Source organism: Rutilus rutilus (genome assembly GCF_951802725.1).
Source record: "Rutilus rutilus genome assembly, chromosome: 11".
NCBI classification, from domain to species: domain Eukaryota; kingdom Metazoa; phylum Chordata; class Actinopteri; order Cypriniformes; family Leuciscidae; genus Rutilus; species Rutilus rutilus.
Window position 1 is genome coordinate 34,428,273 of NC_140216.1, and position 128,395 is coordinate 34,556,667.

The 128,395-nt window shown below is 38.6% G+C and overlaps 3 protein-coding genes across 5 annotated transcripts; 1 reads left to right on the plus strand and 2 right to left on the minus strand.

Moving 5' to 3' along the window:
* Positions 1-9,160: 9,160 nt before the first annotated feature.
* Positions 9,161-48,802, plus strand: col9a1c (collagen, type IX, alpha 1c). Of its 3 annotated transcripts, none has more exons than XM_084423002.1 (38): positions 9,161-9,280; positions 13,537-13,619; positions 19,486-19,557; positions 20,695-20,824; positions 24,302-24,698; positions 26,158-26,238; positions 27,009-27,026; positions 27,544-27,636; positions 28,751-28,786; positions 35,307-35,378; positions 35,725-35,769; positions 36,055-36,090; positions 36,314-36,337; positions 36,420-36,473; positions 36,837-36,908; positions 37,560-37,601; positions 37,988-38,047; positions 38,235-38,288; positions 38,408-38,461; positions 38,563-38,616; positions 38,919-38,972; positions 40,382-40,435; positions 40,529-40,582; positions 40,707-40,760; positions 40,968-41,021; positions 41,247-41,291; positions 41,390-41,443; positions 41,524-41,577; positions 41,709-41,762; positions 42,050-42,121; positions 42,215-42,250; positions 42,371-42,415; positions 42,514-42,546; positions 42,868-43,014; positions 43,126-43,180; positions 44,085-44,279; positions 47,878-47,955; positions 48,112-48,802. In XM_084423002.1, the coding sequence occupies exons 1-38, from the start codon at positions 9,255-9,257 to the stop codon at positions 48,309-48,311; spliced, it is 2,841 nt and encodes a 946-aa protein (XP_084279128.1). In that variant the 5' UTR covers positions 9,161-9,254; the 3' UTR covers positions 48,312-48,802. The 3 variants fall into 3 exon arrangements, with proteins under 3 accessions (XP_084279128.1, XP_084279129.1, XP_084279130.1); XM_084423003.1 differs by having other exon boundaries at positions 37,991-38,047; XM_084423004.1 differs by lacking the exon at positions 27,009-27,026.
* Positions 48,803-50,252: 1,450 nt separating this feature from the next.
* On the minus strand, positions 50,253-109,849 carry col22a1 (collagen, type XXII, alpha 1). The gene is made up of 65 exons (XM_084422997.1): positions 109,641-109,849; positions 105,833-105,987; positions 104,986-105,552; positions 98,135-98,215; positions 92,992-93,103; positions 92,778-92,901; positions 92,401-92,676; positions 91,643-91,723; positions 91,208-91,324; positions 90,466-90,510; positions 90,294-90,356; positions 90,075-90,113; positions 87,510-87,563; positions 87,149-87,202; positions 87,010-87,063; positions 86,599-86,652; positions 85,898-85,942; positions 81,991-82,044; positions 81,777-81,830; positions 80,826-80,861; positions 80,716-80,745; positions 80,572-80,625; positions 80,245-80,298; positions 76,352-76,405; positions 75,789-75,842; positions 75,651-75,704; positions 75,460-75,513; positions 75,248-75,301; positions 75,117-75,161; positions 74,973-75,035; positions 74,617-74,670; positions 73,677-73,718; positions 73,404-73,436; positions 73,111-73,164; positions 71,678-71,731; positions 71,444-71,497; positions 71,310-71,363; positions 71,070-71,123; positions 66,326-66,430; positions 65,578-65,622; positions 64,465-64,542; positions 63,998-64,033; positions 63,855-63,908; positions 62,484-62,528; positions 62,317-62,346; positions 61,366-61,479; positions 61,145-61,198; positions 60,414-60,467; positions 60,237-60,290; positions 60,093-60,146; positions 59,936-59,989; positions 56,397-56,450; positions 56,237-56,290; positions 56,026-56,070; positions 55,832-55,885; positions 55,660-55,713; positions 55,515-55,568; positions 55,202-55,273; positions 54,986-55,021; positions 54,857-54,901; positions 54,597-54,776; positions 54,444-54,510; positions 54,173-54,355; positions 54,015-54,092; positions 50,253-53,478 (listed from the first exon to the last, which is right to left on the minus strand). The coding sequence occupies exons 2-65, from the start codon at positions 105,921-105,923 to the stop codon at positions 53,285-53,287; spliced, it is 4,863 nt and encodes a 1,620-aa protein (XP_084279123.1). The 5' UTR covers positions 105,924-105,987; positions 109,641-109,849; the 3' UTR covers positions 50,253-53,284.
* Positions 109,850-113,572: 3,723 nt separating this feature from the next.
* On the minus strand, positions 113,573-117,871 carry LOC311300419 (uncharacterized protein). The gene is made up of 3 exons (XM_084424664.1): positions 117,775-117,871; positions 115,422-115,509; positions 113,573-114,741 (listed from the first exon to the last, which is right to left on the minus strand). The coding sequence occupies exons 1-3, from the start codon at positions 117,858-117,860 to the stop codon at positions 113,860-113,862; spliced, it is 1,056 nt and encodes a 351-aa protein (XP_084280790.1). The 5' UTR covers positions 117,861-117,871; the 3' UTR covers positions 113,573-113,859.
* Positions 117,872-128,395: the final 10,524 nt, after the last annotated feature.

Sequence of the window (128,395 nt, forward strand, 5' to 3'; positions counted from 1 at the left end):
TCATTTACCATTTCGAATTATGATTGAAAGACATTTTTTATATAATTTTGTGTAAAACTTTTGCAAGTCTGCTATTATGATTAACTACTAATTCAAGAAGTGAGTAAAATTATTTCTGGTTCTTTATCACACTAGAAATAAAAGGTTAAGTTAGGCACAATGCATTGTGGGATACATTATCTAACACATTTGTGCTTTGAATGCACATTTTAGCAAAACTAGTTGTTTAAGCTATTTCAGACATACAGAAAATTCACATGCTGTGCATAGTATTCATATTCTTTAGTTTAGGTAATAGTTTGGAATAGTAACATACTGTTTTTCTCAAGTAAGCTGGCTGTGACGCAAGTCTTTACTTTGCTCCAGAATTAGACCAGTTTCCTACAGTCAGAAGACAGGGTGAGATGACAGGGGTTTTGGTGGTTAGATCACAAGACATAAATATGACCGAACTAAACATATAAAGCCATTATTGTGCTTATTAAGCTCATTGTGGAATGAGATAGATAACAGTGATATTCAGCTCTAATGAAAGTCCTGCAGTAGGACAATGGTGCTTGTAAAATATTTATACATCATGTGCTTGACCCTGCAGGAACAATGTGATAGTGAAAAGAGATTAAAGCGATCACATGAGAGAGAGTCTGAGTACAAACGGTTACAAATCCACTCAAAGTGACCTGAGAAAACCTGCCATGAAATAACACACATGCTGTCTGATGGGGTTTACACACAGAGCTGTCCACATTGCAGTATTCACGGCTGACTCAAATGTGTTAATGTGTAAAAACATCCTGAAAAGTCACAGATCACTGCTTGAAATGAATGGGCCATACAGAGAAAAAATGATGCTAAAGTACAAATATGACACTGCCTGCATTACATAGTGTCCTAACCTAGTTTGACTCAACAAAATGTTATTCTTGAAGATGATTGAAAATACTAATGCAACTCAATCAAAGCCTATCAAAACAGGCTATTTGATGATTAATGTGCAGGTTTGAGGAGAAGAGCTTGACCAATGAAATTTCGCTGTGGGCGTGGCTATCCAAGTAACAAAATGTCCACTTGTTGCAGCTGGTTAGTACAAAAATGGCATGGTAGATATTTTTTTTTCTATTCATTTTATCGTGTAACACTGTGTCCTAACCAGGTATGAAGTCAGTTGTCTATCCACACTGAAAGCAAGAAAAAAAAAAAAAAAAATTGTAACTGTCACGATACCGTGTGTTGAATGCAGCGCACGATAGGAATAGTCCAAGTTAATAGTATTTAATGATCAAATCCAAACACAGGAGAACACAACCACGTGAAACATAGATTAGGACGGACAGAGACTAAGGGGCTGTTTACACAACACCGTTTTCAACTAAAAATGGAAAACTTTTTATGTGTTTTGGCCGTTCATTTACACGACAACAGCGTTTTGGGTGCTTGAAAACGCAGACTTTTGAAACCGGCTTGCAAAGTGCAAGTTTTTGAAAATGTCCTCCGTGTAAATGACAAAACGCGAATCTCTGAAGACGATGACGTCATGCACGTTCGTATTACGTGTTCACTCTACAGTGTTTCATCGCCATCTACTGGCCTGACAGCAGAATACTGCGGTTTAGTCATTTTCGCGAATCTGTGTGAATGGGGATCGTTTTGACAATGGTGTCGTCTGCACGCGGAAAACTCTAAGGAAAAACTTCTCCGTTCTGAGCATATCGTTGTCGTGTAAACGTACCCTAATGGAGAACTCGGGTTTAAATAGGCTACATGGTACAAACAAAGGGAACTAATGAGATAACAGGTGAACAGTATAATTAACTAAACGAGTGGATGAAGATGAACACAGACCAACTAACTGAAACAAAAACGTAATGACACGGAGCATACATCTTACAGTAACACTTATTTTAACACTTATTTAACAACTATTTTAAGGTGACGTAGTTACACGTTACTACATGTAATTATGCATAATTTACTGTTATTACTAGACTAAGTACAAGTAACTAACCCTAAACCAAACCCTAACTGTAACTATAGTAAGTACATGTAGTTAATTAATATTACTTAATACTTATTTGAGTAAGTACAATGTAACTACATCACCTTAAAATAAAGTGTAACCAAAAATGCTGAATGGCACACCATAATGAGAGACAACTTGAACATAGGCCTATTTCATATTTAATGTACAGCTATTTATATATCAATTTCACTGTGGGCGGAGCTACCAAGCAGAAATTAAACAGAAGCACTGTTGCTCTTTATTTGTCTTCATCTGTTCGCATAAAAAGTCTGAACATGCTATCTAGTTTATGAAAACTTCACAATCAGTCACAATTCAGTAATTTTAATCCCTTGAGCATTATATACTTTCTGTTGATTATTCTAGATCATCTACAGTGACTAAACTTAGCTGGCATTCTATCTCCAAAGCATTCCCACAAGATCATGCAACGCGTGTTGCCTGGAGCAGTGTGGACAGACATGACCAATTGGAAGTCTGCTGGAAAATCTGCTGTTTTAACACATCAGTACAGCGCGCTGGCGTCTGGGGTATTTCTTGTCCTCCGGCAAGCCTGGGCCACATCCATTAAACGCGTCAAAAAGCGTCTGTGCCCCGGCGGGACTCACAGGTTTGCATTTGAATGTCACCATTTAGATGGTCCAACATTCACAGCGCTTATTTACAGTCCAGATTATTCCAGATTCTACACTGGCCTGTAAATGCTAGACTGAGTCAAATGCCATGAGCTGGTTTAAGTCTCCTCTACACAAGATGTAATTTGAAAAATAGATCCGCGGCCCGATTCGCCAAGACGGAGCTGTGAATGTCAGATTTATTGACCTTTACGAAAAGACGTCATCCCTCAACCACCTGAGCAATTCCTGTTTTCATATGTTGATTTTTTTGGTCGTCTCCATGTAAAAGTGTCCCGTTCGTTGTGAATGTCTGAATTTGACAAATGCGGAATAACAGTGATTCCAGTGTAAAATTCCAGTGGATTTGTTCCGTTCTCAGTGAGCTTCTGTAGCCAGGAGTTTGTTGAGTCTTCAGCAGGCTGTTTGTGTCAGTTCAGCCCTGCTAGAAACACCTCATTAAACAAAATCCCTGAGCACTAGAAGAGATGTTGACACTCAGTTTTGTAGCAAATACATGAAGGAAACCAGAAGCCTAGTTTCCTCACCATAACATTAAATGCGTCATATACAATAAAAATCCATGTCATGACTCATATGTGGTTCCTTCATGTTTTGATTGAACTCTTTCTGACCCTTCAAACGACATGTTAGCCCCAGCTAACTACTGTACTTACAAATAACAGAAACCAAAGGAGTGCACATGCACCTAAATCAAATCATTCCCAGTCGAGGTGTCCGGCACACGGCGTACCGCTCAAGTCAAACCCCAATGTCACCCGTCACACGCTTCAAATGTGTTGTTGTGGTGTACAAATACATGTCTGTGTATTTCTGATGGAGCCAGATGGCTGGCGCGTTGCATTGGCAGAATAAGCATCCAATATGTTCCTAACAGGGATTTATGCCGGATAACGGAATATTTTCCTGCCAGTCCATCTAAGAGAAGCTTAAAGACCAGACCAGACTAGACAAGTCATTAAGAAACGGCAGTCAAAAGCAGTCGGTCGACGTGAGCCAAACACAGAGGAACAATAAAAGAGAAAGAGCGTAAACATCCATCGCCTTACCTGCCTGTGTGACCCCGTAGGCGTGATCTGCGCACCCGCTTTGGTCCTATGTCATTAGTTCAGAGGGAGGGAGTGTGTGTGACTACGGCAGGTCTCAGTGTTGACACGGACATGAGCGGCTCACGGCTGCTTCTGGTGCTGGTGCTGATGCTGTTGTTGCCATGGCGATCATTCAGCTCCTGCGTGCTGCGGTACCGCGCTTGCGTTCTCCCACCTCCAGAGATGATGTCCAATCTGCCTAAGTGCTGCTGCGCCACTCGCTTGGCCCCTCTCTCTCTCTCTCTCTCTCTCTCTCTCTCTCTCTCTCTCTCTCTCTCTCTCTCTCTCTCTCTCTCTCTCTGAAGCTGGATGCATGATAATGCTCAAGGATAGATCTGTGCTCTGTGTTGTCAGATGCACCATGCATGCAGGCTTACGCCAGTGTCAATAGATGTGAGATACAATAGTTCAACTTTACACACATTCAACCCACCAAATGTGTCCACGTACTTGTTGAGGATTACAACCTAAATTGATTGTGGTTTGATTGAACTATTTCCTTTTGCACTACGGGAGCTATTAAGTAATAAACCAATCAGTAAATCATTAAATTAATCTAAAATAATTACCACAATTATTTGCTGTATGTGTGTGTGTGTGTGTGTGTGTTCACCTCTACCTATTATATCAGCATTGGCTGGCCAGCAGCTATTTTATGAATGGCTTTTTGCTTAAATGGCAGTTTCAGACTCTCTAAATTTTAGTTATTGTCAGAGGGTTTATTATTAGTATTAGTATTATTGTTATTATTATTTTCCTTGCCATCATGGATCGGTTTATCTTAAAGATACAGTTATATTTTATATACTGTATATTATTATTATTATTTAAGAATGGGAAAAGTCACAATGCAGCTAAAAACCTTGTTTTGTGTACTTAAAGTTAAACCCTATGTTAGCCAGAACCTCCCCTTAAAGGGACAGTTCACCCAAAAATTTTATTCTGTCAACATTTACTCAGCCTCAAATTGTTCCAAACCTGTATGGATTTCTTTCTTCTGCTGAACACAAAAGAAGATATTTTGAAGAAAATGGGAATACAAACAATTGATGGGCCCCATTGACTTCCACAGTGTAAGGAAAAAAATACTATGGAAGTCAATGGGGTCCATCATCTGTTTGGTTACCAACATTTTTCTAAATATCTTCTTTTGTGTTAAGCACAATAAAGAAATTCATACAGGTTTGGAACGACTTGAGGGTGAGTAAATGATGACAGAATTTTCATTTTGGGTGAACTGTCTCTTTAATACTCGCATAAGATTGAGTTAATCACACATGAGGATTTTGATGTACTGGCCAAAAAATGGTTAGACCATCTTTTTTTAAACAGTATTGCTGTAAGAAGATATATTAATTATATGCCCATGAGTGTTGGGTGTTAAGCCTCTCCAATAACATATTTATGTTGCCAAGCGTTCAGAGCATTCACACTGATGGTTGTTTAAACACACAGTGTGTGCTGTGCAGTAAAAGCATGCAGGTCTGTTTCGGCCAGTGAATGTAGAGGTCACCTCAGTGTGTGTACCAATCAAATATTGATGCTGTATCGATGCAGTCAGTATATACATCCTTCTGAGAGTGTTTTTAAAAGCTCACGTGGGTAGTTGCACAATAATGCTGCATTTCTGAGTACTAGCAGACTCTGCAGGTGTGCTGACAGTGTTATGGGTTGATCTAAACTGCACCATCTGGTCTTGGACAGGTAACTTCCTGATTTTATCTGCATACAGGAAACCTGAAATACTAGGGGGTGATGCCATTGCATAAGCAAACACCATGAGTTCTGCAAACCTTAGAAACCTGCAATTACATGCAAACTCTTGCTATTTTTGCAGTATGTTTGCTATAAAAAAAATCACATTTTCTGAATGCACAGAATGTGCAGATGAACTGCTACATTTGCCGAAAATGTGTACAAAGAGCACACCACTGTATCCCATAATGAAATGCAACAACTTGACCTATCAGTGTTATGAATGAATCATAAGCAATATTTACTGCAATTTTAATATTATATTTTTTTGTGAAATTTCATGAAAATGACTGCTTCAACCAGGTTTCCTCCCCTGTCTGTCATTGGATAAACAGTTTTTTCTTTAAGTGAATTTTTTCAAGGAAATCAACCCATGAATGGTTTACCTATAGTTATGTATGTAAACCTATCTATATAGGGACAAGAGAAAGTATTTTAACCAAAAGTTATACACTTTTTTGTAAGACATTTTTATACAAGATTGAATTTTAAAATACATGTTTTTATTTTTTAACACCACTTGCTGAAGGTCATGTGACAGCAATGTCAGAGGTAATGCAACAACAAGAATATAACTTTTTAAAATGTATAACTGAATAGCCTACTAGCATACAACTATTGCTATTTCTGTTATATACATTTACAAGTCTTTATATTGATAATTTTTTTATGAACAGGTTGCTCATATTTGAACTTTATCATTTGGTAGTTAAAAGTACTGTAGGTATATTAACATTATATCACTTAAAGAAATATATGATTATAAGTTGTAAAATATACTGGCATTCTGTAAAACTGAAAACACCCTAACCTTTCACACAGAAATCCCAGTAAATTACCGTAAAATGACCAGAATGACTTTACCGGTAAATACACAAATATGCTGTTTTGACAGAATTTTTTTTTTTTTTTTTTTTTTGTTAAGAGACTATTCACACGTCAGCACCAAAAAATCAGTAAATTCTGTGATGTCAGTCATCGGAAATGGATCTTTAAACGCTGTTGTCTTCATTCGCCTGCATGTGGAGAATCGCTTTGGTTTCACTATCTGTTCAATTTGACAATTGTTTTTTGACAGGCATGAGTTGATGATCAAACAGAACGCTAACTGTCTGAGTAGGCACTACATTTGAATTTGAACTTACTTTGCAACCCTTAAAAAACATCCGCCATGTTGTTTACTGTCTCGTGAAATCAATTTTCACTGCCATTCATAAATCCTCTACCGTGGCTTCATGCTATAGTAAAGTGTCAATCGAATGCACACTTCAGAATCTCAATGGAAGTAGTAGGTCATCGTGGTACTTTTCGCCTATTTTTTTTATTTAAATACTTTGAATTTCAGACATACTACTCTGTTGGGATACTGTTTTTCGCATACTATATAGTAGGAAAGTATTCAATTCAGACGCAGCAAGGGACAAATCTGCGAGATGCGGCACAATGGTCAAAGATGTCCATCTAGCACATATTTACATAGAAAAACTATTAAAATGCAGCGGCGCTTACTGTAAACAGAGTGGAGTCATCTCTGTATGAACTGTATGATTGGCCCAAAGCAGAATTCTTACATCAGTGCATTCTGACCCCGTACGTACTCGTACACACACTGGTAATTAACTGGTAATGTTACAACTTATCACACTGGTAAATTACCAGAACTGATTTACAGTTTTTTTTTTAAAAGGTCCTGTTCATACGTGATCTCTTAACGGTAATTTACCAGTAAAGACTGTATGTGTCTGTGAAAGGGGTTATTGTGACAGTATTTTTGCGGGCAATTTCAGGCAACCACAGCTGCCAGGTTTTACCGTAAATTTAACAGGATATTTTTTTTACGGTGTAGTGTAAAATATGGCATATTGTCACTGCATAATGTGAACATTTTTACCTGCTAATATGCAGTAAGCATGTTAGTATTCTATTTCAAACCTAGCCTCAGGTGGTGTCATTCTGTACTAATTGACCACACATGCTCTCTGTCACACAATGATGCTGTATTAGCAGCCTTGATTTTTTTTTTATGGTTCACTATCAGTACAAGAGAAGCCAGAGAATGTCTGACACAGTAATTTTGCAGTCTTCACGCATTCTTCATGTTTTTTTTTTTTTTTTTTTTGCTTGGTGTCTAAAATCGTTAATTAATGACCAGCCATCCAGATGTTCCATGACAGCCTGAACGTGTTTTATGAGTACATGATGCATGCTTCAGCATTTCTTCGTTTTTTTAAAGTTGGTGCTATAACTTTTTCAAGTGCTTTTCACTTTCTTTTTATAACAGACAAAACTGCTTTAATCTTGTGAAGAGTGAATGAAGGTGTTGAATTATATATCCTGTAAGATGAAATGCAGATTCTGTCTGAGCCCTACAGCAATACCCTAAGTCCTCTTGTAAGGTATAAATTACATAACATTTGATGTAACAGAAGTCATTGTGGCTGACATGCCTGTGAGCAAGTAACTTTCATAGACCCGTTTTGATGTCATTAGTATTTCCTTTCCCAGAATCCTCCTCTGATGAGGGCAAAGCTGCAAGGCAAGACCTTTATAGTGAGGGTGCTTATGCAAGCAGACTCAGATCGACCTCACAGTCATTTTACAGCGACTTACAATCTCCTTTTTCTTTTCAGAGCATTCCCAAAGGGGTCTCCAATGTTCATTTATATAATCAAATAAGGACTAATCTAATATAAACATGCAAATGTTTTATCGGTTTATTATGCAATATGTCCCATCTGTTAGATGTACCTCAACATCCCTCACAGTTAGTCATCAGTATGCCTAACCATTTTCTGAGGAAGATTGGCAGAGATTTGTTTCCTGCTGCTTTTCTTATTCCATCAGCTTTTTTTTTTTTTTTGTGCCTTCAATGTTTAAACACATATTTTTGGCTTAAATTGAGATGTCCCAATTGACAGATTTATCTCAACATCCTTCACTATTAGTCATCAGTCGGTTTAACTAGAAACCTGCACCCACTGAATTCTGCAGAAAACTCCACCTTTTTTAACCATTTTTACCATTTTTGTTTAACCTTTTTATCATTTTAAATCGCTTTTGCATATTTTCTCCAAAAATCGACGCAGAAAATGTGACAAATCAAAGTTTGAAGGAGCACTACAGTGCAGTAATTTCAGTGCCAGTCTACCTGGAGAAACCTTGGATTCAGCATTGTTAAAGGACACTACCTTCTCCTCATTATTTTCCAGCAACGTCTTTACCCGCATATGCAACTTTTGTGCAATCAGCACGGATTTATTCATGCAGTTGGAAGTATGATTCGTGAATAATGGTTGTCAACCAGGTGGTATGCTGAAAGTATTTTTTTAACCAGCTTCAAGAACACACAATCTAACATAATGTTTATGACAGGCTCTCCCCACAGTAGGGCTTCCCATTAGAAGAATTACCGCTGCTCAACATGTGTTATTAGCTCCTGTGCAGAAATGAAAAAAGGTGCTCGTAATGCCCGAGGCGCAACATCTCCCTTAACCATCAGTCATAAAAAAACATGCCACCACCCCTCGAAGCTCACCCAGCCAATGGGACGCCAGGAACCAAGCCAGGTCGCCCTTGCAAAAAAACCCTTAATGTGTCCCAAAAGTTTGGCATCTCTTGCACAGGTCGTCTTCAGTCAGATAGGCCTGTGGGCAGAGCTGAATACGGACTGGAGGGGGACGACGCATCTCTGGACCAAAGGACAAAACTTCTCCTACATCCTTTCAGACTCTCACATCCCCGTTGAGGGACAGAAACATGGCTCCTCAACTCAGCATGAGCAGGTAAGATCTCAAACCTTTGGTGACCCTCATGGAAAACATGAAAAAGATCTTAACTTATTTTTTGAGACTATTTTTTGGGAATATTTCCCTCTGACTCTTTTTTTGAGTGACTAGAATGTTTTGAATAATCACAGACTGTAAAATGAATTCCTATTCCCTGAGCAATTTGTGTCTAATTTCCCTTCGATAAGCTAACTGTACCTTAACACACTTTAACACCTAAATTGAGGCTTAACTGCGTCTGTGTTGATCAATAGGTGTTTATATCTTAGAGTTTTTAAGGCAGGCTCTTCTCTGTTAGTACATGATAAAATACCTGTGTGAATCTGTATGATTTTCTCTTCTTCTAAGCACCTTTGTAATTATAGTTTAGATGAAAGTTGAGGAGGAACTTCCCTCAACATCTGGATGAAAGACAGCAGTTGGTTTGTTCAGAAAAACAGCAGTTGTCTTGAAAGAGACTGGCACGTCCGTCCCAACACAAATATGATGATGTTCTCCATATTACAGTGTGTGCGTCCGCAAGATGAGAATGTTGGACACATTAGGCCACATGTTAGCTACTCAGTTGAAATTAGTGACTTTATAGGAGTATATTGACTGTAATATCATTGTCAGAGGTTATGGAAAACCTGTTAATATCAGGGAATTTTAAAATTGTGATTTCCAAGCCTGGAAGAGTAATACAAATCTAAAATATTCTAAAAAGAAATATTTTTTTAAATGCTTTTTAATTTTTTTTTATAATTCATGTAAATTCTTTGGTCAAGAGGTTTAAGAACCCTGCACGGTACTTTAGTATATGGTATACCACTAAAATTATATTCCAAAGAAGTACCATGTTTTGTTTTTTTAAGGATTTTGGGCAAATACTATAGTATTATCATCAGATTTTTTTACTGCCACAAATTTGTACGGGCATTTACTGTGCATGTTACTTCATGGTACGAATATGGAACATTTCCAATGTTTTGTGGCTGATGTTCAGTGATTCAGTTGTTATATAAAGCGGACAGAGTTCCCCCTCAGTTTTGTTATTTTTACTCTGTTGCTGGTCACAAATCTCCTGTACTATGATTAATCAGTAGCTTGTGATTTCTTAAACATTCTCTCATACGTTCGTGTTCAGAAAGCAAATGAAGCCCTGGATGGATTACGGGTGTTCAGCAGGATGAAATCCAAGATTTAAATAACCCCACCTTCTAATCTGAGCTTCACCCACTACTGTATGAGACAGAGAGAGAGTCCTACAAAACCTCATGCCATACTGCCTTATACAGTATGTAGTATGCAATGGATAATGGTAGGACTAAATACTAAATAATTAACATATTTCTTATGTTTTCACTTGGAAAACTGTGATCATTAACTAGCATTTTGATTTCTGGAAATGTTTTCTGACCAAGTTGCCTTCACTGAGAGCTTTGTGTTGTTAGGTAATTCTCACAGTGAGTCTACATGGTCACATATTAACTCAATTAAAAAGTTAAAGTTAAATTTAGGGACTAAATTTAAATGAGGACCCCCTCGAAAATGAGGTGTTCCATCTCAAGGGGTTATCCTTAATAAAATGAAAATGAAATTTAGCATTACCAAATGTGCCATGATATTTAATTATACTTTGCTTTAATTGCAACAATGAGAATTGGCAGAAATGTGCTAAATTATCAATAAAATAATGTGGTAACACTTTACAGTAAGGTTTCATTAGTTAACATTAGTTAACTACTTCAGTTAACAAGATTTAAGAGTGAACAACACTTCTACAGCATTCATTAATCTTAGTTAACGTTAATTTCAATTATCAAAAGTTTCATTTGTTAACATTACTTAATGCACTGTGAGATAACATGAACAAATAATGAATTACTATTTTTATTAACTAACATTAACAAAGATGAATAAATACTGTAATAAATGTATTGCTCATTGTTAGTTCATGTTTCATGTACAATAACTAATGTTAACTAATGAGACCTTATTGTAAAGTGTTACCATAATCTTAATTATGCTAAAATGTTTTTATTTCTTTTCTTTTTCAAAATGTTTTTAATTTCAATCATTTTGATTTCAGTTACAATCATATCTGAGAGCTGTAACTAAAAACGTAAACTCAAGCATATTCATATCATATCAATATAGTGATTAGCTTCATTACTCGGCCTCCTCTCCACCAATAAGCTGGTGTGTGGTGGGCGCTCTGGCACAATATGGCTGCCGTCACATCATCCAGGTGGATGCTGCACATTGGTGGCAGTTGAGGAGATTCCTCCTTCCATATGTAAAGCGCTTTGAGTGTAACAAATGTAACAAATTATTATTATTATTATATGCACATTCTCTAACTTTTATTTCCGCTTATCTGAAGTTGCATAATTGTCTGTATTGTGCTCTGATCCTTCTGTTTAACTGTTCTGTCATCTTCACACACGCTTCTGCCTCAACACAAGAGCTGCAATTGAAAAATACAAGCTGTTATTTTTGTATAATAGAACATTTGCTTGCAAAGCAAAAGCATTTGTCAAGGGAATGAGATTAAGCTGAGAGAGAGAGAGAGGATCTTTTTGACAGTCCTAACAGGGTTGACCGAGATGCATATGAAATTGTGTATACATCCCGAAAAAATGTATCATGGTTTCCACAAAAACATTAAGGAGCACAACTGTTTTCAACATTCATAATAATAATAAATGTTTCTTGAGCATCAAATTAGCGTATTAGAAATTTCCTTCAGAAATGATCATGTGACACTGAAGACTGGAGTAATGATGCTGAAAATTCAGCTTTGCATCACATGAATAAATTATATTTTGAATATATTCAAATATATTTTAATTTGTTATTCAAATCTTGACATCTGCCTTAGTGCGTTCATTAGATTTAATCAGAGAAGATCTGATGTCTGAATCGTTTAGTCAGGCAGATATTTATAATGAATCCGTGTCAGCAAACTTGAACACATGACTGACGGGCAGAGAGCTTGCCAAGTTTTGTGATCGACCAACACGTGCGTAGGCCGATTGTAAGTGCTGCAGTGCTGTCACAAAGACTGCTGTGAATTCTCAGGGCTTCTGTTTCAGATATCGGATATCTGTCAGGTAACAGGACAATTTATGCATAATATTTGCAAAACAATCACTTACAGGAGCTGTAAAATGTTTACCATTAATCCAGTAGAACGAAAGGGCACTGAATGACTTGCTGCATGTATTTTGGACTTGCTTCTGACCCTGACAAGAGCCTAAAGCTCACTGTGTGATGGATGGATGGATCATGGATGGATGGATGACAGGGTTAGGTGTGTGCAATGCTGTGTATAGATTGTGCACATTGTGTGAGACTCATGACTCATTCATCATTACAGAGCCAGAATATATTCCTGTCACCTTCCTGTGCCTCTAGCCAATTTAAATCAACAACAACAACCACACACACACACACACACACACACCCACACACACACATACAGGGACAGGTGGCTCGGGTCTGATCAAAAGCTCAGTGTCTCTTTCCCTATCTCAGCATGGGTGTCTTCCAGTCTGGAGCTGCTGGGGTTTCTTGAGTGTCTGTGTCTGAATGACTTGAATAATCTGGTCTTCAGTGTGGTTATTGTTCAAAACTTTGGGCTCAGTACTATTGTTTTACTGTTTTTGAAAGAAGTTTTGTTTAGAAAATACAGTAAAAACAATAATATTATGAAATATTGCAATTTAAATTAACTGTTTTCTATTTGAATACATTTTAAAATATAATTTATTCCTGTGATGCAAAGCTGAATTTTCAGCATCATTCCTCCAGTCTTCAGTGTCACATGATCCTTCAGAAATCATTCTAATATGATGATTTGCTGCTCAAGAAACATTTCATATTATTCTTATTATTAATGTTGAAAACAGTTGTGCTGCTTCATATTTTTGTGGAAACCGTGTTACTTTTTTTCAGGATTCTTTCATAAATGGAAAGTTCAAAAGAACAGCATTTATTTGAAATATTTTTCTGCATTATAAATGTCTTTAATGCCATTCATTTAATGCATCATTGCTGAATAGAAGTATGAATTTCTTTTAAAAAATCCAACATTTTCATCAAAACATATTTTTAATCAGAGACACCAAATATCCATATTCCTGCTTTAAACCCACTTTCAAAACCTTTAAAAAAGGGGGGCACGTCTTGTCAATATTCGTTTGCATGTATTAGTTTTGTGATAACAATGTTTTGTGAATCAGAATGCTGTATGTCACTGTCTCTGGCAGGAGTCGGGTCTGGCGACGGACATTGACAGGATGTTTAACACGTATGATTGTCTTCACTTTGCTCTGGGCTCCAGCTCTCGCTCGTGAGTATCTTCTTTTGATGTTTAATGTGTCTCAGAAATTTTAACAAGTGATTAAATACTCTTGCTCTGGTACTCATCCCATAATGCCTTTGTCTTTCCTGTTTTTTAGTCATTGTTGATTGTTAGGTATAAATGAATATCAGATATGAGGAATCAAGAAATTGAGGAATTGACATTTTAGCCCTCATGTTATGTTCCGGTAATTTTGACACGAAATTTTTTTTTTCACCCTGAAAATGCTAGTTAAAGTGTTAGTTAAAAAAAAAAAAGTCATCAAATACTCACCCTCATGTCACCATCACTTTATTTGATGAACAGATTGAATTTAGGCTTTTATTCACATATAAACATAGATCAGCGAACATAAACAGAGGTTCAACCGAACCTGCTTGACGCGTGAGAATGAACCTCATTGGTTCTTGCTGAAGCTCAAACGTGCTGTTTAACTCGAGAATGAACCTCATTGGTTCTTGCTGAAGCTCAAACATGCTGTTTAACACGAGAATGAACCTCATTGGTTCTTGGTGAAGCTCAAATGTGCTGCGTAACATGAGAATGAACCTCATTGGTTCTTGCAGAAGCTCAAATGTGCTGCGTAACATGAGAATGAACCTCATTGGTTCTTGCAGAAGCTCAAACGTGCTGCGTAACACGAGAATGAACCTCATTGGTTCTTGCTGAAGCTCAAACGTGCTGTGTAACACGAGAATGAACCTCATTGGTTCTTGCTGAAGCTCAAACGTGCTGCGTAACACGAGAATGAACCTCATTGGTTCTTGCAGAAGCTCAAACGTGCTGCGTAACACGAGAATGAACCTCATTGGTTCTTGCTGAAGCTCAAACGTGCTGCGTAACACGAGAATGAACCTCATTGGTTCTTGCTGAAGCTCAAACGTGCTGCGTAACACGAGAATGAACCTCATTGGTTCTTGCAGAAGCTCAAACGTGCTGCGTAACACGAAAATGAACCTCATTGGTTCTTGCTGAAACTCAAACGTGCTGCGTAACACGAGAATGAACCTCATTGGTTCTTGCAGAAGCTCAAACGTGCTGCGTAACACGAGAATGAACCTCATTGGTTCTTGCTGAAACTCAAACGTGCTGCGTAACACGAGAATGAACCTCATTGGTTCTTGCAGAAGCTCAAACGTGCTGCGTAACACGAAAATGAACCTCATTGGTTCTTGCAGAAGCTCAAACGTGCTGCGTAACACGAAAATGAACCTCATTGGTTCTTGCTGAAACTCAAACGTGCTGCGTAACACGAGAATGAACCTCATTGGTTCTTGCAGAAGCTCAAACGTGCTGCGTAACACGAGAATGAACCTCATTGGTTCTTGCTGAAGCTCAAACGTGCTGCGTAACACGAGAATGAACCTCATTGGTTCTTGCTGAAGCTCAAACGTGCTGCGTAACACGAGAATGAACCTCATTGGTTCTTGCAGAAGCTCAAACGTGCTGCGTAACACGAAAATGAACCTCATTGGTTCTTGCTGAAACTCAAACGTGCTGCGTAACACGAGAATGAACCTCATTGGTTCTTGCAGAAGCTCAAACGTGCTGCGTAACACGAGAATGAACCTCATTGGTTCTTGCTGAAGCTCAAACGTGCTGCGTAACACGAGAATGAACCTCATTGGTTCTTGCTGAAACTCAAACGTGCTGCGTAACACGAGAATGAACCTCATTGGTTCTTGCTGAAACTCAAACGTGCTGCGTAACACGAGAATGAACCTCATTGGTTCTTGCTGAAGCTCAAACGTGCTGCGTAACACGAGAATGAACCTCATTGGTTCTTGCTGAAACTCAAACGTGCTGCGTAACACGAAAATGAACCTCATTGGTTCTTGCTGAAGCTCAAACGTGCTGCGTAACACGAGAATGAACCTCATTGGTTCTTGCAGAAGCTCAAACATGCTGTGTAACACCATGTAGGAAAACACATCATGGCCATATTCCAGGATGACAATGTCAAGATTCATCAGGCTCAAATTGTGAAAGAATGGTTGGGAGGAGCATGGAGAATCATTTTCACACATGAATTGGCACCTTTGAGTCCAGAGCTTAAATTCATTGAGAGTCTTTGGGATACGCTGGAGGAGACTTTACAGAGTGCTGGACTCTTGGATTGTCAATACAAGATCTTGACCAAAAATGGATGCCCCCCTTGATGGAAATAAATATTGCGATGTAATTTCCATCAAGAGGTGCATCAATATTTGGATACAGTAGATGAATAGGAGCACCAAGTAGTGATACAACATTGCAGCGATTTAAGTCTTGTCATGTGACCTTACACTACACATAATTTGGTGTATTGGTCTAATTTATTTTTGAAAGAATATTCACTCAGATTATTCGTTTTATTGTATATATAGATACACAAATTATTATAAAGTTACACATTGAATTAAACATCAAAATGGCAATTTTGTATAAAGTAGACTAAAGCAGTATTTTCCTGTAAAACATGCTCCAATAACCTTCCTTTTATTTACAACTTTGAAAAATCTTCTTTTTTTTTTACAGTGTACAGTTGTGATGGGTTTGACATCAGTGTGTGGTCCACAATGAATCACTGTGCCACCATAAGCATGTCTGCAGGCACGTATAAACGCGTGCGAGAGAGTACGGCTTCATTCTCGGCTTTGTCCCTCATTTGCACTAATGGGTGGTTTTAAAATGACACGAGAGGATATGAGGGTTTAAAGCGCTCTCACACGACTCTGCGCCCGGATAAACAGCACTGTAAAAACACAGGGAAATGCCTTTTTTACTATGGTACCTCTCGCTCCTGCCTGCTTATTTCAGGCTTTCAAGAAGTTCCAGATGTCAGTGTGTCTGTTCATACTGTTCTTCTGTTAAAGCGCTGCGTCAGCAGATGAAGCCCGCCAGCTCCCCATGCGGTTATTTCATGATTTCCAGCACTGCAGTTTTGGTCTCAGAGCCAAACATAAACCCTTATAAAACCGCTGTGGTGGTACCTGATGGTAATACTGTGGTACTTTTGAAATATGCCATTGCATTGTATGATTACCATACCATACATTATTACCAAGGTGCTTAAAAGAACACCATAGCAATATCATCACAGTATCGTCCTAAAACCATGATGAACGCCCCCAAAACATGGTCATATCATGGTATGTTTCTGATCGGGCTGTAGGAAGTGATCAAATATGTAAAAAAAAAAGTTTAAATGATCTAATTATAGACATTTTGGTAGCATTTTTTTAAATCTTTTTTAGATCACAGAATAGTGAAAGTCAAGTCATTTTCATTTATATAGCGCTTTTAACAGTGTAGATTGTTTCAAAGCAGCTTTACAGAGATAAACGTACACTGTTAGAAAAATCTGTAGAAATTACAGTATTACTGGCAGCTACTTGCCAGTAACTTACTGTAGATTTAAATTGATGTTATTTACTGGCAACAATTTGTTCAAAATTAAATGAACATTAAACATTAACAAGTCTTTATCTTTACAGAATAAAACTAAAATAACAGCCTCATGCAAAGCATTCTGGGAACCAAAATCTGAAGGAAAAAAAACAGAAAAAGGTTGATGAAGATTTCTGGTTCCCAGAATGCTTTGCATTAAATTGTTATTTTATAGTTTTATTCTGTAAAGACAAAGACTTGTTAATGTTTAATGTTCATTTAACTTTGAACAAACTGTTGCCAGTAAACAGCATAAATTTAAATCTACAGTAAGTTACTGGCAAACAGCTGCATAACTACAGCAAATTTTTTACAGTGTATAATTTAAGGTAACAGAGATTGTTTTGGCTTTATAGCGGTTCTTGAATAAAGATATTTTCCAGATAAAGTTAGTTTTGATTGATTTGATTTGATTTGCGATCATTTGTTATTAAATTAGGGGCCGCTAAGACGACACCATTCTCTCTACACAGACTTTAAGCGCGAACCTGTGATAAATGCTGATGGCATTCACATGCGCATTAAGAATTGGTTCTATAGTTATGTGCGTTTGAATATATGTGCGCAGGTTTGTAATTCCCTACAAACCAAGCCTAAAGTACTGGTCTTTCCTTATAAATTTTGATACAGAATTTTATTTTATTTTGTCACTTCAGGGTAGGTACACGAAACGAATTTTCCTGACAACGCTTTATCTGTAGAGTGGTAAAGGGATCCTCCATAGGGAGAGACTAGTTTACACCTCAGCTTTGCGTTGTCATCGGGTCCAGGCGAAGGTCCTTCGTCAGATCTGGATACGGCCTGGATCCGGCAGGCTGCGGGAAAACCTCAGGATAAACAAAGACACTAAAATTAGCATAGATGGCATTCTTCTTATGATGTAACGAGTACATCAGGATTTATGGGAAGTGTTCCCGGTTCCGGCTGACCTAATCTATGCAGCCTAACATTAGTGAAACCACACTAAACAGATATTTTAGCATCCTAAATCGGTTCTCTTTAACATACAATTCATACATATATGAAAAACAGTGCTAAACCAACAGATCAAGTCCATTCTCAGGATATTTTAAGTGCATCAGGCTGTCAAACGGTGAACTGTAGAAAGGAAACAGGGCTGTGTTCTCCATCAGAGGGTTTAATGTTCATAGGAGGTAAACTGTCCTTGTGATAGATGGAATGTCACATTTGTTTTCCCATAGTGCACTTACATTAGATTAATACAAATGAGCACAGATGACTATGTCTGTCAGTCATCTGACTTTATAAAAGCTGTCCTGCAGGTCCACACATGTACACTTAAGTCCATAATTCCAGAAAGTGCTTCCCCACTGTAATCACGACAAATTGATCACATCTTATGCTCAGCGGTGCACATATGGCCTTTAAATGATGCTGCTGCAAATTAGAAAATACATTTGTTTATTCTACTTCTATTTACGTTCATAGCTCGTCTGGCAAGGCGTATGTGTACAGTGCTGGTCAGAATTATTTGCCCCCTTGGTAAATATGATCAAAGATGGCTGTAAAAAATAAATCTGCATAGTTTATCCTTTTGTTATTTTATTTAAAAAAAAGAAAGAAGCAAAAAATCTAACCTTTAATTGAAGTAAAAGAAATTAAAGAATTGAAAGTGGGGGGAAAATCACATTATGAAATAAATGTTTTTCTCCAAAACACATTGGGAACAATTATTTGCCCCCTTTTATTAAATACTTTTTGAAACCTCCAACCTCCCCCAAGATAACAGCTCTGAGCCTTCTCCTATAATACCTGATGAGTTTGGAGAACACCTGACAAGAGATCAGAGACCATTCCTCCATACAGAATCTCTCCAGATCCTTCAGATTCCCAGTGTTGGCACTTCTTCTCTTCAGTTCAGCCCACTCATTTTCTATAGGGCTCAGGTCAGGGGACTGGGATGGCCATTGCAGATGCTTGGTTTTGTGCTCAGTGACCCATTTTTGTTTTGATTTTGATGTTTGTTTTTGGATCACTGTCCTGTTGGAAGATCCAAACATGGCCCGTTATAAGATTTCTAGCAGAGGTTGTCAGGTTTTGATTTTTTACCTGTTGGTATTTGATTGAATCCATGATGCCATGTATCTGAACAAGATGTCCAGGACCTCCAGCAGAACATTAGGCCCACAGCATTAAAGATACAGCAGAGTATTTCATTTTACACATGGGGTACTTTTTTAGCGATGTATGAACCAAACCCATATTAAGTGTTTTCTGCCATTTATATAATTTGTAATAATAATTGTTATTATTATTATTTCGTAAAAGATATTTGTATGTGGTAATTGCTTGCTGTCAAGAGATGGGGGAATGTCACTTTTTTTAGAATCAGAGTGTATTCTCTGGTGATATGTTACTGCAGAAAGGCCTGGCACAACACTCATGTCACTTATTAATTTTTCAGAGCTGGATTTGAACAGATTAGATGGCGAAACGGTGTGCCCAACCATGAAGAATGGACAAGATGACCTTCCAGGTAAAATAGAGCCCCTGTGAGAAAACATGCTGTGAACTGTGTGCATTCATTGCAGACTCTTTGGGATTTTATGTTATGCAGTATATCCAGTATATGACAAATCCAAAAATGAAGGCCCAGCTCCTTTAGTAAAAATAATGATCTGCATAGTAGAGCACTTTTCATGAATGTTAGCATTAATATTTAACCATTATTATTCTGCATGATTATCAATAAAAAATCCTCTTTGTTCAGGCATTGTTTACCTATAAATAGCCTTGAGTAGGACATGCAGCGGCACAAAGCTGTTTGTTTCATTAGGCCAGGGTTTCTCAAACTCGGTCCTGGAGGGCCACTGTCCTGCACAGTTTAGCTCCAACCCTGATCAAACACACCTGAGCAAGCTAATCAATGTCTTCAGGATCACTAGAAACTCACAGCTAGGTGTGTTTGATCAGGGTTGGAGCTAAACTGTGCAGGACAGTGGCCCTCCAGGACCGGGTTTGAGAAACCCTGCATTAGGCAAAGACGCTGAAGCTGATAGTCACCTTGTTTCAAGACATCTTTAGATCTCAAATGAGGCAAATAAAACTTTCGTCTCTGGCCGGCCAATTTCTGCAGTGGAAACACTTCTAGCTCAGCAAGATCTTAATTGGTTGCGACTCCTTCGCTTTTAACAAATAATGCGGAGGGTGCAACCTCAAATCACTAACATGTGCTGCTCTGTGCACAGGCTGGAAACAGGGAGTAAGCAAGTTACAAACTCATTTACTGAAGCCAACAGATGTAGAGAGACCTACTGGATGTTTTTGGTGCATATTAATGCATTTAACAGCATTAAGTTATTTTTTGCATGAATTTGTCACAAATGCTAATGGTAAATGTATTATCTAATCTAATGTGGATCAAATGAGATTCTTGTAAGAATAAAATGCATTGTATACAATTAATACACAATTTTAATTATTTTAATTGCATTTTATTTTCTGTTTCCTTTTTTCCAGAAATTATTAGGTTTTAGGCAGATATTTTGTGTGTGATCTGAAATCCAGAGTCTGATTTGTCTGATTTCCCACGTATGCATGATATATGTGTCTATAGAGAGCTTGAAATGTCTACTTTTAAATGAACCAATTCGATTGTATTTGTGTGTGGCAGGATTTGATCTGATCACACAGTTTCAGTTGGATGTCATCCCGATGAAGGGCGTCAGAAAGGTAGAAGGTTCCACACCCCTCCAGGTGGCGTACAGACTCGACAAAGAGGCTAACTTCCAGATCCCAACCAGGTAACTAGAACTAAACCTGACCACTCACTAAACTATGTGCACAAACACACATAAACACTGGGGATGCCTTTATGTGCAAAAACACACATAAACTATGTACAACAACACAAAAAACTACACTCTTATGTGTAATAATAATTGTTAATAATTGTTAATAATTTGCATGAGTGCAGTACATAAACCAAAGCTAAATATTTTGTATACAGTATTCACACACACACATACATACACAACCGTGTTGGCATCTGTGATCTTTGTTTCAGGTGTTACATTATTACAGGTCAGAGACAGGTGTTATCACCCTCTGAACAGCTTCTAATAATGCAAAAACGAACTTGTCTGAACCCATGTGGATCCGCTTGAGCAAAATGCTGCATTCCCAGACAGACGCCCCATACAATCACGCTGACATACGAATACTCACGTTTCAGCTGGTGTAATATTTTTATATATTTTTTTATATTAATATATTTATTTTTTTGTAGTAGTAGTAGTAGTAGTAGTATTGTTAAAAAATATTTTTATACTTTAATGAGCATGAATTTTATAATAAACTTTGAAGAGGGAACTGATATACATCAGTTATACCTTTGTGAAAAACAAGTACATTTTTGCATCCTAAAGCCATACTTATTACATAAATTATCTACTTTAATGCGAACTGAATGTAATATTTTCGGACACTTAATTGCATGTAAATTGCAATTAAAGTTGCAGTAAGCGGTTTCTGAGAAGCGCTGTTGAAAGTGAATTGGCCTGAGCAGCACAACACACTTGTAGCTAATCAGCAGCAGGGGGCGTGTCCACTTATGATGGGGGAGGACAGAGAGTGAGCCAATCAGCAGCAGGGGGTCGTATCCACTCATGATGGGGGAGGAGAGAGAGTGAGCCAATCAGCAGCAGGGGGCGTGTCCACTCATGATGGGGGAGGAGAGAGAGTGAGCCAATCAGCAGCAGGGGGTGTGTTCACTCATGGGGGAGGAGAGAGAGTGAGCCAATCAGCAGTAGGGGGCAGTAGGGGGCGTGTCCACTCATGATGGGGGAGGAGAGAGAGTGAGCCGATCAGCAGTAGGGGGCGTGTCCACTCATGATGGGGGAGGAGAGAGAGTGAGCCAATCAGCAGTAGGGGGCCTGTCCACTCATGATGGGGGAGGAGAGAGAGTGAGCCAATCAGCAGTATGGGGCGTGTCCACTCATGATGGGGGAGGAGAGAGAGTGAGCCGATCAACAGTAGGGGGCGTGTCCACTCATGATGGGGGAGGAGAGAGAGTGAGCCAATCAGCAGTAGGGGGCATGTCCACTCGTGATGGGGGACGAGAGAGAGTGAGCCGATCAACAGTAGGGGGCATGTCCACTCATGATGGGGGAGGAGAGAGAGTGAGCTGATCAGCAGTAGGGGGCGTGTCCACTCATGATGGGGGAGGAGAGAGAGTGAGCTGATCAGCAGTAGGGGGCGTGTCCACTCATGATGGGGGAGGAGAGAGAGTGAGCCAATCAGCAGTAGGGGGCATGTCCACTCATGATGGGGGAGGAGAGAGAGTGAGCCGATCAACAGTAGGGGGCGTGTCCACTCATGATGGGGGAGGAGAGAGAGTGAGCTGATCAGCAGTAGGGGGCGTGTCCACTCATGATGGGGGAGGAGAGAGAGGGAGATTTGAAGAGAAACTGAAGAAAGAGAGATGGCTGAGAGACATTACAAAAGAGAAAAGGTCAGCGGAATATAACTGGAAAAAGAAGAGTTATGATCAGGGTTGTCATCTTCCGGAAATTAGTTTTTGCTAGGTGGGATGTCTGTAAATGCTTGGATTTATGCAAACTAATGCTACAAAGGGTAGTATCAATTCACAAAAAAATGTGCTGTAACAAGGAAACCATTATGTAACTGACACTACCAACTTATTAAATGGACTCTCAGCTTGTCTTTGAAGTGCTGATATCTATTTGGGAGAGCGTGACTTGGAATGAAATGAAATGGGAGAAAGGGGTTTCTTGAGACTGAGATTATTCCGAACAGTGGCCCTCATTTATTTTACTAGCCAACAGGAAACTCCATATTTATGGCCTCGCCTTAATCCATTTACAAGCTGGTTAAAGGCCGCTGTAGCTTCATTCGTAAGAACATCTCCCGCAGAGCACCTCTGCTTGTTAAAACGCCACACGGGGTCGAGCCCAGAGAGGGTGCGTGTAAAACCAGACAAGGTAATTGATTCTCAGATGGTGTGTGTTGTTCACTCACCGCCTGCAGCCCGGGATCTGATTTTTTAACACACTGCAATGAAAGCCAGCACCGTCCCTTTGAAATAACTCACGGACGACACACATGCTTTGAAGATGAAAGTGCACTTCTCTGATCTGTTTGTTATTCATAATTTTATCTCAGAACAACTTGAAGCCGAGCTGTGTGTATAATGCAGGGCTATTCCCTTGATGATCAGACAATAATGGAGGTGGATTACTATTCTTAGAGGTAATACATCCCATTTATAAATAGATGCGCTTCATAACAAGAATGTAACTTCATTGTGAATTTGCAGAAGTACTTTCTGTTTAACAAACCTACCAATGCAACATTATAGTTTAAAATGTAAGCGTTTACAGTGCAATTCTTGAAAAACATTTTTTTATTATTATTTGCCATCAGTTTTTAAAATGGTAATTTGTCTACTTTGAAAAAAAATCATTAGAATGTTCCATTTCATGTCATTTTCTCTCTTATTTTATTTTATTTTATTTTATTAATTTAATTTAATTTATATATATATTTTTTTACATTTTTAATTTTTTTTTCTTTTTTTCTACAGTTTAACTAAAACCACCCACCCATAGGCCATAGGTCAATATTCATATAATAGATTAAATTATATATTTGCTTCAAAACCTTGTTTTTTCCCCCACATTTTACCTTCCATAGTTTTTTCAGTATGACCATTTTTTGGCAATTTTTATTAAATGAATCACTAGAATGTTTTTACCACAAATATACCATTTCAAATGGACCATTAGTTTATTTGATTTATTTGATTATTTTATACAGTTTAACTAAAAACACTCACCCACAGGCCATATGTCAATAATCATATAGATTCAATTATGTATTTAAACATTTGAAACAGGCTTTCCCCCCACATTTAACATAAATTAATCACTAGAATGTTTTTAACACAAACGTACCATTTCAAATGGACCTTTATTTTATTTGTATTATGCTTGTATTATTATAAATAATTTATTTTATTTTAGATTACAATATACATTTAAAACTTTAAAGTGGGCTTCTAAACCTATATATATATAATTATTAGGTAACATACGTTTGCTGTGTCGCAACCATGATATGATCATAACAGATACACATAAATTTTTTTGTATCTAACAGCACTGACGGATCTTGATTTCTGTCTGCAATCCAATTGTGGGGAAAAAAATCAAACAAACCTGTATTATGGAACATATATGTCCGTATTTGTTTCCCACCAGGCTGAACTTTCCAAGGGGCTTCCCGGATGAGTATTCCTTCATGACCACCTTCCGCATGATCAAGAACACCGTGAACAAGGTGTGGAACATCTGGCAGGTGGTGGATGAAGACGGCTTGAAGCAGGCAGGCATGCGTCTCAATGGAGATCAGCAGGCCCTGGAGTTCTTCCTCACCACTATGGAAGGAGACGTTCAGACCGTCACCTTTCCGGGCCTCTCTGTCCTCTTCAACACTAAATGGCACAAGGTGATGGTTGGCGTGGAGAAGGAGCTGGTGACGCTGTACGTGGACTGTCACCCGGTGGACCAGAAGCCCATCAAGAGGAAAGGCTATGTCAACACAGAGGGAGACACTCTCATCGGAAGACTGGATTCTGATCCCAACACCTCTGTAGTGGTGAGAGCAACAGTTTCATCAGTAGTGCTTTTTCACTTTCTTAAATGTGCAGCAATATTACACATGAAGAGTTTATTTATTTATTTATTCATTCTCTCTTTTGACAGATGTGTTTAGAATGTACAGTCTCGTGATGAATTGCATATAGATTTAGATTATATACAAAATAAATTGCATTGGCTACTTAAGTATTTATTACTTTTAATAATAATGTTGTTGTTATTGTTGATGATAATGAGACTAATTTATTCATTAAGAAACTAACAGTTTACTTTTGTTTTGACATATTTTTTAAATGATTTACACTCAAATAATATGCATTTCATAGATGTAGAAATTCAGAAAAAAATAATTACATTGGCTATATATATATATATATATATATAAAATAATATTTTTTATTTTTATTTTTATTATTATTATTATTTTATCTATCTCTGTTGCATTGGCCAACAAAACATAAACAAAAAATATGGTAACACTTTATTTTACAGTGTCCTTGTTACGTTACATGTACTGTAGTAACGTATTAATATAATAATATGTAAACAATAGCTAATAATTGATGAATAAGTACGTGCAACTAACCCTAAACCAAACCCTAATCCTATAGTAAGTAGATTTAGTTAGTTCATTAATATAACTCTGTACTTAAATGTATAATTACACTGTAACAAGGACACCTTAAATTAAAATGTAACCGAAAATACTTAGTGCTCCTCTAATATCATTGTGTTCAGACATATACTTTCAAGGTTAAGATGTTACGATTTGATTTTGCTTTGATATTAATCATTTAAATGGCATTTTAAATAGTTAACAAAGATTTGAACAATTTGTAACTAATATTGAACCTGCTTGGAAGGGTTAATTCAGTTGTTTTGATCTCTACTGTATTTGATGAATGTTACTGTCACCCCCGCACCTGCCAAATCCATCACATCCACCTGTGATAAATGTGTAACTGTCACACTGTCTGACGAGTGTTACTGCCAGATTACTGAACCTCAGCACCTTGTCACTTCCTGTCCAAAGGACGGATACAAAATCTGATAATGCTCTCAGTCACATCTTACAGTGAACTAAAACAGAAGACCTAAAGCTGATATATGTAAATCATAAAAGGTTTGTATATGTAGTCCAGTGGTTGCGTTAGACTTTCATTTTGACGGACAGGGTCATAAAAATTCTGTCATAATCTATTATTACCTGTCATTTCAATTAAATGATAATAAGACATGCCATAGCTTTTGTATTCATTCACATTTTCATTTGTAATCACGAAGTTACAGGACGAGCATATAGGCTGGATTACGCATTTATTTATTTATGAAGAGAACTTACAAACAGATGAACAGAGACTGTGCATCACTTTTCATGTTCAACACCACATGAAGCAGATTGTTGTTGCAGTTACCGTACAAATAAAGCAGTAACTTGGTTGTTTTATGTTTTCCAGTTTGAGTTGCAGTGGATGCTGATTCACTGTGACCCAAAGAGAGCTCAGAGAGAGAGCTGTATGGAACTTCCTCTGACTGAGGTATGCTTTCATCATTTCCTGTTTTGTCTTAAATGAGAAACGGACCAATCAAGGTTTTTTTTTTTTTTTTTTTTTTTTCATGTTTAACAACTTAAATATGGAAAAATCAAGTCAGTTTCCTGCTGAAAGGCTGAAAGGTGGTTTGGCCATCAAACCAAGTAGATTCCTGTAGCTCAAACAGTAGAGCGTTTGCGCTTGCAACACCAAGGTCATGGGTTCAATTCCCAGGGAAAGCAAGAACTAATAAGAATGTAAATGTGGACCTTGAAATGCAATGTAAGTTGCTTTGGATAAAAGCATCTGCCAAATGCATAAATGTAAATGTAAACCACCTTAAGCTAGTTAAATATGTTTTTCAGTGGTAAACGGTAAATACAATTGTACAATTTAAGACTTTAGTCACAATTTTGAATAAATTATTATCAATAGCATTACTTTCATTCTAATATATGCATTGCATAACCAATGTACAACCTTAAAAATATAGAGTTTATTGCTATGGCTGACTGGAAACGCTAGTTGCCTCAACATCTCACTTCGCCACTTAACGGTTGACGTCAATGTCGACATTCACGCATTTGCTTTGTTTTTTGACGGGTTGGCCGGCGGGGCACTATCGTAGGCCGCATGTTGTGGCGCCATCTACAGGTGTGCTTTCTCTTTTTGGTGAAGGGTTTTCACTTTCACTAACTCTGCAATAATCTTAATTCTCTCTCTCTCTCTCTCTCTCTCTCTCTCTCTCTCTCTCTCTCTCTCTCTCGCTTCTTCAGATGTATGCCAATGCTGAGGTATTTGATTTTTTTTACTTTGTTTTTCTTTAATTTATCATTACTCATCATCATCTACTACAATGCTTTGTTGCTGCAGTGACTCATTGCTACCTGCTGTACTTACTGCAATACACAAAACATGACCTGGAACAGCTTTTATGTATTTATATATAAGATTATTTACACCACAAGGTAAATAATATGATATTTTATTAAGAAATTTCTTTGGAATTTCACAAAACCATCCTTGAAAGAATACGGTTACTTTCAAAATGTCCTTGGCTCGCTTGAAGCTTAAGCTAATAAAGAGAAGCTGGCGGCAGAGAGATAATGATTTACATTTTATTCTTTATTGTGTTAAAGTAATTGTTTAAGGTCCCTGGGAGAGAGATTATTTGTAGCCTTTCCAGTTATTGATTTTGTTTAATGAAACAGATTATTTGTGACCACAGCAAATTATAAAAAGGATTCTAAAACATTTCATGTTTACATTTACTCATCGGTTTCCTTCTTTTACTCCTTCAACACTTTACAGCCGGATCCCAAACCAATCCCTGGTCCCCCCGGCCCTGAGGGTCCTGAGGGGCCTCGTGGACCCCAAGGAGAAGATGGCAGAGACGGGAGAGACGTATGTCTTTTTGTTCAATATAAATATGACTACTGTATGAAAGCAAGACACTACAGACAATTTTGAGATTTTGGGCTATTTGGCTTTTCATAACATGTTTTTCAGACTAGTGGAAAGAAAACATCCAAATAACACTAAAGTCTTTATTTTCTTGTACTTTATCTGTTTGTGTCTGTAGATTTCAGTTACTATGCATACACTTAAAGGCTTTTCTCCAAACGAGTCAGTTTAACACAACATTATTTTCCTAAAAACATGGTGACGGTTTTCTGGCTGTTGACAGTATTTTCTTATTTATGGAGTGATAAAAAGGAAAATGCAAAATCCCCTCTGTAAAAACTGGCTTTATCCTTTCCTCAGATTCCTATTCTGGAAATTGATTTGACAATGCCTCATTTGCATATTTAAAAGCATGTCAGGAAAAAATTGATACAAAAAATATGTGCAATTCTTAATATAATCAATTAAATGGGAAACTTTTTTTTTTTTTTTTTTTTTACCCTGTTCGTCTGGGGTGTGTTGCCTTTAGTCAACTTCACATGTTTATATGAGAAATTACCAGTAGATCTGATGCATATTGTACACAAATATGGCAAAACAATATTTTTTAAATAATGAATGTGTTTAATTATTTTTATTTTTATTATTATCATATTAATTCACTATTAATTATTATTATTTGGGAAAAATAGAAAATACATACAGTAATGATGACATACTGTATGCTAGCTGTAACATAATTAAACAAGATATTTAGTTACACAATTGACAAAGGATTCGATTTTCCTATTCATTCACTGTAGCGATGCTCAAATCAAACTGATTATCAGTTGGAACAATACTTTTTTTACTTGTGTTCTTTTGTATTGTCATCTTCTGTGATCCAGTCCTGTACTAAAAGTCTAATGAACCTCCATTAGAATTGCTCAGTCTTCGACAAAAGCTAATAAAACATTTGTTCTTTCGTCCCGGGCAGCTCATTAGGGATTTATTCTCTTGTTCAGGGAGGCAGGAGTTGCTCATTGGAGATTGGCTCATTGGTGTCACTGACTGACTTACTTTTTTTTTTTTTTAAGCACCTAATGTTAATAACAGAAATTCTTCTGTTCTTCAGGGTATTCCAGGTACCCCGGGAACCCCTGGAGCTCCGGTAAGTATGGAACATTGAAGAAACATCTTCATCTCCAACATCTTCAGGGAGACATTGTTCTAAAAGTTTGTCCTAGAGTTAGGAAAAGGGATGCACTGATATTTAAATTGATACTGACCGATACTGATGAGCCGATTATAAAGGTGATATATAAATCTATTATTATTATTATTATTATTATTATTATTAAACACTAAAAATAAATAGTTTGTTAGCTACAAAGATTATAAAGCTGATATATCATTATATTCTCTTTTTTTTATTAAACCAGCTAAAAAAAAATTAAGTTTGTAAGTACTAACAATTATAAAGCTGATATATAATTAATATATATATTAATGATATACTGATATACTATTCTAATTAAAAAAAAACAAAAAAAGTTTTTACATCAACACTAAAAATTTAAACAATATATATACAGTGCTATGCATAAGTTTAGACACCCATGCTAAAGTTGACTAAAAAGAGGAATAAAAAATCATCTTTTGGAAATTGAAGTTAATGCCTTAATTAAAAAAATTAGGAAAAATCCAACCTTTAAGGACACCAATTTTCTTTGTGAATGAATAATGTATCGTAAATAAATAAATGTTCTTCCTTAAAATACATGGTGCATAAGTCTGGACACCCCTATGTTAAATTCCCATAGAGGCAGGCAGATTTTTATTTTTAAAGGCCAGTTACTTCATGGATCCAGGATACTATGCATCCTGATAAAGTCCCCTTGGCCTTTGGAATTAAAATAGCCCCACATCATCACATAGCCTTCACCATACCTAGAGATTGGCATGGAGTACTTTCCATAAGATCATCTCTCAATGCAAATCAAACCAGCTATTAGGCTAACTGAAATAAAACCTGAATGCTGAAATAGCATGGGTGTCTAAACTTATGCATAGCACTGTATATACACTGTATATATACACTTTATAAATATATAACATCGCAGGACTCAGTCAACGTTGACTGAAATGGGATCACGCTAGGGAGCCAATTGTCTTCGAGCATGCGAGCACGAGCAAATTAAATTTTGCGTGCGTGATTTGCATCACACACTCCGCCCCGCGGAGCGGGTATAAATACGGAAGTGGATGCATGCACTAGTTGCTTTACGCTGAGGAGCCGTGAGAACTCGGTCAGCGATGGTCCAGCTATAGTGGCAAAGGGATTACGTCCTCCGTTCCCTCCTTTAGGGAACGGTGGGTTGTATACGCAACCAGGACGTTCCCTTTCAGTCAAGAACGTCAGACATAGTCGACGCCAACTGAAATGGGATCTTTAACCCTGGAAAACGCCACTAGAGCTGCCACCTTCCAGTGCCTGGGTAGAAAGCCTCAAGTCCCCCCGCAACTCTGAGGCGTAGAAGGGCGAGGCTTAGGCCAGGGAAGTCAACTGCTGTTCCTACAAGACTATTGGGAAAGCGTACCTTTGTCAAGGAAGGAAAAGTACGCTGCGGAAACAACATCCTGGCTCGAAGGGGAGGTAACATGTGGGAATACACATATGGACTGGGCGGCTGACCAGGCAGTACAACATACTGTATGGAATGTCACTGGGATGACTCCAGCCTAAACAGGGGGGAGGATCAACCAGCAGGCTAAGGGAAGACACTGGCTCACCGCAAGGAGCCGTACCGTGGAATAATACACATATGGGATCGCTGTAGGGATCACAACATATGGACCCAGCCTAACACAGGTTCCACTAGTGTATACGAGTGGTAGGCCTGGCTTCGGACGCTCCGCCACGTCCAATACCGGAGGAACTCAACAGGGTTCGGTTAAGGGGAACTCTACTGGAGCAAAATTGCGCACTTATCCAGTCCATAGGAGGGGAATGGCGCAGCAAGCCGACACTTTGAACTGTGCTTACGGTGAAACTGGCTTCATGTGAAGGGAGTCCACGGGAAGCAACAGATCGGGACACATGCTAGATGTGTATAGGTGTCGCCCAGCCCCCAACTCTATTTAACATTTGTTCAGCGAGGCACAGTATGCCAAGGCCTAGGAGGGAGCAGTACTCTCACTTAGGAGGAGCTCACCGCCCAGGTGGCACGTGCATCTTGGGATTACTCACCAAGACAAAGGGAACCAGTCTGAAGTGGGCCAAGCTCTGCTTGGAAACAGCCTTCCCTTCTGCTGGTTCCCATAACAGATAGAGCTGGTCTAAGGTCTAGGGTTTGCATTCTAATCACGTATAACTGCACTGAGGCGGATGGACAGAGAAAAGCCAGGGCTGGGTCTGCCTCCTCCGGGGCAGCGCTTGCGGGCTCACCACCTGGTCCCGTAGGAGAGGTAGGAACCTTGGGCACACATTCAGACCAGGGTCACAACTTGTGAGAGTTAGCCGGCCGAATTCCAGGCACAACTCGTTGACTGAAAGCTAGCAAGTCCCTACCCTCTAGTGGAGACCACGCAAGCAGGACAACTGTTTCTTAAAAAATAGAATCTTTTAACTCACTGCCTGCGATGGCTCAGGGGCAGTCTCTGCAGTGCAGTAGCACCAGAGAAAAGCCAAGAGGGTAAGGAGGGGACGCAAGGTGTTTATAAATCTCCTTGCTCGCCTCAGGGACCTGACGATCAAATCGCACTCCGTTTGATTCCACTGCCTCATGATGTGTGCCAGTGTAGAAGCCACATCATCTTGAGGTGGAGGGGACAGCCGTCACTCCGACCATAAGCAGTTCTTAAAAGGGAGCACTGAAGTGATCGAACACCTTCGGGATCTCCTCACGGAGAGAAGACTCAATTCAACGAATAGGTTCAACTTCTATTAGAGGAGCAAGCTTCTTTCTAGAGGTGCTCACAGAAGTGATGGTCTCTACTGCATAACAATTCTTGCGGTAGACCAGAACCACCGTGTCCCGTTCTTACTAGAACCAGACCTGGAACTTTCCAAGGTCTAGACGCGGGTGCCATCGTGCCCCATCCCTGAGAATATGCTCAGAGGAAGGTGTCAGGAAGGCTGTCGAGAGGAGGAAGTTGGTTGGCCAACAAGGGGCAACTAACAAGACCTGCTCCATTGCACAAGACAGGAGCAATGCTCAACACTAGATGTGAAGGGTATCACTGAGCATCAGGAGCATCTCTGCTCAAGACATGAGTGTGATGGAATTCACTGAGCTACAGGAACATTTCTGCTCAACACCTGGTGTGATGAAGATCACTGAATTTGTTCTCTTCCTGATTTAAGCACCATAGTGCAAGAAGGCTCACTGGGGGACGCATTTCTACGGAGCCCAGGGCCAGCTGTGGCCAGAGTTTTTGTCGAGGGATATCCGCTCAGACAAGAGAAGGAACAACTGGCGTAGGACGAGTTCGGAGGGGCAACAGACGTGGCTGTCGGCCCCGAAGTGGTCCGAACAGCTGGCCAGCTGGGGATGGAATCTCCACTGTATCCGGACCGGAGGCTGTCATGAGGCTTGTGAGCGGCACGAGTGAGCGGGCCGGAAAAATAGGTGGAACGAAGCGACCTTAGAAGCTTTTGACTCCAAGGAGGAGGTGGCGGGCGAGTTACAACATGCGAGGGGAGCGCGGCTCAACGGTCGCAATGTTGTCAGAACAGCACAAGCTCGCTGAGCAGTGGTGTCTCGAAACGAGGGGCTGTACGCAACTCGAGGCAATGAATACCAATGCAGTCAGAGGAAGCCCAGAGCTCTGTTACTGCATGCCCTTTATACGTGGCCCCTCAGCCATCATTTGGAGGACTCTTGTTCCAGGAGCGACTTGCCCGGGGAACAAAGGTCTACTTATGGGCTGAGGGTTTGGCGACAGGCCAGTAGAGCGTGTCGCTCTGCCACGGCCACCTTAGGGACTCGGTCATCAAGCTAGTGCTGAAGCGGTCTCATATGGAGGAAGCCATGCGGCTGCATCTACCATATGCCCCAGGAGCCTCTGAAAGTTTCAGTGGGACCCTTTCCTACCTCTACATAGCACTGAGCTGGCACACCTCACTTGAGAGATGTGCTAGACCGAGACCACCTCCATACTAGAAAAGAGAAACTCGGAATTGGGGCGAGATTACTCTTTCCCAGTTGACCTGAGGACCCAACTGGCTATGGAGCACTCGAAGGGTAGGACCATGTACTGATACTTCGAACCTTCAACGCAAGAACACAGTAAGCCTGTGGAGCGTAAGGATAGAGATCTGAAGTACACGTCTTTCAGGTCGAACACTGCAGACCAAGCTTGGGGACAGGGCATTGAAAATGCAACTCTGTGTTTACAGGTATACGGAGGCTTTCGAAAAAGGGCCCGTATTAGTTGACACAGAACCAAGATGGTCGTAACCCACCACATAATAAGGGTACAATGAAGTACAGGCTCTGAAGCCAGACTCCATACCGGCTGGAGGGAATGGCTAGCATGCGTCCTTCGCCAGTAGGACTGCGGCGCACACACACAGGACAGGAGCTCTGCTCAACACCTAGGTGTGATGAATCTCACTAAAAAAATCTTTTAGGAGCATTTCTGCTCAACACCTAGGTATGATAAATCTCACTGAGCCTGGTGGAAGCCAAGCGAACTGAATCACAAGCCGGGTCTGAAGGTGCCGAATGAGGCCAGGCTGGGCATCGGTTGGAAGCGTTTTAGATTTCGACAAAACCGGACCAGGGGCCAGGAACCACAGACGTACCCGAGGTGGGGCAGCGAGGTGGAGGTCAGGGATCCGGCTCGAGAGGCCCAAGGCGGCCCGAAGCAGGATCTGAGTGTGCTGTGCAACACTTACCTGACTCCACTGGGTGGCAGAGGAAGCGTGAGAAGGCGGATGAAGAAGCTGGCGAAGAAGAGGGGGCTGAGGGGTGTAAGGCTTTACAGGGTCACACACCGTCAGACTAGCCCTCTTGGGGCCCAGGAATAGAAAATTGCTCTTTCTTTGAATATGTGGGTACTGCTGGCTCCGCTTTTCTGGGAGCCAGCGGCGGAACAGACACACACATAAAACAGAAAAGCTTCACCCGGCCCTCCTCCGGATGAAGGGAGTGGATCGGTGACCATCTCCCAGAGCAACCCTCCATCCCTGGGTGGTCCGCTCATTCGAGTCTTGACCTCAACGCCGAGATGGTCATATTCCCGCAATGGGAACATGAGTCATCCACCAAAGCTGCCTCAGCGTGCTGTAAGCCCAGATGCGTGATACAGCTTTCGTGACCGTCAGAGGGGGACAAAGCCTTACCGCACCCAGAAACGCACGGATGAAATGGCATCTTGAAAAAGACGCACTCACACCTGTGTTGCTCTTTTAGAAATGGAACCCGTCACCAGTGCCGGAGCACACAGGGAATGACCGCGGCAAAACTATCTCAGCAAACTGAGATAGTGAAGCACTCACTTTTTCGCCCTCAACCAACCGTCAACACACAAACAAACAAACAATGACTTTGTTGCTGTTAAAACAGCAGTTGAGAGCTCAAAGCTCGTGACCACCTCTGTACCGCGCTGTAGAAACCACGAGCACTGGGAGAGTCTTTCCAGAAAAACATCGACACACTCACTCGTAGAAGATACTCAAAACACTCTTCAGACACCATCGAACGGCTCCGAAGCAAAAAGCAACTAGTGCGTGCATCCACTTTCGTATTTATACCTGCTCCGCTGGGCGGAGTGTGTGATGCAAATCACGCACGCAAAATTTTATTTGCTCGTGCTCGAAGACAATTGGCTCCCTAGCGTGATCCCATTTCTGTCGACGTCGACTACGTCTGACGTTCTCGACTGAAAGGGAACTATATTGTGATTATATTTGTGTAATGAAAAAAAACAGTATATATATATATATATATATATATATATATGTGTGTGTGTGTGTGTACTGTTTAAAATATAATAAAACACAAACAATTCTAATAAAAATCACACTAAAATTTTAAATGTGTATTACAAAATAAGTAGGCAACACAATATGAAAATGCACAGTATAAAAATAGATAACTTGTTCTTTTAAACATTTTCTATAGAAAATAGTGTACTGTTTGAATTACAACAAAAAACTACTAATAATAGTAATTGAGAAGGGATATCTGCAATGCTGGATTTTCCTTAAAAAAATGAGAACAGAGTTCTGAGAACTACATTTGAACAATCCCCTATGTGTCACATGAATTATGAAGTATAAACTTCTTCAGACTAAAATTAAAACTTGGCGTTCATTCAGTAAGATTGAATATTACCTTTATTGAACTTGACCGCTATACCCATTAAAACAGAGCAGCAAGTTTTGTATTATAACTCCTAATGAGAAAATGCATTTACAGGCTTCCAGATCCAAAACACAGCCAATCAATCCAGCTTCCTGTGTCAATATCTATTTAGGGAAAGCGTGGTTGAATTCTGGTGTGTCATAAATAGGTGAAATGCAGCTCAGAGCTGACTCTCGTCTTATCAGATGAGGACAGATGCAAAGAGGCATCGCTAACTATGTTAGAATAGACCCACCGTGCTCCGCCATATCTTAGCAACAGCTGCAGTCGATGCTGAATGGTGATAAAACTGTTTTTGTCTTTCTGTGTGTGTCGTAGGGCAGTAAAGGAGATCGAGGGGAGGTTGGACTGCCAGGACAGAGAGGACTGCAGGGGGCCCCGGGACTATTGGTTAGTATTGAGACACATGACCTTAATAACACAACCTAAACGAGACGATAACACTTTCCAATAAAGTTCCATCTGGTAATATTAGTTAACTGCATTAGTTAACACAAATTAACAATGAATAGTTGTACTTTTATTAACGAACGTTAACAAAAATAAATAAATACTATCACAAATGTATTGCTCATTCTTAAAATGTTAGTCAATGCGATGGGTCCTTATTGCAAAGAGTTACCAATGAGACGATCAATAACGTGTAATCAGTTTCACAGCTGCACACAAACTGTTTTATTTCATTGTGCTAAATGAATCACTTTGATGTTAATTGGTTCTCTTTATATATGTGTAGGGACCAATGGGCCCCATGGGGCCACGAGGACCAGTGGGAGAAAGAGTAAGAGACCTCAGAAAGACCCCTTAAATTAACTGTCTGTTTGAGTTCACATTCATTTCCTGCAGTTTTTCATGATTCCATGATTGCGGAACAGCGCGATATCAATAAAATGATGCATTTTCTCAGATTCTTCATAATTTGCTATTACCCTGCAAAATAGTCTTTCATAAAATGCACAATTATTATTATTTTTTTTATTTTTTTTTTACAAATTGTGAAACTCTCATTGGACTGTGAATTCATGTCATTATGCTAAGATTTGTTTTTTGGGGGGGGGGGTTGTAGGGTCTTCCTGGTTTCCCTGGAGCTGCCGGACCCCCGGTAAGCCTTTTCCTCGTTTTGTAAAGCAAACAAGTGCTTCACTGTTAAATGCTAAATGTTTTTGTGATGTTGACGTGTTCTATTGACATTGTATTGTCATATTATTATTTTCTTGTGTTTTTGATTATTTACTTTGCAAAAATGCCTGTACCATGCTTTTTAGACAAATTATGCATTTTGGAGGTTTGACTTATTCTGTTGTTGTTTTTTTTTCTTCTTCTAGGGACCAGAGACTGTTGGGCCTCCAGTATGTAAAAAACAAAACAAAAACAAAAACTCCCTTTTATTTCCACATTTACACTTCTTAATGCTATTTTCCACTCATGCAGGGACCCCCAGGGAAGCCTGGTACTCCAGGAGATGAGGGAAACATCGGACCAGAGGTTGGTGGTGTGTTACGCAGTGCATTAATACTAGCTAAAGAGTTAAGGCTGTGTAGCTAAATTCTGTGTAGTGCTGTATAAAAGCCTGACTAAATTATGGCTGCTCTGACCACTTCAGCCCTTAGGATCAAAGTATACAGTTATAATTGCTGTGAAATTCATTCATGCCACCTTTAGGCTGCATTAAACAGTCTGTGTAAAGACACCTAAATGCCATTTCAGAAGCGCTTCTGTGCCACCTTTGCAATATAAAATTACATTCATTACATATCGGTTTTCATATCTAATGTTGCTCTTGTTGTCATCGCTTTATTGATTGTCTCTGTTACCAGAATATAAATATCCTTTGTGATATTTTTCCAGGGTCCTCCTGGACCAAGAGGAGGACTTGGGCTCCCAGGACCACCAGGCCCACCAGGAACTCCAGGACCAGCAGTAAGACCGGCTTCTACCATTGACATATTTCATAAGTTTAGCAAATGTACATATGGCAAATGCTTTCAAACAACTTTCAAGCAACTGTAATGGGCTTAATTTAGTTTAGTGTACATATAACCAGAACACTCAATGGTAGAGCTTTAATTTTAGAGTTTATGTTTATGTCTCACTGTATTCAGTTTTCGTTTACATCGTTGATTTTTAATCTAGAAAGGGGGGGGGGGACTTTCATGTACTTTTATTGTCCAAATTTGCATTAGACTACATTTACAATTACATTACTGCATTACAAATGTTATTAATTTCGTCAACTTTTAGCAGTACCATTAGCATTACCTAACCAAACATATAGGCTACTAACAGATACAAAACTTCAAATTTGGCTCTTGAAGTTTTGCCGTCGGCTATCTGTTATACACTGTAATTCACTTTTTGTCTTTATACATCCTAAGACTTTTTGTCTCTGCTTTTAAACCTTACTTTAATTGGTTCAGGTGACTTCTGTTGGCTTTCAGAGGGTTTAGAACTAACGCAGAGCTTTCACACAGATCTGTCCTGAACGCTGTAACCTTTGAGGATTTTAAAAGGGGCTTTGCTTAAGTGTGTGTCTGAATCTAAACTATGCTGCTGTCCTTCTGCTGTCCGTAGGGGCCACCAGGTGCTGGGAACCCTGAGGGAAGTGGGGAGACTGTGAGTGCTTGTTAGATTTTAATAACATTCATGCTTCACATGGACACACAAAACCTGCACATCAGCATTCAAGAAATGTTCTGCCAAAGGCCTATATCTTAGAACACCAAAAGATACAGCATGCAACATATAGAACTTGGAAAATATGTCAACGTGCACTATATTTGCTTTATAATTTATCATTGGCTCGTGAAAATGCAGCAAATGTTTTTTAAGAGTTGACAATCGGCTGCAGTGTCTGTTATGCTCCATCATCATCAATCTTCAGTGCTCCTTCTGCATGTCTCTGGTGAGCTACAGGCTGGTTGTGTTATTCTTCACTTCCTGTCTGATCCTGCAGTTAGTGATGAATAGGCCTAATGCGTTTGTGTGTCTCATTTTGTTAGCAGTGCCAGGCAACATGCCCATCTGGACCACAGGGATTGCCTGGTCTGCCAGGGATGAAGGTGAGTCCCTACCCCTAAGTAATAAACTTTGGCACGTAACACATCTGTGCTTGTGCTTCAGACATGAATCATTCCTCTAATCATGTAGCTGTACATCAGTTTGCTCACTATAGAGCGTTTCTTTGGCCAAACTCCCAACTACTTTTCGAATGAATGAAGGTGTTATTAAATTGAATCTCTCTGCCAGGGACATCGTGGTCTTCCAGGTGTGGACGGTGTGCCAGGTATCCAGGGTGAAAAGGTAAGAGTGCTCTGAAAAAATGCTTCTTAAGAATGATAAAAACCTAGAAATGGCTATAGACAAGCTCTTCAGAGTGATTAATCAACAAGCACTGCAGTCATTCTCTTCTTTATTTACAGGGAGAGCGAGGGACCGCTGGAGAGTCAGGCCCTCCTGGACGTGCAGGAGATGATGTATGAAGACTTAGATGTGTTCAACTTTTTAATATTATCTGCCACCACAAGAATATCTCTTTTTGACACATTGTCATAGTTTTAACTCAAATTCCCTGCAGGGTCAGCGAGGTCCTATCGGATTCCCTGGACCTCATGGCGATAAAGGAGATCGGGTAAGACTTTAAACATCTTCTTCATCTGCATCAGATGAGGAAAGAGCAAGACACCAGAGGAACGCTTGCAGAGCAATATCCTCCAGCCCGATCAATGCATGAAATACTTATTACATTTGTTTAAGCCAATCAAATAACATCTGCAGTGATTGTACAGATTAAAACTGCTGTGTGAGCATAATGTATGCAGGGCATACTATTTTAGGCTTGTGTGACAACACAAAAGCAATAGAAATGTTGTTCTTCTAGCTAAGCACAATGAACTTTGTTAAAGTTTAAGCCTGTCTGTTTCATGTCTGCAGGGTCCTCCTGGATTCAACGGGATCCCAGGACCCACCGGACCACCAGGATCCCCAGTACGTGAGCAGTATTTCACAGATGTTCTTTTTTAATCAATTATACACTGTCTTTCTGAACTAAAGTCCGGCATCAAAGCACAGATGATTCATGTCTTTATCTGATATTTATGAGAAAAGACTGTTCGGCAAGCTAGTCTAGTGGAAATGTGGTTCAACAGAGCTTATAGGATATAAAGCAAGATTTTAAGATGATATCAAGTTATTTTAGGGAGATAGAGAACAGTCCTGTGGCATCACGAGTGTATAAATGAGTTAAATAAATACTAAACTAAAAAGAATATTTATTATGTAAAGTATTATAATATCTATATTTAGTATAAATATATTGTATACAATTTTAGTAAATACATTTTCAGCATTACTAAGTGTAAATGGCATCTATCGCTGCCTTAAATTTATGTTAAGTAAAAATAGCAGTATTTTCGGTAACACTTTATTTCGATGCTCCACTTTAGACATTATACTAACTATAAGTAACTTTGCAACTACATGTCAACTAACTCTCATTAGAGTATGAGTAAACTGTCTGCTTAATATTTGCTAACTCTTTTTTATGATGTTCCCCCAACAGATATTATACTGACTATAGTGACTTTGCACCTACATGTCAACTTATTCCACTAACCCGAACACCTAACACCTAACCTAACAGTCTGCTACAGTCTACTAATACTCTAATGAGAGTTAATTGACATGTAGTTGCAAAGTTACTTATAGTTAGTAGAATGTATAAAGTGGACCATCAAAATAAAGTGTAATTGTATTTAAGTGTAAATAGTAGTAAGATGCTATTTTTACTTCGCGCAAATAGTGGCAGATACTCTTTGCACCTCAGTGTATTGTAGTATATTATACAACAGTGCAATAATAACAACATATTCAGTTTATATGATTGTATTTATTAAAATCATAAATTAATGCTGCTTTATTGGGACATTACTTGTCCCTGTCTCTAAAGCCCACCCTAACCCTACCCATTAAACACTATATTGCAGCTATTCTATCCCTGTTATGCTCTTTATTTATGCTTTTCGAATATTTTTGAGCTGATATGTGATGGGAAAAGGGAGAAGAATGAGTTGGTAAAAGGTGGATTTAAACCAAGTCAAAAGCTAACGCCACCCGCCTTACTCTCCACACCACTGATCCTGTTCCCAGCAGGATTTATTTGGTCATTTCGTCTGGCCCAATCAGATAATGGTGGGCGAAGTTAGTGTAAATAGCCTCTGCCAACAAGGTGGGCTATTTGCTCTTGGTGTAAATAGACACTCCGTAAATTTAAAGTTAAAGCTTTGTCAGGATGCTGCAAATTTGAGTGCAGTTGGTCAACTAACAGTTATTTTGTACAGATAATGAATTCTATATTGGGTTTAGTGAAGTAAATGAATATTTATGTGTCTTAACAGGGTGTTGAAGGCATCAGAGGGCGACAGGGACATCTTGGGCCCAAAGGAGATGATGTGAGTTATTGCTGTCCGTATGATATACCCTACTCGAGAACACTTTTAAAGAAACCTGGTTTGTTTCTGACAAAATGTAATGTGTTGTTTTAGGGTGCGATCGGAGCGCCGGGAGAGAAAGGAGCTGCGGGTGCCAAGGGTGACACTGTGAGTGACGGATTGATCAGTTCTCAGTAGATTTATGCTCAAAATGATAATAATTATGTTCTGAAAGAATCACTTGAAATGTCTTTGATAACTTTAATGATGATGAAGAGGATGTTATGTGTAGGGTGAGCCAGGAAACCATGGATCTGATGGAGCATCAGGAGCCCCAGGAGAGAAGGTGACTTATGATGATGATTCAAAATTCATGGAAAAACATTTCCATTTGTACCTGCTACACTGCATGCATATCCAGTTTTTATGATGCTGTATTTGACATTTTTTGTTAACTAAAATTTTGTGACAAATTGATGATTCTTAAATCTGCCTCGTTCAATGATAAAAACTTTGGAAGATTTTGAGATTTGATTTGCTGTCTGCTTGACAGGGAGACCCAGGTCTGCCCGGAGCCCTTGGTGTCAGAGGAATTGTGGGAATTCCAGTGAGTTAATCAATTCATGTATATTTATGTGCATGTGCTCAGTGCTGGGTAGTGACTGATTATATTTAATCTGGGTTATGTACTTGTAATTACATTATATTAATCTAATTAGATTAAATTATTATAGAATGTACTGTATATTAAAGCTATCGAATGACATTTTGCACACTATAATTTGTAATCTGTGACTCACCTTGACTTAACAATATTGCATCTCAAATTTAGGGCTTGCCAGGAAAACAGGGACTCGTGGGGCCCGCAGGCCAAAAGGTTAACATCATTATATAAAAAAAAATATATATGCTGAATCTCATTTCAATTTTAAAACAGTGATGCCATAGCAAGCAATTACACTCTTTCCATTACAGGGTGATCTTGGTTCTATAGGACTGACTGGTCCAGTTGGACTTCCTGGTAAAGATGTGAGTATTATGGTATTTCTTTTTGCACTTGTATGCATGTTTTTTTTATGATTTATAATCATGTCAATGTTATATTTTAGGGAGCAGTTGGACCAGCAGGAGAAGATGGAACTCCAGGAGCCAAAGGATCCACTGTAATAAAAACACAATTCAGAAATCTTTTTTTTTCTTTTCTTTGGTGCACACCATTCTGTCCTGAGATTACAATTCATAGTAATTTGTTGAAAAAATTATCCAATTAAATCAACAAACTTTTCCTCCTCAGGGTGAAACGGGAAAACAGGGTCCAGTCGGCTCAATGGGCCCGCAAGGAATCCAGGTGGGTTGGGGACAGACCTGTTGGTTTGATTATGGATCTTAATGGCTGTGTTCCAATATGCATACTTATTCTATGCAGTAATGTACTTTGCTGGAGATGGCAAAGACAGTACATGTGAGCAAGTTTCATGTTAGTGTGCAAAAAAAAAAAAAAAGTATGTTATTACAGTATATGTGTGACTACTAATAAAAGGCAATTATTAGGTGAAGCGCTGTACAATTATACATTGCTATAATCATACAGTACATTCATACAGTATTTCATTATTATTTTGACTACTTCCGCAGGGAGACAAAGGTGACCAAGGACTCATGGGTCCCCGTGGAATCAAGGGTCACACGGGTCATAAAGGAGACCAGGTGTGATCATTGTTTATTGTAATAATCATAACAGAGCATACCTTATTATTGTTCGCTGTGTGTGATCATGTCATTTTTTTTTCGTTCTTTCAGGGTCCAATGGGTCCCGTCGGTCCCAAAGGAAGTGAGGTACATTAAAATGCCCCAGTCAAACTATGCACTCAGTGACCGTATTAAATACCTGCTGGTTCCTGCACGTGAATACTGTATAATTTTACACTAATATCTTTCTCTCTCTTCGTTCTACAGGGAGATCCAGGTGTTTCGGGAGAACCAGGCGTGAAGGGTGATCAGGTTCGCCATGTGTATAGCAGCATACCCAGTCACACCCTCTAATTATGGTATTCCAGTATGTGTACAGTAGTGTGATGGTTTTTAATAATGGTTTACAGGGGCCTCCGGGTATTACTGGAATGAAGGGAGAGGTAAGTGTGCCACTTAAACATTCATTCAAGGTGTATTGTAGAAGAACAAACAAAGATTTAAATATAAATATTTATATATACAATAAATCAATAATATGAAATAAATTATATAATAATCATTTTTATAATAAATCATCAAATAAAATGAAATAAATTATTGTATGTGTATGTATATATATATATATATAAACTAGAGCTGGAAAAAAAATCCAAACGTTTGTGTGTGTGTGTATATAAATATGTAGAAAAAAGAAAAAAACTAAACGTACCACAAACTTAACACTTTTTGTTTTTTTCTTCTCATTCTTTGTTTTATCTAAGCGTGGAGAGAAAGGCCAGCGAGGAGCTACAGGAGCTGATGGGCGTCCAGGACAGCCAGGCCATGAGGGTCTGGCGGGACCCCAGGGAGCCAGAGGTCTGGAGGGGGAACGAGGCCTAACAGGGTCCCCTGGTCCCAGAGGTCTACCTGTCAGTATATTGCTTTATGACATTGTTCACTTTCATCTAGTGCGTTACTTCTTTAGAAATGCTTTCTGTGCAGTTGTTGTTGATGTTGTTGTTAAAATTTGTTTTTAAAAGGGGCCCAAGACGAATGACGAGAAGATCCGTGAGATTTGTTCAGTTATTGTTGAAGGTACGACATGTTTATTAGTTATTAAAGTCACCATGAAATTTTAAATTGACAATTTTATTGTAAAGGATTTATAAGTGCACATCATTATTATTATTTTTCATTCATGTGCCCTCGTAATCTTTTATCAAAATACATCAACATCTCTTCTCTGATGACGTGTTCACTGGGACGAGGACGGGGCAACTTGTCACTCACATGAGATCGACCAATAGCAAACCACATCTATCCAAACAATTACTGACAGACAAAATCAATTCCCACCCTACATTTTTTTCTTGTTCGAGAAGCTGTTTCAGGGGCTGTTTACACGACAACGTTTTCAACTAAAAAGGGAAAACTTTTTATGCGTTTTGGCAGCCTGAAAAACACAAACTTTTAAAATCGGGTTTCAAAGTGCAAGTTTTTGAAAACAATACCGTTATTGTCTGTGTAAATTACAAAAACGTGAATTTGTGAAAACGGTGACGTAATGCGCATGCTTGTAGGCGTATAGTGTTGCTTCACAAAGTGACATCGCCAACTGCATGGCCAATACAGCATTTTCAGTCGTTTTTACAGATCTGTGTGAACGGAGATCGTTTTGACAATGGTGTCGTCTGTACAAATGCAAAGGAAAACGTTTCCATTTTTAGTAAATTGTTGTCGTGTAAACATACCCTCAGCACCTCATGGATGCCCAATTCAGTTCCTGAAGATTTATCTTCCTGCAAAGCTCAGCTCCAACCCTGATCAAACACACCTGAACTTCATCTTCAGGAGCACTTGATAATTACAGACAGGTGTGTTGGAGGTAGATAGAGGTAGGTAGATCTCCAGGAGCAGGATTGGGCACCCCTGACCTACATCAATTGTATTTTTCTTTATAAATGGCAACTTAACTGTAACATTGTATTGTACCAAACAGAACATTTAGATGCCTACAAGAAGGAACTAGCCAAGAAACCTCTGGCCCTTGGAGCCCCTGGAAGTCCAGGACTCATGGGACCACCTGGACTGCCGGGACCAGCAGGTCCTGCTGGAGAAGCCGGACCCAGAGGAATTATGGGCCACAAGGGGCCTCAAGGATACTATGGCCTTCCTGGAAAACCAGGAGTCAAAGGTGCCATTGATTTTACTCACTTCTTATGATATTTCCAAACCATGTATCACTGTTTCAAATAGTGCTCTGCTGTCAGCTGAATTAAAGCTAAGCTCTTGAGGATGCAGTGCTGTGATTGCAGTGAGCCTTTGATTCACAAGCATCTTTTATTTGTTTTTATTGACTATGAATTCTCAAGATCAAACACTCGTAACTATGAAATATTGCGTTAAGCTTCAGCTGCATCATGCAAATTATATTTACCTTATAAAAAAATCATTGAAGATTTCACAGCATAAAGACCATTTTTATTAGTGGTGCAACGGATCACTAAACTCACGGTTCTGATTATATCACTGTTTTTGAGTCACGAATGGGATGTAACTTTGCTTTTCATTTATTACTTAACGCCCACTTTAAGTACTTCGATACCACAGCAAAAATCTAGCTTTTAATAATGAAACATTCTTAAAGACAAGTGAACAGTCAGGAATAATATAAGAACACATACACACATTACAAGCATTGACAAATACAAAATAACAAAGGTAACAAATAAAGTAAGGTCTAACAGTATTCAGGTACAACATTTTTATCATTAAATGTAAAATAACACTAGATATAATCTTTGTTGTTTTGTTGTTTGGTCAACATTAATGAGATTTTTAAAGGCTGCTGTCACTTTAACGGTACGTTCACACGGGGCGTGAGCGTCAACGCTTCCCATTGACTTTGAATGGGTGACGTCAAGCGTTGCCGAAAAGAATTGTGGATCCGTCGGCGGCGCTTCACTGGCGTTGCTCGCGGCAGAAGTTGAGAATTTTTCAACTTCTGCCGCGAGCAACGCCAGTGAAGCGCCGCAGACGGAAGCGTCAGCCAATAGGATCGCTCTATGCAAATACAGTAGCCAGGCGGCAGCCAATCACGTTCATCCTGTTCAAGAGCAGCAAACTGAGGATACATTTTAAATTTCATTGGCTGACGCTGCTATGACCATGGCGTCAGTGCCAAACTTCAGCCACGCCTTCCGTCAAGCGTTGACGCTGACGCCCCGTGTGAACGTACCGTAAGACCTAATGAACGGATCCAATATAATGATACACACCTGATTTCTTTCTCAACTGTTTACGTTCACTTAAAGCAGAACTTGGTAACTTTTTTAACTTAATAAAACTGTCTAGAAATCATTTGGATGGTTAAACAACCTGTTCTGGTGATATTGGTGACTCTCTCCGCTCCCCCCAGCGTTCCCAGGCGGAAAACCAACCTTGCAACTTGGGGACTACCATCCCGGCAAGATAGAAATTGGAAGTCTCGTGAGAAGCGAGAACGAGAACGAGCGCGAAACATGAATTGCTTTACGGCAATTCGACATAAACACACATGCATGTATGATGTATTACCAGATTACCCACCTCGGTAGACATAGCTCCACACGATACAGTTGGCTTGCTCCGATCATAACAAACGCACATGAGCAGCGGTAGAGAGGGGGAGGAGGCCGCCGCAAGTGAGTTTTTTACGACCGTGTTGTGAAATATACACCCTCCCACAGCTGTAGGGGGAGCTCGTGGGGAAAACATGCGACAACAAAAAGGAAAATCAGCGAAGAAGTGACTAGAGTTTGCTAGAGTTGCCGAGTTCTGCTTTAAGACCGACTGTGCCGACTGTGTTTACGAGAATACTTGCCAAGACAGGTATTTTAACATAATTTTGTGTGTATGAGTCTGTCAAGCGAAAGGAGACGTGAAAGAGGGATCAATTCGGTGTTCGTGCGCAATCTGAAACGCGCCTCTCTCTGTGTGTGTGTGTGTGTGTGCTAGAGGTGTCAGAAAGTAAAAGTCCTGCCATATGTTTATTCCATATGTTTTATTACTCAGCCAGCTGATTTCACTAATTAATCTCCTGGCTGAAAAACTGTGCTAATTAGCAAATCCAGGTGATTGGAACAAAATACTGAGGAGGACTTTTACTTTCTGAACCTGGACTTTACACCTCTGGTGTGTGCGCACTTCAGGTGTGTGTGGCTATAGCCCTACTCACAGATAACACAACGCGATCGAGTTCTCTTTTGCCTCTTCTTGCGCTTGAACTTGTAAATTGTCCAGAAAAAACATGGGCAAATGATACATTTTCACTCTATGATGGTTAAACTTAGCAGTTAATCCGTGAATTGCATGTGTGTCGAAACCGTACCAACTGCGATCCATTGCACCCCTAATCAATTATACTAGTAAAGCTTTTTAGTTGCTAAAAAGTATAAACTATCAATCAGACAACAGAAGGCATTTAGATTGTGTACAGCAGATTTTCCAGCAAAGTTGTGATCATGTTGACAATTAAGAGGCCTTAGAAATTTGCATATTAATATGATACAGTAGGCTTTATCGGCTTAACACTTACAAGTCATTCCGGCAACTCTCCAATTTTAAGAGTTGGTGAACACATTGTAAATAGCCTCTTTAGTGATCCACATCATGCTAATGGTGCTAGCTAAAATTCCTTAATATCACGCGGTGTGCACAGCTGAATCTTTTTTTTATGCTATTTCATAGATGGATTTTGCCTTTGAATTTACAGGCTAAAACTGCGAGCTCACATTGATTCCCATCAGTTGCTGGCGGTTTAGGTCATTCAAGGGTAACAGCCTCCGGAATGTGAAGCGTTGCAGTTGTTTTGTCCTCACAAGCGGAGGCTGTTGTACAGTGTGTGCCGTCTGCGCTAATTGCCGGCGAGCCGAGGAGGAATGCTACACTTGCTAATGGGACAGAGATTGAGAAGCAATAACAGGATGATTAGAAAAGCCCCCCGACTGCATCTCAATCTTCCTCTTATTTCTGCAGAACCTCGGAGGATATCAACATGATTGTTGAAGTTTATTAACGCATCTCCTCCAGAGGAAAATGTTCTAGCATTCTGTGAACAATGATGCCTAGCAGGGATTTTTGACAGTCTAAATGTCAGAAGTCTCACAGAGGTTCTGAAGACCTGTATAAGAGCTTAAAATAGATAGAATGATCGAATACTCCTGATTCACAAATGTAAGCGCTATTAAAACTACACTATTACCAAAGTTGGATATAGATATTAGCGTGGATATAGATATTACCATATTAGAATGATTTCTGAAGGATCATGTGACACTGAAGACTGGAGTAATGATGCTGAAAATTCAGCTTTGATCACAGGAATAAACAGGAATATTACATTTTATAATATATTCAAATAGAAAACAACTACTTTGAATTCTTATAATATTTCACATTATTTCTATTTTTACTGTTTTTTTTGTTTTTTTTTATCAAATAAATGTAGCCTTAGTGAGCAGAACCGACTTCTTTCAAAAACATTAAAGCATGTTACCAAAATTATCCCAAACTTTTAATTGTTAGTGTAACTAAAAGTACCATGTACAGTAAATACATGAATACGGCAAAAAATCTGTACTAAGGGTGTATATCAAACTATCATAATATTATCTGATTCTAATTATGATTATCTGACCCTTTTTTTGTAAAGCGATTTGAATATTGAATTGCATATTAATTGTACTATATAAATGTCTATAATGTGATCGATTTGATTATCTAATGCTTTTTATGTCTATGCATTTGTGTAGGTGATGCAGGACAAAAAGGTGACAAGGGAGATAATGGAATTGGAATTCCAGGAATTCATGGAGAACCTGGACCTCAAGGTACAAAATGCTAAACCTCAACCATTCCAAAAACTATTGATATTTTAGACTGGTACAAACTGTTGATAGTTCTATATAGGGATTAGATATTTAGACACTACTTTGTAGTCACATTTTCAAAAGCCTTCCTTATCAAGTCTGATTTCATTATAACAGGACCAGCTGGCAAGCCTGGCATCGGCAAGGACGGTGCAGATGGTGCCAGAGGAGAGGCCGGTGTGCCCGGGACCCCAGGAACCCCTGGAGCCAGAGGAACCCCGGGTCCTCCTGGGCTTTGTGATCCTTCAAACTGCTACAGGCCTCAACCTCTTTACCTGGTCGGCGGGAAGAAGTCCGTCAACATCAAGGGTCCATGAACAGAAACATAGAAACCTTCTAGAAACCTTCATCACGTCATCATCAAGAGAGCAGATGCAGTCCATTTCCGACAAACTTGAAGAGACTTCAGACGGCGAGTTAAGCAAACGTGACAGTTGTATAGAGACATACAGATGAAGCTCCTGATGGTGCTTCCAAATCATATGGTTTATTGTTGTACCTTGTACATAAACTAGAAGAAAATGTTTGTTCTTTCAGATGGTTTACAGTAAATTGCAGATAAATTAATTAATCGGAAATCGATGTTTCAGTTCTTGGGCCACAAACCGGTAAATATCAATGGTGAAGTAATTTTTTGGACGTCTACATGCCATACGATTGCATTTCTGCGTGTATTTTTTAAAATTTCTCATAAAATGTGATTGTAAAGACCAATGTTAGACATGGTGCCAGACATTAAGCTACGCCAACAGAACGACAGTGATCCAACAACAGGGCAGCTTGAAATAAAAGCTTTCACCACCATGCTACCTGCGTGTTACGGCTTATTTTCCATGAAAAGCTTTTATAAGCGCTTTCTGTCAACCCTTAGATCAGATCCCATTCGTTTTAAACAATTAGTCGCAGAAAGTGTATTTCTCAAAAGAGAACTGTACTTTCAGACGGACTGATTATATTTACAATATTGTCTTAAAAAGCTTTTAGTATTTATATACAGCAGAGCTCCAATAACCAGACCTAGCCTTAGAATATTTAATGATATTATTTGGTTATTATTATTATTATTCATGGCATTGGCCTTAAAGGGATAGTTCACTATAATTCACAATATCCTTTTTAAGGGTTAGTTCTCTAAAAAATGAAATTTGTCATCATTTACTCACCCTCATGTCATTTCAAAAGACTTTAGTTCATCTTTAAAACACAAATGAAGATGAAATCTGAGAGATTTCTGTTCCTCCATTGACAGTTCGTGCAACTCCCACTTTGACACACAAAACGTTTGTATGGAGATCGTATCTGAAGAGACATGATCGTTTTATATGATGAACAGATTTTTGTTGATGATTTTATTCACATATAGACATTCATCGAAACACATCAGATGTAGTAATGCTCAAGCATTCTTGCTTGAAGTGCGAGAACCAATGAGGTTCAATGTTTAAAGCGATTGAAACTCTTCAGAAAAAATATTTTTACGATCTCTAAATGAAATTTGAAATATCAAAGTGGTAGTTGCACGGATTGACAATGGAGGGACAGAAATCTCCCAGAATTCATTAAAAAGATAATTTCTGTTTCGAAGATGAACGAAAGTCATCTTATAGTACGTGTTCGGAACGACATGCAGGTTTTTTTTTGGTTGAACTATCCCTTTAACCCTGGGATCTCTTTATGTTTACATTGACTAGTAGACTGGCTGTACAATGTTTTAAGGTCATTTTCAAGATAATTATAGGTACAGACTGGCAAAAAGGAACAATTCCGGAATGACGATTTTATTGTAATACAATCATTTGCGAATTAAATTAAGGTTTAATACGCCTTGAGCTTCATGTACAGCATCAGTGACTGTCAGCTGCCACAGAAAATCAGTTCGACTCGTAAAGGGCTTAAAAACAAGCGACTGTATTCTTCCTTATAAAAATGTAACATGGTCATGACAGCTGAGATTTGCACAAATGGTGGGGATTTTAGCACTAAAGTACCTTTGATCTGTTCATAGATTTAAAAAAAATTAGACATTGAAATTGCATTGATTTGAAGAAGAAAAAAATTCACCTAAATGCATCTAAGACAATTATAAAAATAACAATTATAATAATCATCATCTTTTATATTAACTAATACATTTGACCATTTTTTGTTTGTTGTGGTTGTTTTTCAGGAATAAAAATATTCACACATCACTGATGAACACTGTATACGGCATTGACATCATAAGTTGTCCCCCACAATAACAGCCAAATCCTATAAAATGGACTTGTTCCACTCTTTATTAACACATACGCTCTCCCTCCATACATACACATACATCAAACTAATTACGATTAATTATAGCACCAGTGAATCAGTATAAACAGGTAGATTATACCATGCATAAATTATACTATTTTACATCACCTGCACCTGTAGCTCATTAGAATAATTTAATGCAAATTGGTATGAAAAAACAAATACAGTCATTAACAGCTTGAAGAAGCCAAACAAACAGGAGGATACAAAGTGTATACTGAATACAGTGGAGGAGAACATAACAGTAATGCTGATAGCGAGTATTTCTTTGGCTTGCACTAAAAAAGCACCATGAATTTACATAAATTTGCATCAGTAATAAGCTCAGCAATTCAAAATACATCACCAAAACATCAACTCTTGGACAAACAATTAAGAAATGCAGGGGAAAAAAGAAACAAACTTGATATTGTGTATATAATACTAGTTACAAAGAGATTTATCATGAGCATTGAATGGTATCATGTGTGGTTTTGCTTTAAAATATAATTAATCAGTCAACATATTCAGTTAATTCTTACCACATCCACTAATGATGCTGTAGCTCATTTCAGCCATTTTGCTCAATTCAACATGTGACCTCACACTAAAGCCCCGCCCCCCCAAAGAAAGGCAACCTGAACGTGCTAAATGACTGACAGGCAGCGAGACTTTCTGATAGGCTGAAAAAGCACAGACCACTCCCCCTGTCACAGAGACACCTATTTCAGTGATATCTGTCAGGAAATTGTAGGAACAATAAAAAAAAAAGTATTTGCAGCAAAAAAAAAAAAAACTTTCCTTTACAAAACTAACATCTTCCTTTTTTTAATCTGAATATCTGCGGGTGGAAAAGAATAGATAAAAAAAAAAAAAATCACAAATAATATCTTTAAGTAATACGATAAAAGATGAAACCCCCTTCCATTCAAGAATATATCAATATTTTACCAAAAACAAGGCAAAAAAAAATGTAACAGATCTTTAGGCAATAAGTCAAAATTGAATATTTTTTGGATGTCAGTTTCAGTCAAGCTAACTCACAATCTCCTAAACAAAAAAAAAAAAGATCTTTTCGTAACTGTTAGTGTGAGACGAGAGTTTGTTTTGACGCAGTCTCTCTTCTTTCAACGGCTTTATCTGAACGCTTTAGTGGCACAAATGATGCTGGTGCACACTCACACTGGACTTTTAACCAGGACTTTGTGTTCCTAAACCATCATAATGACAACGGCAATGCCGTTTGAAAAGGAAAGTGCTACGCAAAACTATTACAAATGACATTATAAGAGGCATCAATGGTGTATTTCTGCAGTGACAGCCATTTTTGGCAATTGTTTTAATGACAAACCACCTGTGTTAAACTAAACATGCATTGAATTGAGCAGCTGCCTTTCAGTCATCACAAACGCAAGTTTAATGATTCAACATGAAAACAAAGGCAAGTTATTCACTTGATGCATGGCTACAAGGAGATATATCTTACAAAACGTAGACAAAAAAAAAGAGCAGAAATGCACTTCTCCTCCATCTCCAGGATCTCTAATGATCCTCAATGAGATTTCCTATTGATGAGTGCAAAAGCGTTCCTGTCTTTTCCCAGAGGAACAGAGCGCTCCATCAATAAATCTCAAGCAGAGAATTCCCCAGACTTGATAAGCACATCCTGAGCCAATACCGATATCGCTAACAATGCATCAACTCCATGACCTCAGTAAACGGCGTGAGTGTGGGCAGGATTGTGTCACTATGACATCACGGTCTGGTAAGTAAATGTCTTTCTGTCGTGACAGGATTGCTCGTCCTGTTACATGAAACGCCTGAAGTAAATTACCTTGAGCTAAAACTTACTAAACTACCCACCCGCCCTCCCCTAAAAATTAAACTCTGACCGGCAGGACACTTGTGGGCTTTTCACACTTTAAATTGTTAACCAAGAGCCATTTTTAACCCTGGGTTAATGTGTTTCGCACTATACTAGGTAAGCATTCGATCCTGGGATGTCATGTAGAGTGTAAAATCTTAAAAATCTGGGTTAATATTATTGGGTTAAATTCACTGAGTGGACAAGTACAGTATAATACTGTCTCTTCTTAACGTTTAACTGTTTTAGACACTGTACAATCACAGAAGTGTTAGCATTAATATTTAAGGCATTTACAAGATTTCAGAGCAAAAAACTTCAATGACTTTTCCATGACCTTTCAAGCGACTCGCTAATGAATCAATTCTGACCGATGTGTGAACCAGTTCAACTGATTCATTGAAAGAACGCGACTTCAAAATATCTAAGCGATTCAATATTGTGGAGTTCATAATGACACATTTCTTTTTATATTCACTATAGAAATGACCCATACATTTTCCATGATCACAATCACCTTTCAGGGTTAATCTAGAGCTTTCACAACCCACAGTTGGAAGCGCTAATGCTAAATGCTAACACTTTTTCAAAACTATAGACCTTGGGCGCCAGAGAAACAAGCGCACAGCCATCTTGTGTTTGAACTTCTGTTTTTGCGGTAACTGTATATTTTGTTACAGATGGCATCACTGTTGAAGAGGATGAAGTGGAATTACTTATTGTAGAGTTAACTAAAGCTATCACGAGCGTTGTAATGTTTGAGGCGGATGTCATGACAAATGCCAGTAGACCGGGAACATTTTAAAATGTTCATTCACAATTCAGTGAGATCTTACCTTCATGCTGTGGAAACACAGACCGGAACAGACAGAACACAACAAGCGCAGCGCTGAAAAGGGGCGGGGCTTCATAAGGTCTATAAGTGTGAAATGTTGCTTAACCCAGGGCTAAAAGTAGACTTAACTCAGGGTTAAAGACATTAACCAAAGTGAAAAGCCTATTACAAACACACATTTACATACACACACACACACACACACACACACACACCCTTCAGACGCTGGAGTTCTCCTGATGGTAAAGAACATATTCTTGGCTCATTGAATGTCCAAGTTCATAAATAGTTGTTAGCCCAGGACAGTGAGGGGTGTATTAAGTGCCCTTGACGTTTTTGGTGTGAGGTCTTGATGCCAGACTGGCGTAGTAGGCACACTGTGAGGGGTCGCACTGCCCTGTCGGTCCAGGAGGTCCGGGCTGACCGTGAGGACCAGGGTTACCAGGCTCTCCCTGAGCACCTGCGGCTCCAGGAAGACCATCTTTTCCATATCCTGGCATACCTGCAGGACCTGTGGTGCAAATATGATCTCAGCCGTCGTTTATCATTACAACACGTTTACAAAGAAATGTTCGAGTAACAATTCACTCCAAAATCAAAAGAATATTTTTTATTAAATTTATATGAAATAAAATTAAGATACATTTTGAGACACATTTTTTTAAGCACATTTCACTCCAAAATATTGATTTCACTAAAGAAAAATATGGTATTTTTATGATTGTAATGTGGAAAGAAAATAATTTTTCAAATCTAAAATGGTTTTAAATCGACAATACAAAAAATATTACCATGATGAATTACTTATAGTTTAAAATAATTATTAATCATAAAATCATAAAGTATTATTATTTTCTGCATTAAAGTCGGGATACTGGTGTCAATCTTAAAACAGGCTTCCTTTCCATTATTAAACATATCATTTATTTTTTCTTTTAAGGTTTCGGTTGGATTTGGGAAATTTTCTTGACAGTTTTCATGAGATTCATCCAAACACATCATTGATCTAAATCATAAATCTAAGCATTGATGACCAAAAGATCTTACCAATGGGGCCAACTGGACCAGGCTCTCCTCTCTGTCCAACACCGTCTTCTCCCTTTTCACCTTTTGAACCTCGTTCACCTAAAAACAGCGTAGGTTGAAAAGATTAAACTTCAAACATCAATCGAGCAAAGTAACAATCTGTGGTTAGTTTGTGGTACCTTTAGGTCCAACTGGACCTCTGGGTCCTTCTGCTCCATTTTGTCCAGGCATTCCAGGCTCTCCAGTTAGACCTTGTCTGCCAGGAGATCCATCTTTACCAGGGGAACCAGGCGGACCGGGACGGCCAGCCGTGCTCTTGATATGAGCGGGTTGCATTTGAGCCATGAGGTAAGCTAGTTTAGCTGTGAAAATCAATGGAAAGTTTAGAAAATATAAAAAAATGTTTTGCTAAGTATCAAGTGAAATACATTTTCGCCAAATTAATCTCACCATCCAATTGTTTAGAAAGTTCCTCTTGAATGAGCCGTCGCATTTGTTCCAGTGATGGCGTATCGCCCTTAAAAACACGTAATAAATATCATGACATCATTTCGACGACATCAGCATCACACATTTTCTTTTAAAATACTATTGTAGACTCACTCTTAGACCTGGGAGTCCCGGCTGTCCTGAAGAACCAGGGGGCCCAGCAGGACCCACTTCCCCAGGGGGTCCCGACATGCCCATCATCCCCGTGTGACCCTTCCTACCGGGAGGGCCAGGGTTACCTGGAATACCCGGATCTCCAACGGGTCCTTTGTCTCCTTTTATTCCATTATCACCCTGCAGAAACAAGCAACCAAGTAAAACAAGTGGTGATTTGATGATTTTGAAGTGGTAAATGTGGATGGATGGATGGATACCTTTTCTCCCTTTTGTCCTCTGTCTCCTGGTTTTCCTAACATGCCCTATGATAAAAACGTGGTGTTAGTTCAAAAATTATGAAATAGTGTTCATATAATATTAATGAAAAGTAAAGAACCATTACTCACTTGTTTTCCCTCTGGGCCAATTGGACCAGACGGACCCTGAGGGAAAAACACAAGGGTTTGCTCATGTTCAGACAGGCTACAACACTTCATATCCACTTAGGATCGGCTGCTGTTCATTTCTATAGATTTACAAGGCTTCTTTTAATGGCATAAAAGCTTTACTTTTAGATATGCAAGAAATGAAATTCCCATCAGTCCCAAACCAACATCACTCACCGATGGCCCTTTTGGACCCGGGAATCCGGGTAACCCTTGGCTCCCTGCTTCACCTTTGTGTCCTGGCTGACCCTGAAATACAGTAAAACAAAGTGATCATTTACAATAAACATTGCTGATAATAATATAGTTCAATAAAGTTAAGGGGGTTTTAGATGTTGTGCTTTGTGTTCTATTTTAATATGCGGCCCCATAGAAATTCAGAGCCATGCTTTAATGCTTTAACACACCAGCGAGAGGCAGTTTTCGGGTCCAAAAGTGGTTGTAAATCGAAATCTCAGTTCATTAAACAACATGGTTGTAAGAAACTTACAGGATTTCCCTGAGATCCGGGCTTGCCCGCTGGTCCTGATTCTCCAGGTTGACCCTAAAAAGACGAAACACAGTGACCCAACAAAATAATCACACTGGTGCAGTTTTGTTTTGCAATTTAATTGGTTCATCAAAGGCATCCTCACGCTTTCTCCTCGTGGTCCTCTCATGCCCTCTAGCCCTGGTGGTCCGGTCTTACCCTGAGCAACACAAGTACACCAATTAAAAGCCAACACCATCGGCTCACAGCGGTCAGGTCTGCAGTGACCTCTGACATAGAGAGAGGGACCGCACAACATGGATTGTGTGTATACTCACATCTTTCCCAGGTGGACCCTCACGTCCAGGAACACCCTGCTTCCCATCTTCACCCTAATGTAACCAATATGACAGGTCAGCATTTATAAACAGAACCCATGACAATTCTGGATTATTTACGGAGCATATATTAGTGCTGAAGCTTTGAATATGAATGTATCTATGGGCATTAATTTAAATTGCCATTGACTAACCTTTGAACCAGGTTGCCCTGGTTCCCCTCTGTGACCTTTGAAACCCTGGAAAAGACAAAAATAAATGTGGATATTTTAGCCTATAGGTATAGGTAGCAGATAATAATACCATGGTAACATTTGTGTGAGGTGAAATAGTCCAGATTTCCACAGAAATCCAACTGTAATACAGAATAAAAGAATCTTCATTAGGTTTTTAGTCATAACTCACAGGCATTCCTCTGAGTCCGTCTCTTCCTGGTGTTCCTGGCTCTCCCTGTTTACCCTACAAGCAGAAAAGAAAATAATCATGTTTTTTTTTCATGTTTCTGGCTGTATAGAACTAGGTTTGGCTAGGATGCTGGTATGCACACAGAACATCAGACTCATACCGGCTCTCCTGCTTCTCCTGGTCTGCCATCCTTTCCGTTTTTACCCATCATGCCCTTCAGCACAGAATATGTAGTATCAGGCGGTATGTAGGCACCGGAAACAAAAACAGCATCATGGAGTTATTAGATTTACAGTTACACTCCCATTCAAAAGTTTAGGTTCACCTAGTTTTTTTATTAATTTATTTTTTAAAGAAATTAATACTTTTATTCAGCAAGGACACATTAAATTGATCAAAAATTACAGTAAAATCAGGTTACAAAATATTTCCATTTCAAATAAATGCTGTTCTTTTGAACTTCCTATTTATAAAAGAATGCTGGGAATTTATATATATATATATATATATATATATATATATATATATATATACAGTGAGGAAAATAAGTATTTGAACACCCTGCTATTTTGCAAGTTCTCCCACTTGGAAATCATGGAGGGGTCTGAAATTGTCATCGTAGGTGCATGTCCACTGTGAGAGACATAATCTAAAAAAAAAAATCCAGAAATCACAATATATGATTTTTTAACTATTTATTTGTATGATACAGCTGCAAATAAGTATTTGAACACCTGTCTATCAGCTAGAATTCTTACCCTCAAAGACCTGTTAGGCTATGTTCACACTTAGCGTCTTTTTTCAAACTGCCAGCGTCTGTTCTACATTATAACCCTATGGAGTAAACCGTTTTTTCAAAAAAGTCCTGAGCGCTTTTTTAGACGCCACCGCCGGCGTCTTTTTCTGCAGCTCAGAGCGTCTTTTTAAGTTGAAAAAAGTTCAACTTTTCTGAAAAGAACGCCCTACGTCAAGCGCCTTTTTGACAGCTGACCAATGACAAGCGAGTAGCGAGACCTGTCGTTTCCATAACAACAAAAACAACAAGAAAAAATGGAGCACCATACAGTTTCCTTCCCCGTATAATGTCGTGCACCCACAAACGTCTTTGTGAACCGACATTCTCCTCCCCGGTAACTTCAAAAGCTAACGCAAGAGCCAACTTTCTCTTTCTCGACATTTTTTGCATCACACAGCACTAGGCTACTGTTGAAGCTGTTGTTATAGCAACAAAAGACGTGCTCGGCTGCTATTTGTAACCGAACGCTGCCAGCGTTTTTTTTTTCTAAAAAAACGCCGTTGTCAACTTTTTCTTGTCAAAAAAGACGCTAAGTGTGAACATAGCCTTAGTCTGCCTTTAAAATGTCCACCTCCACTCCATTTATTATCCTAAATTAGATGCACCTGTTTGAGGTCGTTAGCTGCATAAAGACACCTGTCCACCCCATACAATCAGTAAGAATCCAACTACTAACATGGCCAAGACCAAAGAGCTGTCCAAAGACACTAGAGACAAAATTGTACACCTCCACAAGGCTGGAAAGGGCTACGGGAAAATTGCCAAGCAGTTTGGTGAAAAAAGGTCCACTGTTGGAGCAATCATTAGAAAATGGAAGAAGCTAAACATGACTGTCAATCTCCCTTGGACTGGGGCTCCATGCAAGATCTCACCTCGTGGGGTCTCAATGATCCTAAGAAAGGTGAGAAATCAGCCCAGAACTACACGGGAGGAGCTGGTCAATGACCTGAAAAGAGCTGGGACCACTGTTTCCAAGGTTACTGTTGGTAATACACTAAGACGTCATGGTTTGAAATCATGCATGGCACGGAAGGTTCCCCTGCTTAAACCAGCACATGTCAAGGCCCGTCTTAAGTTTGCCACTGACCATTTGGATGATCCAGAGGAGTCATGGGAGAAAGTCATGTGGTCAGATGAGACCAAAATAGAACTTTTTGGTCCTAATTCCACTAAACGTGTTTGGAGGAAGAAGAATGATGAGTACCATCCCAAGAACACCATCCCTACTGTGAAGCATGGGGGTGGTAGCATCATGCTTTGGGGGTGTTTGTCTGCACATGGGACAGGGCGACTGCACTGTATTAAGGAGAGGATGACCGGGGCCATGTATTGCGAGATTTTGGGGAACAACCTCCTTCCCTCAGTTAGAGCATTGAAGATGGGTCGAGGCTGGGTCTTCCAACATGACAATGACCCGAAGCACACAGCCAGGATAACCAAGGAGTGGCTCTGTAAGAAGCATATCAAGGTTCTGGCGTGGCCTAGCCAGTCTCCAGACCTAAACCCAATAGAGAATCTTTGGAGGGAGCTCAAACTCCGTGTTTCTCAGCGACAGCCCAGAAACCTGACTGATCTAGAGAAGATCTGTGTGGAGGAGTGGGCCAAAATCCCTCCTGCAGTGTGTGCAAACCTGGTGAAAAACTACAGGAAACGTTTGACCTCTGTAATTGCAAACAAAGGCTACTGTACCAAATATTAACATTGATTTTCTCAGGTGTTCAAATACTTATTTGCAGCTGTATCATACAAATAAATAGTTAAAAAATCATACATTGTGATTTCTGGATTTTTTTTTTTATAGATTATGTCTCTCACAGTGGACATGCACCTACAATGACAATTTCAGACCCCTCCATGATTTCTAAGTGGGAGAACTTGCAAAATAGCAGGGTGTTCAAACACTTATTTTCCTCACTGTATATATATATATACACTGATCATAGGAATACATTTTCTATTTTAATATATTTTAAAATGTCACAGTTATTTTAAATTGTAATAATAATATTACTGTATTTTGATCAAATAAATGCAGCCTTAAAGGATTAGTTCACCCCAAAATGAAAATTTCCTAATAATTTACTCACCCCAATGCCATCCAAGATATCCATGTCTTTCTTTCTTTCTTTCTTTTATACTTTTTACCTTCAATAGTTCAGATTGAGCTGATCAACAAACGGACAGGGAACTACGTCATCACGTTGAAAGGTCACGCTGGCGCCGGCAGAAGTACCGCCCCACCGTTTACAATGCGACCGTACATAGGAGGATAGTTCAAATAGTATTGTTTGCTATTATATATATAGAAATAGTATTCAGTGAATATGAATATGAATATGAATAGTATATGAATAACAATCTGATGAATATGAATAGTAGTTCAAATAGTATTGCCGGCGCCGGCGTGACCTTTCAACGTGATGACGTAGTTCCCTGTCCGTTTGTTGATCAGCTCAATCCGAACTATTGAAGGTAAAAAGTCTATAAATTATATATACTGTATATTTTTTTAAATGACCTATCGTTTCGCTAGATAACAACCTCTTCTTCAGCTGTGATCACGTACAGCCCGTTTAAACACTTCAAAGACTTTTGAAACTGCATTGATTTGGACTTAAAAACGATGGTTAACCAATGAAGTCCATTGTTAGAAGAAAAATCCAGAAATGTTTTCCTCAAAAAACATAATTTCTCTCCCACTGAGGAAAGAAAGACATGGATATCTTGGATGGCATTGGGGTGAGTAAATTATTAGGAAATTTTCATTTTGGGGTGAACTAATCCTTTAAGCATAAGAGACTTCTTACCAAATCTTGCCAACCAAAAACTTTTGAACGTCAGTGTATGTGCTCTAAAAAATGTCAGGACATTTTAAAAACAATGAAAGAGATGTAATCGCTCACCATTAGACCCGGCAGGCCTGGAGGTCCCTGAATTCCCTTCAGTCCTTCTTTACCCTGGTAAAACACATTCTCATGACTATCAATCGTCAATAACATAGACAGATTCCAGTCTTGCAATCCATCCAACAAATCACAGAACAAAACATATTAGCCTTGCCTTTTCTCCAGGAGATCCAGGTGGTCCGATAGGTCCAGGGTTTCCATCATTACCCTATAGATACAGCAGAAATGTACTTTTGTTTAGTATAGTTACACAGTCTGGAAGTGTTCTTTTATGAAAGAGGAGTTTTAAAATACTCACAGGTTGACCCATGGCTCCTGCAGCCCCAGGATAACCAGGAGGTCCTGAGTTGCCCTGGGAAAATGCAAATCAATGAGAGAAAGATGTGGCATAAGGATAAATAATGGTATGTCAAATAGTCTGAATATACATATAATACACATTAACTGTGATGAAAATGGTATAGTTTGATAGTACCTTTTCACCCTTCTCTCCAAGTGTTCCTGGAGGACCTCTGTCACCTTTGACCCCCTGCAACGGAACACAAATAAGTTATTTGAAACAAACACCAGTGATGCAATGCTGCCGGTTGACACAAGTATATTTCACCCATATAAGGGTAGGTAGACTTAAAGAATATGCATGTGTAATGTGTACAGTCAAACCAAAAATTATTCAGACACCAGATATAATTTTTTATATTTTTTCACAAGTGGGTGCAGGACACTATAGTTCATTTATGTAAGTGAGGATAGAAAAATGAAGTAAACTTTGACATATTATACCAAAAAATTCTTCATACAATGGACTACCAATAAAATGTATACCAATTTGGGATCAAAATTTATTTAGACACTTTCACCTGACCATGTTTTGCTTTTATTTTTTTCTTTAATTGGTAATGCGACCACTTTTTACACCGCAGACTGAACAAAATTAAGCATTGCTTGGTAATTGGTTGAGCTAAATTGGTATTATCTAATTGTGTAGTTAAATTTAACATCTGACAGATATTCAACCCATTTGTGAGACAGTCTTACAGAAGGATGGCCAAAACTAGTGAAATATCAACTGATTTGATAACTCTATAAATGTTATATTTTATTACCATTTTCTAAGCTACCGAATAAACTGTGATAATGTGAGAAATGTTGAAGGTGTCTGAATAAATTTTGGTTTGACTGTATATATATCGTCTACATTCTAACCTTGGTTCCATCAGCACCAGGAGGTCCTGCGGGTCCTGTTGGTCCAGGAGGACCCTGCAAAAGCCACCAGTTAAATCCCAATAAAGACTCATAAATTAATCAATTATTTGAGGTTTTAAATGGAGGTAAATGTTTATATTTCCATTCAATAAACTTCTGTCATGTTTCAGTTCCATTAAGCTTAAAAAATAAACGTTGATTTCTAAATCATGATTCCTCACCGCATATCCGTCCTGTCCGTTTTTCCCAGGTGGTCCAGTATGACCTTTGTCACCAGGAGGTCCTGGAGTACCTGGTTGTCCAGATGGTCCAGGGGGACAATCTGAACAAATGTCCTGGGAAAGAGAACAAGAATGGAAATACTGGAAAACAAGAACTAACACGATAAACTCCAAATCCTGGGTTTTCAACACTATTTCTGTTTACAAATTTGAAGACTGCGTATTGGATCAATAAAGGTGAACGCCAAATTATGCAACTACACATATTACAGAGAGCTTTAATGGTGTAATGGAGCTTTAATTAATATAATAGTGCAGCAGAATTTAATAAAACTAATACTTACTAAGCCTTTCTTGTGTTCCAGTTTAAGTAAGAACTTATGGATGGTGTGACCCTACCCTGATCTCTATTATGCACTTTAATATACATGTCCTTTAATATGTCCTATCCACCATGGATGGATAGATGAAAAGATAGGCAGATGGATGGATGGATGGATGGATGGATGGATGGGCAAATGGAAGGATAGGCGGATGGATGGGTGGATGAATGGATGGATGGATGGATGGATAGATGGCCGGATGGATGGTTGGGCAAATGGAAGGATAGGCGGGTAGATAGATGGATGGATGAATGAGCAGATGGAAGGATGGATGGATAGGTGGATGAGTGGACGGATGGGCGGATGAGTGGATGGAGGGTTGGATAAATGGATAGAAGGATGGATGGATGGAAGAATGGTGGATTTTAGGATGGATGGATGGATGGAAGGACAGATGGATGGATGGATGGATGGATGGGCGGATGAGTGGATGGATGGAAGGGCAGATGGATGGATGGATGGGCGGATGAGTGGATGGATGGATGGATGAGTGGATGGAGGGTTGGATAAATGGATAGAAGGATGGAAGAATGGTGGATTTTAGGATGGATGGATGGATGGCTGTTACCTTCAGATCAGAAAGGTCCGCAGCTTTTCCCTGGAGAAGAGGTTGGGAAAACAAAACTCAGTAAAAAACTTATTTAACAGCATATATGATCCATCAGCAGCAGGTGAATATTAAATGTCAGCTGATTTGATGATTCCATATTTAAATGATGAACAGGTATCACTCACTGGTTCTCCAGTTGAGCCCTTCTCTCCAGGTCTTCCTGGTAAACCCTGCAGACACACACACACACACGTACATGAGCATGACTCCTGCTGATGATCCTCACCACAGGAAAACACATTCAAACCGTGTTAGTCACAAACTGACACTGAATCCCCAAGAAGACTGAACGAGATCCACAGCAGAGCAGTGAAGCGGGTTTAGTTCCGCACCACGATTCAGGATTGAAAAGTAAAGCACTTCACTGTCATTGTACAGGTACAATATGATTAATGGAAGCTAAAGATGCTCCATCTGAGATGTTGAATGACTGTGTTCTGCATGGATTTAAAAAATAAAATAAACCAGGTTGCTAAGCAGTTAAATGGTAACTCTAAATGTAAGCAATATTAATAGTAATACCTGCATTTCTAACTTGAACCACTAACGTAAGTAGATCTTTACTCTAACTTCTGTAAAAATGGACCAGTTTTAATAGCAAATCTTGTTTATTTGATCCCAAAAAATGTCTCTAAAATGTGAATATGAAATCTCACTGAATTACAAATACAACCTGCTACTAACTATCATTAGCATGTAGCACATCACAGAGCGTCTTCGGCTGCGCGGTTTTAAGAACTCATTTAAAAGTATTGATGCAAAACAAAACATGTAACATGGTGTATCCAGAGAACGTCTAATGAGGGGAGAAGTGCCACTCAATAAACTTCCGGCTGCAGTTCCACTCTTGTTCCATATGAGGGCGCTCACATGACGAGTGCAGAATGAATGGAGGTCTATGGAGCTATACCGCTCAAAATCCACTTTTCTTAGGATATAATTTTTTGTCTAGTAATTTGAATGTTGTTTTCGAAAAGGGATGCAAGAAATTGCAAGATGCAAGATTTTTTAGAGTCACTTATTTGCTTTAAAAAGTCTTTCAAAATGTCAATGACGTCAGAATGCTGACGTCATTAGCAGAATGCTAGCGTGTTATGGGCAACAACAACTCAACCTGTAAGAAATCGAAAAGAAATAAGTACTCGTTCATTCAACTTTCGATCTATAACCCATGTTGAACTTGCAAAACCTACAATCAAATCTGAGATTTCTCAACGGCAACCGGGTGAGGGAGACAAATTTAGCCGTCTAGCCCCATTGACTCCTATTCATTTTGCACTCATGGCGATCGCCCCCAGTGGAACTCTGATTGGAACTACAACCAATAGGACTTAATAGGGCGTTGGAGTGAACAGGCTTTCCGTAGACGGGCTTTGGTGTATCCATGGCCATATGAATCATCTGATCCCAGGGGCTACAGTTTACATGTAGCCTTTAGCTAATAGTGCTACAATAACAGAATTGTCCCTGTACAAGTAAATCTAAATGAATCTTACATTATGTCCAGCGGGTCCCTGTGGTCCGCTCACTCCTGGAGGTCCTCTCAAACCCTGAATATCAAACATGACACGTCACTTAAGGGTGTTCTGTGAGCATCTGTCTCATTTGAAAGTGATATAAATATGAAGAGATTGTTTACCGCGGCCCCTGTTGGCCCTGGAGGTCCGGGAGGCCCCTGAGAAAGACACAGAATATCACTCAGATATGACCATAAAGAAATTTGTCTCTGTTTGTCTCCAGATAAACAGTAGGCCGGGTCAGAAATAGATGGAAAATCACATAAGCTTTCACATAATAAAACCATGTTCTCTGTACTGTGTGCATACAGTGTGTGTGCTTGTATATGCATATGTGTCCGCTCAAACTACAGCAAACAGAGGGCATATGCACGGACAAACATGCATTTGTTTCAGTTACAGTGGTTTTAAACTCCTTTCCAAATTCATGGCAAATTTTAAAGTCAGTTTAAAGGTCACTTTTTGGCCATATGGTTTTTTGGAGTTATTTGTGTTGCTAATATTAGTGCTTATGTGAAAATGAATGCATTTTGATTGGATATTGCAATGGAAGAATGGGCAGATAGCATGACTGTGTGTGTTTCTGTACCTGGGGTCCAGTTGTTCCCTCTCCTGGTGGTCCTCTGTTTCCTGGCATTCCCTGCATTCCCTGTGGGCCGGGCAAGCCCTAAAACACAAAATAAAAAGTGATAAACAGGGCTGAATAATTATAATTCCACTTCCAATATAATGTAATATAATGTCCACTTCCAATATATAAATGATATCTCTGTATATTGCTGCATAAGATATTGTTATTTTGTGTTTATAATATTGACTCTAATTTGCGTCTTTATTGTAATACATATATTTAGTATGGTAATCTATCTATCTATCTATCTATCTATCTATCTATCTATCTATCTATCTATCTATCTATCTATCATTTTTTGTGTCTGTATCAGGAAGGCTGCATTTATTTGCTAAAGTTTTATAAAATGTATTATTACAGTAATATTGTAAAATAATATTACAGGTTAAAATAAGTGTTTTCTATTTGAATATATTTGAATTGTAATTTATTCCTGTGATGCAAAGCTGAATTTTCAGCATCATTACTCCAGTCTTCAGTGTCACATGATCCTCCAGAAATCATTCTAATATGATGATTTCCTGCTCAAGAAACATTTATTATCATTATAAATGTTGAAAACAGTTGTGCTGGTTATTAATTTTGTGGAATCATTTTCCAGAATTCTTTGATAAATGGAATTTTCTTTGAAATAGAAATCTTTTGTAATACTATAAGTGTCTTTATTGTAACTTTTGATCAATTTAATGCATTTTTTTCTGGTTAAAAGCTTTAAAAAAATATCTTACTGAATCTAAACATTTAAACAAGAGTTTATGTCCTGCATTTATTAAGTCTAGCACTGATTGATACAGTAGTACAGTAGAAAAATGAATATCTGGTACTTTTTCCCCAGGAAAACTTCTTTGCTAATCTGGTTGTCTGACATTTCAGTAAAAACCATCACATAAGTGAAATGCCAATGAAAAGTGATTCAGCTTTTGCCTCTGGGGAACACGTACCTGCTCATGATATATATATTAAAAAAAAATGCCCCAAAATATATTTCATGCTGATGGAAGGCAAAATAAAGTCTGTTTCTTTCTTTTAACAAGAAATCTCACATAGAAAAACACATAGAAGTCTCATTACCTTCAGTCCGGGAGGTCCAGCTGGACCCGGAGGTCCTGTATCACCCTGTAATTACAGAAAGCAGATTAATACTGTGCTTCTAGTTTCTCTATTTCTCTCAATTTTTATTAGTCCTTTCATTTTCCCTCTCACAAAATCATATTTAGTTTGTTTTTATAAAGGGTTATTTCATTCCAAGTTTTCTTTTTAGAAGTCATACAGAGACATACAGAATGAAATTGAAGTCATGATTCACTGAAAATCCCCAATGATGCCATTTTGTTTGGTGCCAATAATACGGCATACAAATGCATCCATTTGATTATTACACACACGTGTTAATAATCATGTATCTCTGTTGGATAGACTGTGTGCGTGTGTGTATAGCTGGAAAAATAAGGCAGCTGTAACTATAAAACAACCCCAGTTCCCCTGTAACACCTGCAGCCACAGTCTCATTGACTCATTAGTTTAATGTGTGGTAGTTTTATTCTCCACGTTTCAGTGCTTTTAACCACAATCAGCAAATATAAATGGAAAAAGTTAGGGTAAACAACTTTAAGATTCTCCAGAGCACAAGATGTAAACAGCTTATTAAATGCAATTTTACACGCTCATGACGGGAAAACTTAAAACAAGAATGAAACAAAATGCATGCTCTTTTCTTCTAAAGCTAATTGGCCAGTACTTTTGAGAATACAAAGTCACATCAGTAACACAAATATAATTCATGTTATCAAGCTTATGAATCACAAAATGAAAGCATTACCTTTGTTCCATCTTTGCCTTTTCCCGGCAAACCGATTTCTCCTCTTAAACCAGGCTCACCGCTTGGACCAGGGGGTCCAGAAGGACCATCTTTACCTGCATCTCCCTGGTGGCATATAAATAGACATAAATACAAACAAAAAAATCTGGAAAAAAAACCCTACATGTCCCTAGAAAAAAATTCTGATTCGGACAGGGTAAATTATGTTTCATGATAATAAATAACTTGATACAATAATCCATTGATGAGCCAAAACATCATGGCCACCAGTCTAGTATGCAGTTGGTGTGCTGCCAAAACAGCGTCGACCCACCGAGGCATCCATGAGATGCTCAATTGGATTGAGATCTGGGGAATTTGGAGGCCAGGGCAACACCTTGAACCCTTCATCGTGTTCCTCAAACCATTTCTGAACAATGTGTGCAGTGTGGCAGGGTTTATTATCCTGCTGAAAGAGGCCAGTTCCACCAGGGAACAGTATTGTCATGAAGGGGTGTACCTGGTCTGCAACAGTGTTTAGATAGGTGGCATGTGTCCACACAAATGGTCAGGGTTTCCCAGAAGATTAGATTAGATTAGATTCAACTTTATTGTCATTACACAAGTACAGGTACAAGGCAACGAAATGCAGTTTAGGTCTAACCAGAAGTGCAATAGCAGCAAGTGCAGGATATACAGTGGTTCCATAAGTGCAGAACATGGATATGTACTGAATAAATATAGAGTTGAATACTATTATAAACAAAAATTTACAGATAGATTGTCCTATGAATATAATATACAGATAACTATTACTGTGAACAGAGTTTACAGCTAGATATGTACTGAATATAATAATATACAGATGGCTATTACTATAAACAGAATGTTTACAGATAGATATGTACTGAATATAATATACAGATGGCTGTTACTATAAACAGAATTTTACAGATAGATATGTACTATGAATATATATACAGATGGCTGTTACTATAAACAGAATGTGAGCATAATATACAGATGGCTATTACTATAAACAGAATTTAACAAATAGATATATGTATAAGTTAGGCTAATGAGCAGTATAACAATGGATTTAAAGTAGTGCAAATAAAGTTTGGACAGAAGCTATCCGAGTGAAAGTGCAGTGGAAAGTAATTGCATATTACAGTTAAGGTACGATATTGCAATGTATATATAAACAGTCGGTACTGTAAATAAACAGTCGGCAGTGCAAATTGAGCATATTCCAGTCAAGGTAGTAGTGCAAGATGCATATGTAAACAGTTGTTACTGTAATAACAGTCAGCAGTGCAAATGAACATTATAGTATTGCAAATAACAAAATGGAGGCAGGTGTGAGGAGGGAGAGGAGAGTCAATCAGTATATGAGGGGAGTGGGATCAATGAGGGTTAGAGTTTAATAAAGAGACAGCTCTGGGGAAAAAACTGTTCTTTAGTCTGCTGGTCCTGGTCCGGAGGCACCTGAAACGCCTGCCGGAGGGCAGGAGAGAAAACAGTCTGTGGGCTGGGTGAGAGGAGTCCTTAAGGATGCTGCGAGCTCGATGCAGACAGCGTTTCCTCTGGATGTGCTCGATGGCAGGTAGTGGAGTCCCAGTGATGCGCTGGGCGGTTTTCACCACCCGCTGCAGTGCCTTGCGCTCTGCAACAGAACAGCTCCCATACCACACTGTAGCACAGTTGGTCAGGATGCTTTCTATTGCACAGCGATAGAAGTTCACCAGGATAGTGGAGGAAAGCTGATTCTTCCTCTGTGTCCTCAGGAAGAAAAGGCGCTGGTGAGCCTTCTTGACCAGGCTGGAGGTGTTGGTTGTCCAGGTCATGTCCGCCGAGATGTGGATCCCCAGGAACTTGAAACTGGAGACACGCTCAACAGCCATTCCATTGATGTGGATGGTGTCGTGTGTGCCTCTTGACACTTTCCTGAAGTCCACGATGAGCTCCTTCGTTTTGGTGGTGTTGAGGAGCTGGTTATTTTCGGTGCACCATGTGGCCAGGTGCTTGATCTCCTCCCTATAGGCAGTCTCATCGTTGTTGCTGATGAGACCAATCACCGTAGTGTCGTCCGCAAACTTGACGATGGAATTAGATCCGTACACAGGCTTGCAGTCGGAGGTGAAGAGGGAGTAGAGGAACGGGCTTAGCACACAGCCCTGTGGTACACCAGTGTTGAGTGTGATGGATGTGGAGCAGTTGGAGCCTGATCGAACATTCTGGGGTCTGTTGGTCAAGAAGTCCAAAATCCAGTTGCACATGGAGGTGTTGAAGCCCAGGTCTCCAAGTTTGGCTATTAACTTAGTTGGGATGACAGTGTTGAATGCTGAGCTGAAGTCAACAAACAGCATGCGTGCATAAGTGTTCTTATTGTCCAGATGTGTGAGCACAGAGTGCAGTGCCATGGAGACTGCATCCTCTGTGCTCCTATTGCTACGGTAGGCAAGAAGAACACTGATCAGAGCATTACACTCTTTCGTCCCACAGTGCATCACTTCCACAGGTCATGGCCGCACACGTACACGACCGTGCATGTGATGTAAAAGAAAACAGCACTCATCGGACCAGATGACCTTCTTCCAATCCTACAAGGTCCAGTTCTGACGCTCATGTCCGCCCATTGCAGGCGTTTTTGACAGTAGACAGGGGTCATGGAAGGCACTCTGATTGTCTGTGGCCACTCAGCCTCATACGCAGCATAGTGTAATGCACTGTGTGTTATGATGCATTCCTTCCATAACCATCATTGCTTTCACACGTTTCGAAACCTGGCCTGTTTTCTCCCTTGGTTCGCTTAGGCATATGTGAACACGGCAATCGCACTCGGATCCACACCAAAATAATCGCTCTGAGATCGCCTGTACTCTGGGGTGGTTCGCTTGAGGTGTGAAATCCGACTTTAATCCGACTTAAAGGGATACTTTACCTCTGGAAAGATGAATGTGTATTTAAAATGGGTCATTTATGTAGAAGAAATGTGAAATTATTTTTGAATTTGGAGCTTTCTAGACTGAGAAAAGCCAGAAAATTTATTTTTGGCTTATGTGGATGAAAGACAACAACTCCCAGAATGCACTTGCTTCGCTGCCCTAGGAGGCCACGCCCAAGCCACGCCTACCGGTAAGAGAGCGCAGTTGAAAACAACAAGGCTAGGCTACTAGTGAGTCTCTGTGAGTCTGCCCAGGATTTCGAGATCACCCAAAATGTCCGGGATTCGGCTTTTGTGTTTTACAGTCGCCATTCATTATGTTTACTGTGGCGAGCAGGACGAGACTGAGGGGCGCGGGAGAACGGCGCGAGGCCGGTGGCGTGATTACTGAGACGCACCGGTCTCGTATCTCTCACGGAGGAGCGGGAATTTTCTTAGCAACGTTAAAACGAACGCTAAACAAGTGATCAGTTGATGTGCATGTAAACACTACATTCAGATTCACCAATCGGAATGAATTCAGCTAGATTGAAACAAAAGGTGCGCATGTAAACAATGAATAGCGACGAATCCTGGACATTTTGGACGATCTCGACGGCCGGAAATGTCCGGGAAAAAGAGGATGGTAACCCCTACTACTCAGCTTTCTCCACAGAACAAGAGCCTGCTAGCTTAGCTTCCAAAAAAAGATGGCTGACACTATGTGTACATTCTGTAAGTGATATCCCACCCTCTATGGGCGGGTTGAAAACATGCGGGACAGCCTCCTACTGGCTGTAGTCTTTAGCCTCTGGCCAAAAAGTTTTTTTCCAGACAAAAAATACATAAATCTCTCGTCTCAGGGGGATATGAGGGTGGAAAGCACGGTAATTCGAAAATACTACAGGTTTTCTACTAATACAAAGCTTAATGCTAAATCCTGAAGTATCCCTTTAACGGACCAATGAACCAAATGGTATTATAATTCATAACGGGATATGTGCTATATAAATAGCAGTAGTGTTTGATTCTGTGAGTGAGCACATTAGTTATCACAGTTGAAAACCTAAAAAGCACATCTTCATCTTAATGTTGTGTAATTGCGCTTCTCCGTGCGAGAATGCTGTTTCATGAAGCCTTGATTCCTGTTCTAGCTGCATTCTAACATTTTTCTAGTGTTTGCGTGTGTCTATAGCCACAATAAGCTTGTCAATCATCTTGATGGATGACGCAGAGGAAACTCTGACTCATAAGAGGACAGTTGTACTCGCATGTGACTTGCGTGAACACATTTTAGTACACTTTTAAAGGTTGCCTTGTGAAAGCGAACTGAATTAAGAAGAAAATGCAGCATTGTAACAAATTAAGTCTCTGTTTCGAAAAAAAAAACAAGATCTACAGGTGTGAAAACACCCCAAATTTTGTGTGATTTGTGCCACAGTAGACCTTCTGCTGGCTCAGACCAGACGGGACGGCCTTCATTGCCCTCGTGCATCGATGAGCCTTGGGCGTCCAACACCGTTACCAGTTTGTGGTTTGTTCCTCCTCAGATCACTGTTGGTATATTCTCAGCACTGCTGACCGGGAGCGACACACAAGCCTTGCCGTTTCAGAGATGTCCTTGTCAAAGTCACTCAGATCTTTATTCCTGCCCATTTCTCCCGCATCCAACACACTGATTACGAGAACTATCTACCCAGACCTTAATATATGGCCTTGTTAGGAGATGATCAATAATATTCGCTTCACCTGTGACTGGTCATAATGTTTTGGCTCATCAGTGTATATATACACATATATATATCAATTTTTTATTAGTTGAATATTTCATTTCTGTACCTTCTCTCCTCTCTGTCCAGCAATACCAGGTGGACCGATGCTGCCTGGAATACCCTGAAAAATACACAGACAAGATGTTTACACTTGCAAAAGTACATTTTTTCAAAGAGATCACTAACAGAAAAATTATAACCATATGACACCATATGCATTTACACATTTGACACAAATTGTACGTTTCCTAAAATGGATCTTGTATTTTGGATGTCAAAAAAGGCAAGAATTTATTTAAGAACGCACCACATTGCCTGGCAGCCCTCGGAGCCCCTGAGGGCCCATCAATCCGGGCGGACCCTAAAGAAAGTGAAAAGTGTGACAGTGAAAAGTTCAGGAAACAAACAAAACAAAAACGTGTGAAAAGAAGACAAACTCACTGGGTCTCCGTTTCTCCCTGATTCTCCTTTATCACCAGCGTCACCCTTAGGGCCCTGTTCACACCAACAGGAGGAAGACATCAAGACAGAAGAAACATCTCCATTTCTCTAAAAATCACTGACATTTTCACAGGTATGACTGGAGTATGAAGGTTAAGGATGAGCAATTATCATCATATTCAGTAGTTTGTCTGATGTGAATGAAAGCAGCGCAGATGTTTCATAAAGGTTTACCGCAGGTCCTGAATGTCCTCTGAATCCCTGCTCTCCAGGAAGTCCTCTTTGACCCTGGGGATATTAGAGATTGTGAAGGTTATCAGATTCATTTTAGTAACAAGTCTGAATTTAAGCCATAATATCCTCAAAGTGTGTAATGTGTAATTGAATGTGAATGTTTTAATATACTTTTAGTTTATCCAGCCATGGTGACTTTGAAATCTCATAAAGTTTACTCTGCACTCCAGAAATGAAACCTGGCTCTCTTTTAAGATGACGTCAGGGCACTTTCTCGGACAGAAATGATTGCATTTGGCCTGACTAGAGAGAACTGCAGTAATTCAACAGAGATTTCTCATTTCACACTAATACATTCAGGTGAGAGCAGATACATCATCGTAACAAGCTTGTCTGTGTTTCTGTAAATGATGCACCGCTTGGTGTCTGGGCTATTTTAATAGATGAGAGCATGACAGAGAGAGCTTTCATGAGTTCAGCTACAGAAATATGATTTTTTATATATATATATATATATATATATATATATATATATATATATATATATATATATATATATATATTATATATTAATTATAAAGCATTAACTGACATCATTAGTGTTAGAGTGGGAGGGCGGAAGATGAGCCAGTCATGATGTCAATATGACCACATAAATATTAATTGGCCAACACTAATCTTCCTAGACGGTTTGGTTATGTGACCTGATTATATTCATCAGCCAAACTTTCACTTTGATATTTAAAAACTGATGTCCTGTAAAGATGTGCTTGAGTTGTTCAGCCTTTTAGACTTTATTTGCTTATTTTCTTTATTTGATATTTTAATATTAATTAGTCAAGAGATTGAGTATGCAGAAAAGCTCATCTTGGAGAAGTCAAAACTTTTAAACAGCTACAGTAAAATCCAGTAGCACTGATCTGTGAATAGATGCCCAGGATCTGCTTTATTAATAGCTCGTGGCAAAAAGGCACCTTCACCTGTTTTGAAATATTATCAGGTGCTAAAACTATAGCAAATGGTGTCCTGTAGCAGAATGGTGGTTTTAACGTGAGCACACAGAGCTACATGATATCAGCTGATGGGATGCAACGCCCCTGACCTTCATGTTTATTAATATTCCTTTATGCAACGGAATCCCTTAATATCTATTGTCAAATAATGCGTGAAACACTTCAGGTGACTGTTCTCAGAAATGAAATGCACATATTTAGCTGTTCTTTTTCAAGTATATTTGCCTCATGATTCCTCAAACTGACAGCAGACTTTATTATGTCTGCATTATGAATGCACTAGTCACAGTAAAGTGATTCTGTAAATGAAATCATATTCAGACGCACAAGAGACTAGTACAACCAAACCTGACTCTCTACTGCCCTCGTGAGATGATACTTTATTACATTTAATGATTCTGGAAGTGTTGGAAAGCTCACCATCTCGCCTGGCTTTCCTTGATCTCCTTTCTCTCCCTTCTCTCCCGGCTTGCCCTAAAGATCAGGGAAATTTAAAATGTGAATGTAAAACAGGCAAAATATGTGGTTTATTATATGATACAGTGGCCCCTGAAAGTATTTCAACTTAAAAATGACTGCATCAATTAAAATATATCAAAATATCGTTCAGTGTAAAGACAGACAGCACAAACACACTTAAATAAGTTTATTAATAGATATACTCAAAATATCTATTATATATGCTCAAAATCAAGACAAAACCGATAACTTACTGGTTCGCCAGGTTCAGGAATCACATTGGCCACCTACAGAAAATAAAAACACATCAGAAATACTATGAATTAAGAGCCACATTCATCAGCTGAATCAGTACATGATTAAATATTAAAACCTTGAGCAAGAGATCTCATAACTGTCAAGTCTATTCTCATTTATTCATCTGATGTATTACACATCAGAAACCAGATGATTACTTATATCATCTGTAAACGTATATTCATATGGTTATATTTGTATGCAATATGTCAAGTATCAACTGTACTCACATTGCCTGGGACCCCGGCCGGACCCCTGGGGCCCACCTCACCCTGTAATGAATGAAAAACAGTCACAGAGAGAAGTTATATCCTCATCCTGTCAGCATGGTAATGATCTCATTAACAACCTCATGCCCTCAGGAGACCATCACTGACATGTGTGAAATCTACAGCAACACGTGCTCAAAAATGCCTTCCTGCAGCTCAAACAGTAGAGTGTTGGCGCTTGCGACGCCATGGTCATGGGTTCGATTCCCAGGGAAAGCAAGAACTGATAAGAATGTAAATGTGGACCTTGAAACGCAATGTAAGTCGCTTTGGATAAAAGCGTCTGCCAAATGCATAAATGTAAATGTGTATGTAAAAACGGTCCTCTGTAAGCCTGTTGTGTCACCTAATGACATTTCAAGTCATCAAAACTATGAATGAACTAAATACACTACCATTCAAAAGTTGTTTTAATGTTTTTAAAAGAAGTCTCTTCTGCTCACTAAAGCTGCATTTATTTGATTAAAAATACAGTAAAAACAGTAGAATTGTGAAATATTATTACATTTCAAAATTTTTCAAGTTTTCCACTTGAATATATTTAAAAAAGTAATTTATTCCTGAGATGAAAAGCTGAATTTTCAGCATCATTCCTCCAGTCTTCAGTGTCACATGATCCTTCAGAAATCATTCTAATATGATGATTTGCTGCTCAAGAAACTTTGATAGTATTTCTTAATATTATCAGTGATGAAAACAGTCAGGACTCTTTGATGAATACAAAGTTCAAAATAGCAGCATTTATTTGAAATTGAAATCTTTTGTAAATGTATTTTTGTCTCTTTTCATCAATTTAACACATTCTTGCTGAATAAAAGTATTAATTTCTTAAAAAAAAAAAAAAAAAAACGTAATAGCTCCTAACCTATACTACACTTCCAGCAGTATTGTTGCTTCTCACCTTGTCTCCTTTGTCTCCTTTCAAGCCAGTAAGTCCATCTTTCCCTCTCTCCCCCTACAAGACAGACAGAGGGATGAAGATCTGGCAAACGCATGACTCAAATTGACATTAACAAGACTCATTTTTTATATTTGTCTCACCATCTTTGTGCTGAAATATAGTCTGAACATGTCTTATGAGAAGTGAATAGATGATGGTTCTCACAGTAGAGTTTTTCTACAGTAGATCCTGATATTTTAACAAATCAATATCTATTGATTCTGTTAATCAAAGAAAAACCTGATTCTGACCTCAAACCATCAAGAGAGCAGAGAGATAATTTGATTCAAACAAATGTCCATATAGTTCAGTCTTACTTGGCCTCCTCTCTCTCCTTTGGGTCCCATTGGGCCGACCTGCCCAGCCAAACCAGGCTCTCCCTGAGACAGAACAAGACAGCCGATTCATATGTGCTTTTGCCAAGACATTCTCAAAACCCATTTAAGTTTTGCTTTCCTCACCCGTTCACCAGCAGGTCCTCGGGGTCCTGGAGGGCCTTCATCTCCCTGAGAGAAAGACAAAGTAGCATTAGTGATAAAAAATGGATTTCCAACCCAGATCTTAAACCACTAGTCCACAAACCACCCTTTACCTTCGATCCCGGTTTACCAGGGAAACCGTCCTGTCCGGGTTCTCCTCGTTGCCCCTAATGGAAATGCGAAATAATGACAAAAACTGTAGTGCAACAAAAAACACAAATGAAAAGGTCAAAACCCAGATCTGGCCTTTGACGAGTGTATAAATGATGAAGTTCTGCCTCCAGAGAACTGAGTTCACAGTTTGCCTCATTAAAACAGTTCTAACCTTCTCGCCGTCGTTTCCAGGGAAACCATCCAATCCATCTTTTCCTGGCAGACCCTGAAAAAATAATTACCATTAAAATCATTATTTCAAGTTTTTCCACACTACAAATGAGTGTTCCGTTAATAAGGTAACAGATTGTTGAAGTGTGGACAGTATGCTTGAGTTCTCAGGGTAAAGTCACAGCGACTCACTGGTTTTCCTGCTTCTCCTAGTTTTCCTGGGAATCCGATTTCACCGGGTAATCCCTGTGAGAACAAACAGATCAATTTAATATCATCTGTATACTATTCTGTGGCTGTGACATATTATTTTGGTGTATGTAAATTTACTGGAAGTCCCGTCTGTCCAGGGCTGCCACCAAGTCCAGGAGGCCCCTGAGGACCCTAAAAACAAAAATAAAACTTGGAAAGTTACATTAGAAATTCAATTGCGTTTTAATAGATTTTTGTATTAAATGCATACTCCCTACCAATTTTTTTTATTTATTTTTTTACAATATTATGTGGTCATTACTTGCATGATTTACATGATCATCACTCCACGTAACTTTACGAAAACGTGTTTTGTCTTTTAATCTGAATGTTTATTCCTCTAATAACCACTAGAGGTCACTGTTACTCTAAAAAGACTTTAGATGTTTTTAAGACATAATCTAATCATAATACTCATACTATTTCTGTAGTATGAACTCTATACTATTTTCTGTACATGTGAAATACGTAAGTGAACTATTATTAGTCAAAACATTTACTTTTTATCCGTACTAGGCTATGCAGTAGCAGTAGTATTTCATTCTGAACATAGTCTAAAAACAAACCCAAAATGCAACCATGAAAAATAAAGGGCAAAGAGCTCTGCTCAGACTAAGACTGAATGTTCTGGTGGTTCTTACAGGAGGTCCTGGAAGACCATCAACTCCCGGCAATCCTGCATCCCCCTTTTTACCCTAGAGAAACAGAAGACAGTGTCTCATGAGCTTGAAATGAAAATAAATATGAGAGATATATATTTATAAAATAAAATAATAAATCAGCTGTAATTAGCCTTTTTAATCAATATTGGTCTGATTGATAATATAATATAAGGCATAGGACTTTTTTTATTCAAACTATATCCTTTTTCTGAGTCAGTTATCCATCTTTTTTACCTAAATGAAATCTGTTCATCAGATAAATCATTGAGTCTCTTCAGAAAATTTGGACTAAATCACTCAAATCAAAAATGGATTAGTTTTATGATCTCTTTATGAATTGTTTTAAGCATCAAAGTGTCAGTTGCATAGCTGTCAATGGAGGGACAAAAAGCTCTCAGATTTAATCAAAAAGATCTTCATTTGTGTTCTGAAGATGAACGAAAGTCTTACGGGTTTGGAACGACATGAGGGTGAGTGACCTATCCCTTTCAGGCATTTGATTTCTCTTAGTGTGCCATTTTTGTGTTTTAATTGATATTAACTTTGTTATGGAAATGTCAAAATGTCTGAACTCTACCTGACCTTTTACAGTTTTATTTTTCCTTGCATTATTATAATAAAAAAAAAGGTCAGGTAGAGTTCATGTCTTCTATCTGGCATCTATAATTACTCTAATGTAACTTTCCATTAATTACAGGCACATAACAAGGGTTGTTCTGCCCTCTCATGGACAAACTGGAAATGGCTCTTGATTTACACTTATGACAATGTTCCGTTAGCTGTCAGCCTGAGTATATTCTATATTAAATAGAAATTAGAAAAATGGCAATAGAACAAACAAAAATACTAAAGACCCAGTGAGCAAGGTTTTATTTCCAAATGAAACAGGATGTTAGGTTGGGACATATAGAAGGGCTCATACTTTCCTTTATAGCCAACAGCCTTTATTTATTGTCACAGTAACAGACCATGATTTGCTACCAGCTATTGCTAGCAGTCGGTATCAGGTAGGGCTGAAATATTGCTGTTGTTTACGTATGCTAGCATATAGATAGCCTCATTGCTTTTAGACATGGACTAAAAGCCACAAAAATACAATATTGATTAAGAGTTTTAATAGGTGGTATAGAAGCAGACCGTACATTTCTCTTCCTCACTTTCATATTTGTTCAATCACTGACATGGCAGAACATGCTAACTCTTGCTAACACGTTAGCATCCCCTGCTGCTCGCACGTAAGGCAAGGAAAAGTAGTTTGAAGGTATTACAGCAATAAGAGCTTAAAATAGAGGGATAGGAACTCTTTTAATGTCTAACTCAGGGCTCCCTACAGTTGTGAATCATTCACTCAAGCGCCACCCGCTGTGTTTCTGTGCTGTGTGTGAGATCTGTGTTAGATGCCCCATATAAAAGCTTCTGAAAGCCTGTGTTTCCCACTGGGACAGAGAGAACTTGGGCTACACTCAGAACACCTGCAAACCCTGCTGAGATACAACACTGAGCAAGGAACTGCGCACCTAGAAATTCAAATTTGCAAGGACAAAAAGCATCAAAAGTAGGCAATGTGCACACAATGGCTTTGTGTCTACCGGTTCTAGCTGGTCTAGTGGCACTTTTCAAATAGTTGACCAGCTATATAACAGCTTGGTGAGGCTGGGAAACCATCTTAGAACCAGCAGACCAGATTTAGGTGGATTAAAGGGATAGTTTAGCCCATGATTTACTCACCCTCCTCAAGTCATCCTAGGTGTATATGTCATTCTTACGTATTCTTCATCACTCGGATACAATCAGAGTTATATTAAAAAATGTCCTGGCTCTTCCAAGCTTTATAATTTATGGCCGAAAGCTAGTTATTTTACTTTATAATGTTTTAAATATAGATATTTATCTTACACAAACGCATCGCTTCGCTTCAGAAGGCCTTTATTAATCCCCCAGAGCCGCGTGGAGCACTTTTATGATGGGTAGATGCACTTTTATGGACTTTATAAACAGAAACGGCCATTTACTGCCATTATAAAGCTTGGAAGAGCCAGCACATTTTTTTTATATAACTCCGATTGTATTCGGCTGAAAGAAGAATGTAATTTACACCTAGGATGACTTGAGGAGGGTGAGTAAATCATGGGCTAATTTAAATTTTTAATTGGGTGAACTATCCCTGTAAGTAGGTTTTTACAGCAGGACATTCACTGAAAATCGAGAACCAATGCCTTCACTGGCCAGTCTTCATGTGGTAAATATGAAATGGGCAGATTTATATACTATTACAGTTATTAATATTTTGATTTAACTTTTTTTTTTATATATATTTATATATATATATCTTTTATATTTCTAAACTAAATATTTTTAGTTTATTTTAATGTCAGTTGTAGTTTTTCAGTTAGTAATATTAGTACTTCAACTGACATATAAAATAATACTCAGAAAAATATATTTTTTGTTTGTTGAAACTTTAAATAAAATATAAAGAATATATAATAAAAGTTTGCATATGTGCTTTATGAGTATCATTTGATACATCAGGCTTTTGTGGCTCATATAAGAGAATATGGAGCTCATACTCAAGAAAACTCTTATAAAACACCTTTATTTATTTTTTATTCAGTCCCATTTTTTAAAAATGAAGCATTGATAAGCAAGTTGCTTCAGTACAGTAAGTGTTCATCTTGAAATATTACAAAAAATATAAAAGTTATTCTAATGTAAACTTACTTTATAAAAATCATTAAAGATTTCACAGCAAAAGGCATGTGGATTGTCTGACAGGTTTTTCCAGTTTTGATCATGCTGATAATGTAGAGGCCTTAGAAATGTACGTATCTAATATGATAACTTACTGCCCTGTTATCTCTGCTCTCCCTGCTGTTATCCCTGCTAGGCTGCACGGATGGGCAGGGAGTTCTTGCCCAGAATAGAACCAACATGAATGTATTGAAGATATCATTAATGTTCAATAGTTTAATTTACAACACAATTCAAGAAAAATTCATCTGATTCGAAGAGGAATATCAGAAGGCCAAATCCTGACTGGATGAAAGGAGGAGCTGGGGATGGAGGAGGGTAATCTGCTCCTGAGCAACACGATAAAGCTGCTGATGATACTGAATGGACCTTATATAGGAATGCTGTGATAGGTGTCATATTCCTGTGGATCAGCTGATGCGAGCTTGACTGTTGTGACCTGCCAGAACTGACACTACGCTTGATTTTAGTTAAAGGGATAGTTCACCCAAAAATAAAACAATTCTGTCATTTACTCACCCTTAAGTTGTTCCAAACCTGTATGAGTTTCTTTCTTTTGTTGAACACAAAAGAAGATATTTTGAAGAATGTCGGTAACCAGACAGTTGACGGCACCCATTGACTTCCAAATACTGGGACCAAATACTGTCTGGTTACCAACATTCATTAAAATATCTTCTTTTGTGCTCTCCAGAAGAAAGTTAGTTATACTGATTTGGGACAACATAAGGGTCAGTAAATGATGACAGAATTTTCATTTAAATGCACAAAAACCTTGTTCTGTTTGCTTGTTTTTCATTTTTTGGAGCTGTTATCCAAATGCTGTTATTATTTTTGACAAGAAACAATGTTTTCCAAGTACCCTGAGAACATTTTAATGATGCAGTCATCTCATCAGTTTGAGATCATCTGAGAGCATTTGTACATCTCCTGTCTCTCTTCCTAACAAGCTCCTCGCTTTAATCTGACCCCACAGAGCACTCAAAAATACCACAACATGAACTGAGATTCACAGTTTCCAGCCAGTCTCTATGGTTACCCCAGATCAGGTTCAAGAACAACTCACATCTCCGTTAAAAGCAGCCGAGATGGATTATTACAATCAAATTTAAATGTCCTACCCTTTGTCCGTTCTCACCCATCTCACCGGGCAAACCTGGAGGTCCAGGGGGGCCCTGAGAAAAACAACATGAACAATAGGCTAATTAAAAACAATGAAGTGCACAAGAATGCTGCTTTTTTTCATAAACAGACCATGAATATAATGTACAGTGATCTCAAAAATTATTATGTAAAACGTCTGAATGTCATTGCATTAGATCTAAAATATCAAGCATCATCTACAATCAGGAGCTTTTCTCAGAACTAACTTTACTTTTCTTCTCCAATACGTAACTTTAAAATTAAAATTAGTTTGAAACAGCATTACATTACAAAATATATCTTACAGGAGGTCCAGGGGGGCCGTCAGCTCCTGGGAGTCCTCTCTCTCCCGGGATGCCCTGAAAACCACACACACACACACACACAGTTTAGAGAATACTCTGAAGAAGCAAAGGTAGACTCCTCTTCTAAAGAGATTTTACACTTACAGTCTCCCCTTTGAGTCCTGCCAACTGAAACTGAGGAAAAACACAGATGAGCAACTTAATGCAGCTGTTTTACAACGTAAAATCGTTCAGTTATGAATCAACTGTCTTACTGCATCGCCAGGTATTCCAGCAGGACCTTGTTCACCCTATCAAACAAACACAGAGATTATGAAGCAACATTTGGATGGTTTAAGCAAGAGATTTATTCAATGCTGGTTGAAATCCCACAAACAGTGATTTGATATTCTGAGTTAAACTGTCTATACTGCAAGCTGCAACGTCTGACATTTTTGTCATTTCCTTTGGGAATAAGTACATGAAAGTGTGTGTGAGATTAAATGACACAGACTGGTTGCATATTTGAATGGGTGTCTTTGTGGATGAGCGTGAGAATATCATACAAAACTATAATTTTCCAAGAAAGATTTACTGGATGTGTTTTGGCATTTTATGTGAAAAAGGGAAGAGTTAAATATATCTGGGTGCATCTTCAACTACCAAAGAAATGAAAAATGTGAACCTGGATGACAAAACCAGTCGCACGGGTATATTTGTGGCAATAGCCAACAAATGGGTCAAAATTATAGATTTTTCTTTTATGCCAAAAATCATGAGGATATTAAGTAAAGATCATGTTCCATGAAGATATTTTGTAAATTTCTTACCGTAAATATATAAAAGATTTATTTGTGTGAGTGAATGCAGCAATTTAAAGGCGATTTTCTCAATGTTTCAAATTTTTTGCACATTCAGATTCCAGATGTTCAAATAGTTGTATCTCAGCCAAATATTGTCCTATCCTAACAAACCATGCATCAATGGAAAGCTATTTATTCAGCTTTCACGTGATGTATAAATCTCAATTGCAAAAAATTTACCCATGTGACTGGTTTTGTGGTCCAGGGTCACAAATGACTTTGAAAATGAGACTTAACTTTAAGTCATATGGGTTTTGGAGCAACTTGAGGATGAATAAAAGACTTGCCCAGATCTTTAAAAGCAAAGAAACCATCATTCCCCCCCCCCCCCCCCCCCCCCCCCCCCCCCAAAAGTGTCCATACCTTTTCTCCTTTGACTCCATTTGATCCAGGAGCGCCACTCAGCCCCCTGACACCCTGATTTTAGAGAAAAAGAGCATGAAGTCATTTAGTTCAAACATATAGCAATGCTTGACACAAGCTCACATTAATATCTTCAACATCCAGAGCACACGGTATGCTGAGCAAAATGGTACATGACAAATTATATACATTACAGAATCCTCTGAACACTTACTTCTTTTCCTGGAAGACCTGGTTTACCTGGAAACCCGTCTAAACCTGGTTCGCCCTAAACAACATTCGAAAGTCAGACATCATTGAATGGAAAATTCTGTCATAAAAATATATACACCAGTCAAAAGTTTAGGGTCGGTCCATTTTTTAAATAAATTACAGTTAAAATATATTAAAATAGAAAAGTCATTTTAATTTTTGATAACATTTGACAATATTACTGTTCTTATTGTATTGTTGATAAAATAAATCTTGATAATTTGAATTCTTTAAAAAAAATTAAGAAAATGACCGACCCCAAACATTTGAACAGTAGTGTATAAGTAATATAAAATAGTGTGTGCTATATTTTGCTTACAATTTCACAATGCTAATTTCATGATATTGTCTTGGTAAATGACTATAATTTTAACAGCACGCAATTTGTTCTGAAATTTGTTTAGTGTCACATCCATGGTCTTTATTTCTTTTCCCTAATTTATACGTGTTTGTCTCACAAACAACATTTAGGTTTGGAATGAAGCGAGGCTGAACGACTCCTTTAACATTAAACTACTTACAGTGCTATGCATAAGTTTAGGCAACCATGCTAAAGTTGACTAAAAAGAGGAATAAAAAATCATATTTTGCAAATTTAACTTAATGCCTTATTTTAAAAAATTAGGAAAAATCCAACCTTTAAGGACACCAATTTTCTTTGTGAATGAATAATGTATCGTAAATAAATAAATGTTCTTCCTTAAAAAACAGGGTGCATAAGTTTCTCTCAATGCAAATCAAACTAGCTATTAGGCTAACTGAAATAAAATCATGCCAATCTCTAGGTATGGTGAAGGCTATGTGATGATGTGGGGCTATTTTAATTCCAAAGGCCAAGGGAACTTTATCAGGATGCATAGTATCCTAAAAAAAAAAAAAAAAAAAATACTTAAAAATAAAAATCTGCCTGCCTCTATGGGAATTTAACATAGTGGTGCCCAAACTTATGCACCCTGTTTTTTAAGGAAGAACATTTATTTATTTACGATACATTATTCATTCACAAAGAAAATTGGTGTCCTTAAAGGTTGGATTTTTCCTAATTTTTTAAAATAAGGCATTAAGTTAAATTTGCAAAATATGATTTTTTATTCCTCTTTTTAGTCAACTTTAGCATGGTTGCCTAAACTTATGCATAGCACTGTATATTTGTCTAGACAGGTTTTTTTTTTTTTTTTTTTTTATACAGACAACGGCAGCAGGAAATGAGTATAAAATGACAAGCTCTTGAAAAACATGTGTAATACACACTACACAGAGCCTGCTATTTCAGCTCAGGAATTCAGGAAATATAACAGATGGTAAATGAGTTTGTATGATGTATTTATTTTGAGTTCAAGGCCATTTCAGTTCAAAAGTTAAACCATTCTCGCAAAAGTATAATCTGATATTTCCTGTTGCATTAGTTCTAAAAATATTCCTATATTTGCTCCATTTGCATTGGATTACCAGTATTTATCTTTAAAAGTAATGCATTTTTGCCTACCAAGGCAAACTAAGCTGGTTAAAGGGATACTTTTTTTGGAAATAGGCTCATTTTACAACTCCCCCAGAGTTAAACAGTTGAGTTTTACCGTTTTCGAATCCATTCAGCCGAACTCCGGATCTGGCGGTACCACTTTTAGCATAGCTTAGCATAGATCATTGAGCAAAGTTTCTTGATTATTACGCAGGAATGAGAGTATAGTTCCTAGCTATATCAGCCTAGAAAATCGCAACTTTACATTTTCTGTCGGTCTTAGTACACGATGTAACTACAGAAGAGTCAAGTTTTAAATAGGAAAAATATCTAAACTCTTTGGTCATTTTTTTGAGAGAGATGCTAATGGTCATGTCCGATTCAATGATCTATGCTAAGCTATGCTAAAAGTGGTACTGCCAGACCCGGAGATCGGCTGAATGGATTCGAAAACGGTAAAACTCAACTGTTTAACTCTGGGGGAGTTGTAAAATGAGCCTGTTTCCAAAAAAAGTGGAGTATCCCTTTAAAGCTGAAATGTGTACACTATAAAATAATAATAATAAAATCAGTGAAATTTACAGTAAAAAAAAAAAAAAAAAGGCAGCTATGGTAGCCAGAACTTAACTGTTAAAAATATGTTAGCAACATTTAGGTTTTACTAACTTTCAGTAAAAAAATGTATAAAAAAAAGTGTATTTCATTAACTGATACAATGATAACAAACCAACCCATTAAAGGGATAATTCACCCAAAAATGAACCTTTTTTCATTACTTACTGACCCTCATGTTGTTCCAAACCTGTATGTATTTCTTTCTTCTGTTGAACACAAATGAAGATATTTTGAAGAATGTTGGTAACCAGACAGTTAACGGCACCCATTGACTTCCATAGTAGGAAATAATTATATATATATACTATGAAAGTCAATGGGGTCTGGTTACCAACATTCATCAAAATATCTTCTTTTGTGTTAAAAAGAAGAAACAAATTCATACAGGTATGGAACAACTTGAGGGTGAATAAGTAACAAAAAAAGTTTCATTTTTGGGTGAACTATCCCTTTAATGCACAAAAAAATGTTTTGCCAATGCAAAAGCCACATGTAGAATCAAAGTTAATCAAAAATAGCTTTTTCCACAAACTGATATAATACTGATAAAAGGCGCACAGTGTCGCACAGACACAAAACACCATCATGGTAACAGGCATGACATTTAAATAATGCACTAAAAGCAATTAACAAGACAAGATGTTACAAAATCCTAATGTACTGTATAACAAATAACAAACGATTAACTGATAACCAAAGAAAATAGGAAGAAACAATTATTTAAATGAATAAAAAACATCACATGTAAGGTGTCACAGGGAATTAAGGGATTGGGAATGTCAATTTATGGTTTTTCACTGGTTATGGTTTTTCATAGGTTGACTTTTTCCAAAAACTGTAAATTTAATTTAAATTTTACAATGAAATGTCCTGTTTGATGTACTACAGTACAGTGTACTACACCATATACAGCAAGGAAATTCATGTTTTTACAGTCACATTCTCACAGTCTTTCACCATTAAAATTGCGTAATTTTTTTACCAATGTACTTTTTCCATGTTAAAATATCTAACATAATAAAATAGCTGATTTCCTGGAAAGTGTAACACTGTGACTCCTGGGGCATCCCAACCAGTCAAATACAGCAACATCAGCTCACCCAATGGTGTGAGTTTAGGGCGAAACTACCCTGTATGAAAACAATCAGTACTTTTGCAGTTCCCTGTCATTAATGGTGCAAATTTGCTTCAGCATTAACTCCTAAGTTTGTTTCAGAAAAGTCAAATTTGTCTTAACAACCTCAGCGTGTGTGTGGAGGTGTACCGTCGGACAGACTGTGGAATGACGGTAATGCTGTACCATGTGAAACGGTCTGGTTGCACACCGCCCCCACAGAACAGGATATATGGAGTCTGCATCAGCTCTGACATCTGTTTGAGTTATCAGTCTGCCTGCGGACACTGCTGAAATATTCCCTCTGTAGCGTTTGGGTCTGACAGGAATGGACAGTGCTTTTTGACAATGACTAGTTTGGACTCTGTCCAAGTTATTACAAAGCATCAAAACTAAAACAGGTGTGCTGACAAGGGGAAGACAACCGGGAACATTGTCCCAGGCCTTGAAGTGGGTGAAAGAGGCTCTGCAATGACAGACTAAACTACATTTTTACATTTTCTGAAGGCGATGTGACTGCTGTGCAAAAAAATCTACTGCATGATTTAAGACTCATTCATGTCTGTAGTGCAGGACGAGTTATGTGCCAAAGTTCAGCGTAAGGGGTTCAGATCACTAAGCCTATAATGATGTTTGTGGTAACATAGTTGTTATGATTGACAGGTGTCAGTCATCATTTACCCGATCTCCAGAGGATCCTTTGTCTCCTTTATTTCCGGCACCGCCCTGATGAAAAACACAACATGCTCTTAATGTTACAAACACTACAGCAGGGTGATTAAAGTTGAATAAAACTAAAAACATAAAATCATTAAAGTTGCTTGAAACATTTTCGTTTAGTTTAACTTGTTGTAATAGAACTGCACTAAAAATAAATAAATAAAAATGTACAGTATAAAAACTACATAGACATATACAAAAAAACTCACAAAAACACAAAATAAAATTACTAAAACTTTAATAAACTAATATTATATAATAATGAATAAAAGTCTTAATTCAATCTGTTCATCATATAAAGCGTCCCTTCAGAATATTTGTACTAAACTTATATGGATAAGTTTTACAAACTCTTTATGAACTTTTTGAAGCTTCAAAGTGGTAGTTGCGTACTGTAGCTGTCAATGGAGGAACTTAATTTGTGTTCTGGGTTTGGAACGACATGAGGGTGAATAATTAATGACACATTTTAATTTGAATTTTTGGGTGAAATAACCCTTTAAGAATTAACAATTGTTAGATACAAACATTCCTTTGTGAGAAATGAAGTTGCAATTGTGAAAAAGTAAAAAAATTCTTAAGTTAGTTTTTATTTGTTTACTCTGAGGGCTTCCATAATCATCAGTATAAGCAGCTGATTTAAATACACACGTCATACTTACAGACACCCCTTGAGGACCTGGTGCTCCGGGCGGACCAGAATCACCTTGGATACCCTGAATTAAAACGGGTCAGATCGTGTTAAAGATGATGCAACACAGAGCAGATTACGTGAAGAAAACACTCTCAACAGTGAACACAATGAAATCGACTATAACGGCAGACAGTAGAGAGCTGTATAATCGAACACTATGTTATGTTTTTGTGCAATATTTTAAATTTGATGTTGATTTGATTTTATAGGTAAGATCCACAATTGTTCAGACTGACCAACGTGGTCATATTTTTTCACAGCGTTTGATTTTAAAATATAATTTTTAGAATTATAACAATCTCTTTGCAAAAGTTTGTGTTTGCCACTGATCAAATCATACATATTCTAACTCTTCTGTCTAAAGGTGGTGATGTTTTACCTTTGGTCCGAGAGGTCCAGGTAACCCAGCTTCACCTGCAACTCCCTGTTCACCCTGTTCATCAGCACAAACATGACATGCTTGGTCAACAGTCAATACACCGTCGAAATATACCATCAACTTCACATTTTTTACTCACTCTTTGTCCCTTATCGCCTTGTTTCCCAGCCAGACCTGGCAAACCATCTGATCCCTGAAAACACCCAAATAAACAAAAAAATTTATGTATTTTTATGAACACATCAGTGAGTCCTCTCTGCGATGGGATCACTAAGAATATTTAGACGTCAGCTGATGCAACCGAGGCTGCATGGGTGTGGAAAAATAAAACTAACCAATAATATCACAGCATTCACAAACCAAACACAATATACAATATCAAGTCCAGGTCTATATTATTTTCTGCTGAATATTCAGTTTCAACTGAAAATATGTTATCATTCAAAAGTTTACTTATCTTACGAAAAAAAAAAAGAAAGAAAAAAGCAAGTGTATCTTACTCTTTGTCCTTTGTCTCCGCTGGCTCCAGGTTCACCGCGCTCGCCGCTGTCCCCCTGTGGAGAAAGATGGAATTTCAGTATGGCTTTGCACTAAGATGTCACATGACTCCTGGACGTGACAACGTTTCATCCTTTGGCGTGTGCTGTACATGTTTCGATGGGGCCAAATGCATGTGAAGCACTAATTAGTTTCATTTACATAAAGTTCAAAATGTTCCAATGAAAACCTGAAAAATCTGACCTTCCAACCAAAAGAGCTTAACAAAAAACATGACCAACAAACCACCCAAAAAAACAACAACTGTTTTTGCTTGAAAGTATCAGACATAATCGCAATATTCACATCATCATGACAAAGAATATAGACATATAGACATAGACAATAGACAAATATAGACAAAACAAAGACATACTGTAAGGGATTATAAATTATGTAGAACGTCTTGTGAGATCACAATATAAAAAGAGGCCAACAGCAGTCAGTGTAGTTTTCTAGTCAAGGCAATTAATCACAAAACTAAACCACTAAACACCACTAAGGAAACCTAAAGAAGTAGTTCCCATTATATCTTGCCTTTCAGACGTCTCGTGCACTCCAGGGAATCTCCTGGAATTCGGAGAGTTGAATAGTACAAGAGAAAAGCTTTTATGACCTGATTATAGAAATGACTTCACACGCTGCTGCTTACAAGCCTGATAGTCTATAATTATTCTCAAAGTTAAAGCCAACCGATCAATGATAAACACCATCAAGAGAAAGCAACGCAACAAAACAACCACAACGTAGAGAGCTGGCAACCTATAAAATGTGTACACGATACAAAAAGATCTTTCAAATGGTAGGTAACAATCATGCTACCTTCTAAGTTAGCTTTTAGCCACTTTCTAATATAGCACTTACAAGAAAATCCCAGAATGCATTGCAGCAAACTCAGTGAAAATATAGCGGGCAGAGTCCAGATATGGATTACTGAAAGTATCATTAAAAATGGTGTAATTAAGCATTGAATATTGTAAACGATACGTAGCACCATGTGGTAGCATTTCTTTCTGCATGTGCACCATGGGTCAGCAACTGAACTACTGCATCACAGCACAACTCAGTGTGAAAGATGACAATACATGACAGCGTTTGAGAGAGACAGAGACTGAGACAGAGACGGAGAGACAACACCTCAAACACAAACATGCGTTTGCGGCATCATGCACTTTAACCAGCCAACTCCTCGATATGCTGCTAGCTAACATTATAACACATGGATACTCGTGATTACACAAACACAGATTCACATACACAGAATGAACGCACACATACATACACGCATGGACACTCGTGCAAATCACTGACACGTAAATACACACACAAATCATGCATAACAATAGAAACGTTTGTGTAAGGTGGTCTTAGCATGTCGATATGAGGGTGCTAAAGTATTCTGGGTAGGTACTTACTGGCCCATTTGGCTAGAATTCCTCCTTTAGTGTAAGTCTATGGGATTATTGTATCTAATTAAGGTCATTTTTTGCCTTTTCATCCCTTTTGACATAGAAGATATTTTAAAGAATGTTGGTAACCAGACAGCTTACTATGGAAGTCAATGGCTACCGTCAACTGTCTGGTTACCAACATTCTTTAAAATATATATATTTTTTTGTATCCAACAGAAGAAAGAAACTCACACAGGTTTAGAACAACCTGAGGTTGAGTAAATGATGACAGAATTTAATTTTCGGGTGAACTATCCCTTTAAGAATGTTGAGATATTATTACTGGAAAACAATATAAAAGCACTGAGTAAGAAAATAATTGTTTGCCGTGTCAAAAAGTAACAGCACACCTAAGGATTAGTTCTGAACCATAAATTATGAGGAATGGTAATTGTTTAGCGTGTTTGTTTTTGTAATTGTTAATCTGCTCCAGCACAGTAGGGGTCAATATTCACATTTGCCGTTTCTAGGTCGCCCGCAGGAAATTCCACTGACCAATCCAGCATGCAACATTTTTCTAGCTGTGGGCGTCGGCTGGCATCTAAATTTGCTCCTGTGGAAATCTCAAAATAACACTGTTTTCGAGAAGTCTTCACAGATCAAATGAGTGAAATCTGGACATTTACTGATATGGCACTAAGCACAGGTAAACGTTTAAATAATGTCAGTTTCCGCTCTGTTCCCAATGCCACTGATTCTCCCGTAATCACCTCTGACTGATGAAGCTAATTATGACATTATTCTGAGGTAATTCTGCCCTGGAGTCTGTCCGTCTGTCCGTCTGTCTGTTTTAAGCGCTGTGAGTGGGTGTTCAGTGCGCAGCTTCTTGTTCTGCATATCCTCTGAGGTTGGCGGACCCATAATTCTGCTGTTCAAAATATGGTATCCGTATTGTTTTTGCATCAATTTCAACATTTGTTTCTTTCCTGCTGTTCTTTTTCGGAATCAAGGGTAGAATTAAGTTTTCGATGAAAACGACAGTAACACACACGTGCACAAACAAACACACACACAGACTAAACATTCACTGTGCTTTGTCTATCTTGAGGAGTTTGGCTGTTAAATTCATGACCTTACCTTTTCTCCTCTATCACCTTTGATAGAGACAGCCTGGCCCTGCAAATAATCAATCAACACCGATCAATTATTCTCCAGGCCCAGAGAGATGGAAGCAGATCAATATCATATACGAATAAACTTGTATGTGAAAATCAGTAAACATTTCTAATATTACGTTCATCTAAAGAGTTAATGAAGCTTTATGAAGCATTGTAAGAGATAGTATGAGTGTCGTACACGTTCTCCTTTCTGCCCTTTGAGCCCTGGCGGTCCTTCTGTCCCTTTAAGACCAGGATCCCCCTGCAGATGTACAGTTTACGCAAAGAGCCAATGAGGAACCCGTCGGAAATGCATCCAGAGATGTGCAAAAGCATATTAAAGTTGTTGTGATACTGAAACACTATTTGACCTTTTCACCCTTGGGCCCCGTGGCACCCGGTAGACCTGTCTCACCCTGTAGGATGGGAAAGATTGAGAGAGACAGCGAAAGAGAGAGCAATGAGGGGATACGTTTTGAAAGCGGAGGTCAGAAATCAGAGAGTTTATAGAATGAATGCATTACAAAAAGGAACTAAATGCATTACAAAAGAAAGTTCAGATTTAACAAAAAATTGATATCCAGCCTTATGTCTTTAAAGAAGTGTTACAGGTTCAATACAAACTGATTTCTATAAAAGCATCCATGACACTTTTGATTTACACAGAAAATTATTTTGACTCGTCCTTCAGTAAAAACAATATTCCTAAGGGTTAAAACAAAAATATATACAAATAATTGATATGAAATAAATGCTTATGTATTCGTATGTACAAAAAATCTGTTATGTTAGATGTTTGCCTTGTAGAAGGGAAAATGTTATTATTATTATATTATAATTTCATCATACTAGTCTCATATTAAAATGTTTAATTTAATTTTAAAGTCCTGTGGCTATACTATATGTACAGATTTTTGCTTATAGAACATAAAATATTCCTTATTAGCATGACTAAAATTTCTTCAGAAAAGAATTAAAGTCTATTTAGTCTTTTCTTTCTCATGTCCTGTAAATAACTTTGGTTACTGTACAGCATCATAAGGCTAATATTCAAATTTTTTGCATGTTAAACATGGGGGTTCAGCAGTGTGACCTTTGACCTGGAAGTCTTACCCTTTCCCCTGCAGGACAGGAGCAGTTGACCGCGGCCGGTTTCTTCTGCTCAGCGCTTGTTGGTTTTGGGGTGGGCAACGGGACTGGGGGAGCCTCGGTCGCCAAAGATTGTTCACACTGAGTGAGAAGAGAAAGTGAACGAGGAAACGGAAAGAGACTGAATGTGTTATGAAAGAAAGAAAAAGGAAACGAAAAGGATTGCAGAGCGGCTCCAGATTATGAGTATGAAATTCTGGACACTGGACAACGAATATTCCCCATCATCATCATCATCATCTTCATCAAGGACTAAAAACAAAGACCCTTGAGTCCTTTATAGTGCTTGTACTGTTTGAAAGCATATGTTTTTGCCTTATTATCCAGGTGAATATTCTTCTTGAAGACATAACGAGGTGAGAATAAAGGTGTGTGTGTGTGTGAGTCAGATGCACTTACTGGTCCACCAGGGATATCGCAACACGTCTCCTGCTCAGACTGTTTACCATCACAGTAGATCACCATCCTCTGGAGGTCAAACTATAGAGGAAAGACAGGATTGTATTAGCTGTGATTTTGGTTGACTTAAAAACTCCATAAAGGTACGGTACAGTTCAAAAGTTTGGGTCAGAAAGATCCAAAGTATCTTCTGCTCACCAAGGCTGCATTTATGGGATAAAAAATACAGTAAAAACTGTAATATTGTGAAATAGTATTACAATTTAAAAGTACTGTTTTCCATTGTAATATATTTTAAAATGTAATATATTCCCATGATGCAAAGCTGAATTTTACTCCAGTCTTCAGTGTCACATGATCCTTCAGAAACCATTCTGATATGATGATTTGCTGCTCAAGAAACATTTCTGGTTATTATCGTGCTGCTTAATATTTTGTGTGGAAACCGTAATACATTTATTTCAGGATTCTTCAATGAATAGAAATGATTGCTGACCTTAAACTTCTGAAGACTGATGTACCATCAAATCATGAACTACTTTTTTACCATGCTTTTTAGAGACTACCATGATGGTGTTCTGTCTATGAAGTGCCATGCAAATACTATGGTATAATGAATAATCAATCAGTACCTTAGTATACTATGCTTTTACCATTTGATGCCATCATTTCACAGTATTTTTGTGCAACTTACTCTGTACGATGTAAGCTAATCTAAATGAGAGTGTGTATAAATAAACCTCAACACGGGTGCTTACATCAATGGGAACGCTGTCATAGAGTCTCTTGCCGATGACAGTCTTTCCCTGGATGTCAATGTCTTCTCTTTCCTCTATGGGCGCCGTGTCAATGTGCTTGCAGTCCAGGAACAGGGACACAGATTTGGAGTCCACCCGCATGCCAATCTTATGCCAGTTACGATCAAACAGGTTTTCCACCTCTGGGTTCTTAAAGACTGCCCGGACCGCATCTTTCGTCAGGCCCACGGCGTTGTACTCCACTGCCTTGTTCTCTCCGTCCAGACGGATGGACACCTGGAGAATATACGTACAATATATTTGACTTAGGTTTTATTTGGTAAAAATATAGAGCAATTGAAATATCAGATCCTCATCCCAGAATGAGTTGTCCACACCTGCGGGATGCCGTATTTGTCATAGACCTGCCACAGGTACCAGTCTTCCTTACGAGAGGTCTTCCTGAACTTAAATGTGGTCACGAAGGCGTATTCATCAGGCAGACCCTGCGGCAAGACATCTCTACAACACAAGAGACAAAGAAAGCTTTGTTAAAAAGAGAAAAACTACGAGATTTTTTTAATATTCCATTGCAAGTAATGATTCGCTTACTGTGTTTGTTGGACGATGGGCATCGTACCGAGTCGGACATACGGGGTCTGACCTGGCTCAAATTTTTCTCCAAGAAAATCTCTCACATTGAAGTATTCCATCAAATCAAAACCTGAGACCAGAGAAGAAGAAAAAACTTTACATAAACTGTACACGTGTCCCTAAAATCTGATTGGTTGATTGGAACATTGCTCCAGTGTTGGAACGTGTTGTACTGTTGAATATTGTTAACACGTCTTTCCATCAATGATCACTAGGTGGAGCCCAAGAGACAGTTCAAAATGACAACATACTGAAAATGAACTTCTCCTAAATCTTTCTTGAAGCAGAGAATTCACTCTTATAAAAAATAGATAAATAAGATTAAGATATAATGTCATAATGTCATAATGCAATAAACAAAAGGCCTGTGTGCAATGATATAGCTTCTACGTTTTTGCTAGGCTAGGCACATTTACTGATTTAGCACATTTCATAAAAACTCCATACACAAGTTCTGTTTAAGTTCAAATATAATTTATTATCACGTTAATTTTAATTATATTATGATACAATGTATAAACTTATATGATCATATATATATATATATATATATATATATATATATATATATAATGCATAATTTATGTATTTTATTTTAAATGTATACTTTTTTTATTATATATATTCAAATTCATTTTTGTATTTATCGCATTATTATATATTATAATATTATTTATATATTTCCACCCATTCTCCAAACAGCTTGACCTGTGTAAGGACACTTAAAATATATATATATATATATATATATATATATATATATATATATATTTATATATATATATATCATAAAAAACAGAAGAAATTAAGTCAGAAAATGATACAAGGGACATGAAACTAACAGCTAAATAGGAAATCATTTGAGACAACAGTCAACTATACATTTAGCATTATTACACACAAATATTTGACCACAAAATGCCATGACTGACCAATCAGAATTATGTATTCCAGAAAGTAATAATGTAATGTGTAATAAACATGTAATAAAGAAACATAAACAAGGAAACAAATCACAGCAAAGAGGAAATTACGGTCAAATTGATCAGCTGTGTTTTAAGTGTTTTAATATCTCTCCTCTATATCCACGAGCAAAACAACAAGCCTCACTCGGGCCACTTTCCACATTCACACAAAAAAATCCATGCCTCTGGGAACAAACATGACATCATTGTTTTTTAAAAATAGTAAAGTGGAGCTGTGTGTGTGTGGATATCAGCCCATTAATTAACGCTTTAGATCCGCAGCCAACACTCATTAAACGGCACTTGCTGCACCAGATGTTTTAAAAACCAACCTTTAATGTGCAATTACGTCAGCGGTGCTCCAACATATGTGTGTGTGTGTGTGTGTGTGTGTGTGTATCTACTGAGGTTGGCAGTATTGGCCTTTTACCCTAGTATAGTGGCCAAACCAGGGCACTCCTTTAACCAATATATAGTCTGTCGCCATGGCGATGCCAGCGGGGCCCTGGGCGTTGCCTGAGGAAGAAAGTCAAGGGTCGATCTGCGACACACTAATGCTGGTTGAGTTAAACGTTCAAAACAGCTGTCGATACTGTAGTGTACATGAACCGCTGATGGTTTGTGTATATGCCGCCTATTAAATCTCACTTTCACTTGATGAATTCTCATGTTGTTTTCTTAGGGCAGGTGTGTTCGTGTCAGCAAACGGGGGCTCTTTTAAACAGTCAACGATTATTTGAACTGAAGGATGTTTGGAGTTGTTTAACTTGGTGGTAATGTGAGAACGTGCAAGTCTAGGCCAGACTGTGTGTGTGTGTGTGTCTGTGTCTGTAATAGAGTAACAGGTGGCTGAGAACGTAGAAAGAAAGCAGATACGGTACAAAAAAAATGCATAAAACAGCAAAAGCACTTTTCATCTTTCAAGCTTTTTTTTTTTTTTAACAAATCCCTCAAGGTTTCTGCCAGGTCAGCATTATAGGGGGCCGTTCACGCTTTCTTGTGTTCCATCTGTGCTAGTTTTGTGCAAAAGCATCCGTACATCTCAATGCTTTTGCAGTCTCTTGTGCCATGAAAGCTGTAGGCTATCAAGTTAAAAATAAGTTTTCAAAGCATTGGACCAATAGATTAATCAATATTTGGATATAGAGCAAGTATAGTGTGATTTGCCCCTTAAAGGAATAGTTCACAAAAAAAGAGAGAAATTTGTCATCATTTACTCACCCTCTTGTTTTTGACACACAAAAGGAGATGTTTAACACCATAAAAAGTAGCCCAAATTACGTATTTATGGTACAAAATTTAAGCAGTTGTTTGCAGAAAATATTGCTCTAAAATCTCTTTCTCATTAACACATGAGAACCAATGCTGTTCCAGATCATTGACATCAAACCTGGTTAAATTGTCAGGTATTTATGGCAAAATACATTAAATACTATAGTATTTATAGGATACTATAATGCCAATGCCAAATTGTATGTAGCCTCCAGCTGTTCGCTTCTCAGCTCATTTCCACAACTCTGCTCTCCATGCGCCAGGCACGACTCTCTCTCTCTCTCTCTCTTTCTCTCTCTCGATAGCGTTTCGCTTGCAGGACCTGTAATTTGGGCCTGGCGAGTGAAAGCGTATAATCACGAGCGAGTCTTATTTTAAACAGTGAGAGAGCGAGGGTTCTGCGGCGCGGCACAGATGAGCGCGTTACGACGCATGACTTTGATCCGAACACATGGGCACTCCAGCACACAACGCGACGACCATAGAAACCAGCGCCCTTAAGTACAAGATGTCAACGCATAAAAACGCTAACGGCAGCGTTTTAAAACGGTCACAGTGTGTCAGCGTGACAAACTTCTCTGTGGTTACAGCCAAGTCTTTGATCCAGACGCATGCGCTAAATGGACATCTTGGTGTTTTGTCCCCTCGGCATTTAGTTGCACACGCGCAACGCGATGCTTAAAAAATAATGGAACTATTAATAACGCATCTTGAGACCCATTATTCTGTTTAATTTCTTTGCCCTCCACCTTTCCGCTTTTAAAAATAGTCCGTGGCCGCGCATGCGCAAAACATGTGATAAGCATAGGCCTAGTCTATATTATATTCCAACAATTTAGTTGGAATCACTTCCATAAAAATGTTTTCCACATGTGATGGATGATAAAAATATTGACAGCCAATCAGAATCAATCCTGCTTTAAAGAACTCGATCATTTAAAGTGGCAGAGAACAAACATAGCTAATTGGTCAGAGGATGCTAATGTTGTTATCATTAGGCTATACATTATAGTTATCTTTATGGTGATTATTTGGTGTGAATGTGCCTTAATACATTAGTAAAAAGCTATGTTGAATATATGAACGATAAAAATGAGTTAGTGCACTTACAACCCCACACCGCAACTCCATTGATTTAATGGTGCATTGCAGATTTAGAAGAAAACAAGGGTTGTGCACCAAAAGCTGACCAAAAGTTGGTTCAAATGCATTCTAACACACTGATGGTCAATGAGAATTTCAGAGATGTCTAGTTATGCTTTCAGAAATCCAATTTACTATATACTTGAACTTTCCAAACCCTCAAAACACTTACACATTTGTGTCAAACACTCTATCAGAGCTTTATCTAGTGTGCAAGTGCTACAAATAAACTAGCTTTGTATTGATAAAGTTACTTTACAGATACAGTCTTGAGTCAGCAACATTTTATGTCCATTTTGGCCTTGCTTTGGCCAACACTGACTTTCCAAACTTCAGAAACAGCATGCAGATGTTGGCAGCTTCAGCAATTGTGACATCTCATGTGAACCTGGAATTTCCCTGAAGATTTAGCTTGTGTTGTTCTCTTGAGGATCGCAGATTACAGGAGCAAGACACCATAATTAACACTTACAGCCACCAAAGGAGGAGAGATCTAGTCTAGTTGGTGCAATCCAAAAGAGTTGCAACCAAACAGATCTAAGCACAAACGTCAAGAAGATGATATAGGAACGATGAGGAAAGCGCAGTGACCCACAAATGATGTTCAGACATGGAGAGATCACACCTTAAACTTCACCTGAACACCGAAGACAGCACTTTTCCTTATTATAAGTAATTAGAGTCAAATGCACCACATTGCAGAGACTTTAGAAAGTTTTGTTTTTTTGAAGCAATGCAGATATAAAATATATCAAACGAAGAAACATAAATCATTTTTCAAGGTTACGACTTCTCTATGGATTTATCAAGAGAGATTTGAGCAATTAAAACACGACCCAAACTCATCAGATTTATGAAAAACAGCTCTCTCGACCATTTTGTACATACAGCAGTGTCTGTATATGCCTGCAGTGAATCAGTCCTTCTATTCCGCACACCCCTATAGCACCAGATTGTATAGTCATTTTCTTGCACAGGTAAGTGCTCTCTCTCTCTGTTTTGGTCTGGTTTCTTACTTAAGGTTGATGAATTTGAGTGGGAGTCTCGCAGAGGAACTCAGAAACCCCTGAAGACCCAAACACAACATCCCTCCAGATCTGTGTAATCACTAAAGAACTCCACGTTTCTTAGAACAGAGGAGGGCAAAATATCTCTTATTTCGAAACATCGATGTCTCGCTGCAATGTTTCATGTTTTAAAGCATAACCTTCAGGGAAAAGAATGCTTTATTTCGGATCCAAAGGTACTTTAAATGTAGAAACTAGGCTTGTAGTTTGTGGTATTAATACTTAAATCCACACAAAAAAAAGACTCTGAAGTGCAAGATTGGGAGTCCATGTGTCAGAATCATTATGCTGTGCACTTCTTCATTTATTTTTGACCGGAAAATAAAATACAGTAGGGGTTATTTTCATGTAACTGTATAACCGTGAGAGGAAGAAAAGTTTTCGTTTTCTCACATCTGAAGATGAAACGTATATTAAAGGATCATAAAATTCCAGTTTTGAGATGTTAACGTCGCAAATGATGGAAGACAATACATTTTTATTAAAAAATTTAGAGCTGCAACAAGGCATCCTATGAGAAGTTGCAGTCTCATTATTATCAATGAAACCATGTGAACTTTTCCTCAGATGCAAACAGTGGATTGATACGATGCTGAGGGCCTTTCATGACACTTTTAACACCACAGCACGATGGGAAGAACATGGACACATTACCTGGGACCTCCGTCTGTCCAGCACTGGTGCTGTTCGGTCTGAAACGGCCAGCCTGGACTTTCATGTTGGGACACAGAACATCTGTGGAGAGAAACACAACATTATGGGTGAACATATTTTCGGATGGCAAAACGACCTTAGGAACTACACAGCTCTTCACAGGTGCTAGGATCATATAGAGCAATTTATTTCTACAGTTAGAATATTTTTAGTCCTGTTTGGGTTAATATGAGGCAATCTGTGCTTTATTAACACTCCTGAAATTTCTAAACATCTGCTTTTAGTCAAAATCATATTGTGAAATAAAAAATTTTTGTTGACATTTTATTGTACTGGTTCCAGGTGCCCAGGCAATCTGCCGTGGTATTTCGCCCGTGACAAACCTTTTCATTCACGATTATTTAACATTTAAACGTTTTATGTTATACAGACATAATTAGGATGAAAATAGATAGAACCTTTTTTCTATCTATGAATGAAGGCACTTCTTTTTCACATAGGTTTTCTTTGATATCTCAACTGCTGTTAGAAAACTAGTTTAAATAGAGACTTTTGCCTGACATCTGAATAAGACATGTCTCTTCTAGAGTTCCAGAAGCAAAATAATAATGTCTCAAAGTCAAATTTGCAAAGATAAAGTCTCATAAATTATACTGTAGTGTTACACTACTGTAGTGTTACATCACAACAGTCTGCGCTTTTCGGAAGGCAGGTTTTTAAGAAACTGAAACTAAAAGAGCGTTCAGAGAGAACAGGTGCTGGAACAATGAAAAATGTAAATTTTTGGAACATTAAATGATGTAAAAAATGTTCCAGTGGGCCCCATAAACAAATTTATGAAACCTTTAAATGAGCATAATAGGACCCCTTTAAAGCTTTTTAGGATATTTTTTTTATTTATTTGAATGATACCTAAATAAAAATGCCATAATGTTTCTGAGCAGTAAACATTGCCATCTTTGAAGAGGTATTTTACTGGCAGCTGATGAAAATGAACAGTTGAGAGTGACTTTCACTGTAATATTATCCATCTTCCTCTCTGTGCTTGAAGACAGACTGTTAGAGAATCCTTCCCAAGCCCTCCAGCGAAGACATGGTGGCATAACTTACGACTCTATGTGACATTGGCACATAGAAATGGGGAAAGTTACAGGTTGGTCGCAGTGAGCGTAGAGTTTGGTGGAGTGCAGCTATGCTAACGTCACAGCGGTGATAATTTAGGCCATACAAACGGGCAGATTTCAAATGGCGACGCATAGCTAGTGACAGCAGCGATGACAGGAAGAAACGTAACACCAGCAGACTTGTTTTACTATGGCATCTGTGATGAGAAAGTGCTATTTGTAGAGAGGAACTTGCTAGTGCTAAGGAAGGATGCTAATATTAGCTTAAACACTATGGATGACTGCTTATTGCTTTTGTTTGGTCTTTTTGTTTCTTTTAATTGAAAAGAGAGTACAGGAAAAGATGTACAGGTGATGTGATTCCAATTTAATACATTCCCATCACTCACGCACTCACTCACGCACACACACACGTAACTGTTAGCCAAACATAAAAATTATGTCATTATTTACTCACCCTTATGCCGTATATGCTCTTTTTTTTGGTCAAAAGTATATATTTGTGATGAATATTTACCTCTTCCATATACAACCAAGTCTGTCAAGCACCAATAAATCTGACTGTCAAGAGCCATAAAGTTATGTCGTGAGCAATGAGCAATTTATGATACTTTTGTGGTGTTTTTTTGTTTCTTTTTGGAACTTGACAGATGTGGATAATATCATGAGCAGTTTCTACATAAGAAAAAATAAATAACAAAAAATCTTTAAAAATCTACTTTTGTCTTTCACGTGAACGAATGAATGAAGTTTGGAACAAGTTTGGAACAGCATGAAGGCAAGTAAACAAAAGATTTTTCATTTTTCAACTATTCTGGTCATCATCCTGCTTGTAACTTATGACAACAAAGACAAGTATAATCACACCAAGTGCTCAAACTTTAGTCAAAGTTTTAGGTTTCCTGGTGTAAAATCATAAAGTACTATCTGATGTAGGCTTCACCTGAAACCTGAAAAAAAGAGAGTAAGTGGGAATTCATTCTCAGACAGGATATGAACAATTTTGAATCTTTAAATTTAAAATGTAAATGATGTGTTCCCATTTTACCCTTATTAAACGGCTAAATCGAAGTCTCTTCCCTTGGGTGTTCACTGGTAGAATAATGCACAAAATATGACATTGATCAAATGATTTCAATGTCATTTTATGCCTCCCTCTCTCTCTCTCTCTCTCTCTCTCTCGCGCTCATACGTGCACACACTCTTGGCATGAACCAGGCAGACGCCCAAACCACAGCGGCTGATCGCGTCCCTGACAATCATGTACAATCAGACCCTGTAATTTTCTTTAATCGCTCCTATAAAAAGTGCTTTGTAGCGTTTAAGAGGCCTCAACTTCGCTATGAATTCCACTTTACAGAGGCTGGGTCACTTGACACAATTACATCTCTGTCCGATACAGTGTCCTCAGCATGACTCTCCCAAACCCCCGAGCGAGTCCCTGCCCTGATCCAAACATCACCCTCCTGACCACGAATAAATAAAGAGCTCAGCCGCCCACCCGGGGATAAATAAAGGTTGGAGAAAAGAGCACCTGGCTTTCTATATTTGAGTTGTATTTGTTATGTGAGCCAAGTTATTGCAGTAATGCGGACATCCATGTATCGTTTTCAAGGCGTTTATGTGCATAATAACTTGAGGTTTCTCTTTCTGTGTTACTGCAAACAGGCCGTGTTCCTGTGTCCACAACCTTCCTAAAACACAAAAAGTCAATCACTGACTATTACTAGCAGTTCTAAGTCATGTCAGACCACTAAACTAGTGGGTATTGGAGTAATTTGTCAAAGTACATTTCTAGTTAGTACATCACAGAGTCTGCAAATAAATCATTTTGATTGGTTTTCTGAACTGTATAAGCTGATGCATTGAAAAGATCTGTCTTAAAAGAATGATTCACAGTTTAACTGTTCCTTTAACCTCATCATTTATTTTGGGGGAATTGACCCCACAATTAGCATGCTGCTAAATGAAAAGTAACTAAGAAAATGTGGTTGTCCATAAAGAGTTGTTTTTGAAGTACCTATTTCCTTTGACTGGCGAAATAACAAAGCAATCAAAAGCCAGTCGTGCGTCATTGTTTAAATGGCACGTATGAGTGATTTCTAACTGTGCTCTATCGAGGGCAACTTCCTTCAGCTGTGGCATAAAGGCTGTAATTTAGTGAGTGGCCATGGAACTAAAATGATGGACTGAGTACTGCATTTCTACATTGTTTTTCAAACACTTTTGCATTTATTGTCTTGCTTATTTCTTAGAGGAAATCAAATTGTGTTTGGATTACACCAAAACAATCATATCAGATATGCTAAGGATAGCTGGTTAAATGATTATAACTGAAAATAAATGATGATGCACCTGCAAAATGTTTCCAGATGTTGTTGGTTAAGTATCTAATGGATGCATATGCACATGACAATTTGCTGTATTGATATTAGTCAGTTCATAAAATACGAGTCTCAAATGACAAATCATACCAAGCTGATGTATTTATTTATGCTTAAAAAAGGGCCAACTGGTACCGGCTGATCAATGAAACTAGCGATTAATCACCCTGACATTTCAGGCTAGAGAATGACGCAGCATATTAGAAAGTGTTGAGTCACATAGAGGACTTTATAAAACCATTACAAACTTTACTTTAGCTCAGACTTGAAGTTCTCAAACGGGAGCTAAAAAGCCACCATCTAAAACACCCTTGCAACTGCATGCATTTAAAACCACTAAGAATGCCAGTATCAACAACATCACACATCCAAGTTTTCTCGGATGCTCTAGTCATTCAGAGACAGTCCTACTCTATTATTGTGCTCTGAGAAGTCCAACCCCGAAATATTCCACTTCCTGTTCAGCATTCTTCCTGGTTAACACATCTAAATCCTCCAGCAAGTGTGCAAACTATACTCTGAAATCAAATATTTTCTCTCTTATATGAAATTAAGCTAATCAAAACCAGATTTAAGAAACAGGGACAACAGATGCTAAAGCAAACATGAGGAAATTAGCACACCCAACATATTACAGTGCACTTCTGTTCTGTTTAGCAGCGTCCCACCACTGATTACAGATCTGGCAGGCTGTGGTCATGGGTGGACCACCGACCTGAACCAAAGCCCAGATACACTAAGTGATGAAACTACTAGTCAAACAAGCTTTGCACTTTTCGTTTATTTCAAGCATGCTAAAAATGGCCCAGTGCACTTCCTGTATTACCATAGAGCTGGAAGTAATATTCACCATTTAATCAATAGGAAATTATATTATGCATAAAGAATGTTGTTGTTTGCATTGTAAGACTATTTTAATGACAGTTAAAGGGATAGTTCACCCAAAAAAAAGAAAATTATCCCATGATAATTTCCCAGAGTTATATAAAAAAATATCCTGGCTCTTCCAAGCTTTATAATGGCCGTTTCTGTTTTGAAGTCCATAAAAGTGCATATACAAATGCATGTTACAAATTAAAATGATAGCTTTCGGCCAAACGGCCATACACAGTCTACTTACACCTAAAGCGCAACTTACGCAACTTGTGACGTCGAAAGTAGCGTAGTGCGCCATGGCGTAGCGTAAATATCAGCAGTACGTCGCATTACTCGCATAAGTTGCGCTTTAGACTTAAGTGGAATCCGTATGTTCGTTTGGCCGGAAGCTAGTTATTAAGTTACGAAGTTTTAAATATGGATTTTATTCTTACACAGACTCATGCACTTTTATGGACTTCAAAACGGCCATTCACTGCCATTATAAAGCTTGGAAGAGCCAGGACATTTTTTAATATAACTCCGATTGAATTCGTCTGAAAGAAAAATGTCATGTCAACCTAGGATGACTTGAGGGTGAGTACATCATGGGCTAATTTTCATTTAAGCACAAATATCATTGTCATTATTGTAACACATCCTGGTCAAAAATTATTTATTTATGAATTTAGTACAAAAATGTACACTTTACTAATATATCATATATTCCCTTTTACACTGATGAAAATGCAACAACACAATCTTTAGAATTTATGGTGAACATTATCTAAGCAATTCATTCTGAATTATTATTACTAAATAAGAAAGAAAGAAAGAAAGAACGAAAGAAAGAAAGAAAGAAAGAAAGAAAGAAAGAAAGAAAGAAAGAAAGAAAGAAAGAAAGAAAGAAAGAAAGAAAGAAAGAAAGAAAGAAAGAAAGAAAGAAAGAAAGAAAGGGAAAAACTGATTCCAACCAACTTTTGGAGAAGGAAATGTCTTTTCTTTCCAAAGAAGAAAAAACTGCGTTATGGGTAATCACATTGAATAAATTAAAATCATGCTAATTGTGCCCTTGGATGAGGTAGTACTTGTTATCTTTTCACATAAAACAAATTAAAAGCCAAAGATTAAAAAGTAAAAACGCAGTACGGTGAAGCCAAGTTCCACTTGAAACATTAGGACTGTAATTTTCAGAGCAAAAATAACTTGGACCTTGGAGATGCCATGATTTCTAGCCACCAGTATTCTTAGATGCCAATGCTAGTGTCAGATTATCTTGGTAATCACAGACCTGGACCTGATATGCAGTTCTAAATGCTTAAAGGACAATCCCTAATAGAACAACAAAGTCTAAAGCTGGCAGTGAAATGTTTGAGTTGATATTTCTGCACTTCTGAGTCACGTAGAGTCATTCAGAGGAGGACCTTTGGTTGGAATCAAGGCAGGGTCAAGGGTTTGGTTTACAATAAATCAGTTTATCTCTTTCTCTTTTTATCTCTGCATCTCTCTGCCAAGTCCAATGGTTCCCTATCTTCACACTTGGCAGTCTGATTTAAAGCAGGCATTGGAGAAGGCTTGTGTTACAACCTCTTCAAATCCCAGTGATTGCAACTTCAACAAATGACCGCTTAACCACTGTATACGTAATGTTTTTATGTTGCTTTGACTACACAAGAGTTCTGGAAAGCGGAAGTGCTACTCCGGACTCAGATTTCCACTTTAAACTGAAGAGCTCCAGGTGTCGTCGCTCTCCCGTTCACGCTAATTTTAGAGAGGAATGTCAAGGCTAAGCATCCATCATCACTAAAAACATACTACGCGTACACATAATTTGCATTTGCATGGTCAATCCAGGCCACATACCTCAACGGTTTGGGTTTATGTATTTTTGAATCTATATTCATAGTTTTAATGCAAGCTTGTTGTTTGTAATGGCCTCCAAAGACTATCCCACATGTACTTTTAGGTTATCTTTGCCTGCAGAGCAGATGTGATCAGGAAAAGCACTTGAGCGCTGAGCTTTTCTGTCCTACACCTCTTTACTCTGAGCTCACCGAGGCAAGAAACCACATAAATGCCCTGGCCAAAGAGCTTCCAGTTCCTGTCCAACAAGTCTTGTATGGCACAGAACAGACCTTCTTGTGAATGGGAATGTGTGCCAACAAAAGCATATTAAATGACTGATGTTTTTAGTTGGTCAGCGGTCAAGCTGACTCTGTGTTAAGTCAACTCCCACCTAACCTATCTGACTGTGTAAAGAAATATACTGGCACCTATGTTTCTGTGAAGAACCTTTAATATACCTGGAACCATTTAATTGGACAAAAGGTTCTTTATAGTGGAAAAAGGTTCTTTATATATTTTTTAATGTTCTTCACTCTAAAAAACCCAAAATGGTTATTCCATGGCATCACTGTAAAAAAAAACTTTTTGGAACCTTTATTTTTAATAACATACGTGGTTTAAGGTCAAAGTCATCAATACTCACTCTCGCAGAGTCTCCTCCTCAACCTGCCCCTGATCTTGTCAATGGCGTCAAAGTCCGTCACGTGGAACACATGAGCGCTTTTGGGTTCGGCGGCGATCTCTTCCAGCTCCTCCTTAAGAGCTTCCCCAATCCCTACGGCGAACAACCTGATTCCAGCAGCCGCTGCAGCGACCGATGGCTCCAAAACAAAATCCTGACTCCTGCCGTCCGTCAGCAAGATCGCGACTTTCTGAATTCCCTTGGCGGCAGGCCTTGCCCCTGTCCTCTCCGTGAAGATGTTGTTGGTGGTGAAGCTGATGGCATCTCCAGTTTTGGTGTTCCCACCCAGGTAGCGGATGTTCCCAGCGGCACGCTTGACCTCCTCAAGAGTTTTGTACCTGCCCAGGTTGAATTCGGCGGTGGGACGGTCACTGTAGCGAACCACGGCCACACGTGTCTTCTCCACACCTACGTCAAAAGATTCTACCAGGTTTGCCACCCACTGCCGGATCTTCTCAAAGTTTTCCTTGCCCACACTGGAAGAGGTGTCCAAGATGAATACCAGATCATAGTGGACATTCTTGCAACCTGGGACAAAAGACATGCAATTTTACAGACAGTGTGTATACAGTTTAGCCACAGATTTATGAGGTTTGTGTTTCTGTCAGTGTACCATGGTCTGGTTGGATAATACATGGACTGAATTTGACAGAGAACTCAAAGCTATTAGTTTGTCAGGTGCAAAACCTCAGTCTGCACACATAACAGACTCACTGAAAGTCCGAATTAGAATTGCCAAGGTAAAGTTAAACAGAGATGTGGTTAGGGGTCATGAAAACAGTATATTTAGGCTAGTATGTGACCTCACCTGCCCTTTGTCCTTCAACACCACTTCTGTACAGAGTCAGAGCCAGTATGGTCAGGACCAGAGAGATCCTGAGGCCGAATCGAAACTCCATCTCCTTCTCCGCTGTTGTTTGCTGATATTCCCACTAAGGTGCGATGATCATCAAGTTGCTGCTTCTGTGGAGACATGAAAACAAATATGAGGTGATCAGTCATTCTGACTCGGAGCGGAGTTATATTGATAGATTGCAAACAGAAGTGGAGTGTATGATTCATGTTAGCCGTGTGCTATTCATAACATTTCTTACTGATGTACTACTGGTGCAGCCCACATTAATCCTGATTACTTTCCAAGTTGCCGTTTTAGTTTGAGCCAATAACAAAATGAACCATCATGCTCATAAACACAGTATACAAGTGAATACAGGACTATTTTACCATTTTAAGTACAATATAAATACAATTATGACTTTTTTTCCCTTACAAAAGTAAAACGGGTAACACTTTACAATGAGGTTTTAAACTTTAATTATCATGAAATAAGAATGAACTGCACTTCTACAGCATGAATTCATCTTAGTTAATGTTAATTTCAAGATTTACTAATACATTATAAAAATAAAAAGTTGTATTTGTTAACATTAGTTAATGCACTGACATGAACAAACAATAAACAGCTGTATTTCTATCAACAATAATTAACAAAGATTAATAAATACAGAAACAAATGTATTGCTCATTGTTAGTTTGTTAATACATTAACTAATGTTAACAAATTAAACCTTATTGTAAAGTGTTACCGACTGCATAATATTATAAATAACACATAATGAAAAATGTAAGATCTCCATCAGGAAACCAGAGTGAACAAGGTGGGGTAATAGAAAGAAAACCCCCAGAAAGTTTTATGTCCATCTGTAATTCACTCCCCTGTTCACCAAACTATATATATACACTACTGGTGACTAACCACGCTACTCTGGCAAAGCTGAACTGATGTTTCGCTGTAAATAGGGTGTTCTTCTGATTTACCGGAGTACAGTTCGCCCCAGGGAGCACACTGTCATCAGGGAGCGAGGGAACAACGTTGGGAAGCATTGAATTATGGTTTGCAGAGCCTTGATGATGTGGCAATCTTTCCTCACAGGCAATTTCAGCTAAGTTCCCCTACTTTCAGGTGCATTAAATTGCTATTCTCCAGAAAAACCCTTTACCAAGGACAACAGAATGAACTTCATCAATGGCAAATGGGACTTTGATGACTTGTAAAAATGGTATCAATTGGGTTAGAGAGTTCAAAGTATCCAGTACAAAAGTTGATGCATCTATGGAAAACTGCCCATTTATTTGGACCCATCAGACCAATAGGAAAACAATTATGTTCCTCGTGACTGATGGTCAGAGGCCTCCTCTTACACAATTCCGTGTCCTTTCTTTGTTGTTTTCCACAGCTCATTCCTCTCCCTCCTTTTTTTTTCATTTCATGAAGGTTTGCACTATCATCATATGACCCAGAAAGTCTTGCTTTCTCTTTACTTTTGGTCTTAAAAGCCCACAGTATGGTGAGTTCTTTGAACCCTTTGACCAGCAGGTTTTCTCATGTTTCTTTGAGGCTGTGAAAGTATCCTGGATTCATTTAACTAGTAACATTAACTGTATACATTTGCAGTAAACAACATTTATACTGGATTTTCATGTGTTTGTGAGAACAAATAGCACCTGTAACACCTGTAATATGATTTATTTTTAGATTTTAGACATCAAATTCTCTCTCTCTCTCTCTCTCTCTCTCTATATATATATATATATATATATGCCAATATGTACTGTTTTTTTTTTCCAGGCAGACAGCAGTCCAAAGTTTTAAAAGGCACATTGTTTTTCCAGCCCACTGGTCAAGCTATTAGCCTAAATTACCAGGTGCATTTTAAAACTAATGGGCCTGTGCTTGGTTAAAAAAAGTTAAAAAACAAACAAAACTCTTTTCATAACTTACATGAAATGGTTGTGGGAGGGAACACCCAGTTCACCCAGTTCACCCATATGGTCAATGTCCCAAATTAAACCTGTGGGTGAGTGCCATGTTCAAGGGTACAATGTCATGGTCACCTACTAGGGGTTGCACAGACTAGATGACTTGATTGCTCTGCCATGACACTTTAAGCTTGACATTGACTATAAAAGTCACAACAGGATAATAAATCTTTTGTGTTCACTTTTACGCTTTGTTTCAAACAGTTAAAATGACAAATAAATGCATACTCTGAAAGCTCTCCACTAGATATGTTTGATTATACCATCTGGATGATCAAAATGAATCGGGTGAATGCACATGTTAAACAGCTTATTGTATACGCAAGTTAATCGCCATCCTGCATTGTAACGCACACATACAGACAGTATATCGCATCACGTGCAAATAGAGAAACATTTAGTAGCGCATAAATGTATTGTCAACACTGTTCTGTGATTTATCAATAAACTAGCTAAGAAGCTGAAAAGTTAGTAGCATATATTTCTTAGTAACTAAAACCCACAGCTTCACAATTAGTAGAGAGACGCTGCCAGGTAGAATTAATTCACACGCAATAGCTCTCTATAATGCATTCATATGTAATATTTACTGTGCCACTTTATCTGTATCTGATTTAGAACGAGCAAAAATCTGTGAGAAATATAATGACCCCAAGACAAAAGAACTGAGACCTGGAGCAATAGCATTGTGGGCAGCGCTGTGTCATATGCCATAGCTGTGCACAAGGCAACCCGCGTTCGAGTCTCAACTCGAGGTTCAGGCTTATTTGTTCATTAATGACAACGTCGACCTGACTTTAATCACATAGATGTCGACTTGAAAAAATCGTTCAATCCCTATCACCTACAACCTTACATTTACCAGTCCTACAACCAGAATTATTATTATTTTATTTTTTACTAGACCACCAATCTACAATCTTTTGGTTACCAGCCTTTTGACTTACAGACTTTTGTTAACTAGCTTGACAACCTACAATTGTTAATTCACAGTACCAGTGCTATGACCAACATGTATTACCAGCCCTACGACCTATAACCTTTCGATCACCAGCCCTAAAACCTTTTGTTTAACATCCATGCAACATACAAACATTTAGTTACCTGCATCCTATGACCTGCATTCTTTCATCGACCAATTTATAATCTTTTAGTTATTAGAAGCACAGTAAAACATACTATTTTGGGGTTTACCAGAACAATAAATACAATCTTTTGGTTACTAGCCATGACCTGCATTCTTTCATTGACTAACTTACAACCTTTTTATTATTAGACGAATGTACAGTATAACATATAATTTTTGGTTTACCAACTCTATATAACCTACTATTTTTGGTTAACAATGCAATTGACTGATCTCATCCAGTTACCTCTGTTATTTCATTATTGGACAGTTTGGAATTTTCAACAAAAAAACATCAGTTATCATAATTGTTGTATTGTCTGCAAGTACATTTCTCATTTTGAGTCTCTGAAACCGTTTAATGTTTCTATCTCCACTAACACTCTAGGGCCCGACTGCGGCCAAACTCCAAAACTCTGCTAAACGACCAGCCTGGGAACAACCTGCAGATGAATAAACCAGAAATCTTCACTCTTCTGAAATGTTAAAAACAGCCTTTACTTTTACTAAAGTTCCCCCCAAAAGTGGAAGAATAAAGAAAGCAGTAGTTATAGAGCAGACTGAGCTATCAAGACATGATGACTAAACATCTTAGAGCAAAATATCACAAATCAAACACTGTTTGCTGATGGGATACATTTGGGATATGAACAATAAACTTCACTCTTACCTGTGCTGTCAATATGTAGGAACAAGAAGATATTCTTCAACCTCCTCCAAAAACACACCTCACAGACACCTGAAGTATCAAAGCAGCATCCTCCTAGAAATAAAGCTCCAGGTAAGGTCATACACAGGTGTGATAACACACACACACACACACACACACACAGTAATCCTGCAGTGAGGAGCACAGTGTTGTGGAGTCTGCTCTCCTCTGCTGGGAGGTGGGAGGGAAGAGGGACTGCTCCTCTAAGTGTTGGGTTTCAGTGGGGACGAGATGGCTGCCCTGCCCTGTTCACGCACATAAAATAGAGCTCTGACAGACTGCACCAATTATAGAGCAACTTTCCGGGATATTTTTGTCACTTTCTTTCTCGTCATCTCTTTCTTTTTCTCTCACACAAGTTCCTTCCCTCTCTCCTCTTGTCTCCATGGCTTTAAGGATTGATTCTTCTCTCCAGGCCAGGCTGAGCCTACAACAGGTTGCCAATGGGACTGATGGGTGATTTTTACCCACAAGGTTTGTGTCTATAGTGAGAGTTCACACGATGAAGTAGTGTGTCAAATGAGTGAATGTGCATTTTCATTAAAACACAGATTTGAAAAGTTGAAAATTGAACTGAGTGGCTCTTTTCTAGTGTAAATGCTCCAGGGTTGTGCAACATTCAGAATTGAAGAATTGGCCACCTTTGAGTTAAGGAAAATAGTCAAATTAATTGGCTAAACACACAGGAAGTTGAATTGGAATGACAGGAAAAGGAAAAATTCCCCATTGACTTCCATAGTATTTTTTCCCCCATACTATGGAAGTCAATAGGGCCCATCAACTGTTTGGTTGCCGACATTCTTCTAAATATCTTCTTTTGTGATCAGAAGAAGAAAGAAATTCATACATGTTTGGAACAACTTGAGGGTGAGCAAATGATGACAGAATTTAAATTTTTGAGTGAACTATTCCTTTAAACACAGTGTGAAAAGACCTGTTTAGCCTTTGATGGGGTAGTGTGACCTACAAGATGGATGGATGGATGGATGGATGCCTTAAAAAAATTTACCTTAAAAGATTGTAGTGTTGCCGACCTTCCCTTCCTGCTGTTTTTCCTGTCAGATAGTCTTGTTCTTTGAGGCCGAACATGCCAGATATCCTGTGTGCACGGCGTGTCTCTGAAGACCCCTGCTTTCTCTCCCTTTCCCTTCCCCTCCTGTCTTACTTTTCATGTCTCATCTGGACGTTTTACCACAGAGTACTTTCACAGGCATCGGGCACTCACGAAATCTTACAAACATGCACTTTCCAAACTCCCTAAATCCCATCGTTATGGACAGTAAAACACATCAACAACCGAGCCACACAGCAATAAACATCCACCAGTAAAAACGTGCAGGAAGTAACTGCTCGTGGTTCATCTTGTTGAAAAGAAACAAGATCTATTTCCATCCTCTACCTTTTTGTAAGGGGTCTCGCAGGAGGTCGCACTAACTTTAGCGCAGGGCAAAGTCCATCAGAGGACAACTGATGGTTTGGCACAGATGCAGATCTACAAAAGTGACGAGGAAGTGAAGTTTATAGGTTCTTTGAACTCAAGTGAGGAGACATGTATAGGGTTATAAAGGTCATTCAGATCTGTTTCTGTTATGAAGATTTCATTAAAAAAAAAAAATTACAGCTTGAGCTTACGATTTAATTATGGGAAGAAGGTTTGTATTTGATGCCCGTTTCTTTAACATATAACAAAATATTACAAGCTCTAGTGGTAATGAATGGTGTTCTCCATTGGCAGCCAGTTGATCAGTAGCCTAATATACTGTAGGCAACTCATGTTTATACAACCATGAATTTTAACTAGATTCAGTGCGGGGGTGCTCTGATGCCGATTTGAAACCAATTTGAGTCATGTTTCAGTCCTAATCCTCTCTCAGATTTCTACTTCAAAGTCCCCCTGTAGTCAATAATTGTATCCCTTAAAACTAATATTTGATCACCAAAATGACATACAGTATTTAAAGTTTTTTTCCTGTAAAAAAAAAAATATATATATATATATATTCATGCCTTAAAATAGCTTGAATGCAACTCTACACCCTTGCTTCATTTAGTATTTGCAGAGTCGTGGACTCATGAATATGCTAATTTGCCCCGCCTCCACTCACGCCAGAGGGAGCTCAGAGATTCACTCGGCCAACTTACTGAGGTAAACGCTGCACAAAGGTATCGCTCTTTACAACTTCGGTAATTAATATAATTAGCCTTTTGCTTGTCAACAGCTAATAATGTCTAGCTAATGTTACACAAACCATGTTTCCGTTTGCCATCTCAGAGTCTGGCATCTGCCTTCTAAAGGCCTATTTATACTTCTGCGTCGAACATACGCCGGAGCCTATACGCCGTAGGCAACGTGTTGGTTTTAATTTATACTTCTGTGTCGTTGTCCGCGTTGACGCGTACCTAGGGAGCGTGTGAAACCCCGAGGGAGGGGTTCTGGCAGACCAATCACAGCGCTTGTGTCCGCGTAGAATTGACGCGTTGTTACATTTTTGGAGGGGTGCACGTCAGGGTACGCCGTAGGGTACGCGCGCTACACACAGCCTACGACGTAGGCAGTTGGACGCAGAAGCATAAAACAGGCTTAACAATCATCAGAAGCGCTTTGAACAGCTCAGAACACCTTCATATTGCTAAATCTACCCGATTTTTCATATCAACAGAAAAATATAGGCTACCTGGACCACCCTGCTAGATCGCTGTTAATGATATGCTAAAGCCCGCGGGACCTTGACATGATGGATTACAAGGTAGTTTGTGACGTCACGTCAGAGGGTTTCAAACCACGTTTTTGAGACTGTCTTTGGTTAACTGCAGTTTTAATAAGAAAATACTCAGCAATGGTGTTGACTTATGATTTTGCACATGGTTTGTCTTAAAGCACATTAAAAACAACACAAAGACAAATAACATTAAAAACTTGATTTTCACCACTTTAAATAAAAACTACTTAAATTACTACTTCTACTACAATGTTCATCACACTTAACAGCAACATTGAATAGGATACACTTGTTAAAAACGGTTTAATTAACAATAAAGAGTACTCATATCCCATAATCCATCGCAATAATAACCATGAGCTAGTGTTCTGTTGCCTTTGCAGCTTTTACAAAGTGTCATTTTAGTGCTAGCTATATAGTGCTGAAATGACCGTTTTTAGTCAGAAAGTAATTTTAGTCATTTAGCACTGTCCCCTGAAAGACAGATTTATTTATTTATTTATTAATCTCAGATTGTGTTAGACACAGCAACATTTTATTGATTTATGTAAATAGGAAAAGAAACACAGTGATCATTGAAATTTTCATTGGCTGCGGTGAACAGTATTGACAAACTCTTTGCAAGACTGTCAATGTGGACAGTCGATTTTTATCTAGTTTTAGCAACGATAATCGTCTTATATGAAGAATATAAATGGATTTTATTACACGCCTCACCGGAATACTGGATTCTGATTGGTCAGATGTAGTGTTCTGCAGGTAACAATGAAAAACTGCATAAATTAACATTTTAAAGCAAGACACCACAGGTGGATAGGGTTATTTTTGGGTAGTTATTATTATACCCTAATTATTGAACATTACCATACTTCCCAGTTAATTAATCACAGTTCATTAAGACATACAATTTTATATTACAACTTTTCTGCAATGTTATGTTCAAATATGCAAATTAGGCAGTATCTAATTAAAATGCATATATTACTGCTGTCAAATTGATTAATCGCATCTAATATATATGTGTATATATATATATATATATATATATATACACACACACATATACACTCACATTATATATTCACAAACATTTGTTAGATGTGATTAATCGCGATTAATCGATTTGACAGCACTAAAACACACACACACACACAAATATATCCACGAGTCCCATGACACAGATATTTTTATTAGTATTATTTACTGAGTAAGTACTGTAATAACTTTCACGTCCAAGTCCTGATCACCCTGTCTGGGTTTATTCAGCGATAATCACTGACGGACTCACTCTAAATAATCTCTCATATTTGGATCAGGAATGTTGTGCTGTTTTCTACATTACTGAGCTGTTTTCAGATCTAAACCCAAGAGGGGAAATCCTCTGTAGGCATGGCTGTTTTGCCATGTTCAAGTCTCTAACCCCAACACCACCTGTTGCACTTCCTCTTCGGGTCAAAGAGTCAGAGCACGGCTTCCTGAATGTCATTAACAGCCATCCTTCTCCCAACTTTACCCACTGCCTCCATCTCACGAATCCCAGGTTCCCGTAGGTTCTTCCATGATGCCTTTTGCAGCACACGGCTGGCATCTCTGATGGCCTTGTCGCCGGCACGCTGACCCTTGCCCGGGCCGGCTGAGGCATGTTTGCTCTCATCACCTGTTGATAAACTGGATTTGCTCTGATCCTCCTCGAGCCGCCGAGTCCTTCGCAGTCTTAGACGCCTCTTGTCTGCATCCTGGGTTTTAGCTGTAGCAGCTAATTGGCTGTTGCCGTGCTCTGATTGGCAGATGTTCTCGGGAGCATGTGCCGAGCGAACTGACAGATTACCTTCCCCTCGCCCCGCCTCCTTCCCCGCTGGCCTATCAGATCCAAGCTTGACTTGATTGACAGGTTGCAGTGGCTTGTGGGGCTCTGTGATGATACTCAACGGGGAGCGTTCTGGTGACTTGGCCGGGCCGTCCTGCCAACAAACCTTTGCTTTTCTTGGATACGCCCCCCACGAATTACAGCCCGCCGCTTTTGCCTCCTGAGCACTTCTGATCTTCTGCCACTGTGCCTCTCTCACCTCTAGGGGGAGCTCTAGCGGGGCAAGTTTCAGAGGGCGTCTCGGGGGGAGATTCTCAGCCTCTTTCTCTTGCTCTGAGGGCTGAACAGGAGCTCTACCCTGATCCTGTATGGAGGAGGAGGAGAGCTTCAAGTGACCAGGCTCCTCAGCATGTGTCGGTAACAGATGGAGGGCAGGTGTGCGTGAGAGACGGCCCTTTTTAGACACCAGCTGAATACCACAGCCACTTAGATGGATCATCGCATTTTCCCCCTGGCAGGTCAAACTTTCCTGAATCTTTAGCAAACACACGTGCAAAACAAATTTGACACATTTCACACATTTACATGCAGTTTTCTATGACACGTTTTTTATGGAAAAAATCTTATACACACTGCCAGTGAAAAGTTTGGACAGACTGATTTTTTTTCTTATGATGTTAAAAATCTAAATGCTTAAAATTTGTTTTGTGGACACATAAATTGTGCATAAATAGGATTTTTTTTAATTTATTTTTTATGAATGAACATGAACAATGAACATTTTATTCAATTTACAAAAAAAAGGATAAAAAACAATAATCATGTTTAATAGGTAATATATATATATATATATATATATTTTTTTTTTTTTCAACTGCTTCTTACAAAAATCATAGTAGTATTTAATCAAATTAAATAAGAAACATTTAACCTCAAGTTAAACATGAATATTAATATTTTCCCTTTATTTTCCCTTTATTAGGACCATTTTTAATCATCTTTACATTTCTTTACTTTATTGATACACTCCATAGAATGTTTGATTACTGATTTAAAACGACACCGGCTTCACTCCAAATGTGGAGTATATATGCAGTTATTTTTTAAATGAAAACAATAATTTCCTCTAACAATTCAGTCACAACTAAACAGCTATAGAATGGAATAGAATAGAATACAATAGAATACAATATAATAGAATGCTTATATACTCACAACTGATGCCATAATTTCCTGTGTGTGTTTTTGCCGAATCATCAGGCCGTGTGTTTGTTTTTTTCCTCTGTCCTGCACGAGACTGTGACTTTGCAGAGAGAGAGAGAGAGAGAGAGGGAGAGGGAGAGAGAGAGAGAGAAAGAGGTTGCATTAGACTGACAACTGTCTCAGTGATTGACAGTAAGATCCTTATGAGGATTGGGGTCAGTGTGCAGGTGAGTTGTGATCTCTGCTGATGTCAAATCCACTTCACACACACACACACACACACACACACACACACACACACACACACACACACACACACACACACACACACACACACACACACACACACACACACACACTCACAAACCCCCATGTGCTCTCATGGACACATGGTCTTCTTTCCTTTTATTTACATTTTATTTTCAAATGTTCAGTAGAGAATGTGATATATTGTCAGCAGGCACTAGATGGCGCTACAGACTGCAGCCTCAAATGTGCTTGACTGTGGAATGGAACACCAGCTTACTATTGACTGAATGCTGCACACTGGACTGAACACTGCCTACAATTTGTTAAAAAGTAGGCTACTATATGTTTAACATGACAGTTATTATTTTATATTAAATCATAGAGTTGGATACTTGGACTCAGACTGCAATTATGAATTAATTTGGACTTAGACTCACTCAGGTGGACTTCTGACATTTTAGACTCCAAAATGTTGGTAACGCTTTGTTTTTCAGTGTCCTTGTTACACGTTACATGTACTTACCATAGTAATAACATTAAATTATGGATAATTACATGCAACTAACCCTAAACCAAACCTAATCCTAACCCTATAGTAAGTAGCTGTTGTTAATTAATATTACCCAGTACTTACACTATAACAATGACACCTTAATATAAAGTGTGACCGATTTTTAGTATAGTCGAATCCACATCACTTGTAACATGAAATAAAATAAGTAACAACATAAAATTATATAATAGATAACAAGACATTAAACATCAACTCAGCTCAAACTCAATTGGTTAAAGGGTAACTCTCGCCAAATTGTAACCTAGGCTATTTTTGTTAATCTACCCAAGTCAAACATTCGTGCAAAAGCATAATTAGAATTGAAACGCCACTTTTAAGATTGACCGTATTTTCGTTTTCGGTCAAAATGCCTTTTGAATGAGAGTGCTAGGGGCACTGCAGTGATAGCATCAAAATCGCTATTTTTAAAACACTAAGAAGGCTCAGCACAACATGAAACTGTGCTTGAAGTATCACCAGGGGCTCTACACATGAATTCGAGCATTGACAACATTGTTTGTGTACACAGAGTTTACTAAAAAGAAAGGTTTTGTACGACTCACATCAGTTAGTGTTTCGTCCGCCGGCATTTTGTCAGTCAAAAATAGTCGATCTCCAGATGCAACGTAACCGGGATGAGAGAAAGCTCCTAAAGCTTAGTTCCATATAAATTCACAGATAATTTGTTGTTTTGTTGTTAGTGAAAATCAATATTGACCTTGTATTTGAAAAAGGATCCTCATATAAGAAACAATACTAAAATTCAGAGTCAGTTCATTCGCATTCGGAGATCGACTAGTCATGCCCCTAGCACTCCCGTTCAAAAGGCATTTTGACCAAAAACGAAAATACGGTCAAACTTAAAAGTGGCGTTTCCATTGTAATTATGCTTTTAAATGAAAGTTTGAATCTCTTTATTCTGCTGAACAGAAAGGAAGATATTTAGAAGAATATCAGTAACCAGACAGTTTCTGGTCTCATTGACTTCCATAGTGTATTTTTTTCCTACTATGGAAGTCAATGAGACCAGAAACTGTCTGGTTACTGACATTCTTCTAAATATATTCCTGTCTGTTCAGCAGAAGAAAGAAATTCATACAGGTTTGAAACAACATGAGGATGAGTATATGATTTTTCATTTTAAAGTGGAGTATCCCTTTAACAAAAAGACCCTAGGTTGCAATTTGGCGAGAGTTACCCTTTAAGGGCTTCGACTCAAACTCGAAAAGGTGGACCTATTAAATCACTATTAATCACTAACTAAATCACTAACACTATTAAATCAACTGGATTGATTAGCATTGTTTAATTTCACCAAATATTGAGTCAAAATATATATCATAAGTGCTTTTGGAATTGGAAACAAAGGTCAAGTTGAGCGTATTGCATTGTGAAATACATAATTCCCTGCTGTGTGTTTTGTTTGCATTCAGCATATTTTGGCAAACTATTCTGCATTATTCTGACTTTTCTTTATTCTCTGGGTAAAAACTAGAGATCAATCTAAATCGACACATGTGGAAATGTAAAGCAAGCAGATGATCCCCAGTTTGACGATCTTACTCTTCATTTGTGAGGTGGAATGAGACATCCAGTGGCCTAATCTTCTCTAAAGTCCTCATAGTCACCCTGAAATCCTCTTCTTCCATGCTGGGGCTGATGGGATTATATGTATGGCTGTGGTGTTGAGTGAGAGCTGATCCTGGTGACCCAGAGCAGGGAAAGTGCTGTCGTTATCCAGACCGAGCTTAGCGCCGCATGGGGCGCGACAGCCTGAAAAAGCAAGCTGACCACATATTCGTACGGGCATGAGTGCAGAGACACTGAAATTGGTTTCAAAAGGGCAACGGACTTAACGAGCATCAGTGCTGCACAGGCTCTCAAATCTGGGGAAGAATTGTAACAATCTGCCTGAAACCCCACGCCTTCAAGGCAGCCATATCCATCTGTCCTTATCCGCGCACAGATGTGATTGTTCAGATGGAACCAGCTGATAATGGTGCTTTTGTGTGCATTTCCTTTCTCCATTTTCATTTTTGCTCTGGGTCACAAATATTGTTGGGCTGTGAGGAGCTACTGATAACACATTCACTTCAAAGCCATCACAGGTGAGATGAACATGACAAACTATATATTTAGCTTATTTAAAAAGGTTTAAAATGAGTATTGCTCAGTGGTTGCTAGGTTCTGCTGAATGGTTGCCAGGTTGTTACTAATGTGTTCTGGCTGCTTGACAGGGTGGTGCTGGCTAAGATGTTCTGGGTGTTGCTAAGCATTTGCCAAGGGGTTTTTAGGTGGCTGTTCGGGTGTTACTAAGGTGTTCTGGGTGGCTGCAAGGCGGGTGTTGCTAAGTGGTCACTAGAGTGATCTGGGTGGATGCCATGGTGCTGATAAGTGGTGGCGAGGGTACCTGGCTGCTAGGGTGTTGTTAAGTGGTTGCTAGGTGGTTCTGGGTTAATGCCAGGGTATTGCTAAGGTATTCTGGGTGGCTGCCTGGGTGTTGCTAATCGGTGGCTAGGGTACCTGGCTGCCAGGGTGTTATTAAGTGGTTACTAGGGTGTTATGGGTTGATACAAGGGTATTGCTAAGGTATTCTGGGTGGCTGCCAGGGTGTTGCTATGTCGTGGCTAGGGTGCCTGGCTGCCAGGGTGTTGCTACAGTATGTGGTTGCCAGGACATTACTAAGGTGTTCTGGGTAGCTGCCAGGGTGTTGCTAAGTGGTTGCTAGGGTGTTCTGGGTGGCTGCCAGGGTGTTGCTAAGTGGTGGCTAAGGTGTCTGGCTGCCTGGGTGTTGCTAAGTGGTTGCTAAGATGTTCTGGGTTGATGCCAGGGTATTACTAACACCTTGTCTACACCGGACGCGAGCGGAGTGACGCAATGCGATTTAAAACAATAAAGCTTATTATAAACAGTGATTCAGACCTACACTGGATGCGGCGCGACGTGAGCGGCAAATCACCAACAGTAAACTGATACTCGTTTTATTTATAACGCACTGACATGAAGCCCAGTGTAGACAGCCTTTAGCTGTTGCGATCGCATGTAGACACGGGGTAAAGTGTTCTGGGTGTTTGCCAGGGTGTTGGTACAGTAAGTGGATGCCTGGATATTTCTAAGGTGTTCTAGGTGGCTGTCAGGGTGTTGCTAAATGGTTGCTAGGGTGTACGGGGTGGTTGCCAGGGTGTTGGTACAGTAAGTGGATGCCTGGATATTTCTAAGGTGTTCTAGGTGGCTGTCAGGGTGTTGCTAAATGGTTGCTAGGGTGTACGGGGTGGCTGTCAGGATATTGCTGCGTGGTTTGTTCTGAGTGATTTTCACTTGTTTTATCATCCACCAAGTGAAAAATAAGCTTGATCTGAAAAGACAAGAGAAAAAGTATAATTGTAAGCTGTCATTTCATGCCTAAAAAATTGACAATTGCATGTCCAATTCTCTTTCATCACCAGGTGCAATTTTCACACAATTTCTTCAAGCTTACAAAAGTTGTTCTCACAGCTTTCTCAAGATGTTTCCAGCCATCCTACTAGAGAAAAATATGGTTTTCTTGATGCCTGGTGGAGTTCATTGTATGTGTCTCAGCCTAAAGTTGTTTCTGCAGAAATGTCAATCACCTGTAGTGCAAAGAGAAAAAGAGGTTATTACAGCAAAGACGAGAATCTCACAGGGTTTGTGACGGTTGGCTCTGCAGTTCTCCAGACAGGCCCACTATGAACAAAAATGCTCCGATTTAGTTGCAGTCCCCTGTGGAGAGGTCACTGACCGCCTGTTATATGAGGGAATTTAGACACCAACTGTTCAACAGTGCTTTCCCATAAAAGCACCACAAACACGAGAGAGAGAAAATAATTACAGCAGTTTTATTTTTGGATAAATGATTACTCTAATCCACCCCACATAAATAGTTTACCGCAGAGATTTTTGTCAGGAGAGAAAGTCGTAAACTCAGATTTGAATGACCAAAAAATTAATGTAGTCTGTTTTTTTTATATTTAATCTTCTGGAGTTTCGCAGCACATTTGCATGCTTTCTTATGCAATTATAATTTGACATAATGGCAATAGGGTGCTAAAGGATATAAACTGAAATGAAAAGAACAGTACTCCTGGCTAGAAATAAAAAACCCAAGTCATTTTTGATGAAGGTGGATTCATTTTGTCCCAGAATGCCCTAGTGCATTAGCTACATTTTACTCTTTATTAAAATGTAAATAGCTTATGAAACTTATGAAGTTAATGCACATATTATATATATGTGTGTGTGTGTGTGTGTGTGTGTGTGTTTTAACTTATTTGTTGTTATGTTGTATTACATGCATTATGAGCATATATATATACAACCCTGTATCCAGAAAAGTTGGGAGTCTTGGGACATTTTGTAAAATGCAATAAAACCAAGAATCTATGATTTGTTAATTCTCTTATTTAACTGACAAAAGAAAATATTTTCAAAGTTTTTGAAATGTTTCTAAGGTTTCACTGACTAAATTAAGTGTATTTTGTAAATATTGCAATTTTTTATTTTTAATGGCTGCAACACAATCCAAAAAAAAAAAAAAAAAAAAAAAAGAGACAGATGCATGTTTACCACTGTGTTACATCACCTTTCCTTTTAATTACACTTTTTAACTGTTTGGGAATTTAGGATACTAATTGTTGAAGTTTTGCCCAATCTCGCCTGATACAATCCGAATATACGCCTCCACATCAATGGTACCTTCACATACAGTGGGTACGGAAAGTATTCAGACCCCCTTAAATTTTTCACTCTTTGTTATATTGCTGCCATTTGCTAAAATCATTTAAGTTCTTTTTTTCCCCCTCATTATTGTACACACAGCACCCCATATTGACAGAAAAACACAGAATTGTTGACATTTTTGCACATTTATTAAAAAAGAAAACCTGAAATATCACATGGTCCTAAGTATTCAGACCCTTTGCTCAGTATTTAGTAGAAGCACCCTTTTGATCTAATACAGCCATGAGTCTTTTTGGGAAAGATGCAACAAGTTTTTCACACCTGGATTTGGGTATCCTCTGCCATTCCTCCTTGCAGATCCTCTCCAGTTCTGTCAGGTTGGATGGTAAACGTTGGTGGACAGCCATTTTCAGGTCTCTCCAGAGATGCTCAATTGGGTTTAAGTCAGGGCTCTGGCTGGGCCATTCAAGAACAGTCACGGAGTTGTTGTGAAGCCACTCCTTCGTTATTTTAGCTGTGTGCTTAGGGTCATTGTCTTGTTGGAAGGTGAACCTTCGGCCCAGTCTGAGGTCCAGAGCACTCTGGAGAAGGTTTTCGTCCAGGATATCCCTGTACTTGGCCGCATTCATCTTTCCCTCGATTGCAACCAGTCGTCCCGTCCCTGCAGCTGAAAAACACCCCCACAGCATGATGCTGCCACCACCATGCTTCACTGTTGAGACTGTATTGGACAGGTGAAGAGCAGTGCCTGGTTTTCTCCACACATAGCTACCGCTTAGAATTAAGGCCAAAAAGTTCTATCTTGGTCTCATCAGACCAGAGAATCTTATTTATCACCATCTTGGAGTCCTTCAGGTGTGCTTTCATGTGTCTTGCACTGAGGAGAGGCTTCCGTCGGGCCACTCTGCCATAAAGCCCCGACTGGTGGATGGCTGCAGTGATGGTTGACTTACTACAACTTTCTCCCATCTCCCGACTGCATCTCTGGAGCTCAGCCACAGTGATCTTTGGGTTCTTCTTTACCTCTCTCACCAAGGCTCTTCTCCCCCGATAGCTCAGTTTGGCCGGACGGCCAGCTCTAGGAAGGGTTCTGGTCGTCCCAAACGTCTTCCATTTAAGGATTATGGAGGCCACTGTGCTCTTAGGAACCTTAAGTGCAGCAGAAATTTTTTTGTAACCTTGGCCAGATCTGTGCCTTGCCACAATTCTGTCTCTGAGCTCTTCAGGCAGTTCCTTTGACCTCATGATTCTCATTTGCTCTGACATGCACTGTGAGCTGTAAGGTCTTATATAGACAGGTGTGTGGCTTTCCTAATCAAGTCCAATCAGTATAATCAAACACAGCTGGACTCAAATGAAGGTGTAGAACCATCTCAAGGATGATCAGAAGAAATGGACAGCACCTGAGTTAAATATATGAGTGTCACAGCAAAGGGTCTGAATACTTAGGACCATGTGATATTTCATTTTTTCTTTTTTAATAAATGTGCAAAAATGTCAACAATTCTGTGTTTTTCTGTCAATGTGGGGTGCTGTGTGTACAATAATGAGGAAAAAAAATGAACTTAAAGGTCCCGTTCTATGTGATCCCATGTTTCAAACTTTAGTTAGTGTGTAATGTTGTTGTTAGAGTATAAATAATATCTGTAAAATTATAAAGCTCAAAGTTCAATGCCAAGCGAGATATTTTATTTAACAGAAGTTGACTACAAAAAACGGCTGGATTGGACTACACCCCTCTACATCCTGCTTTAATGATGTCACTAGAACCGTAACCTCCGCCCACAGGAACACAGGCGTATTGATGGCGAAATGTCAACAGACGTGGTTGATGTTTATCTATAATCGGATACCGCAAAAGTTTAATTCGAAGTTGTTAGTTTGCTCTGTCCATTTCACCACGGACTGTTTTTCTAACCTGGAATAATATCAAGCAGGCTTCTCTCAGCGTTTCATACTGACGAAGGGGACTATTTCAACTATATTCCAGCAAGCGGTAAGTAGTGATTTAATATGGAAGTAGCGATCACTCTTCACATCGTTCGTTTCTCTTAGTAGGATGAAAATAATCTTACTTAAACTGTGATTAATATACAGAAAGTGATCAAAGAACAATCCCTTTCCAATCGCCCAAGCTATCAATCACACAGCGCGAGTTTATCTGGACACTTGCCAAAACTCGTTATGAAATCAATGACGCTGTTACACTGCACAACGAAGCTCTTACTGTATTTATATGCCTCATATTTGCATTGGTGAAATCATTAGTGAGTGCAGAAACTGCGTTGCAATGATAAGATCTTTCACGCGATCAACAGACTGTCATCTGCTCAATGCTCATAACTGCAACCTTTTATGTGATTGAAATAGATCTAAATACTTAAAAAACTTCTCACGATTCGTTAATCCAGATAGCTGTAATAGTAAAAACGTATAATAGCTGTAATAGTAAAAGTTTTCCAGATAGTTCCACATTTAATGCCAGATATTTCATATGCAAGCATGTCAGCCAATCACAGCAGAGGGCGTTTACACTGAAGTCTCTCAGCAGACACGCCCCTTCAAACAGAGTGTTCAAACCAGGGAATGAAATCAGGCTAGGAAATATGCCTTTTATTTCTAAATTATAACAATTTTTGATCTAAAAAACATACTAACATTATAAGGGCACCCCTGGAAACATTATTAAATAATAAAAATAATCCATGCAATGGGACCTTTAAATGATTTTAGCAAATGGCTGCAATATAACAAAGAGTGAAAAATTTAAGGGGGTCTGAATACTTTCCGTACCCACTGTATAATATATATGCAAGTCAGGCATGCCGTTTGCATTGATGCACACCCGTACCATGACCGATGTTTGCTTTTGCACCTATCGCTAATGAAAATCTGGATGGTCCTTTTCGTCTTTGGGACTGAGAACTCAAAGTTAGTTTTTCCCAAAAACAAGCTGAAATGTGGACTTATCTGACCACAGCACACATTTCCCCAGAGAACTCAACACGATCTCTGCATTGAACAGAGATTATAGATTTCTGATTGATTATATCAGATATAATTATACTATAATTTTCGTATAGATTATAGTATAGATTTCTCCTTGCGTAAGATTCAAGTGGCATTTCTTGATGCAGCGTCAGACTGTGTTAAGTGACAACGGTTTTCCAAAGTACTCCTGAGCACATGTGGATACATTTAACACAGTAGGATGATGGTTTCTCATGCAATGCTATCTTAGGGGTCAAAGGTCACACACATTCACCAGAGGTCTCCTCCCTTGCCCTACACGAACAGAGATTTCTTTCTTATTTACATGCTGGGAATGCTGGGAATGAAAAAATAAAATAAAATCCTGGAAAGTTTTATGATAAAAAAAAAAAAAATTATTTAAACAAAATAATTATTAAATAATCATAAAACTTTCCAGGATTTTTTTCATTCCCAGCATTTCACTGTGGTTTTGGCCTTTCGGCTCTCACTGTATGTGCGTATGCATAATGGAACACATACATGTGTACATAAGCTTATGTAATATCTCTATCTCTCAGCACCTGCATATTAGACAGGCCGTTCATATCAGTGATTTATAAAGAGAGAGGTTAGCTCTCCTCCTCGGGTGGCTTGACTGGGTGCTGAAGCTCTTTTGAGCTGCGTTTTAAATTACAGGCTGGATCCAGCGCCAGAGATCCAGCTTTCCTCCACCACTGCTCTTATGCTGTCGCTCTCCCCCGGCCTCAAACAGCAGCCTGACAGCTTAATTAGCCAGGAGCCACGGGAGATGAATAGGGCCGAGGAACATTCGCTTCCACCTACTCAATAAAGGCCGGCATCCAGCTGTAGACCCACCAAACACTGAGATCGCTGATGTCATGGAGGCTGCTGAACCGCAACCTTACGGAGAACCGGGAAAAAGAGTGAAAAGAATATTAATTTGCTGGCGTAGTAGCTAATGTACTCTGTTACTGATGACAGCGCTGTGATTAGCATAAGAAATCAGCTCTGTGGGAAAACATAATGTGCAATAGATTCTGTTATGCTCTCAGTCTGGACCAGGAAGATAAGTCAGCAAAGTCAAATTTACTCTATTTAGTTCAGGAGCTCCTAAAGGGATATGGAGGTGGAAAAAAATGAGATGGGAGGAAAAATAATAAGTCCTTGCTTTTGTGTTCTCTCACAAATGTTTAGCGTTCCTCCGAGAAACTTTGCCTTCGCTCGCAAAACTTTTTAAGTTCTTCGCAAGCAAACGCAAAATTTCTCGGGGAACGCAAAACGTTTTCAAGAGAAGGCAAAAGCATTGAAATATTTTTTCCCCTCCAATCTCATATTTTTCCATCACCATGTCCTTTTAGGGGCTCTGTATTTTCCTGGTCTTATTGTGAACGATTTTATGTTATTCCAACGAAAAAAATGCTAACTTGAATTATCGGCAAACACCACCAAACTATGAAACCTTGTTTCTGCCACAGAATAAAAAAAAATAAAAAAAATGAAAAGGTAATTGTGACTTTTTATCTCATAATTCAGACTTTTTTTCTTCACAGTTGCAAGTTTACATCTTGCTATTCTAACCTTTTTCTCAGAATTGTGTGATATAAAGTCGCAATTGCGAGTTATAAAGTCAGAATATCTCGCAATTCTGACTATTTTTCGCAGAATTGCATGGTACAAAGTCGCAATTTCATGTTATAAAGTCAGAAGGGCAAGATGAAAACTCGCAATTGTGATAAAGTCCCAATTTTGAGATATTAAGTTGCAAATATATATATTTTTTTTTTATTCCATGGTGGAAACAAGCTTTCATACCAAACCCATGTGACTGGCGAAAAATAATCTTAACCAATTAAACAAATAGATTAGGCATTGTTTTAGGCTACAGTTGTAGGTAATGCACCTTACAAAGAGTGAACAATATCTTGAACACCATTATTTAACACTAGTTGACGTTAATATAATAAAGGCTATGGGGAAAATGGCAAATCACAAAAGATCTGAAAACAAGCCTTACCATTTGGATACATTGTGTGAACTTGACCTTCAGCATGCAGGACATAGTCAGAAAGCCTCCTCTAAAGTGTGTTACAGCTACAGTATTTTCTGGTATAAAACAATTTACATCATACAATCAATTCCTGAAAATACAATCAAGTCTTGCCCTACAATTTTGATCTTGTTGGACACTACTGTAAAATGGGTTACGAATGCTGTTCATAGTTTAAGCAATCTTAGGATGTTTCAGTGCAGTGAAGTCAAATATCCAATTCAATGCAGTGCAGTGAAATGTTTACATGCAATAAATTACTCGCTCATCTTATAAATGTACACTGTTTATTTTAATGACACAGGGCAATGTCAGTTTACAAAACTGTTCCAGAATATAAAACTTGTGCTCAGTGGAGTAAAGCAATAAGCATTGAGTGGTTTTACAGTGACTAATGGAGTAAACAGCCTCATGCATTTTTTCTTTTATAAAATGGTAACAAAAGCAAATTCAGTAAACAAGAAAAAAAAAAAACACACACCAATTTTCAATAACATAATTTGGGTCACACTTTAGATTAGGGTCCAATTCTCACTATTAACTAATGATTTTTTGCTTCAAAAAACTCATAATTACTGCTTATTAATAGTTAGTAAGGTAGTAGTTAAAGGGTTAGTTCACCCAAAAATGGAAATTATGTCATTAATGACTCACCCTCATGTCGTTCCAAGCCCGTAAGACCTCCGTTCATCTTTGGAACACAGTTTAAGATATTTTAGATTTAGTCCGAGAGCTTTCTGTCCCTCCATTGAAAATGTATGTACGGTATACTGTCCATGTCCAGAAAAGGTAATACACACATGTGTTGTGCGTCACACGTAGGCTCACTATTGGTCGACGCTGGTCATGTGTGTGATGCGTCTGACGTACAACCCAGAAGCGCTACGCAGTTATACTACGTGAAAAAACTCGAGGCCCAGAGAGAAGGAAATGAATAGTGGAATAAAGTCGTTATTTTTGTTGTTTTTTGCGCACAAAAAGTATTCTTGTCGCTTTATAAACTTAAGATTGAGCCACTGTAGTCACTTGGACTACTTTGATGATGTCTGTATTACCTTTTCTGGACATGGACAGTATACCGTACATACATTTTCAATGGAGGGACAGAAAGCTCTCGGACTAAATCTAAAATATCTTAAACTGTGTTCCGAAGATGAACGGAGGTCTTACGGGCTTGGAACGACATGATGGTGAGTCATTAATGACATAATTTTCATTTTTGGGTGAACTAACCCTTTAAGTTTAGGTATTGGGTAGGATTAAGGGATGTAGAATATGGTCCCGCAGAATAAGGCATTAATATGTTTCCAGACAGAAACACTGTGTCGGCTCAGATCCGGCCCACATCTGGACCGTATCCATGTGTATCAGACGTGGGCCAGGCCTGGGCTTTATAAGTACTAATAGTGAGGATTGGTCCCTAAACTAAAGTGTTACCTTAATTTGTCTAAGAACAGACCTAATGCCATTTAACAATTCTTCCACAAAGTAATGCAAATTGTTAGTATAATTATAAACACTGGCTAACTGTAACTGTAAGTTGATGTGCATTTGCAACTGAGCATGTGGATCATTGAATCAGATTTTCTAATCAGATCTGTTCATTTTCTAAACGTTTTACTGCACTGACAAATGAATAATGAAATATAGATGTGCTAACAAAATCTTGGAGCTTGTACTGCCCATCACAACCGTATTAGCTCCTACTCACCGCCTAGTCTCGAACTAACACAGTGCTTTTCTCACTCACTAAAACACAGGCACACACTTTTTATTGGCAGAAAACGACAGCTTCATATTCTTCCACTCAAGACGTGAGTGTGGTTTCCACAAATAGGTTTGCAGTGAAATTCACAGGCACATTCAGCCCCTTCTTTCTCTCTCTTAAAGTCTAGCTCCTTCACTTGGATTAATTTAGATTTCACACATTTAGAAGGTGATGTTGCCTCGGTTAGCTCCACTGTGTATAAGTCAGATTTGCTCTCACTTACATCACACTACAGTAGATCCACTAACTATCTTTAATGCATTACTACTAGAACTTTATCCCATTGCAACTTTATCCATCTTGCAACGAGTAAAAGAATCTTTTTTCACAGATTATTAAAGCCCCTTAGGCAGGTTGAAGCAGAGTGATGTACACTGTTAATGATAAACATTCGCATTTTAGCAAGCAAAATGCATCAATATGTCAAAGTTTCTACGTGGTAATAAGAAACAGTTGTGTAAATTACCTTCTCTGCTGATAATCGTACACCTGCAGAACAACTTCTAGCATTGCATAGCATCATTTATCCTCTGCAATTTGGTTTCAAGGAGACTTCTGTGTTGACAAACGAACACCTGCAAGCAAATGTTAGCATTGCAATTTGTTTCTTTGTATGTCATCTTCTGAGCGTCTTTATGATCGGAAGTCAGAGATACAGGTAGGACTATCCCACATCC

What these genes read in the sequence shown, in the direction of transcription:
- col9a1c (XM_084423002.1), top strand. Translation starts at nt 9,255, where the DNA reads ATGGCTCCTCAACTCAGCATGAGCAG. An exon ending in AGGGAAACATCGGACCAGAG is followed by an intron (nt 36,474 to 36,836) that starts GTTGGTGGTGTG and finishes ATATTTTTCCAG; the next exon opens with GGTCCTCCTGGACCAAGAGG. An exon ending in TCGGTCCCAAAGGAAGTGAG is followed by an intron (nt 42,251 to 42,370) that starts GTACATTAAAAT and finishes TTCGTTCTACAG; the next exon opens with GGAGATCCAGGTGTTTCGGG.
- col22a1 (XM_084422997.1), bottom strand. Translation starts at nt 105,923, where the DNA reads ATGGAGTTTCGATTCGGCCTCAGGATCTCTCTGGTCCTGACCATACTG. An exon ending in GAGGAGGAGACTCTGCGAGA is followed by an intron (nt 98,216 to 104,985) that starts GTGAGTATTGAT and finishes TTCTCTCCACAG; the next exon opens with ATGTTCTGTGTCCCAACATG. An exon ending in ACGGACTCAGAGGAATGCCT is followed by an intron (nt 56,071 to 56,236) that starts GTGAGTTATGAC and finishes TGTCTTTTCCAG; the next exon opens with GGTTTCAAAGGTCACAGAGG.
- LOC311300419 (XM_084424664.1), bottom strand. Translation starts at nt 117,860, where the DNA reads ATGGAAGAAGAGGATTTCAGGGTGACTATGAGGACTTTAGAGAAGATT. An exon ending in TTCCACCTCACAAATGAAGA is followed by an intron (nt 115,510 to 117,774) that starts GTAAGATCGTCA and finishes CTCTCTGCAAAG; the next exon opens with TCACAGTCTCGTGCAGGACA. An exon ending in AGGAAATTATGGCATCAGTT is followed by an intron (nt 114,742 to 115,421) that starts GTGAGTATATAA and finishes TGTTTGCTAAAG; the next exon opens with ATTCAGGAAAGTTTGACCTG.